Below are 144,179 nucleotides of genomic sequence, written 5' to 3' on the forward strand. Positions count from 1 at the left end.
TAGAATCCACTGAATGGGTTTGCCAAAATCACACTGGATTAAACTGGTATCTGTTATGTGAAAGCTGCTTGCTTTGCATTGCTCGTGATGTTATACAACAAACAGTAATTAAACATATACAAAGCAACCGATCAAACAAAAGAATTCCTTCCAAAATGAAAGCCTTTCCCTCTTAAAACGTGAGCAAGATCGAAAAGCTTTTGTAATGAGCAAATAAAGCTTGAGAACAAAACCAATTTCCCTACAAACGGACTCAACTGATTTTCCCTTTCCAGCCCCCAAATTAAAAAAAGAGAATCTTTGTCATTCCGTTACCTTTTCCTGTTGATAAATTTTCAGGAGCAAAATGCCAACCCATGGGTGGGTTAGGAACATCTTCGTATTTATACTCAAAAGCTTGGCCATCTTCTGACCTTGTTGCATTTTAAATACAGTATACACTAGGTTGGCATTTAGATATAAAGACATTGTTTTAATTCAGACTTAGTCATGTAAACTGTTGCGTCGTGTTGTTCCAAAAAAATAAAGATTTTTTTAAAATAAAAAGAACCATCATGATAATTATTTGCTGCTAAGAACATGCTCTCACTCATGATGGGTGTCAGTAGGAAATGCAAACATGACTGGCGCCCTGACGTAGTGCAGCATGAAAGCACATGTTCAAGTGTTGTGCTGGATCAGGGCCTATATCCTTGGAGGAACTGTGCACTATTTCTGCTTCTTTGTCAGCCCAACTATTACTACCTGCTATAAAGTTGATATAGTTTTTTGCCATGAAGATCGATTCATTAATAGGTTTTTACCTATTACAGTGACAATCACCAAATATGAGAGTCGCCGTGTGTGCTCACGAGTTATATTTCCTTTGCAGGATCATCAAATGTATCTTGTGCCTTAATTAACCTTCACAGCAGCCCTGTGAGAGGAATGAATACAGTTATCATGTTATCCTCATTTTACAACATGGCAAACAGAACCATGCAGGGAGTAAGGGCCAGAGGCTTGCACTCTTACTCACATTGAATAGCACCTTGTGACATTGAAAGCAGTAGAACTCCTTGCCATGTAAGGCACTGCTTGATGTGAATAAATGTAAATGACTGAATATGTGACTTTGGGCAACAGAGCCGGGAACAGAACTCAGAATACTGGACGCTGACTTTGCTCTGATCAATAGGTCCCACTCCCTTCCACCATTGGCTAGCATCTCTTGCTCCTATCTAGCCCATGTTCTGGACCCAGCGGTAGTGACAGAAGTGGAAACCTCACCAGAGTGCTGCCCCCTACTTGATGTGTTGCGCTGGCATTCAGGCCAGTTGTCTTGACCAGCACAGAAGCAGCATTTGTGCTGAGCAAACCCAAAAGGTGCTGGGTTCATAATGTGCCCGTCACCAGATCTTGGGTGCTCTCTTGTAAGACGTTCTTCTGTGGTAAATATCTCAAAGGGCTGTGGTTAGTCTATTTTCATTTAAAATATTGTATGTCATACATGTCACAGAAGAAAGACTGGTGGACGGAATATCTTCCTGAGGCGTAAGTCAATTGAAACGGGTGGTGGTGGTGGATCTTGTGGACTCATCAGGGTATACTATGATGATGAGTGTGGGACACAAACGTAGACAGAAAAGAAAGAAAGAACCATAACTTTTGGATGTGTCTTGGTTTTCTATACATTCAACATGGAGATGGCAATGCTTGCCTGTGTCACTAGACCAGCGGTTCTCAAACTGTGAGTTGGGACCCCCAAGTGGGTCGCAACCCTGTTTTTAATGGGGTCGCCTGGGCTGACATTAGACTTGCTGGGGCTGAAGCCAAAGCCCGAGCCCCACCACCGGTGGGGTTCAGGCTTTGGCTTTGGCCCCAGGAGGTGGGGCTCTGGCTACATGCCCCTGTCCGAGACTGGAGCCCTTGGGCTTTGGCTTCGGCCCCACTGCCCTAGATGGTGGGGCTCGGGCTTTGGCTTCAGCCCTGGATGGTGGGGCCTGGGCTACAGGCCCCCTGTCTGAGGGTGAAACACTTGGGCTTCAGCTTTGGCCTCCCAGACCAGGACGGTGGGGCTCAGCTGGGCCCAGGCTTCAGTCCCCCTTCCTGGGGTCGTGTAGTAATTTTTATTGTGAGAAAGGGGTCGCGTTGCAATGAAGTTTTAGAACTCCTGCACTAGACTGTGGTGATAATTGTTTGCTCTGAAGATGTAAAAGTGCTGCATATAATTAATAATAATCACACCTCCCTTATCTTCACTCCAGTACAGGCCAAATTCCAACTTCCTACCTAACTTTTTCCAGCAGGGAACTGGATATAATATTCTTCACTTCTGTTACACAATCTGCTGTCGGGGTGGAAAATATTATTATTACACAAATAGCCATAAACAACCGGATTTGTATAAAACTACAAAGCAAAATACATTGGGATGATTAATTGCATATCACACAGAGATGGATGTAATGTTGATCATTTGGAAGACCAGATGTGTACATGTATCTTAAGAATCCATAGTTTTGCTCTGCTGAAACATTTTCTGAAGGGGAAAAAAACTGATCTTGATTACTGGTACTGTACAAAAAGTTCATTGGGAAATGAAAGCAGTCACCGCTGTTGCAATTAATTTTATTTTACGTTAGCTTGGCTTTTATTGTAGAGAGTAAAAATGCTTGGGTTTTATTTCATACCCGGTCCCATATGTGAGCAAAGCTGACAAGTTCGTCCCAGACGTAACCTCACGCATGCTGTGGTAACACACTCCATAGCGGTAAGAGCCCAGATGTGATTTTCTCACTTTATTCAAATTTATTGAGCCTTAATTAGAAACGTGACACTTTGGGGGAGGCTTTTTTTAGAGACATGGCTAAGGAGATCATTTTTTAATTTTGTTTTTTGTGGGCAATGTTTTTTTTGTGTATGTGAGAGACTTAATCTTTTTTCCGTTCTCTCATATTGCAAGAATTTCGTGCAGGGACTGAGTAAACGATACTGAGTTAATGCAATCTAAATAACAACACACTATATTGGTGTGTCGGACTTTGCTCTTACAGTGTGTATATGAATCAGCGCGAGGTTGTCACCCTCTAGTGGCCAAATACTATTATCCAAGCTATTGCCCTGACACCTCTCAGCTATGCCTTCTAGTGGTTGCAGACTACAGAGGCTATGAACCTCACCCATCTTAATGAAAAAGCCAATGCAATTTAACAGAGCCGAAACCAATAATGTTCTATAGAAATTCAAGAGGGGTCCATAGAAATTTTTTGTAAAATGTATAGAATTTAACAGAGAATGTGATCCTTATAGGATTTTAGAACAATTCTGTAGCATTCTAGAGCAGAGGTCTAATTCTCTGTGTAACCCCCACTTGGAGTTTACCTGCTCCTGGAATGCTGTACTGAGCCTCTAGTGGGTCCTACCATTTTGGGCTACAACTACAGTGGCTGTGAGATACCTCTGACATCATTTCCCCACAGGCTTGGAATGAGGGGTGGGGACAGAATGGACTAACCCCCTCTGCTGAGACCAATATGGAAGCTTGTGCATGGGGTGCTACGGAAAAGCAGTTTGTTGGGCCATTGATGAGCCCGGGTTGCTCAGACCCTCAGTAGGAGGAGACAGCCTGACTCCGAGACAAAGAGACTAGTTTTCATTTCAGTTTTGAGTTTGGGGAGCTGAGAGAGAAGCAGCACTGCTCAGGGTGGGAGTCTCTGATTAACTCCCACTCTCCACAAAGAGAATCTTTCAACTGCTGTGCTATCTAGGGCATGGGTCAGGCAGCTCCAGCCCTGCGGAGACCAGCGTCCACAGTGGCAGAAATCCAACCTGGCACCAGCTACCAAATAGTCAGTCGAGACCTCCAAAGGACTCCAGTCCAGGGAGACGGGGAGGACCCTGCCCAGCCATGGCTGAAGACCCTGTACAAGGACCTCCTCTTTTGCTTAAGCTGGCCAATATTCACAGCAGTGCAGCGCTTGTCTCCGGACTCATCCCCAACTTACAATCTGCCTGGGAAGGTACTGGGGAGGGAGCTGGGGGTTGGGAAAAGTTCTGAGTGATGGGAGGTGGGAATCTGTTGATTTATGATTGTTTAGCACATATTAGTTAATCTTAGCCCTTTCCTTCCCCAGATCCTATTTACCTGTTCCCAGTAAAGTCCTTGTTTGTTATTTTGGGTGCATCATTTCTTTGCTGGGGTTTGTGTGGATGTACTTTACTGTGCTGGGTTTTAGACTTGTTACTGGCAGTGGTAGAATTATGCAGTTTTCCCAAAGGATAGCACCCTTCCTGTGTCTGCCACAATGAGGAGTTACCTTGTGTGGAGACATCAGGCATCACAAAATGGAACCCATGCACGGAGAGCATGGGGAGAAGCTACTAAGCACCAGGGAGGAGGTCTGAGTCACATCTATGAAAATCTAGAGGATATTTTTAAAAACCCTATATCCTTTTCATAACAGATCTTGAAGGTCTGATCCATAAGGGACTACTGTGAAGACACAGGGTCACCACAAGCATGCATGCAAGCGCACGTGCTCACACACACAGCTTGCCATTAAAATGTCAGCTTCTACCAATAAAACCCAAACAGATCTAAGACCTCTCCGTTATTTTCTGTTCTAAGTATAAGGAACAAGAGTAGCATCTCAACTGTCTACTTCCTCCAAGATGTAGGCTGCTGCAGTCACATCAAGCGGGTGCTCAAGTTCCTCCACTGGCAGCCAGTAATTTTCAGATGCTAATTTAAGGCTTTGGTCCTAATCTTTGAAGCAATTAATAGATCAAGCTCCAGCTATATTAAAGACCAATTCACGATGTATAAACTGCTGAGATAGCTCCACTCCTCTGGGACAATGCAGAGCTCAAAGTGCATGAGAGGTGGGGACTAGAAAACTAGATGGTTTTCCCATCCCACTAAATTGGTGAAATTAAAAAGAAAAAATCTGTCCCAAATAGGAGGGAAAATTTGAAATCTCAATTTTTTTCATGAACCAAAAATCTAAAAAAAAATCAGTTCAACTCAGTCAAAGTTTGTTTGATTTGTTTGTTTGTTTTGATAATTTTGAACTGTTTAATTTTGATTTCTGCCACCATTTAAAACATTTTTTACTATAGTTTCAATTTCAAAATGAAACGTCATTTTGAACCACAGAAATTGACTTTTTGTTTTGAAAATGTTGACATGGAATGTTCTGACAATCTTGAAACTTTTTTCCAAAATATTTTGAGTTGAGAAATATATTGAAGAGGACCCTTTCCTACGAAAAGTTTCAGTTTCTACAAATCAACACTTTCCGATGAAAAGATGTTTCTTAGAAAAATTCCCAACCAACTCTACTGGGGACAAAGTATCCTCAGCTGTGAGGATCTGGTTAGGGCTTCTCAGTGCTACCATACTACAAATAATAAATAATAACAATAGTAATGACTTCCAGAGAAGATCAGGTGACTCCACCTTAATCTGACCAGTGTTAGGAAATGCTGCAAAATCTTCCTCTTTGAAAAAACCTTACTGCTGTAGCAAGAACAACACCCACAATTTGACGTCTCTTCTACCTACCATCAGCATTTAGTTTTTTACTCGCAAAAGATGGACGAGCCAGAGACTGTATAAATTCCACTAGGAACCTCACTACTGCTCTTGATTTTAAAGGGAAGGTCCTCAGATACTATGGTGACAGGCAGCAGGATAAAACCCTAAGGTAGAAAGATAGATAAAATGCCACTGTGCAATAACTGTCATTATTACCATCATTAGTTAGTCATTATTTTTATAGCACCCAAAAGTTTGCTGCATACTTGCCACTGTTAGAAGCGTTGACTTTTTAATGGCAACCGCTGCGTGTGAAAACTTCCTGAGATGGAACAATATTTTGAAGGCAGACATTCCCCCATGGAGCCAGCTGCCACTCCCTTTCATTGCTGAAATATTGAGGTTAATTGGGGGAAGTCTAGAGCCTGGAATTACCACCATAGTATAAAGAGGTCTGCTTGCTTATTTTAATGTTTTATTTCAGATCCTTGTAAAAATACCAATGCAAGTTTTAGCTATTACTAATCACATTAAACGAGTGGACACATTTTATTATTTGGCAGTAAGTTTCTCCTGCATACTGTAACTCTGTCTGTAACAGGATTCCCACTTTATTTTGTTTGCTTGCTTGGTAGTGTGGCTAGAAATGGGAGGATGCTGAAAATTAAAACTTTACTTAGGCAATGTAATCTAACTTCACAGACGTTGGGTAAGGTCCACTTGGGGACCTGTTAGTGGAAACACATCTGCTCTGTTCCTAATCATGAAACAGTTGATGCAATAGTGATTAATTGCTGTAAATGGAAGCAGGCCCCATTCCGTGTAAGCAAATGCATGGCACATTTGGATGTGCATAGCTATGAGACGAATAATTCATAATCCTTTGATGAATGTCGTTGTATCTAGGTTGTATAGGTCGTACAGCAAGGACAGCTATGAGGGTTGGCTGTAGGGTGACCAGATGTCCCGATTTTATAGGGACAGTCCTGATTTTTGGGTCTTTTTCTTATATAGGCTCCTATTACCCCCGACCCCCTGTCCCGATTTTTCACACTTGCCGACTGGTTGTCACTCTAGTTGGCTGTGTCATGTAGGGGTCAAATGGAGCCATCTTGAATGGGATGGTAAGCCAGTTTCAGGTAGATCTTTTGAAGGTAACAGTTAACTTATGGGAAAGGCATCAGCCTTTTTGATTCTAACATTATTATTATTTATATTACAGTAGCCACAAGAGAGCTCAGTCTACTGCTTATCCACTGGACCAGGCTGCCTCTCATGATGAGTTGATAATAATGGGCCAGATCCTTAGCTGGGGTAAATTAGTATAGCTCTGCTGGCTTCAATACAGCTATGTCAATTTACACCAGCTGAGGATCCAGGCCAGCATAAATCTGGCAGACATATTTAAAGAACAAAACAAACCAGAAGCCAATTGCAGTGGAAGATTCTCAGTATGTCTGAGTAGAGACATTAGAAAGTATTCCGATTTACAGTAGCTTTATAAGAAGGTATGTCAGACCTTGATATTTTCACCCAGAATGGCATGACAGTATTTATTTCCAAGCAATGCTATGGCATATTGATTAAGATCCACATGAAACCAAGAGAACTAAAGTTCTAGTGAATGCTGCCAGAATTGTGTGTTTCTATAGAAAACCTTATAGATGTGTGTTGTCAGATCAAATGCATTAGACCCAGAAACCTGGTGGTTTCTTTTCTCTTTTTTTCCTTTTTGGAAGCACTTTGAGCAAATATATTGAACGAGACACTTGTAAGCATGTGTGTTAAGAACATGAGCCGAACACAATGATGCAGTCTCCTTCATGTTGACATTGGGAGCCAAGAAAGTTAAACTCCTATTTTTTGTTTTGTTTTCTGCACTGGGGAATTTAGAACCTAACTCTGGATATTTGGGAAGGATCTGATTAGAGACAGGTGAAATACAGGTTTGTTCAAAAGCTTTAGCATTCCGATTTTGATAGCCCCTGGATTTTCATAATATGTTTTGTAGATATCATGGACAAGAACATTCTGAGATGAGCTGCCAATTTTGAACTCTGTCTTAAACTGGGGTCCCTTTCAAATCCCAAAGTGGAGAGTTAGTAAAATCACCTAAAGTGGTTCTTAAATGTAAAGATGCCATGGCACTACTGGGGCTTCTGTAAATTTCTTCATGCTGAAGTGTGAAACATGCTAAGTCAAAAGTCAACAAACTGATGGTGATTGAATTAAGATGGCTTCCCCCCACACCTTTTATTTGCTGTAATTACCAGTGGAGACTGCCAGCAAAGAAAGGGAAATTTGTGTTCAAATTATAATAATAATCATAAAAAACTAGTGGGAAAACTTTCATGAAACTACACTAGAGCTGGAATAGTTCTATATTTGCTTATATACAGTAGATATTATTTGCTTACAAATGTGTATTTACACCATATACATACTTATATATTACACATTATAAACACATACACACACAGTTACTAGCAGAGCAGTTTTCAATAATAGTCTGCTTTTTCCAGGCAGCAGTGGTGGATCAGGACAGTTAACTGAATATCAAGTGAATATAGTCCTCAAGTCAGTTCCTTAGTATAGGCTAGTCTTGCTTATACTCTTTTTACTGCTGATTGTACAACCCGCCACTGATGGCAGCTCTTCATAGTGCATTGATTATAAGAACAGGAAAGTGAACAAAATGTACTCATTCTGTTTACAGATTGAGGAATAATTTTACTCCCCTCCTGGATGATGAATTTTACTTCCCTCCCTAGCAGATGAATCAGATGCACTTTATCCATGGTTGGCAACATGCTCATGTTTGGATGAGCTCTTCCTCCGAGTTTACTCAGCATCTATGGTTTGTACTTGCCTGCATACACAAACTGGATTTCTTAGGACGTGTGGGGGAATGGGATTCCTAGTGTAATTTTATAGGGATGGAGTGGAGCTTTCATTAAATAGAGACTTTCCTTGTGCAGAACTACTGGCCATGAGGAAAAGATACATATCAGGCCTGTATGCACCAGAAGGTATTGCTGCTGACATATCTGTGCAAAGAGATGGGCTGAGCCCTTAAGCGGCTTTATCTCAAAAGATTATGTTGAGTAATTGTTCTTCTGCCCTGAGGGCTCTTTTGGTGTTTGAGTGAGATTTGGGCATGGAACAGAGCATGGCTGAACCTCAGTCTGGAAAAACTGAGGCGAATATGGTGGGGTGGCTGAACTACTCACCGGAGATGGCAGAGACCATAACGGGTCTCCAGGTGTTTGCCTACCACTTCTCATTAAGGTAACTGAGGAATAGGTTAGCTTCTTAGTTGGATTTAGATGACATATAAAGCCTTGAATGGCCTGAGATAATGTCTCATGCCAATTTACTGCAATTACAAGTAATGGTAAATGTGAGATCTTGGCAAGCAAAGTCTGTGAGGGGTCCTTGACTTTTGAGTCCACTTACCTGCTTGGACTGAAACAACCCGATTCTGTTTGGCCTTCCACACATGGTACAAAGCTCATCTTTTTGATCAGGCATTGGGGGAGACTGAGTGGTTGGGATGGAGGGCAAAGGGGTCTCCTTATTCCTTGGTAAGAAAATCAGAGGTCTGAGGCAGATACTTTCTTGTTTTGGTGTCATATGGTCTGTTCAATGGTAAATGACTTGAGATTAAAGTAGCCTGATTAGATTAGGAGTTCAAGGTACAGTGAGCCTGAATTATTAAAAAAACAAAACAGAGAAAGGGAAATGCATGCATTCCGCTCTCCTTCAGTTCTTAGAATACCTAGGAAAACTGAGTTTGTCTTGTTAAAATTATCTTTATCTGCTTTAGAGCTCAGTGGCTGCAGCGGTAGCTCTTTCACTCAATAAGTCAATAGTCAATAAGGAAAACCCTTGCACTTTATGCTGTTAGAAACTTTATGTTGTTAAGACAGAGGATTCCTGTCTTATTCAATGGCCCACAGAGTGATATAGGCAGAGAACCTCTGCTTTGAGGAAGCATTGAGAATGGAGGCCTGTGCAAATTTAGCAGTGACGTTCCCTGTTCTTCAGTTCAGTTTAAAGTAGACAGATTGTTATGGGCCCAGTAACATGACCAAGACATGAGAACAAAAAGACCACCCTGGTTCTTTTCATGTACTGCTTCGTAAACCGAGCACTGATGCGTACATGGGAATATGAATCTTCCCTGGGAGTCCACCAACATCTAATTGCTGTAAATGGTTAGGCTGAAAAGGATAATTTGATTCAGTTCCCCTTTCATCTAATTTCCTCAGTTTCCACATTTCCTAAACTGCAACAATCAAAACACCATGTTGCTAATTCTGTTTGTATTTCTTTCCATCTTCTTCAATGGATGAGTTTTCCCTCTAAGGGATTTCATAGCATTTTTTCCATGCCCAGGAATTTTTAAATTGCTGCAGTGGCCCACTGACCACTTTCTTCCATGTTCTTTAGCAAAGTGCATGGCATCCTAAACAGGCTGGCTTTCCATCCATTGCATTTCATCTTTTCCTCCTGGTTACCTTGGATCTTTTAAAAATGCAAACATTTCTGGTTCTGCCTCATGTGTTCATTAGCTTCAGTGCCTTATTCAATGAAAACAGGAAGGTGTCACAAGGGTAAGCCCCTTTCTAACAAAAAAAACCCACTTAGTTCTCTACGCTTCTTATCCATAGACCTTTACAAAGGAACGTAGCCCCATTTGATTGATGGGGAATTGAAGCACAGAGTGGAAAATCGACTTGCTGAAAGTCATAGAGCAGCTCAATGGCAGAGCTTGGAACAAAACCCAGGTCTCCTCACTCCCTGCCCCCAACCACTGCCTCTACAAGGGATGTTTTTTAGTTAGGAAATGCTAATTTAAAAAAAAATATTCCCCCTTTTCCCTTCATCTCTCACTTTCCTTTGAACTGACGAAACTTGAATGAAATGGTGATTTGGGACTGCACTGGGTTGCCGAGCCCATAACTGCTGACACATAATTCTCGTTGTGACATTTCCTCTACAAGTGTTCACAACGGGCAATGCTCATGATGTGCAAAATAGAGCGTAAGTGGGACATACACCTTGGGATGGCCCTCTACATAGGGATGTGTAGCACACAGAATGAAACACTGCATGTGACTCCATAATTTAATAGCAGTGATGCTTTAATTCTGGAGTTTCGATGGTAGGGAGGATGCTATGCAGTGTGTTCTTCAACTACAGAATTTGCTTTCCCTTGGGTCCATTAGCACCTGGACTTGTTAATTTTCCAGGTACCCTGCTAAGCCCATATTTTTCCAGATGGAAAAATGCGTTGATGGCTGTGACACAGGGAGTCTGAGTCAGAGTTTCCATTGCTCTGATCTTGCTTTATTGTGGAAGTCCTACAAGTATGTGACTGATTTTAATTTTTGCACTAAATATTGTTTAGTGCGGAATCCTGGCGAGGGACCGAAAGATGAGACACAACCACATGTGGCTGTGATGAAGATGAAGTCTGTATGGATGCCATATTGTGTAACTGCAAATCCAGTATCTATTAATATGCTCATTGCTTGTCAGCAGGTATTTGACAATGCTTTTGGAGAACATCACATTTTTCACATAGTAGGTGTGGCCAGGTTCGAGCATTGCCCGTTTCTGGTGTCTATAAGAACTGGCCCAAAGTTGATAAGTATCTTATCTTCATTGAATTACTTGTTTTCTGTCTTAATTTTGCGTGTATGTGTCTGCGTGAATCTAGGGTGGGATTTTCAAAAGTGCTTCATGCTGGTCATATTCTGCTCCTGCTGAAGTTAGTGGGAATTTTACCATGTTGTCTACAATGGGGAGAAAGTTAAGCCAAGTCTGAGCATTTTGAAAATTCCACCTCCATGACTGACCAGTGCTCTTGTGAGTTCGATCCTCGTCACTGGCAGCCCTGGAGACAGAAGTGCTCTGCCAATACATGCAGAAGGTACAACAGAGAAGTGGGGGTATGAGCTTCCCCATTGTGCCCCAACTGTGTGTGTCAGCGTTGATTAGGAAAGTCCAGCCCTCAGCCTCTCTATTGAGACAGCTGACAAGGGGGGCATGCTCTTTGATGCTTGTGTTATAAAACCTGTGCACCAGGGAGTCATCACAAGACAACCTCCACTTAGGGTGACCAGAGGTCCCGATTTTATAGGGACAATCCCAATTTTGGGGTCTTTTTCTTATATAGGGTTACCCCCCTATTACCCTATTACCCCCCACTTCTGTTCCAATTTTTCACATTTGCTGTCTGGCCACCCTACCTCCACTGTTCCAGTGATTACTATTCCATAGTTGGAAAGTTTTTCCTAAATCTGAATGCTGCAAATTAAGCTGATTACTTCATCTTCTACCCTTGGTGAATGTGGAGAAAATTTGATCATTGTCATTTTTCCAACAATATTTTATATATTTAAAGACTGTTATCATGTCCACCTACAGCCTTCTCTTCTATAGAGAGGACCAATTCTTTCCTTACAGGTTATGTTTTCTAAATCTCCTCATTTTTTTGCTCTACTTTGGACTCTCTCCAATTTGTCTACATCTTCTTAAAGTGTGGTACCCAAAACTGGACACAGTACTCCTGCTGAGGCCTCATTAGTGCCAAGCAGAATGGAGCAATTACCTCCAGTGCATTACATATGAGACATCTGTTAATACAGCCCAGAATGACAATTGCCTTTTTTGCAATAGCATCGCACGGTTGATTCACATTCAGTTTGTGATCTGCTATCTTTGGGTTGATTTTCATGATGGTTTCTGAGCAAGAAAAAAAAGCCTTGGAATTCACTATAAAAATTCTTTGAAGGCAGTTGTTCACTTGGCTAGTGTGAATTATTTTGAAATACAATAAACCTTTGTAGTTCCTCATTCTCACTTGTCAGCTCTCGCAATTAACTTCTCCCCCTGCGTGGCGGGAAAATATAGACTATGACAGGTTTGGATTTTGTGTCTGGTTTGGTGGACCAGTTATGAGCTGATCAGAGGTCACAGTAGCATATTCCTCATTACTTACATAAGCCTTCCATATTATGTAAACCCCAAACATTTCTTTTTCTTTATAGGAACACAGACATTTTTCTGCATATGCATGAGAATAGCTTTTTCCGAGGCATCACATTTACTTTTAAGTTTCTCAAGTTGGTCCATAGACTTTGAAACCTTCTGATGCATATTTCAGCCATTACACAGAATACTCCTCAGGAGTTTTGGAAGGAAAAAAAATCGCAAACAAACAAAAAAACCCCAAACCCACAACAATGTTACGGCCAGGGCAAATTGGTGACTCAAGGGGGGAAAACAGCAGCTCAGTTGAAAAGTTTGTTAACAAATGTGACCACACTGTAAGACAACTGGTTCCACTTGGCTTCTGGGGAACTTTGTTAATGTAAGACTGCAGTACATAACGAATTACTCGTATGTCTACCACACAACGTCAGCTAGTGTCTGCTTGGCACGTTCCAGTTAAATGAAAACAAAAACACAACGTTTCAGTGTAGATTATTAGCAGTCTGGGGGGAAACAATCTACCAACGTGTAGCAATTAATCTTCATCCACCATTGAAATTTGCTTATGCTATTTCTTTCCTTGATTAGTAGCTAGTCTAAATATGTCAAGCGGGGAAAAAAAATCTTAAATAATGTCTCAGCTCCACATACATTTTTGAAAGAAGAAAAAAAAGGCTATTATGAATGAGCCTCAACTTGATTCTTGTTTTTAGAGGGTCAGCAATTAATTGGAAATACAAACCCTAACACTTGTATACCTGAGTACCCAATTTCCTGTAATTTTTCAGAACTTCGGCCAGGGTAAATTGGCACTGCCCTAGTTACTTCAGTGGCACTTTGCTAATTACAGCTCCTCAGGCTCTGACTCTATATTAATTAGGAGTCAAAATATCTTTTTTTTAAAATATGTATTTATAGGATTTTGTTTTAAGCAGGGAAATTGTAGCATATTTGCATCAAAACTAACTCTTTGGAGCGAAATGGCAGATTTTCATCTGTGGAAACTGCCCTTGGTTTTCATGGAAAATGTCAATACGTTTTTGGAAAAAGTGAAGCGTACTTTAATTTACTTGAAGCCAGCAATGCAAATTTCCCTACTCAACTCTGTCAATCTCTGTGGAGGGGAAGGATTTCATTCTATAGATGGTTTGGGTTGAAAATACATTAAATCCTTTCCCCTTACCAATAAAATATTTAAAAACATGTTTGGTCAGACTTCAGGCATTGAAGAAGTCACAGTGTACAGAGTTCATGGAAACCTACATGTATCTGAAGCAGATGGATAATAAACAGGGCCAGACCCTGTAGTCAGAAACCACAGGACTGTATGTAACCTCGGAGGGAAGGGAAATGATGGCTCTGGATCCCATAACTTATAATAATTCACTTTCACATTTTGCTTTCGCCTTGCTTCTATGTCAGTGAAAAAAAAGCCTCAGTTGGGATTTACTAAAGCAAATAATTCTTTGGTTTTTCTGGCTATCAACTGAAGGAGCAGTCGAGTTTTTTTAGAATGCAGTTATTTTGGCTAAAGACCTAACAGTGATATTTAGGGCCATATTTTCAAAGAGCCTCCTTTAATGCACACATTGTACTACAGGTAACAATGTCTGTTTGTACAATTTCTTACACACCTTTATCTTATTAACTGGTGTGCATGATCTGAGTGCAGCTATGCTGAGGTACACTAATCATTTTGGACCTCACCTTTTTTTCTCCCGGTAATGACTGTGGGCTCAATAAAGGAGGCCAGATAAATATTTGGCCTTTAGAGCACCATATAGAGCATCAATCCACAGGGGAGAGACTGTGCCCTTATTCTTTGTGACCGTGTAATGGCTCCATTACCTTTACTATGTCATTTCTCACACATTAATAAAGTACAGGGTGGCTGAATGCTTCTGAGCGGCTTTTTCTTTCTCTGTAAATTTTCAAGAGCCCCAAACTGTAGACAGCTCCTCGAAATGCTCAGAGTTTGAAATGAGTATCCCTACTTCTTGGTTCAATTAGACAGACATGCTAAACAGGAAATGCAGGAGGATAAAAACATTGGAGCATACCACTTAGTCACAGCCAAGAGGCAAGAAACGAGCAGTTATCTAAGACGTCATCCTGTTCGCATTGGGCCTCAGTATTTGTGACACAGCTTTGTGTGTCATTCAAAGGAAGTATTTTACTGCTATCCTGGTTAGTTAGCAGGTGGAAATAGCTCCTGTAAACCCTGGAAAAAATGACGAGACTTAAATCTCAACACAACTGTGGTGTTTTCAGTCTCTTTCTAAATATAATTCTCTGTGTAGTGCCAACAGTGGTCCAGGTGCTTTACTGATGTGGACAGTAAGACCAGGTTCCAGAGCCCTAAGGTGATTTCATTCTAAATCATTTTGTTTGTAGACGCCCAGCTCAAGGCTTATGCAGCTCTTACATTTTACTTCAATCCACAAAATAGGGTTTGAGTGGAATTTAAATGGTGCATGGACTTTGTGCATAGATGTCTATAAAGCGGGTGAATAACAATTGTGGATGTGTGATTTTTCACCATGCAAGGGAAAGAAGGACGTTGAACAATTCTGAAGGAATCTGATAAAATTATTCACGGAAAATAATGTTGGGAAATAAAATGTTTCAGGGCAACAAGAAGCTTCTGTTGTAACAAGACACCACAAATAGCTTAAATTCTGGTTGATGAATGGCTATATCATCTTATTCATGTGAGACTTTCAAATACGTTGAGCCTTCATACTGTGCATCCAGATTGCATGCTGAATCCATCCTCAGTCTAGTGTATTCTCTGTCCCATTCCCCATTGCTAAGTTCCTTGTGGTGGGTGAGAAATATAGAATATTGAATGTCCCTTTTGTCATGGCAACACCTAGTGACAATGAAGGACCTCAAGTCTGTAAGGAGATTGTGCAAGGGGAGAGATGTATGAGTACATGAGAACACAAATAGTGAATGAACATGTTGTGGAATCATTTCCATAGAAGCACCACATTTACAGCAGACCAGCAGGGGATCAACTTGACATTCCCAACTAGGGTTGTCAACTTTCTGACCAAACAAAATTGAACACCCTTGCCCCGCCCCTTCTCTGAGGCGCCGCCCTGCTCACTCCACCCCGGCCCCCCATCGCTCACTCTCCCCCACCCTCACTCACTCACTCATTTTCGCAGGGCTGGGGAGGGTCCCTTTTCGACCGGGTGTTTGGTTGAAAATTGGACTCCTGGCAACCCTACGCAACATCCATAATTGCATCCAGGAGTCCAACATGGCCTCCAGATTGTCATGTATTTATCACTCATAGAGCCCACTGCTTAGTGCTCACACATTTCATGCTATTAATTAGATTTAATTTTGCCTAGTATCAATACATTCTGGGTCAGTGGATATGCAGTGACGCAAAGCAATAGGGAAGAAAACCTTAACGACTCTATTGATCACTAATTTAACTCAGAATTCTGGGTTTCTCTCAATATTTATAAAGATTTCCCAAAGAGACTAGTGCTTTTGGAAGTCCAGCTTGAAACATCTCAAAGGGATCTGATTTTCAGAAAGCGCTGGGCCTTTTGAAACTCAAGTCCCTTAAGGTATTTGGACACCCCAAAATTGAGACAGGCCAAATCACTGGTAACTCTTGGAAATGTTGGATATGTATTAAACTCCATTGGTGGTATGATATGCATGGTTACAGGTGTTAGCCTTTGTGTCTGTGTCCATTCCAATTCAGGTAATTTGCACGATGAGAAAACAGGTGCATAAAATATAAGAAACCTCTGCACCCTGAATTTATGCTCATTTTTATAACTAAATTGAAAGGGAAGATTTTGAAATCTCTCTCTCTCTCTGTCTTCACTTCTAGGTTCCACCAGGGACTGGTAACAGAACAGCCAAAACACCACAAAAACAATTTTTTTTGTGGGTTTTTTTTTGTTTGGCTGGGATCACTGATTGATATGCCAGAAATCTTACGAGAAATCCTGTTTTGTTGGGATTTCCAGCTCAATTCTGTAGACTCAAGCACTCCAGGGAGTTCAGATGAGACAGTTACCAGACCTTTTGGCTGCTTTTCTAAACTCAAATATGGAGATTCTTAAGGTTCACCCACCATTATCTGTTACACCCTATATACCTCCATACCTTGTATCATTTCAGTTGGATATGATATTCTCTTTCACTTCCTATCCTTAGCTATTGCATAGTCTTTCTGTGCACTGTTAAACTGTTTCCATGTTCTATCCCAGTGTGGTCTACAGTTCAGTGGCAAGGGAACCAGATCTTAAGTGGCTAAAGTTTGTAGTCCATCAGATATTAGAATTATTCTGCTGAGAAGCAACATGCAGTTTCTGATGTAGCATTGTCCTGGTTTGTTGGAATTTGAAGCAACTTACTGCCCTCAGAAATAATGATGTCCTAAAGCATCAATTCCTGCTTTATGATGACACATTCTCTTCTGTTATTGCAGAGGCTGTTGTGTGTCAGCACTGCTGGTACCCCTTAATTTGTTTAAATATTTCTTCATTGAAAGCTATTATTCTGAACAGTCATTAGTGGGGGTAAAGAAAAGAGCATCTGGCCTTTGGACTGGTAGATTTGCCAAGCAAAACTCTTTCACTGACTAATGTATACGCATAGGACATTTCCAGGCTGTGGCTTAGACTAATATGAGTCCACATGGTCTTTGCTTTCCATAGCATTCTATACACTCTACGTTTCCACTGCCAGACCAAATATCAACATCAGATGGGAGGGAACATAGAATCATGGAATATCAGGGTTGGAATGGACCTCAGGAGGTCATCTAGTCCAACCCCCTGCTCAAAGCAGGACCAATCCCCAACTAAATCATCCCCGCCAGGGCTTTGTCAAGCCGGGCCTTAAAAACATCTAAGGAAGGAGATTCCACCACCTCCCTAGGTAACGCATTCCAGTGCTTCACCACCCTCCTAGTGAAAAAGTTTTTCCTAATATCCAACCTAAACCTCCCTCACTGCAACTTGAGACCATTACTCCTTGTTCTGTCATCTGGTACCATTGAGAACAATCTAGATCCATCCTCTTTGGATCCCCCTTTCAGGTAGTTGAAAGTAGCTATCAAATCCCCCCTCATTCTTCTGCAGACTAAATAATCCCAGTTCCCTCAGCCTCTCCTCATAAGTCATATGCTCCAGCCCCCTAAACATTTTTGTTACCCTCTGCTGAACTCTTCCAATTTTTCCACATCCTTCTTGTAGTGTGGGGCCCAAAACTGGACACAGTACTCCAGATGAGGCCTCACCAATGCCGAATAGAGGGGAATGATCATGTCCCTCGATTTGCTGGCAATGCTCCTACTTATACAGCCCCAAATGCTGTTGGCCTTCTTGGCAACAAGAGCACACTGTTGACTCCTATCCAGATTCTCGTCCACAGTAACCCCTAGGTCCTTTTCTGCAGAACTGCTGCCTAGCCACTTGGAACAGGCTGAGTAAAATGGACAGTTGCAAAGCATAATAAAAACAAGTTAGCTGATGGGAAAATATTTAGCCTCAGTGAACAAAATATGCCATAAAACACATCCATTAAAGCAATTAACATGCAGTGGTGGTGGTAGCCAGGGTATTTTTAACTTGAAATCATTCTCTATTAAAAACAAACACATGAATGAGTTGACAAATCACAAAAGAGTTTTCATTCTCTCACCAGCCTTTACTGGCATTTATTTTACCCAGGCTGAAGATATCTGCAGCTTGGTGGAACATGTTTTGCGTGATCGATGCCCATCTGAGGAGCTCTCTAGTGCAGGAGGTCCAGAAAGGTTCATGTTGTACACAACATAAGATGCGCCATCTCTTTACAAAAGCCTGCCCTTGACTGGTGACTTATATATCCTTCTGAAGAATAGTAATGAACGAATCCTACACTGAAGGAGGACCTTAGACTATAGACCTGCTAGGAGGACATGGAGATGTTTTGATTCTTGTGTTTGGTGCTTAGATATCAAGGTGATTGATGCATGGACATTGGCGCATGGCGACAGGCAGAGAATTTCCCCCCAAATAAAGAACTCAAATTGAAAAGCTGGATAGGTCAAACATCTCTCCATTTTGAGATCTCAGTCTTGACACAATTGGGCATGGAACTGAATGAGTTAAATGTGCATTTTTGCTATTTTACTTTTACAAGTTTTACTGTATGTGTGACTAATAGTGTGGGTTGATCTTCCTTTTTATGCAGAGTTTGCAGTAATTCTTATAGGCACATAAGATTCACCATAACAGATTGGACCAGTGACTCAATCAAGTCCAGCAACCCGTGTCTGGATATTTCAGAGGAAGGCAAAAAACGCCCGTTAAAGCACCTGACCAATGATTCAAAGATGTGCAGGTTGGGAAAATTCTTTCCTGATCCTTGCAGCCCTTGTTTTAGATAAATGGACTGAGATTAACGTAAGGACCATTCATCCAGTTTGGTTATAAGAAATGTTAATATCTACCAGCTGATTGCTGCTTTCTGTGGATTCAGTTTATTTTAAAAGCACACTAACCAGAACGTTAATGAAAAAACCTTCTCTAATATGTTAATGAACAATAAACAAAGAAGTAAACTATTTCTTACTTTAAAAGTCTGATGAGATCAAAATCAGTTTCTGAAATATGTACAGGGCTAGATTCTTAGGTGGTAGAAACCAGCGTAACTCCATTGTGTTTAAATCTGGCCTACAGACCCCAGAGCCTACTCTTCATATCTCTCACCCCCATTTGCTCTTTCTATAGGCATTGCTCTGTCTCATTCTTGGTTTATCTGTTAATCAGAGATTAACCTTAAAAGCCATTGTTTTGAACAGCTTCAATTTATTTTAGTGGCGGCAAAGTTAGCTGTGCTTTTCATTACTCATGGACAGCTTTCCTGGAACCCCATGTGTTATTTGCTACACTTGACCCCCATTCCACCCCCATAAAATAGAATGTTAAGGATTATTATTATTGATACTTTATTTTCATCTCAATGGGGAGAATTTACAAAGCGTTCTAGTCAACCATCTCCTAGTTTTATTACTGTTTTACTTACACAGCTGGTCCTCCACACGGTGCCCTGAAAATCTACCCCCTGCCTTGGTTAAAGGTGTTCCTCTCACAATGGACCAAGGGTTTAGGAGAACAACATGCCCTGATATCCCACATGCGAAAAGATAACGTTCAATACTGACGCAAGCAAAGACAGCGGTTATCTCATCCCTCCAGCGCCTGTATTACTTATTAAATAAATGCTGCTGACCCATTAGGTGATGCTGCCTATGTGTCCAGGCAGTTAGACTGTACAAAGAAGGTCACACACCCACAGCCTATGTTCTAAAATTGGTCCTGGGAGCAAATACAGTCGATGCATTTCTCCACTAGTAAAGTTAATCTCTTATGAAATATCCAGAGGGTGCTGTTGGCACACATCACACTGCCATCAGACAGAACTCATGCTCACAGATCAGCCAGCTTGTTGTCAGGCAGGTATTTGGCAACCATTTAGCACAAACATGCTGGTAGAAAAAGGACTTGTGCACAGGGGGAAAAACAGATTAAGCATCTTGCTTTCTAATGTAGAAAGTGCGACATTGAACCAGTAGGGCTAAACTGAGACAAACCAAAATGATTACATGTCAGATTGAGATAGCACATTCATTTAAGACTCTTAATTATGCATTTAGTTTGGGTTTTAGTGTGGGTAGTTGTGTGAAATAATTAAATAGATGAGATTGCACCAAGTGTGTCGAAGGTCACATTGTATTCTTTCCCAAGGCATTATTTCAGGACTTATCCTCTGCGTGGGTTGTAAAACTCCACAGATGTGTTTTGAATAATCGTTTCATATTAAAGTGTAAAATAGCATTACTTGCCTATTAAACTAAATTGATTCACACATTTGCATTTATTTGGCTTAATTAGTAGAGCTCTTTGAATTATTCTCTAAAATTAATTTCTCAGATGAATGTAAACCTTTTTTCTTGTGCAGTATCATTGGTGAACAAAGCATTTATTTAATTTATTTATGTACTTTTATTTACATGTTTGCTCATTATTTGAAGATGTTCAAGGGATGGATTGTGTGTCCCAGGCTTTTCAGTGAACCAGCAGCTGCCAAAGACACCACTGAACTGTGGAATAAATTTCCATGGGCCATGTCTGTATTTGAGGGACAGGAAGAGTTTGAACACTTGCTTCCATTGTTTGTATATTTCCTGGAGACCAAGCTTCTTGCTTAGTCCATCACTATATATTTTTCTTCTCTCCATGATTTATAGGTGCCTGCAAAGTGCTGATCTCTGGGAAACAGACTGGATATTCAGGTATACATGCCAGAGCTATTACCAGGGAGTTTTGCATGGGAACATTCAGTGCTGCATTGACTTCCCCATTAAATACTTGATTGACTTTGGTTTGATCATTTGTAGCTTAGAGGCAAGTGCCAAACAGAAAACTTTCTGTGTTATATAACTTTGCTTGGTTTATATCCAAACCAGGCTACACCAATGTAGAGCAAAGCTGCTTTTGGTTTAATAGGCCAGGTATATAATATTGCCTGCTCTACTTGGGATATCTATGAACCTGGTGCAGGTCATTTGGGAGGACATCAATAGCCTCTCTCATGCACTGGATTTTCAAAAGGATAATTTCTCTTTTCCAGGTGCAATTTGTGCCCATAAAATTTAGATTTCGGTCACAGGTCTTGGTACTTGCACCTTAGCTACCTGATTGCAGGTACAAATCAGGTAATGCAAAGATCGACACAAGGATTCTGATTTGCTCCAACTGTTCATTAGTAAGTGTAAAAATGTAGGTGCAAATGTTGTGATGCAAATTGCATCATCAAAAATGGAGACCTCTTGAAAACATACTCCCTTGTACACTACATCATCATAGAAATGCTGCATTAGTTATAAACCTCAATTCTATGTACTTTTGAATATATCTGAATGCATTCGTTGCTTCTTATATGGTATTGCCTCTCCTGACTTATGAGTGCTTTTGATAAACGCATGATCAGAAATTGATGTAGAGTCTATTTCTGTGTGCCATTGTACCCTCAATTGAACTACTGTCACTTCAAATGCTGACACAACACTTCTCCACGAATCACGCCCACCCACATTTTGGACAACCCCAGTGTGCACTAATTCATAAGAACGGCCATACTATCTTCCAACAGTGGCCAATGCCAGGTGCCCCAGAGGGAATGAACAGAACAGGTAAACATCAAGTGATCCATCCCCTGTCATCCATTCCCAGCTTCTGGCAAACAGAAGGTGGGGCACCATCCCTGCCCATCCTGGCTAATAGCCATTGATGGACCTATCCTCCATTAATTTATCTAGTTCTTTTTTTAACCCTGTTATACTCTTGGCCTTCACAACATCCTCTGGCAAGGAGTTCCACAGGTTGACTGTGTGTTGTATGAAAAAATACTTTGTTTTGTTTGTTTTAAACCTGCTGCCTATTAACTTCATTTGGTGGCCCCTAGTTCTTGTGTTATGAGAAGGAGTAAATAACACTTCCTTATTTACTTTCTCCACACCAGTCATGATTTTATAGACCTCCATCGTATCCCTCCTTAGTCGTCTCTTTCCCAAGCTGTTCCAGTCTTATTACTCTCTCCTCATATGGCAGGCATACTCTTCCTTCTTATTTTTGTACAGACACCATAGTCGAAGGTTGTGTCAAATCAGAACACAACCTTTTTTTGACAAGATCTTAAAAGAAATGCTGTTAGTATAAACTGAGTGTCCCTGTTGATCTTCAATTTTAATGTGTACTGAAATAGATTTCACGACCTGGCAAATGATTTTCGATGACATCAAAGTGTAGATTGAGAGATATAAGAAGCTGCAAACTATATCTTGTGTTTTTATTTTGTCAAAGGAAGACTATTGCATTTTGGATGAAGGAACAGTGAGAGGAGAGTCCAGCAGCCACTGAAGTCAATAGGAATCTTTTCATCCACTTAAGTGGGAGTTAGTGGATCAGGCTTGTATAGTATAACATAAACACCTCCTACCAAATCCGAGGGGAAATCCCGACCCTGTTAATGTCAACAATAAAACTCTTGGATGTTAGTCAAAAATTGCTTATCTTCTGACTAATACGTACCATATAAATAATGCATGGGGATCAGCTACTAGAGATCACGGAAATGCAGAATAGTATGCAAAATGGAGGGCTAAATTAATAATCTTATCATGAGACTATGACCTAATCTGGAACTACATATGGCTCAGATTAACTCCAAACCATACCTAATTCAGCACATTTGCTTCTATCTTCTTCCACTGCTGAGAGAGATATTAGTTGCCTATGGTTCTGTTAGTAGACAGTATGATGTATTTGATTAACTGGACAGTCTGTGTTATTACGTGATGCTAAGTGCACAGTAGAATGTTGCCGAGAAAACAAACCAATACCTTTTTTTGAGAGTTGACTCCTTGTAATAAAGGTAAGAGTCCCATCCTATATGGCAGGAAGCAGCCTTTTCATATTACACCTGACAAAAAATTGACTTTTAGTGCATTTGGTATAGAAATATCTTAGTAAGCATTTCCTGGGTGGCTAAAATTTTCCCAGGAATTCTGCAGAATTTCTGGGAAACCTGGATGAAACTTCCCTTTGTTGAACTTCGGCTCTAGCATGGTTTTATTCATAGCGACTCCTGTTCTGTCTTGGTGGTCTATTCATGGGACCACAGTGGAAGCCTTTTGAAGGCTGATACAGGAGATGCCAGCCTACATCTATTGAAACCACTTGACTCTGAACCACCAAGTCCAATATCTCAGCAGTGGCAGTGGCCAATATAGCTAATGATTCAGAGCGAGGACCTAATACACCTGATCTTTGCTTCAGTGAATTAAAAACAAGCACATTTCCGGCAGTCTAAAGTCTTGGAAGGAGCTACCCCCCACTGCTTTGCTGAAGCAGTTTGACCCATACCAGTGAAAACATAGATGCTTATCTAAATCAATCCCACAGGCATGATAAATTCAAACCATTCATTAGCCTGCCTTTGTTGTCACTGTAGGGAGCTCAGAGAATTATTCACAGCAAGCAGAGGAGACATTTTGTGCCCCAGCGCCACATACAACAGGTTAACTCTTTCTGTTGCCCTGGGCTATGATGAAAAACATTGACACTCAACACAGTCTATGAAAGGTAAGAAGTAAAGATCTTGGCCTAGATCCTTAAAGGTCTTTAGGTGCCTAACTCCCATTGAAATCAAGGTGCTAAATCTCTTTGTAGATCTAGGCCCCTGCCCTGTCTGCACCCCACGCTGCCTAAGCTAAGCTAACAGAGCCAAATATGTTGATATTTCAAGCATATGCAAGAATGCTCAGGACACAGAGTGCAAATGGTCAGAGAGAACAGAGTGGATCCCTCAAAGCCATCCATTATTACATCACTCACTAGAGAGTCTCTCCCCTGCATAGCTGAAGCAAATGTTTCTACTGCTGATTACACCGGTATAATGCCATGGGCTGAGTTGCTCCAAAAGCTACTTTTAACTGCCCTCCCCACAGCCACACACATGCAAAAACTATGTGATCAAATTGTTGGCTCAATTTTGGAATCCACCAAGCTACTTAGGGACCTAAATCCTCCACTGCGACCCACAAAGCTCCCACTGAAACCTGCCAGGGGGCATCATTTTGTCTGAGCCCTTCCTGCTGAGGGGATCAACATGTGTGTATCCTACAGTTACCCTTCCTCTTTCCACTTCTTTAAGACACTGAGAGCTCACTGCTCCACTCTGATATGGTGAATGGGGTTGGGAAATAGGTCCTTGAGCACGTGGAGGAAGCTCACGGTGCTATCTAATGTGATCCTCGCAGCTTCATATAAATTGCAATGTTAAAGTTCACAGGGAGAGGTGGCTTTTTCTGCCATGCCTGTGAAAAAGTCCCCTTTGCCCGATATTTCTTTACTGACTATGTCTGGGGGTTATGCTGCTACTGACTGCATAGGGGGAACAAAACAAAGCTGGCCTTATAGGAGAAATCAAATCCTTGATACTATAGTCCATACAGCTTGCCTTTCACCAAGCTACAGGGCAAACACATAGAACTAGAAGACTGGCTTAAGTAAGGACCAAAGCACCTTCTATAACAGTAAAACAAGAGAGGACATTCCATAATTTAGTAGGACCTTATTAAGCATCAATTATCACAACATCTAGAAGCTGCTAAATCTTTACAGCCCCAGAGGCTAACCCTCTCTTCACTTGGCTTCAATCAAAGTCATTTTTGAAAGAATAAAAGTATCTAAGAACTAAACATGGACACTAGAATGAGCTTTAACATAAAGCTTCAGCATCAAAGCAAAGATTTTCCATCAGAAAGATGCTGGCCCTTGCTTCTGTGCCTTTTTGCCCCACAAAGTCATAGGTAACTTTGATACTGCAGGAAAAGCTAAGAAGCTTTCTCAACAGTGTAACTACTCAGTGTGTTGCTTAGCACACATGCTGTTTGTTAATGGGGTAATGTAAGGATGATTGGCTGCAGATGTCTCAGCAGATTGAAGAATTGGGCCCACATCAGAATTCCTTTCAGGTTGCTAATCTAGTAAACTGATTGATTAATTAGCTTCCAAGCCATCTGACTTCCCGCTTTTGCAGAAGTATCTGTTGGAATATCAAGTCACTTGAGAGTGAGTAGAGAGAGAAATATGTAAAATGCCATACATATCAAAGGCAGCAGATTAATTGTTGACCAGCAAAATAAACATTTCGTGTCTGATAGAAAAAAATTCTTGTTTGGAGATCACAGCACTATAATTGAATGCAGCAAAGACAAACAAAACAGCAGCCACCTCCTTGCTGTGCTTCCTACAGCAATGACTACAGAGGCTTTTCTACAAGGGCAGGCAGAGAGGGACAGGTTTTCAGAAAAGTTCAATTTCCTTGACTGTGGCTGAATTTTCAGACACGTTCAGCATCCAGCACCTGACCCCTTATGAAAAGCTGGCCACTTATTTGGGTGCCTAAAGAGTAGCTAAGACCTTCTAATGGAGACAGCGTGGCCTAAAGGATAGAGCCCTGGAGACCTGAGTTCTATTCTTCACCCTGCTGTGTGCAAGACACTTTGTCACTCTCTGTTTCTCCATTCCCCCAAAAGGGGGATGATGATCCTTTCATACCCCCTTTGCAAAGCGCTGTGAGATCTACTTACAAAAGTGCCGTGTAAGAGCGAGTACTATCGTTACAGCTGTAACCCTTCTGCCAGGCGAAGCCAGCAGCAACCAGGGCAGGGTTCAATATCTAGGGGTTCCTTTCCATCGATACAACACAGAACCGGCTTGAGCCCCCACCCAGTAACCTGGGAAAATTACACACCACCCCTGGGCGCCTCTGAGAGGCAATACTTCCCCACTCGCAAGCACAGAGGCTGAGTGCAGAAACTTTTAATAAAAGGAGGGGGGTAATTCAGCGTTAATTTGGGAAAACACCGCATACAGGGTTCATAAACATAATCCATGAGCAAAAGACCCACCCCCAAGTAAGTTGGGCAGTGTCCTTTTCCCCTCAGGTTCTTAAGTCCAGCCACCCAAAAGTCCCTGTAATGTGCCCGTCCCTTCTCTGCACCCCACTCACAGGTGCTGTCCTTGGTCAGTGCAGACCCAGAGTTCAAAGATGCATCTGTAGAATTCACCTCCCACCCTAGGTGGAGGTAAGGAGGCACCTTACTCGCTTCGCTGCTTGGGCACTCATCTGCTGCTTGCTGCGCCTCTCCGCCAGCCGCTCGCTCTGCTCACCACCTCACCAGCCACTCATTCGCCAGCTGGTTTATCAGTCACCATCTGCTGCCACCTGCCTCTCTGCTGTGAACTCTGCACATCAGTCTCTTAGTGATTGTCAGCTTTTTGTAGACTCAAAGATGGAGCATTTAAAATAACAAAAGAGGCTCCTAATGAAGCCTAGTTAGCTCTTTCTTTGAAGAGTGGGGAGAAATCGATCAAACCAGTCTGGGGACTCCTAGGGAGAGTCCACACATCTCTTACTTTCACAGGGCTCTGGCATTCAACCCCCTGGTTTAACGAGGTCCTTTCAGCTGAAGGTGACCCTCCCCCGCATTTTGGACAGGTTAAACACAGTCCTGCTTCCCTGTATTCCTACAATACTTACAACATTTTGGTAACAGCATTTCACTACCCCTGCATTCAGTACTAAAGTGATTGGTACCCAACACCAGCCAAAATGGATTACCTAGACACTGCTCTATCTGCTAAATATCTAAGCAGAGCAGGAGCAAACTGTATTTACATAAACACACCCAAAGTCTCTCCCCCTCCCAGCTAGCTGTCAAGGGAGCATTCATTCAGACCCTGCTTACATAGCAAATCCAGCCCTAAGTGTGCCTGTGTTTCCCCTCCATTTCATTTCACTCAGGCAACCTTCGGCACGCAGCCCATCAGGGTAATCCGCTGGCAGGCCGCGAGACATTTTGTTTACATTGATCGTCCGCAGGCATGGCCCCCCGCAGCTCCCAGTGGCCACAGTGCGCTGTTCCTGGCCAATGGGAGCTGCGGGAAGCGGTGGCCAGCATGTCCCTGCAGCCCAGGCCACTTCCCGCAGCTTCCATTGGCCGGGAACGGCAAACCGCGGCCACTGGGAGCTGCGGGCGGCCGTGCCTGTGGACGGTCAACGTAAACAAAATGTCTCGCGGCCCACCAGCGGATTGCCCTGATGGGCTGCGTGCCGAAGGTTGCCGACCCCTGGGCTAGACCTTACAGAAAGGTATGAGGCAGCATTTGCACAAAGGCCTGGATGCAGGGCATGGCCAGTAGCTTGTTTAAATAAAGATCATTGTTCTGAGGAAATGTATTTAATTCTCATTCCATGTCCAGTGGCTGTTAGGCCAAAAAAATTGCATGCCTCGGATGGAATTCACACACTAGGGAAGTTCAGTTAATTTATAAACAGGATATGAACAAACAAGGCATGTCCTGTCCCTTAGTCACCATGTGTTCTGCTGCCATCTCTCTGCTTTATATTCCCTCTTAGAGGAGGTGGGGCTTTCTCAGATTGTCCCCAGCTAAGCCTCTCATTTTCCTTAGCAGGCAGGTTCTCAAGTGGCATCCCTCCCCAGCCCCACCTGCAATTCTGACTGCTTCTGCTTCTCTGTTTTCAGTGAGCTTTTAACCCCATCACACATATAATTGAATTTCTTTTCGGTGTCAGAAAGCTTGCAAATCTCTATTGTCCTCATGCCTGGTGAATGTATTTCATCCCATCAATCTTCTTTCAAGGTACATGCCATCAAAGAAATGAACACTCTGATATTTGCTACCCAAACACAACCAGTATCATGGATCCAAATTGCACCAACTTTAACCTTATGCAACACCTGGGATACTCTGGCTTTGTGCGTTTAAGGGGGTGACTGCTATTGTCCTATAGTGGCTGGTTCACAAAGAGAGCAAGGGATCTTTTGCACAAGCAATGGTATTTTATATGGCACTGAGACTCCAGATTTAAAAACAAAAATCTGGGTTTTCTCCTGCAGGACAGAGCAAGCTGTAAAGCGGGTTTATAGGCTCTGTAGGAGATTTTGCATTCATTTTTCTCTCTTCAGAAGCCCATTAAGTTCACTGCATATGTGCAGCTTCTGTCATAATTCCTTAATTTGTACACAAATACCCAGATTCACAGTAAGTAAAATTTCCTCCGGAAATGTTCAGGCAAAGCAAATCTGGCCACACAAAGTGAACCCCAAAAGTGCCCAGGTATGGCTGGATCAAATGGTGCTTCAGTACCATGTTCAGGAATAACTCTTTCTTCCCCTTCCCCACCACTCCCCAACTATTCACCCTGTTCTAGTTGGGAGGCCAGCAAATCCACATTCTTCTGAACTGGTTGTTGGGAATCATGAAACATTTTGCAAATTGGTGCAAGAGCAACACGTTCTAATGGGACTTAGCTGCCACCTGCATGCCTTGACCATGGAAGGCTGCGATGCCACGACATAGAAAGGTTTCAGGGAGGATGGGGTGGACAGGAGATTAGTCCTGCAGCTGCACTGATTGGGTGGGGGGGCATCCCCAAGATACCAAAACCTGGAAGGAAGGAGGGGAGATTATGTCCCCCTTACTCCCATTGCTTTTCAGAGAGAATGGGGTGGGGGTTAGGGAGACAGACTACCAGTGATGTGGGAGGAAAGAAGAAACTCCACACCATGAATGACTGAGCTGTGTGAAGGTGTGTGTGGGGGGTGGAGTTTCCAAAATCCTGAAGCTGCCTTTAGCCTTGTCCTCAGCTTGGATTTGAATGCAAGTCTCTAAAGGTGGGAAAAAAGAACTAGACACTAGCTTCATGTACCCAATGAACCTATCCACCCCCAAATTACAGCTGCTCCTAGGGCCAGAGCACTGTTGGCTTCTGTGTCGGTGCACAAGGAATGGGCAGCCTCTTCTCTTCTGCCTCCTGTACAGGGGTTGGCATCTTTATCCCTAAGCACAGGAATGCTTCCTGCTAGTATCCTCTGAATCATGAGTCACCCCAAAGCACGTGTGTGTGTTGGGGGGTGGGAGGAGGCAAGGAAGAAGCAGGACCATGGTCTTTCCTCTCTCCCCACACCAGCCAGTGCAGCTGGCATAGAGTTCGCAGAAAGCTCTGCAAGCCGTATTCTGCTCAGGTGTACAAAGCCTGGCCATGCTCCCATTGGGCTTTTCTGGGGCAGTTGCTATAAGGGGATGGGGTGTGGCTGCCAAGGGAATTCTCCATGTTGGGACGTGGCCCCTGGGCTGCAGGGGCAGAGCAGAATCTAGCAGTGCTATGTAATATTTAAATACAAATAACGGAACTATTAAATACAAGCTCTTGTCATAAGAAGAACGCCACGGAGGTGAGGCTGAAAACCATGACAGAACCATCCATGTTACCCTTTCTAGCTCCCTTAGGCATTTCTATGGCCCCTGTGCCCATTGTCTCTGAGTCTTTAATGTATTTATCCTCACAACCCCTCTGTGAGGTAGGGCAGTGCTATTCACCCCGTTGTACAGGTGGGGCACTGAGGCACGGGGAACATAGGTGCTGGAACTAGAGGTGACGGGGTGCTGCTGCACCCCCTGGCTTGAAGGGGTTTCCATTATATACAGGCTTTACAGTTTGGTTCAATGGCTCTCAACACCCCCACTGTACAAATTGTGCCAGCTCCCCGACGGGGAAGCTACCTGACGTGCCTACGGTCACACTGGAAGCTTGTGACAGAATGGAGAACTGAACCTGCCTCCCATGCTAGAGATTTAATCACTGGCCTGCCTCCCTTCTGCACGCGTTTCCCATTGACTGACGCTAACCCCAACTCAGCCTGGTTTGGACCAAACTCCAAGTGCCCACTCAGTCTTGGGTGTCGTTTAAATAGAGGGGTGTAAAATCTCACCGTAAGGCAAGCGGTGCAGCTCTCCGTCTGGTTGTGGGATGGACTCGCAGGTAAAACTACAATGACTCCTTCGCAAAGTAGTGAAAGGACTGACTCATGGACTCAGCCAAGTCCTCCGAGTCGCTGCTAGTTCAGCCTACTCCCAGTGACTTCAGAGACTGAGCAAATTCCCTGTATTTTTGTCTCCTCCCCGTCCGCACAGGAATTGTGATTCATTTTTCACACAATGACAGGTACAACAGTTTATTGTAAAACAGGGAATGACATGGGTACAGTGGGCATGGGAATGCAGTTGATTGGAACTCTTAATTTCCTAAATGACTTCAGACTGTAACAATTCCAGATACCAAGGTTCTGGCACGGGGGACATTTTGGGCAATATTGTGTGACTGAGACTTAATTTTTGGGATCGGCTGTTCCATGCCAAATCTGCACCACTCGAACGGCCAGGCAGGGCCAGATCTGTGGCCCTGCCTGCCCCCCTCCCCGTGTCTATCAGTTACCTCTGTTTTTGGTTTTGTTTTGTTTTTCATCCTCCTTCTGGATCTTTAAAGGAAGCCATCTCTTTGCACTTCAACTGTGTCAGAAAGTTAAAGAAATATAGTGAGACTTATGGTGTTTCTGCTGTTATGGTACCTGGGACTATCACCCACTGAGAAAAGGATGAAATCAAAGTGAAATCAACTTGCCATCACCTCAGTTCTGTGCACCGTTTATTTCTATGAGCTTCTGCCTACCGAACAAAAGATCCAGGAAATACTCTAGTCCTCCAGACTTCAGTACAAGGCTCTCCAAGGGTGGAGCAGCAGTATTTCAGGATGGCATTTCAGAGAACAGTTCAGTGGCAATAGCCAAAAGCTAACGGGTATTTTCAAACGTTTTTTTAACTAATGAACAAACATGCAGCTAAAGAGGGTTATAATTTCCTGGAAATAAAGCCACTGAGGAATGAGACCCAGACAAAGTGAACTCAAATATCCTGAGAAACAGTGTTCTTGGGGGAAAGTTCATGTCCTCACATTCCTGATGGCTCTAAAATTTTGCTTGGTGCTGTTTTTAACTCTTGACGTCATAGTATCCCTCATCATCTTCCTTTTTAGTTGAGACTCCATGGGCTGTACACAGGACAACAGCTCAAAGATACTCTGCCATTTATTAATTCTGGGTGTAGTGCATGGGTGGTTTCTTGGGTTTAGCCCAGTACTGCCCAGAGATGGAATTTTAATATTTCTCAACATTTTCCTTTCTCCCTGGACATTTTTATTTCAACTCTTTTGAATTTATAAGGTGCCATGGGGCCAGAGAGATGGTTCATAGGTTGTGTTTACACTAGGGGGCTCTCCCAGTATAGCTACGCTGGTATATCTGTATCAGCAGAGCCTGCATAGTGTAGACAAATCCCAAGATATATAACTCCAGAATCATCAGTGAACATAAAGGGTCTGATTCTCTCATCATTTTACACCCACTTTGCATTCACTCTGCACTGGTGTACATAACTATCTCATGTACAGGGCAAAGGAGCTGCAAGCCCACAGTGTGCTAAAGAAACATGCCTTCTCATTGCAGTTCTCTAAACATACAGCACTCTCCACTTCCTTCCAGAGAGGCTGTACTAATGGCTGCTAATTCATTTCCTTCAAAGTCTGCATCAGCTGTGTTCTCTTCTAACATTCTTCTCGATATTATCTTTGCTGCGATTCAGTCCTTCAGACCAAATTTGATTCATTTGAGATACTGTTTCACTTAATATGACTAATTGAAGTTCATTAACACGGGCAACAAAATTCTCTAAGAGAGATTTGAGCGATAAACTGGAGGAGTCACAAATGTAAGCACAGAACATGATCTTATTATCAGGAGCATTGACTAAAGACAGTGCAATACGAAGCAGAACGTGGGAGAACCTGGTCAATTTTGCAAAACCAGACTGCTATATTTGTCTAAATGGAACTGATATAAAGCTTCTGGTTTGCTGAATGCACTCACTGATTTCAGTCAGATTTCTAAAAAGGATGCATTCCTGTACAGTTCCTTTTTAATTGATCCTGTTACTTTCCCCATGCTATAACAGTCATTGTCTCTTTAGTAGCTTCAAACAGTCAGGAATGAATCATGGATCAAGCTAAATGCCACATGATGGCCTAATTTGTTATAAACTATTGGAACTAATGAATACTATCTATCTACCTATCTATTTCTAGATAGATAACATTCATTAGTTCCAATAGTTTGTAACAAATTAGGCCATCATGTATATATATATATATATATGCAGAAATTGGAATTTTTCTGTGAATGATTCATGAACCAAGAACAGCCTTAAAGTCATTGATTTGTTGGCATAATGGAAACTGTTCAACATAGGCTGAATAGTGAGTTTAAAACATGCTGAGCAAGCAAATCCACTGTAGCTTTTCACAGTGAGAAGAGTATCGACCAAGATTCTCAAGAGTGGCTGGTGATTTTGGATGACTGTTTTTGAATGCTTGGTTTTTTAAATGACATATAGGCCAGATTCCCAGAACGTGCTGCGCAGCGGTTCTCTGAAAATCAGATCCATTCAAGGTTTCTCAAGTTGGGCACTCAACAAAAGAGGTGCCAAAATCACTAAGCACTTCCTAAAATCTCAGTCATAACCTATAGCCTGAATTCTGCCCTCAGAGGCTAACCCCCGGACTGAGGAAGTAACTGTTGCGCTGTGTGCCTGCTTAGTCTTAACTTGCTAGGGTATATTTATTCTCATTTCCTGATAAAGCAAGCCATCTCCTTCAGGTTTGTTTTAGAAAATCAATCAAATGCTAAAAAACATGTTAAAATAAACAGCACACATCGAAAATCTGTTTTCCCTTGTTTTGCTTAGTAGGAAGTCAGCAGCTGGCTTGTGCTTTGATGTGGGGATGCACATTTGATGTCAGAATTATTGACAGGCAGTCCTCAAAAAGGTTCCAAGTTAGGGTTTAGTTTCACACAAACACTCCCAAGTTCACATGCTTACCCAAAGAGCAGCCAAGCTCTCTGAACCGCCTGAGTCTACAAAACTGGGCAGGAGAACTCACTTGAGCAGTCTCTCTCTGGAGATTTCTGTCACCTCTTCTTTCAGCCATAGCCAGAAATAGGCCAAGAACAGCTCCATCTGCAGTATTTCTGCAGTTCCGGTTCCTGTTCTGGCCAGAGACAGGAAGTGTAAGGTATGCAAAAACAAAACAAAACATACAAACCACAGCATTTGTTGAACGTGCATCTACACTGTAATAAGAGACCCACAGCAGGCCCAGGTCAGCTGACGGGCTGGCGGGGCTCAGTCTCTGGGAGCTAAAAATGACAGGGCAGATATTTGAGCTCCGGCTGAAGCCTGGGCTCTGAAATCCCATGAGGGAGGTGGGTCTCGGAGCCCGGGCTCCAGCCTGAGTCCAAACCCAAACCCAAATGTCTACACTGCAATTTTTAGCTCTGCAAGCCCAAGTTGATTGACCTGGGCTCACAGACTCAGTGCGCCACAGGTTTTTTTTACTGCAGTGTAGACGTACGCTAAGGGATTACTTCCTTCCCCCCTCCCCCCATTTTGTTTTCTTTTTGATTTAGATTTTATTCTTTTTCTTTTATTTGTTTTGTTGAGCTAAAAAAGACAAAAGAACAAAAAAGTATAGAAATGGAAATGGAGACAAAAGAAAGGAAGTGGGGCAGAGAAGGGAAAGGAGAGTTTCTCAGTTTCCATCCACTAGGAATTAATCAAAGGGTCTTTTCAAAAGCTGACTTGCTGAAGACAGCTAGGAAAGCCACCTCCACTCCTGATCTGGCCAAGCTTTGTTGCATGGTAATTAGTACAGAAAGGATAAGGCCTCACATTGGAGCTGGGCCCATGTCACACGGTTCAGATCAGGATTAGCTCTAATTTCCCCCAGGTGCCGAGTGGGGGTCAGATACAGGAGTTTCTCAGTTCGCTTTCTGTAAAATGGGGATAATAGTAAGAGCAAGTGGCTGCCTTGTAGAGCTTACTATCTAAATAGACAGGATAGACCAAGGAAGGGAGAGAAGTAGTATTATGTGTTTTTACCGCACCTAGCACAATGAGACCCTGATCTGGATTGTACCTCTAGGCAGTAATGAAATAATCATAACATTTGTATTGTATTGTGATAGCCCCCATCTTGGATCAGGACTTCATTGTGCTAGGCGCTGTACAAAGACTGAACAAACAGATGACCCCTTTTGCAAAGAGGAATCAATCTTAGCAGTAATAATAAAGGTTTTATTTAGCTCATTATAGACATGGAGGCCTGACCCAAAGTTTAGCTCTAGAGCAAAACTTCCCTATATTTCAAGGCTGTTTGAATCAGAAGTTTTGGTTCAGACCCATCTCTTTTGATGGTGTATTCCTCACATCCTTGGGTGGGCTAGCTGGATTGTTGGGGATCAGTAATAAGATGAAATGGCAGAGTGGAGTGGGGGCATTTTAAAAGGCCTTGTTTGCGCTATGTTTGGATCAAACCAATGGGACAGATCCACCCCTACATGAGATTAGCCCACATAGACTCCCACAGATGCCCACATGCCAGCAGATCGGATGTGGACAAAGTGTTTGCAGGATTGGGTACAGACTAACTAACTAAAATAACTAACTTTCAGTCTTCCAGCTTTCAGAACAATATCCATTCACATCAAGTTGTTACCAGACTGGTAAAGAAATGTTGTTACCAGATGGTTTTCATATCATTCTAATTTTTTTCTTCTCAAGGAATACAATTGCCAATTGTGGATAAATTAAAATTGTCTAAGCACCCACTTTACCCCCAATTATAATGAATTATGGATATGGCTGAACAAGAGAAGCCCCTTTTCAGTTACTGGTGTTATAAGATATATTAGCCTTTGTGGCCAGCATGATATTAGTTGAATGATTTATGGATCTATAACTTGTGGAATTAAAAGTGGGTTTCTTCAGGGCTTTAAATCAATTCCTCTCTCTCCTCCCCCTTTTGAAAATCATTTGGAAGACTCAGGAGTCTGAAATGTTTTTCTTAATGCATTTTAAACCGCTAATAACCATTTTAATCTCACTTTGAACTTTGTACCCTGTAACCTTGACCTACATGATTTTAGAATTATAAACCAGATGCTTTTCCTATAATACTATTCACCGTACAAAAAAACAGATCCCCACATTTTTCCCCATTGCTTTGCTGGGTGAAAAGAACCTTTAATCTTATAAAACTTTGCCTCCAACTTCACTTGGGGTGAAATCACCCCATTCAGAAAGCCAGCCGAAGGCCTCTTAAATGAGTGGAGGTATGCACAGGCTGTTTGAAGTATGGGCCCTAATGAATTTGCCATTGACTTCCAAAAGGGCAGAATCAGGCCTTATATTTAGTAGTTTATCATTATATGTTATCAGTTGATGAACGTCCTGAAATATACTCTAGAATGGTGGTGCCAGAGAGTCCTACTTGTCCTAGGTTGAGCAAACTTGTTTGGAAAAAGTAAATACCTCTCTGTTGACCCCTTTTTAGAACTGCAGCCGTTCTTAAAGGTCTGGCTGGCTGAAATATTGCAAGGTTAGCTATTTTAGTAGGATGGTATGTCCACTTGTGACCAGACGTGGAAGTGTCAGGAGTCTGAACAGAAAGCCTATTCTAATGAGGCCAGATTCTCCCACCTGCATCAGTGCAACTCCACTGAAGTCTTACTGATCTCAAAAGCTGATGCCAACCTCTTTCTGCTAATCCAAACCAAAGGCTGGCGTTGAGATTTGCCCAGAACTAATCTCTGTTTGGAATTGTTGATGAGGTTAAAAAGAAAAGAAAAGAAAAGAAAAGCAAAGCAAAGCAAAGCAGCCTTGTGCTTTAAATGTTGTTCTGGGATTGAAAATAATCTGAGATTTTTTAAGTGTTCTCTTTAAAGAAAAAAGTTTCTTTGGCATCCTTTTCTAAAGGCTGCTCATCCCCTGGAGTAGATGTCCATCTGAAATGATGCTGCTGTTGGGCTGGGGGCCAGTGGTCTATTTTTTTAACTTATTTTGCTGGTAAGAGCTAGTCAAGTGAAAACTTGACAGTGAAGATACCTCTCCCTGTCCCACCTGCAGATGATGTCATGGAATTTCTCCTTTGCCTGAACTGAGCTTTAGACAGTCAAATGTCTCGTTTTTAAAAAAGGGTTTGTTGTGAACTAACAAAGGGGAGTATTTAATGGGTCAGGCTTGCTAAAACACCACCAGACAAGCTGGGCCCGTGGGGTCAGTTGATTCTCCCATGACACAGGACATTCGCAATATTTTCCATGGACTAAGTACAACAAAGGAAACTTAATCTGTTGCACCTCCAACACCTACGCAATTTATAATGATTTTTGAAATCTTGATATGAAACAGCACTGTGGCACAGAGCGTTGGATTGTTAGCGAGCAAAAAGGCGCGCTCGTTCCAAAGCAGGGAAAATTCCCTTCTATTCTTCATTTTTCTACATTTGTTAGATCACTTCATCTTGATCCAAAACCTCTTTCTCTGCTCTAACCTTCTTATTCCTATGTGCCATCAGCAATCAGCACTAAAACGCCAGCGAAAGTAAATTAGTTTCAAAGGTGGGACAGCACATTTTGCCACTTTACGGCATTTTGCAATGGCTGTGTAAGTCTCTTTTGTTTTCTAAGGGCTGATGATGACCCAGAAAAACATTAACTGCCTTTAAGCTTTCTTTCTTTCCTTGATTTTACATGAAATGCCAGAGATTTAGGAACAGGATTGATCTTTGTACTGTATTGATAGAATCATAGAATCATAGAAGATTAGGGTTGGAAGGGACCTCAGGAGGTCATCTAGTCCAACCCCTGGCTCAAAGCAGGACCAATCCCCAACTAAATCATCCCAGCCAGGGCTTTGTCAAGCCGGGCCTTAAAAACCTCTAAGGATGGAGATTCCACCGCCTCCCTAGGTTCATACTGGAAACAAATGGTAAAGAGTATTGATCCATTTCCTTCTCTTACAGTATAGTAGATGGTATTGCTGGGTTGGTGGTGGGACTCAGTAACTGGTAGGCTCACTGAAGACTCTGAGCCACTTCATTGAAGGGGCAAGCAACTCTGATGCTACATATTATTATTAATATTGGACTCTGAGCCTATGATGACTTTTGGATGAATGCCATTCAGCTACTTTGCTTTCCTCCACATCATTTTCTCTTTCCATCTGCAGATGGCTAGTTCAAAGCTCAAAGTCCACTGGCTGCTGAACAATTTACTCCATTTATCCCCATAGACTAATTTCAGGGTGGTGGTGGTTTATTAGTCATCGGATGAAGGAAAGGGGCTCAATGTTATGGATTCTTTTACCAGGGCAGCAACTAATATTATTTTATTTGGTCCCCAATGTGCTAAAAATCCAATCCCATTACAGGGGAGAGAACAAAAAGAAAAAAACACACCTGGAAATCTAATATCGCCGGTGCTATTTTAGGCACTTACTTACACTGGCTGGGGGCTTGTTTTGTACACTTGGTGCAGTGCCATAGTGTCAGATTTCCAGACTATTGATGGCTTGAATAGAACTTCACCTGCAAGTAAGAAGAAAAAAAAGTACTACCGGGGCTCTAGTCTTAGTGAGGTTTTATTTGAGTGATGCAAACAGAGTTTGTTTATCTGAGGATTTATTTACACATTGGCCTTTTAAAAGCCTTAATAATGGATTTAAATGTATTCCTCACCCTATGATGTTTGCATTCTCTTTTTCCTCTCCTTTGGCTATGACATGGGCCACCATGTAATTACAGGAAGTCTTAGCATAATGCATTTTCAGAGCACACAAAGTAAAGCAAGTGCAAAGAAATGCATTGCAAGTGAACTTTTTTCTGCCTTCATAATTTTTGTTGGATAGGGATGAAAGGGTGGAATTGAGCTTCTTTCTAGCAATATCTTTATTTTTTAAGCAATTAAGCAAAGGAAAAAAAATATATATTTGTTTTTAAATTGCATGCCCTATTTATAAATGTAGGCCCTACTCAGCAGCCACTTAAGCACGTTTAACTTTAAGCACATAGTTAACTCACTTTGACTTCAGTGCTTGCCCACACACACATACATACAGACAGTGCTCATGTAGAAGACTTAAGGTAATATTTTCAAAAGTGCTTCAATAACCTGGGAGCTTAAGTTCCATTTTCAAAAGTGGGTTAGAGCCAGATTTGAAAAGATATTTAGGCTGCTTTTGAAAATCTCACTAGGTGCCTATCTTCATTATTAGGCACCTCAGTACCTTTAAAAATCTGGCTTTTAGGTGTTTAGGCATCTAGTTCCACTGACTCTCAATGAGATTTAGGCTCCTAAATACCTGTGTCACTTTTGAAAATGGGATTTAGGCTCCTAAATCACTTCAGTGCTTTTAAAAATTTTGCCCACAGGCTGGGATTATAAAAGTCATCTAAGGTGGTTACGCACTCAACTCTGGCTGAATTTCAATGGGATTTGGGCACCTGAGGCCCCTTTGAAAATCCCATCCTGAAGCTACTCCTAAAATCCCATGTTTGGGTCTGTGTCAGAGAGAGACAAAAGCACACAGCTGAAGTCTGCTATGATTAACTTAAAATATGTAGTGTGTTCTTAAATTGAAATAGAACGTCTTTATTTCTTCAATGAGGCACATATACCAGAGCTGTTTCCAATGGACCAGCCCTATTTCCTGATGATGGCATTTACTGTAGTGGACAGTCTATAATGTAAGTACAGTGTGTACTGTACTTCTTACAGCTGCTTTGGATTTCATTAAAATTTCCAGCTTTCCCCAAAATTGCTGACAGGTAATGTGCTTCCATTGACAGCTAACAACTAGGATGAACTGAAAACATATTGCCCAGGTTTAAGTTCTGTACAAATGATTGTATTTTTCACCAAAAGATTCACTGCCTGTTTTTTAAAACATTATTTGTAGTCACTGATTTCCAAAATGGAAAACAATGAAATGATAAAAACATGGCTGGATGAAAAGAAAGAATGTGAGTGCACTCTTTTAGTCTGAGTTGTTTTCAATGAATGAGATTTGCTCGTTAAATGGAAAAAAAGAAAAGTTTCCACTGAAACCTGGGCAGAAAGTCAAATCAAATAGATGTAATTTGAGAGGCAATCCCAAATGATGGGTTGCATTCCCATTGCTTTTTCTAAATGATCCTTCATTGTTTTATTCTACATAATGTAGTGAAACTTTCCGAAATAATACTGGGAAGAGAAACTGTGTTTGAAAAAGTACATTCTTTTTGTACCAAGATGAGTTAAATGATAATAGAAATAAAAATATGTTCATATACAACGGACCTGATTCTCATTTACACCAAGGGCACTTTACTCCTCTCTGGCCCGATAAAAGGGCCTTAAAGTTTTTGGACCTGATTCTAATTTATATTACAGCTCCTTTAGACCACTGTGCCAGTGTAACAGGGTCTTAATCTTGGCTTAAATTAAATGTACACTCACTTTATCTATATTAGGGAATTTTAGGGAAAATTACCCATCTGTTCTAGCAATGTTTCTGCTGAACTAATGTTAGCATTGATATAAACCAGGGGTAGGCAACCTATGGAACGTGTGCCGAAGGTGGCACGCGAGCTGACTTTCAGTGGCACTCACACTGCCTCTGTCCTAGCCACCGGTCCGGGAGGCTCTGCATTTTAATTTAATTTTAAATGAAGCTTCTTAAACATTTTAAAAACCTTATTTACTTTACATACAACAATAGTTTAGTTATATATTATAGACTTATAGAAAGAGACCGTCTAAAAACGTTAAAATGTATTACTGGCACGCGAAACCTTAAATTAGAGTGAATAAATGAAGACTCGGCACACCGCTTCTGAAAGGTTGCCAACCCCTGATATAAACAACAGTGCGGACAAGGTTCTGTTGGCTTTCAGCCTTTTTACCATCATGTTAATTAAAATGATACCTATGCCCTAGCGAAACCAGTGATAATACTGTTCTAAAACCCCCTCAATTTGCTCCCAAATCCCTAAAGTAAATATGATCCTCATGCTTTGAAGCCCTTGGTCAATGACTGCTAGATCATAATCTATCTGGCACTTGCTTCCTAGAACTATAAACTGGCCCTCAAAAGTAGAGATGGCCCTGAATCAAAACCCCAGATCGGGGGACAGGGATCTGAATTCAAACTCAGGTCCATAGGCTCTCTCTGTTAAATAACATAACTGGGCATTTCATCTGTTGATTTAAAAGTGTAGCTTGAGTTCATTTTAAGTGGGTATAGATCAGCTAACTAGCTGACACTACTGAAGATGCTATTAGCTAAAACATTTCAGGTAAATCCTGGACTAGATTTATGTTTCCAATTAAAACAGAATCTGCTTATATCCGTCTGAGGCTGTATTGTGTTGTTCTTGCTTTTCCAGACTGTTAGAGGAAGAACTGGACTATTCAGAGTGCAGATTTCAATGACACCCAAAAAACCTTGAAAAATACACCATTGAGAAAATGTCCAGATTCTGGGAAATGTAAAAACCTCTGCCCATTACATCAGCAAAATCAAGGGACGTGAATATGCTCCAAAAGACAGTGGTAACCTTGAGACTTTAAGCTCCTTATATGTAACAGATGTAGGCTCAGCTAAGCTGATGAATTCTAACAGTTTTGCTAAAAGTTACAGGGAAAGCCAGGTGAATTCATTGCCTCTACTCAGGAATAATATGGGATTCTGTTTCTTATACCAAATATGCTAATAGTCCGAAACTTTGAGTCTGTGCATTGATGACAGAGAAAGCAATGAAGAGGGAGGCAAGGGAGATGAGAAAATTAGAAAGAAGAAAAGGAAAACAGCTTTGAGAGAAAGAGAAAATTTGGGCCTCCTGTTAAAGACTCTTTTGTTCCCTTTACCCCACTTTGCACCACCAAAATGGTGCAAAGGGGCCTCAGTGTAAATGGAAATCAAACCATTTGTAATTGTGGTCAGTGTTTTTGTTTCCATGGGTCCTAGGTGCTATTTTGCTGAATACAAATATTCACTGATTTCTGTAGAAAAGTACTAGCAAAGGTCACTGGGATGATTATCTTGCATTTCTGCAGTGACTCTTGCATCCAGAAGGATCCCAGAGTGTTTAAAGGAAACCAATATACAAGCTACATACAGGGATCCCTTTACTCATAGCTGAAATGCAGCCAACTCTTGAGTGAAACGTGACAACTCTTTAGCACACAACACATTAAGGAAGGGAGTTAGTGTTTTTTCCATGTGAAATTGCAGGGAATCTTGGAAGACCGATAGTAATTACTCATTTAGGAGCTTGTCCAGAACACTGTTAACACCTTTACTCTTTATCAAAGTTCAGTGGGAACTTTCACGACCACAAGCGGTTAGGGCCTCAGTTATACATCAGATCTGAAAGGCAGCATGTTCAACATCACCTTATCTGCTAAGACCATGTCAAGGCACTGCTTCTGTACTGACTTAACGAGAAGAATGTAACTCATTTAATTGTTACTCCTCTTATAGCAGATAGGTGGTTCCGTAGAGATTTGCCAACCAGGAATTGATGTGTAAGAGCAATGAACATCATGGCAAGCTGTCTTGTCTGAAGCCTGTATGATGAAAATATATGTGAATACTGTACTTTAAGTTAAATTATTTTTTCCATGCAGTGGTTGATGAATATCCAGCTATTTGAGTCCTTTAGGTGGAACTCATAATGCAAAGAGCAAGTGCTTAGGGTGCATTTATTGTGTGCCAGGGTTCTGCTCCTGCCCATACAGAACTCCATGTCAAATATCCCAATGAGAACAGGATCAGGCTCTCCTGAAAAGCACAAAATTACCTTAATCTTTTCTAATACAGCATTACTGTGCATCTGGAATTGAAAAAAAAAACCTACTGTGACTGACCTTGTAGGTTGAACAACTGTCAAGCTCCATGACTGTATTGCAATAGTGCCTAAGTTCTCATTATGCCAGGTGCTGTACAAACACAGAACAGAAAGATGGTCCCCACCCCAGAATGCTTACAATCGAAGCACATGGTAGTTTAACCACTATAACAAGGTTTCTTCCCCCCCCCTCCCCTCAGCCTATTTTAATGTAATATTTTGCCAATCGGTGCTAAATTGTGATGTGAGGGTCAAAGGTTCCATATTACAGTAGTGATCACCAGACCCATTCAGTCCAACCCCACTTAATGCCAACAGTGTGGTGGATTGCACCATTCTTTTCTCCAAATACATTCTGAGGAACTTCTGAGAAAGCTCATCTACATGGAAGGTGAGATTTTTCAAAAGTGCTCAGTGTTGGCCTATTTAGGTAAAATTCCCATTGACGTCAGTGGCAGCAGAGGCAGACCAAATCTAAGTGCTTTTGAAACCCCCAACTGCTGTCTCTAACACGCCTAAGAGCATGAGGCAGAGCAAACCGCCTTGTTTCTGACTGGGGGTAAGTGAGTGATTCCTTTCAACATCAATGGCAGCTGGCTCACCATATTTCTGCAGCCCTTGAAATCTGACTACAGGGCATGTCGTCAGTTGAATAACGTGGACAGACTTGCATGGCTTTGCATTCTCCATGGTTGCGTTCTCTCTCTTAGGAAGCTACTTCATTCAGAGTGAGTGGGAAATGCCCCCTTTGGAAAGAACAAACCTTCTGAACAATTTAAGTGTCATTTTTTTCATCTCCTCTTTTTGTATCAAATCTCCTCACATTTCTGGGCTCAGCCTCCGATAGGGAATGTTTCAGATGGAAGCAACAGTGTTTGGGTAAGACCCCAAACAGTCATTTCCAAAAAATGGTGACTTGGATTCCAAACACTCAGAGTGGTATTTTCAAAAATACTAGTCAAACTTTGCTCCCATTGAATTGAAGTAAATCCGAGTTTTCCCACTGATTTCATTGGAAACCAATTTAGACCAAATGGAGCTTTATGGAGAAATGATACCCAATCAGCAGGTTTTTTTTTGGATTCTAGGCAGTTCCTGCTTATACATGAACTGTATATGAAAACTGGACCAAATGGAAGCTTAAAAATAGGCAAAGAGTGTAGCGATGGTTTAGGTGTTCTGGATGGTTAGGCACTTGCGGATGAAATGCGGTCCTTCCATGGCTGCTAACGTTGCGATGTTTTGATTGAAATGAAATGCATTCCTAGCCCTGCCTGTTGCACAGTTTACTTTGAAGGGGTGTTTTTTTAACCTAAAAAGGCGAAAGTGAGAAAAGGCAGAAAAATATATTCGTAGTCAACTGTCATCTCTGACAAAGATGAGGATCCCAACAAGGTATTCGTTTATTACCAGGTATTTCCTTAGAATCAAATCCAGCCAAGAGGAGTCTGGTACTAGGAAGGGTCTGTTTAAAATCCCTCTTGAAAGTAGAGATTTATGGTAGGAAATTACCTAACCTTAGGATAGAGACTTAGTCAGAGGCAGGAATTAATGACTTGCCACTGCAGTAAGCATTGTTAGTTGCATTATATATATATATATATATATATATTATATATATATAGTTATACTGAAGGCTTTCCTAAATAGCAGTGAGAACAGCAGCAGATTTTTGCTCACATAACTGGATCAAAGACCCAATTGTTTCAAGAAAAGGAAATGACATAGTATGAGTTCCTCGTACATTAGCTCTTGTTTCTAGTCCAGAAGAAGGAAAGGCAATCCTTCTCTGAAAGAATAGGATAAAGTAGGAAGAAGAGGAAGGCCTCCAATATATCAGAATTAGAAGGAAAGGGCCATGTGCATGTTCTTACTCAAATTCCGTTGACTGGTATGATTTAGAGTGTACAGTACCTGTTCTGAGTTGATTAAAAGGAACACACCCTTCATTGCTGGTGGGGCACTTCCTAAGCCCTGTGGTTAGTATTTGTCCTTGCCCTGCTTCCTATTGGGTTTGGCCCTAAATAGGGTTCCAAATCTTAGTGACATTTTCTTAATTCTCAGCTGATATATTATTACATCAGCAGGTGGAGAAGGAATCATGAGGTCATTTGGCTCATGTTGCTATTCTAAAATGGTCTGTTAACAAAATCACACTCTTGGGCTGGACATTGCTGGCTGTGGGGTTGGAGGTGTGACTCAGGGACTATGGAGCATTCAGATGTAGATTGCCAGTGCAAATCCACTTCCAAATAGGTCATGACCGACAAGCTGTTCAATGGCCTGAATGAAATGAGCTGGTGAGTCTCCATCCACTTCCTAATGGACAGACATCTAGGTCACATAAGCAGGTAGCACAAATTACATTAGTTGGACCTTGCTGATATTTTATGTAGAGAGTCCAGGGCTGAATGGCCTATTGAATGGCAGAAGGGGCTGTGGATAAGTTAAGTGTATGGGAGTGCAGGGGAATATGATGTAATTCAACAGCACCCTCAGTGGCTGATTTAACCTGTTGATGTGTTCTGAAGGAAGCGTGAGAAAGGGTTTTGGCCAAAATGTGAGGCTTCAGTAGGTAAGGAAGTTAAAAACAGAAAATAAACCTGTTAGTTCCTCTCTACCGTTTCCCTGCCAGAGTAGGATTATTTGACACATTACTTTATCCAATTTTAAATGTTTCATTTAAAGATGGGATTTCCACCATTGTCTTGGAAAACTATTCCTTTGTTAAATATATTTCACCGCTAGGGAGCTTTTCATGATTAGCAGGGTAAAGGAATACAAAGCATGGAGTTTTTTCAGGGTTGAGAACTGGGTTTTGTTGGAGAGAGACCTATACAAGAGCAGGTTGTGTTACTGTCAGTGTTACTGGCAGAATGTTACTAACGTGCTTTATTTTGGTGCTTGACTCATCACTGCGTTATATTGGTATAACTCCACTGACATCAAAGAGTAAAACTGGAGTAATGCATTGAGATTGCATTAATCAGATTGTTTATCCTCAATACTATCCATATAGTTTACAGAAATGTGACTACAGTAAATTACTGGCAAACAAACATGCATCGAGCATACCGTATGGAAACTATTTCTTCTTTCTTGTGCATTGATCATTGATGTATCTGCCGACGGAATGTGTTTATTCCTGCAGCCGCTGATATGCAGTCTCTGAAATGTCTAAGAAATATGTCTCCATGCAGTTAGGGTTTTCCACTGCTGAGAAATATCTTAATGGTAAAGGTTTGTTTTCAAGGAGTTGCTGTTTCCACTTGCCGGAGCATTAAAAAAGTTGTTTTTTCCAACCACTAAGTAGATCTAAACGTTAAGTGTTTCTTAAGTTGGTTTTCCAGCTCCCCGGCTGCTGTAAACATTAACTTTTGGTGGTTTAAAAACAAACAAAACAAAAAGTTGCTGCTTCCACTTAGCCACTCATAATGTAAAAAAATAATATTTTCAAAGCAGCTTTATTTTAAATGCCTGGTTGTGCAATATTTATGTTTCATTCATGTTAGTAAGTGCAAGGCTGTGTTGACAAAAAAGTTCTGTTGTTTTTGTTGGAAGCTCCTGCAAGACCTGTGTCCCAGGGAAGCCGGTTTTCTCCACTCCCACTGATTGAAGTGATATCTGCTGGGCTAGTGAGGCAGAGCTGATAAGCTTCAGTTCTTTAGCTCATGGAAATGTGATTCATTTCACTTTCCCTAGCATGAGGGAGAGAAAGTGAGGGCGAGGGTGAAATTAGTAGTCAGTGAATTGTGCATTGCTATTGTTGTTTTTAAACAGAAACAAAATATATAATTCAATATAGAGCACTGACAATTTCCTTTAAAACAAACAAACAAACAAAAACTATAGGAGATACTAAGTCTACTACAGAATACAGGGCAAATTCGGCCCTCCTGTGTACTGATGCAGCTCGTTGTCTTCAGCGGAACTGCAGAGGGGTGTAATCTAGTGCAGAATTTGCTCCTGCATTTGCTTTAATGACATTTAATGCAAACAAATGTTTCCAAAGCCCTTCCCACTGATATCTGGAAGTGCTAGTCCACAAGAGGTATATTCTATCTGACTGATCAACTGCCATGTAAACGCTCAGTTCATCTAGGCCACCCAAGAGGAATTACTGTGTCCGGAGCTAGACTTGAATCAGCCGCCTGGAGATAAAGATTTTAGGGAAAGATTTACAAAAGGTGTTTAGACGTTTAAAGATGCAGATAGTTGCCTACACTGAAAGGGATTTTCAAAATTGCCTATGCAGGTTCAATGCCAAAGTCCCATTGAAATCAAGAAGAGGTAGGCAGCTAACTTCCTTTTGAAAATCCCAGTAGGTGCCGATCTTTAAGCACCTTTGAAATCTGGCCCTTTGGAGCCTAAGTTCCAATGACTTTCAGTGACACTTAAGTCACTTTTCAGATGAGACTCAGGCTCCTAAAGGATATGTCTACACTGCACACTAAGCCCAGGTTCTGACTCAGGTTTGAGCCCAAGCTCCACACACAAATCAATTTGGTCAGCAACCACTCAGGACCCGGGTCCTAGGACCCTCCTATGGGGGTGGGGGGGAGGGTCAGAGCCTGAGTCCTGCTACAACTTGTGGCCACACCCTGTCGTTTTGCAGTGTGGACACAGGTCAAGCTACAGACTCGAGTTGGAAGGTCTGCACAGTGCGGTACGGATGCGTTAGCATGGCTGTGAGACCCAGGTCCGGCGACTGTAAACCCAGGTTTACAATGCAATGTGGATGCTCAAGTGCAGGCTTGGAAATACCGAGGCCACAAGCCCAGGTTCCACAGACCTGGGTTTATCATGCAGTGTAGACATTGCCTAAGTGACTTGGGTGCTTTGAAATTTTCACCTTATGTACCCACAAGGGAGAAGGGAAGGATAAGTCTCTGCTCTTCCCTGAGCACAGGGACTGCAGCTTTGGCTGGACCTTAAGAAGGCTGGGTGAGGATGGGCAGAGGAGAGTAGGGGAAGATCCTTCCACCCCCTGATCCCTGGAGACCTGGGTAAGGACCAGGCACAATCTAGGTCTAAAGGATTATCCAAGAACTTCTGAATATGAGCAATGTTCCCGAATGGCTGAAAGTGACATTATAATCCCATGAGAAACATCCCTTCTACCAAATAAGAGAAATTTAGTGTGGGTGGAAGGCTCCATATTTACACTCGCAAACCGAAGTTTATGCAGCAAAAAGATATGACCTGGGTGGGGGAGAGGTGAAAGCCGACCACATACCCTCACCCTGGAGCTAACCTGGAAAGACTGGATGGTCATAGTCACAGAGCATAAGGCCAGAAGGCCTCTAGGTCATCATGGTAGTTCACCTGCCTGAGACTGCAGGAAAGGGTACTGGGTGTGATGGTGCGAGTTAGTGTGCAAAACCTTGGGAGCAGGGACAATGCCTTCTTTTGGGTTGGTACAGCACCTACCACATTATGGACCCAATGGATTTAGGAAGGTTGACCTTAAACAGACCTTTAAAACAGAGCTACCACTCCACTATAATAATGGTCCGGGCACTGAAAGCACAGTCCCCCTGGCTTTTAATGTAAAAATGAAGATAATTTAAAGCTGCCAAAGGCAAGCAACCTGTAGCTCCTATAATAATAGCTGCCACTTTAGCCCGCTAGCCCGCTCATTGACACGACACAGTATGTGATTTTTATTTAGTACAACTTTTTGTTTCCTCTGTAAAAATGACGGGACTTCTAACAACAGTGGGAGTAGGTTCCTGGCTCTAAGGGCCTGATCCTGCAATGAACTCCCTGGCAGCCTAAACCCCTGCTCATCATTGTGGAATCACTGCTGGAAATAGCCAACCTGGCTGCTAAAGGTTGAGAGGTACCTCTCATTATATGGACACTTGCAAGATAATGTCATTAAATGGCTTCCTTTCTATGGCTTCAGCTTTCATCCTTTCTTTGTGGTGCTCTCTCACTTCTCTTACAGGAAAATCGTATAGGATATGATAAGGTTGGCTAGGTATCTATAGAAATGGACTAATGTTCTATAGATATTATTCTAACCACCTCTGGAATATACTAAGATCCTTTTTAGGTGTTTTTTAATAGTCCTATAGAATTTTGTAGCATTAATCCATTAAATTTCATTTCATAAGATGGTTAAAGAAACCTATGGAAAGGGACTCATTCTCTTAAATTCTCTATAACTTTTCCATAAAGGTCTCTTCTTGAGTTATGTAAGTTTAAAACAAAAGTCTGTAGGTAATTAGCATTTTACTACTCCAACATGCCTATCATGCCCTTGATAAAATGTACCGGGTGTGGCCTTCTTGACCTGCCTTTGATTAAATGCTGTGGGTGTGTCTATTTTGTTTAACTTTCCATTATTTTTTTCAGACCCTGGCATTTTAATGTCTAAATAAAGATAAATAATGTAACTTCTGTCTTCAATCATTGGTGATGTTTCTTTACACATTTATTTTTAAGTTTTCAGTAAGGACCACATTATTTTGTTTTCTTAGAACCTCTGCTAGGAATTGTAAATGATATACAGCACAAAACTCTCTCTGCTTTCTTAAATTAGCCCATCTGACTTACAAGACTCAGAGGAATATAGGCTTTAGACACAGAAGGTGGAATTTTCAAAAGCACATAGACTTCTGTAGAAGCAGTTAGACCCACTCTATGGTAAAACTCACAATGATTTCTATTAGGTCAATGCTGTTACTGATGACTACCATGGGCACAGAGTTAGTCCAAAACTGAGCAAGTTTGATAATCCCACATATAAGATATTCTTCCCCACATACCAGTGTACTTAGGGTGGGCCTTTCAAAAGCACCTCAATGAGCACAGGTCCCACGGAAAGATAATAAGACGTGTGCTCCTAAGTAACCTACTTTTGAAAAGCCCACGCTTAGTGTGTATTAACTGCTACCAGTAGTGTATTAACTGCTACCACTGCGCCTGTGCAGAAACAGTAGCAATGAGAGTCCACTCTTGACTCATGCCCAAATATCACACGTGTAGATGTGTGGCCACTAATGCAGAAGAACAAAGCTGTTGTTTTAGATCAGCAGAACTGCTTCTTAACACGATGGAGAGAAAACTCATCTAAGAAAGCCTGGTGATGTATGTTCAAATCCCCCTCTCTGAATTCCCTCTACTGAAAGTATTAGCATGCTTGCTGTGTGTTTAATGGGGGCGTATGTGACAAATTGAAATGTGTGTGTCTTTGAATTGCTACTGTTTCTGCACAGGCGCAGTGCTTACAAATAATGCTCTCTCCATATAACTTGAATCAGCTAGAGCTGGCTGAAAATGCTGTCTCAAGAAACATTGTCATTTTTGTGATTTTTTTGGTGAAAATTTCAAAATTTACTAATGTTTTGAATTTAAAAAACGGAAGGTTCTTGATACTGTTAAAAATGAGAATTTTTTGAATATAAAATGTTTCCACAATATTGATTTTCATAATGAATGGCTCCTTTTTGCCCCCCAAAAATGTTTTGAATGAAAAATGTACACTGTCTCTAGTATGAACAAAAGAACATACAACAGAAACTTCCTTCAGCCGGTGATATTCATTCTTAAATTTGCCCACCTGTCCCACCATCCTGTTCCTCTAATAATGTTAATTGATAGGATAGAAATATGACCACAACATCCAGCATTCCCATCATTCAGTGCTTTTCCATTTGCTATCCCAAATATGCAGCCTGATTCTTCCTTTATTTATCTTGTATTCGATAGGCCCAACAGAGTCATCTAGGTATCTGAGTCTGTCATTGGCTATTGCACTTTATTTAAATGGTGGACATCATGTAGAGCTGTAATTGTCCTGTTGTTTGTTAAAATCCATACTAAAGATTAAAAGAATAACCATGGATGAGGATGCAATAAGGGAAAAAAGATATGATTCTGCTAACTGGGTAGATTAAATCAGATTTTGCATTTTCTTTTCTTTACAATGAACCTACTTTTTCTGATATGTAGTGAATTGTAAGCAGCTCATGCTGAAGGCCTCTGGTATGTGATTTTTATAGAGGATTTCCAAGGAATGTCGATAAGATTTGGGTGCCTAACTCCTTTACGCTCATTCGAGAATCCTACCCTGTATTTTTATGAATGAACAATAATAATAGCCCTGCTTATGCAAAGTACTTAAGCACTGCTTAACTCTGTGTATAACTTAAGGCCCATTGTAGTCAAGATTTATTAGTAGCTTTGCAACAATTTGTGATTGCTTCACTGGATCAGGGCCTCTGTCTACAGAGTGAAGATTTCCCAATGCAGCCCCAGGATAGATTTTGTGATATGGACACTGCTCCAAGATTATCAGCTCATTTCACATAGGCCTCTAAGGATCTGCTAAATCAGTGGTTCTCAAACTTTTGTATTTGAGAACCACTCAAACCTTTCACATAGCAAGCCTCTGAGTGTGACCCCCCTTATAAATTAAAAACACTTTAAAATATATTTAATACCATTATAGATGCAGGAGGCAAAGCGGAGTTTGGGGTGGAGGCTGACAGCTCGCAACTCCCCCATGTAATAACCTCACGACCCCCTGAGGGGTCCCGGCCCCCAGTTTGAGAACCCCTGTGCTAAGTGGTACACCTATTTGGGGATGGTATGAATCAGCTAAAGATGAAAGGCTCCATAGCCTGTCTCCATGCCCCTTGAGTCAAGCAGACCCTAAATTAATCTCCTTGCTTTTTACTTGAAGTCCTTTTTTTCTTTAATCCAAATTTGGTCAACCAGCATTTCTTCAATAAATTTCTCCAAACAACTGATTGTGTAAACTTGGGATGGACGCTAAGCTGTATTTGGCAGTGTTTATAAGCATTAAAGGAAAAGATCAGGGGGTTGGCTTTTTAAAGTATTTTTCCCTAATCTTGCATCAAAATCATCTTCAAACTAAGCAGCATGCCAGTAATAGATGCCAAAAATATTTCAACTATTTCAGTAGGCAAATGTCATTCTGGGTTGTATTAACAGGAGGACATGGGAAGTAATTGGTCCTCTCTATTCAGCAATAGTGAGGCCTCAGCTGGATCACTGTGTCCAGTTTTGGACATCACACTTTAACAGAGATGTGGATAAACGAGGGAGGGTCTAGAGGAGAGCAACAAAGATGATAAAAGACTTTGAGGGGGGACCTGATAAAAGTCTTCAGTCTTCTCTTCTCTAGACTAAATACGCCTAATTCTTTCAACCTTGTCTTGTAGGCCATGTTTTCTAATATGTGAAAGGTTGTTATAAAGAGGATGGTGATCAATTGTCCTCCCTGTCCACTGAGGGTAGGACAAGAAGTAAGTGGCTTAATTTGCAGCAACAGAGATTTTAGGTTAGATATTAGGGGGAAAAAATCCAACTATAAGGACAGTTAAGCACTGGAAACAGGTTACTTAGGAAGCTTGTGGAATCCTTGTCATTGGAGGTTTTTAAGAACAGGTTAGACCAACATCTGTCAGGGATGGTCTAAATAGATTTAATCCTGCCTCAGCACAGAGGGATAGACTAGATGATTTTATGAGTCCATCCTTGGTTTATAAGGAGGTTAGCAGCTGATTGACACAAACCAGAAGACCAACAAATCACATCTCATGGGGAGACGGTGCCCTTTGTATGTTAGCTGACCATATCATCTGCATGTTCTCTGTACAATTCTTCTGCAGGTAACCATTTTGAAAAGGCTTTATTAATAGTGGTTTAGCATAAGAATCACACATCATTTCAGAAGCAGCTATATTTCTGTTAAATCGTTATTGTATGTCTGCACCAAATAACTCTGAGTTGCAGAGAATCTGATATATTAGTTATTCCCAAGAGACAGCAACATTCAGGTTGGTGGCGTGGAAGGATCTTTTAAGAATAAGTGGACATGCATGTGTTAATTCTGTATGTATGTGCACACAGATAGACACACATACACAATGTTATAGTTAGTATAGATTCTTTTAAAGGATACATTTTAGGGCCTGGAATAAAGAATACTTCCTCCAAGGGTTGGTAACAATGTAAATGCTTTCGTGGTGTTGGTATTTTCCCACTTCTCACATTGTTTTGTGAGTTCCTTGGGAACACCTGTTTCGAGAGGTCTATTATAATGCAAGGTCAGCTCTGGGTCAGCTCCTAAGGACTCTTTTCCTCTCTGAGAACCTGGATTGACTTGTTGGAAATATGACTTGATTTCTGTATTTGTACTGGATCGCAGATCAGAAGGAAGTTACAGTATGTACTGGCTCCTGAACTGCGCTTTCTACTTTGTGGTTCAGGAGTGAAGGACAAGCAAAGCAGCTCTGAGATGTTTACACAGTTCCCTTTTTTTATTTTTGACTATACCGAAGAGGGGAAAAAAATGTTTACATGCTACAGCGGATGTTTTACCAGAGTTACTTCCTAAAGAAACCTGCTCCAAGCTTTGAGCATTGGCAGTGAATGATCATTCTCAGTATCACTGAAATGCAAAGTCCCACACAAGTAACAATACTTGTACTCTCGCCTGGGAGAGTCACAGCTCTGGTCAATCATGTAGTCAGACCACAGTGTATCTAAACAAAGCATCTTTCCTTTAGGGCCATACCTTGGCATGCCATTATTACAGATGACACAATTTTTGGTTAGGCAGGTAATAGTTCGAAAAGAACATTTCCTTGTGTTCCACACTAATAAAGTAACTGCAATGAAATGCCGAAGGAAGGAAGGCATCTCTATAAATATTTTGACAATAAAATAATGGGGTATAGTGGTTAGTGCAGAAGACGGGGAGTGAGGATGCCTCGGTTCTATTCCTTGTCCTGTCACGGGCTCATTGTATGAGCTTGTGCAATTCACTGAAGCCTAAATTAACTGGCGTATAATTTTGGATATTTCCATTTTTGTTTGCCCACTTTTAAACACTGACCGCATTGTCTTTCGCTGGGTTAAGGTCAATTAGTGCTCTGCTGCTCTTGCAAAGTGGCTCTAAAGAGAGCATAGATGACCACAGGAGGGTCGCCCACTGTAGGAGAATCCTCTGGCAGCTTAGAATGGCTCCCACGATATTCTCTAACCTGGTGGCTGGCATAGGGAATTTTATGGAGCTTCCCTGCACCCCAGTAACCTTGTCTGTCTTAGTGGCCCCTTAATACCATTGGCACCCGGTAAGGGCTGCTCTAAATTGTGCCAAGTGCACAACCAATCCAAGCTCAGGGAATTGTAGTGGTAGCTTAAGGCTACCTTTGAACCCTTCACCCCACCTCTTAAGTTGTGCTTTGCATGCCTCGTCTGAAGTTGAGAATTGGGGCCACTGTGTCTAAATGTAGACAATCAAAACAGAGGCACTCCAAATTGGAGTCTACTTATAAAAACCGGGGCTCCATTTAGGCATCAGAATCGTTGGCCAGGTTTCCAAAAGTGCTGAGGGCCTAGCAGCTCCCCCTGAAGTAAATGCATTGTATTTATTTTATCTAAGTCAGCTATCAAAGCCCCATGAGAAGAAGAAATCCTAGGAGGACAACAGAGCTGGAGGTAATTTCCTAAACTGTAAAAGACAAGACAGCTGCAGTATATCTTGATCTCAATAACTAGAAACCCACAGATTTCCTTGCTCAGGACAAAGCTAAACAGGGCAAGGAAAGCATAGCAACTTCTCCTTTTACAGCCGATGTCCTTCTTCAGTGGTAAAACAAGATAATTGTCAGATTCAGGGTCTTGGATCCAACGATGTTGTCTCTGTGTAGACTGCAAGGGTATGCAGTTGTAGAATTGAAACATTTCCCCATCAATGTTCTTAAAAATAGTTTTGAGTGATCATTTTCCACAGGTGTATAATTTCCATTAAAAACCCTTGAGGGATAAAGTGTGACCCTTCACCCCAATGCAGCTGGGAAGACTAATATTACATCAAAAAAACAAAACAAAACAAAAAACCACTGTGCATTTTTCCAGTTTGCAATCAAAAGCTAAAGCATACTCACTCACATGCATGGGTACACGCACCCACCCTCAAGCATGTTTCTCTTCCTTTATAAACTTGGAAATATTAATGAAAAGAGTGGGTCGTGCCACACTGCAGATTTCAGAGACGCTGCTGGGATACCGGGAGACTAAAATGAAAAAAAACAAAACATGAGGCGACATCACACACAGTGGACTGAGCTACCTGTATTTTATAACATCCACTCTGGTTCCAATTTCATCCAGTTGGCAACTCTTTCCTGGTGGAAATGATTTAGGCCTGAAAGCAGAAAGCAATGGAGGAAATATCTAAGCTATGAAATGTCAAGTTGCTTTCCAATCTGCAACCACATCAAGAGGGATGTCTGAAAACACGATCAGGATTTAGGTTGATCAACTGATTTTATTTTATTTTTTGCTTGGGCATGCGAAGTCAAAGGAATGCTCAGGGTAACTATGTGGCTATCTCTTACAATCGTGCAAACCTTGTTTTTCAGCTGCAGGATGTATTCTTGTTTTTTCTTCAGCATTTGTACATTACATAAACCACAATTCAGGTTGTTCAGAGTGAGCAGTTGCTGGAAGCTGGCTTTATTTATTTATTTATTTGTGGTTCTGTTTTAATTTCAGCCTTCTATTGGCAATGTAAAGCCTGCAACCCTTACAGGCTGGGGTGGGATGTCAAAACATGATTTAAAAAAATTATCTGGTCTGATTTGTATCTTTGAGATAATGGGTGAAATTTACTCCTGTGTTGAGGTCCAGCACAATATCTATGCCTCCTTTAAAACCCACGTAGGTTCTCAAAGTAGACCTAAAGTGGCATGTAAGCCTATTGCTGAACTTCTTTACCTGGGGTGAACTTCTCCCAGCATCACCCAGGTCTACTGGCTTGTGAATTTCTAGACATATTGGGCATGACAATTTGCACCAGCCAAGGATGTGCCTGAGATTTTTGTATTACATTCCTAACCCTTGCCATGATGTACTAGGAATACTTTACTTTTAGACATGCAAGGTCTTGATTGTCTCTAGGTTAACTGTCCCATAGCAGAATTAGTAGAATAAGGGAAAACCTTGTGTCTTGGCCTCCTCTCAGTACAATGGTTTCAAACGTCCAAAGCTATTGTGAGCTATTGCAATGAGCACATAATGGCTGTGGCTTTTGCCTACAACCGTTCCTGTATTACTACCGTCTGACTCATTACTACAAAGCCCTCTGAGATAATCTGAATATGAAAGAACCCATAGAAAACGGAACTCTCTTCTTGGTCTGCTGCTTCACTTCACTGGAATGAAGTCAGAGAAAAAAACCTACACTGGATTTCGGACTTCATTTAACATGGGGCTCTAATTACCTCCTTAAACACCCAGCAGAGGGTGTGGAATAACAATAGAATCACAGAGGCAAAAAAACTTAGGTCAGCTACTCCACCCCCTGGCCAGTGCTGCCTTGTTCTCTCATGGGAATTTATTCTCACTGCTAGGCTGTGTAACCATGTATTTCCTCTGACTGTTCCTTTTGTTTGCCCTGCCCCATTCCTTCCGACTGTTTGTTACATCCACATAAACTACTCATACTACTACTTACAACACCCCTCTGATTAGATATTACTAACCCCCATTTTACACACTGGGAAATTGAAGCAAAAATAATTAACAACCTCCTGAAAGCCACATAGAGTAGTCCTTGAACCCAGGATTGTTTGGCTCGCAATCCTAGAGGCAGTCCATTTACCCATCTCTCATCATATCCTATCCATAAACTTAACTGTTACTATGCTACGTGATGAAGGGGGTAAATAGATGGCTGGCTGAGTTCCTGTGCAACTGATGATTTTAATGCTGCTGAGGTTTAATTTAATAGTATTTATTACATAACTAATTATGTTAGGGCACCTTGAACCATGGCTAGGCATCTTCATTATTTTAAGTCTAAATAAATACAAATAAACATCACCGTGTTTTCAAGTGGCCTGCCAAAATGTCTTATATCAGAATGATGGAGCAAAGATCGTATGAAATAATCTCCCAAATGTATTGCATAAAATGAAGCTATTCCTTTAACAAACCCAACCTGTTGCCAAGAATCTAATGAATAAATACAGACTACAAAGCATTTTAACTGAGGCATGTATGTCAGTCGAACTAAAGGGCCTCTGTTGATACCATAAAGGGCGAGTAAAGGAGTGATACTAAGGTCTCACAAAGGAAATGCTCATTTATTAAAGATTTGACACCACAGTCTTAATAAATAATAATAATAAATAATTAATAGCGTTTGTAGGCCTCAGAACATTACACTGTTCCAGTTGTCTGTCTAAACTGGCAGCTTCCATCTTTGGGCCATACGGTTGGCTGTGAACTTGATTAATAAAAATGGAGTGAGCTTTTTTTTTTTTTTTGGTCTTCCATCCCCGAGTCAGTGCTCTAAATACCTGTACATAGCACACTGCTTACCAATAGCACAGTAGCATCTGCAAACAGGCTCATAGATGTTAAATCAGACCAATGGGAACTAGGTGACAATGTGCAGAGATAGAGCAGTCTGGGCAATGATTGTAGAGCCATTTGAGAAGGGAGAATCTAAACAGGACCAGAAAGCTCTAAGGTAACACAGAACTGTGCAAAAAATACCAATCTGGTATGGGCCAAAACTTCGAAATGGAAACATACTGAGCCAATATTGCCCCTCAGTCACACTGCTGTTGAAATAGTGAAAACTTGGAGAGGGTTCAGAGAAGAGTGAGGAAAATGATTGAAGATTTGGAAAGCCTGGTGAAAGACTTAAAGTGCCCAATCTGTTTAGTTTATTAAAGAGAAGGTTAGAGGTGACTGGATCATAACTTGTAAATAGCTACTCAGGGAACAGACATTTTATAATAGAGGACTCTTTGATCTAGCAGACAAAGATGAAAGAAGAAGCAGTACTTGGAGTTGAAGCTAGACAAATTCAGACTAGATATAAGCTGCAAATGTTCAGTAATGAGGGTAATTAATCATTGGAACAATTTACCAAGGGTTGTGGTGGATTCTCCATCACTGGACATTTTAAAATCCAGATTGGATTTTTTTTCTAAAAGATACGCTCCAGTTCATGTGCAGCTATTATATGGGAAGCACAAATTAATGAGGTAAATTCTATAGCCTTTGTTATGCATGAGGTCAGATTAGATCATCACAATGATTCCTTTGAATCTATGAACTCAATTTAAAACTGGGAAAATTTGAAAAAAAAGCTCCAAATTTTCCCAGTGAAAACACAATGAATACTGTGCCTCCTTCATTTTTAAAAAAATAAGATCTTCAAATTAATCCTCATCCTTCCTTATTTTCTCTTATCACATTGTAGTTCTTCTTTGCCTTCTATTCCACTTTCTCATCTCTGGGTCATTGTTCCATGTTTAAGCGGAATAGTAAGAAACTCAAGGAGGTTGGTTCCTGTAATGTTCTAGTTACATGGGGCACTGGTCATTCCAATTATAACTATACAGAGTGCTTGAGTCTCTCCCATCAGAAATCAAGATGTTAGTATATAGAAAACACAACATCTGGTCACAATTTTTTATATAAAGAAAATGACTTTTTGAAATAAAAATGTACATGGAAAATTTTTGTGTTTTCTGAATTTTTCAGATTTTTGGAAGAAAAAAATCAAAATCTGAATTGTTTTTTTTTCTTTGTTTTTCCCTTCTTTTTTCCCTTTGTACTTATATTCCCCCTTTTTCTATTTTACCACTGAAAAAGGGAGGGGAAGGGGCAAGAAAAGAGAGCGAGAACCGGAGGAAAATATCCAAACCAGAAAAATAAAAAGCTCAGAAACTGAAAAAGTTTGTCATTTTTGTTTAGTAAAGTCACATATTTTTTTCTTTTATTCCTGAAAAATCCAAAAATCTCTATTTTTGTTTTTTTTCCAAAAATTGCTTCCCAATCCTTTTTCAACAAGCTCAATAAAACACTAATGAATTTTACATGAAGATGTACACAAAACTTGCCAAAAGGAGCAGCATGTATCTGAAGAATTATATTTTTGGCTATTTCATAAAGTAAAACCCACTTGATTTCAAGGATCGAGGGGGAGAGAAAAACACATGAACAACTGGTATATGGCTTTTACAGTAAGGTACATGTTTTTCCTATAATTATTGACCTGTATGTTTGATCAACATTGTTAACTATGATATCTATAAGTGCCTTAAATGTTAAACAGGGAACCAGCCAAATACCGGGAGGTTTAAAAGCCATTCTTGACGTCAAACAGTGAAGATCAAATATTCTAACTTTATGGCTGCCAATAAGGGTTCCCAACTTTTATGGAGGTCCAAAAACCATTGTACTTGGTCTTGTTTTTTGTTTTTTTGGCATCCAAAATTGGTCTGTTTCTCAGGCCACTTTTACTCTTGATCAAATAAGTTTCTAATTCAAATTGCTGATGGATTTTAATCTAGCTACATTTCAAATATGATAGTGAGATCAGCAGTGGACTGCATACAGATTAGATTTTAGGAAAATGATGAAGTGTTAACAAAAGCATTAACATTTCTGATTGGTGTTGATCTTCAGCAGCATCTTGATTATCACTTCAAAAGTTTTTTTTCTCTTACTTAATTGGCCTCTCAGAGTTGGTAAGACAACTCCCACCTGTTCATGCTCTCTGTATGTGTGTATATATATCTCCTCAATATATGTTTCACTCTATATGCATCCGAAGAAGTGGGTTGTAGCCCACGAAAGCTTATGCTCTAATAAATTTGTTAGTCTCTAAGGTGCCACAAGTACTCCTGTTCTTTTTGCGGATACAGACTAACACGGCTGCTACTCTGAAACCTGTCATTGTTTTTTATAGCGCAACTGAAACCTGGGGACTTCTGAAAAAGTCTTCCATATTCTAAGCACCACAGTAAAAATTCAGAGATTTATAGGAGATCTAATCATTAGCTTTATTTCTTTTGTTGTGTCTCTCTTGTTTCTTGGGCCTGATTATACCATATAGACTCCAGAAGAAAGATACCCACCATTTACCTATTTAAGACTTATAGACCCTTTAAGTGTCTACCGTTGGTAGATGATAAATAAGTGTTCTTCCATCAGACCATTTTTAAATGACTGCTCTAGAATCAATAAAGAGCACTGAATATTCTTCCTCTCTGGTGCTAGAGAAATGTCCTGGGATGGGAGATACCCAAAGTTACTCCCAACCTGTTTATAGCTCCCTTATTATTGTTTGTTTTACTGTAATTCCCAAACCAAGATCAAGGCCCAACTGTGCTTGATATAGTAAGAGACTATATAGTATGTGCTAGATATAGTAAGAGCCACAAAGAGCTTACACAGAACTGGGTGGGAAACTGGGTGGGAAACAGTTGTCCCATCCTGTGATCAGACATGCCAAATCCGTGGGAAAAAAACCCCAGAAATTGGACTTGTTTTTGGCTTAATTGGCTTGTGAGTTGCTTGTTGGCTAGTTTTTGGCTTGTAACTTTTTGCCAGCACCCAGATCGCCGATGAAGGCTACCAGTCATGCTGCACCGTCTACCGCCAAAAGGCAGTTAGCTGCTGCTGCTATGTAGCAATGCAGTCACACGTCTGCCGGCACCCAGATGACATATGGTGACGGTGAGCTGAGCTGAGCGGGCTCCATGCTTGCCGTGGTATGTTGTCTGCACAGGTAACCCAGGTAAAAAGGCGCGAATCTATTGTCTGCCGTTGCTCTGACGGAGGGGGAGGGGCCTGATGACATGTACCCAGAACCCCCCGCGACACTGTTTTGCATCATTCGGGCATTGGGATCTCAACCCAGAATTCCAATGGGCGGCGGAGACTGCGGGAACTGTGGGATAGCTACCCATAGTGCAATGCTCCGGAAGTCGACGCTAGCCTCGGTACTGTGGACGCGGTCCGCCGACTAGAGCACTTAGAGCATTTTATGTGGGGACACACACAATCGGCTGTATACAACCGATTTCTATAAAACCGGCTTCTATTAATTTGACCTAATTTCGTAGTGTAGACATACCCTAAGTCAATAGGACTATTTGTGGAATAAGCTGCTACTAAAACAGAGCAAGAGTATTAGAATCTGGCCTTCTGTGATTAGTCCCAAATGGGACTATTCTAGGAGTAAAGTCCTACTCAGGGTGATGATGTCAAAATCTGGGCCCAGTTGCTAACGCTTAATTCACACTGTTTAGCATTGACTCCTCGATGTGATCATCAAGCATGAGTAAACGCTGCTCATAATGTGCAAGGGTTTCTGAACCAGGCCTAGAGAGATCTGAAAAACCACTGCGCTGTTAAAAAAGGCCAAGACCGACGGCAAATGCATTTACCACTGAGCTGCTGATAAAATTTATGGTGTGGTTGGGATCTTAGTTAGGGATTTTCATTTAAAATTCTTATTTTGTCTCTGGAACTTTAACCTATGTGTGACATGTGATCTGTCTTCTATTTGAGGGGGGAAGTTAAAGAGATATTTCCCCAGTACAGAATCAGACCCAAAGAGCTGGTTCTGTTAAGAAGCCTCCCGGATGGCATTCTATAAACTTCGAAGGTCATTCAAGTATCTGATAGAATGCCGCAGATTATGTTTCCTTCCCACTCCCCCAAGACTCTGGATGGCATGGTACTGTACCCTCTAACACAGTGTTTCTCAAACTGGGGTCTCCGCTTGTGTAGGGAAAGCCCCTGGTGGGCCGGGCCGGTTTGTTTACCTGCCCCGTCCGCAGGTCTGGCCGATCGCGGCTCCCATTGGCCATGGTTCGCTGCTCCAGGCCAATGGGACCTGCTGGAAGCAGCGTAGGCCGAGGGACTTACTGGCCACCACTTCCAGCAGCTCCCATTGGCCTGGAGCAGCGAACCATGGCCAGTGGGAGCCGCGATCGGCCGGACCTGCGGACGGGGCAGGTAAACAAACTGGCCCGGCCCGCCAGGGGCTTTCCCTACACAAGCAGCAACCCCAGTTTGAGAAACACTGCTCTAACATATATAACTTGCTTAACCATTTTGTATTCTATAATTATGGGATGTTTTACATTTTATAAATATAAAGTTAAAATAAACTCTTTGGAAAAATCATCAGAAAAAAGAAAAGAGCCCCCCCCCAAACAAACATACAACACAATAGCAACAAAAGCCTGGCTTATCTATACTCGTCATCTTCCAAACATCACAGTATTCAGAGGTGTCTGCCTTTGTCCAGACTTAGTAACTCTGATCTTTATTGGCTTTTATACCCCAATTTAAATGTAAGGTGTTTGCCCATGATTTAAAACTGGTTGTGCAGCCAGGAAACACAAAATGTACTACAAGGAAGCTCATCCATAGACTACAGTTAACATTGTTTCTTGTAGCCCCTGATGTACAAATCAGTTAGTGCTGGCAGTGGATCACGAACTTTTTCTTAAAACAGTTTTTTATTCTGTAATTTTATTTTCCATGGATCTTGCCAAGCAAGAGCCCTTTCCAGGACCCTCTTCTCTCTCCTCCGAGCCTCTCCCCTCCCATCCACTCTCTTGATTCTTCCTCCTTGCTTTTCGTTTCTTACTTTCCAGATCTAACTTTGGCTCCTATACCCCCTCACCTCCATTGGCTTTTGTGGCCTACTGCTAACTTGATTGTGTATCTTATGCATGCCCATGAAATCCTGTCTCTCTTGCTCCCTGTAGCCCTCGTGTTCTCAATAGTTGTGTTTGGTTTTTGTAATAAAGCTGTATTACATGCCTGGGTTCTTTAGGTCCAGTGTGATAGACAAGGAATTGTATATACATTAATGAAATCGCTATTGCCTCTGACTTTTAATTATCATAAGATCATAGAAGTCAAAGACCTATTAGATCCTACATCCCATTCTCCCACCAGTAGAAGATTCTTCTATTTGCTAGTTCTTTGCCCAGTCTATTATTTAATGACTGAAGGAATAGGCTTCCACTGCTTTCGTAGAGAAAACTATTCCACTGTCGAATGCATCTTACTGTTAGGAAACCTTTTATTAAATTCTCCCTATTGTTTCTAGGTATACCCTCCTTCCTTTCCCCCCCTGGTTACCCTAAACAACTTCTCTCCATCTTTGCAGTATATGCCTCCAAATACTTATAGGTAATCTCTCCAGTTTTGTGAACAATTAGCCAACAGCAGCTGAGTTTAAAAGATCTCTGATTTTCACTTAGATCAGCGGTTCTAAACTGTGGGTCGGGACCCCACAGTCTCATTTTAATGGGGTTGCCAAGGCTGGCTTAGACTTGCTGGGGTCTGGGCCTGGGGCTGAAGCCAAAGCCTGAGCCCCACCACCCGGGGCCAAAGCTGAAATCCAAGGGCTTCAACCCTGGATGGCGGGGCTCAGATTACAAGCCCCCTGCCTGGGGCTGAAGCCTTTGGGTTTTGGCTCCCTCCCTCCCCCATCCAGGGTGGTGGGGCTTGGGCTATGGTGTTGCCCCCCCCCCCCCCACCTGGGGCAGTAGGGTTCAGACGGACTCAGGTTTAGGTCCCCCCTCCCGGGGTCGTACAGTAATTTTTGTTGTCAGAAGGGGGTCGTGGAGCAATGAAGTTTGAGAACCCCTAACTTAACTAGAGAAGATTACCAGAGTCTCTGCAATGTTCCTAGCAAAGCTAGCATATTAATTTTTACTTTATAAGATGTAGGTTCTGAATGTTGTAATCAAAAATAGCCAGATATCTATCTATCATTGCAACAGATTTCTATATTTTAACAGTTTTTTAAAACTAACATTCAAATAGTGCGATGAAATGTGAGGTATAAAATAATTACTATTCCCCTCTTGGGTGGGGAATAATAGTTTACACTGAATTCATCTGCAGGCAGTCAAGATGCATTTATTTGCACATGTGATCTAACTGGCTAGCACTGCTCCAGACCAAGCATTATTAACTTCCTAAAGGGAATATATTAGAACTTAATGATTCGTCACATGATTGTGTTCAGCTGGGTGTGAGACAGGATTGTATTCCTGTATTTAACAACTGTATTTAATTCACTGAACTATTTATATTACTAATATTAAACAGTTCTATTGTAGAATAATTGTTATAAGTGCAATAACTGCCCTTATAATTACACCATATATCTCAGACATGACCACTTATACCATTGTGTGTGATTAATTACATCATGCTTGGCTTGCAGATGGTTGTTAGTTATTAACATGCTTGGCTTGATGACGTAGGAAGATAATACGAAACCGGAGTGTGAGAGCCCATTATAGGGACGGAGTGTTTTCTAGCTGTTAGAGCAGGAAACTGCTTGGTTCAGTTAATTAAAACCACTATTAAGTCCCAATCCTGCAAACACTTGTACACAGAACTATATGCATATGGTTATTCCCACTGCTACTCATATGCATAAAGTTTCTCATGTATGGAAATGTTTCATGGTTCAGGGACTGCAAGAGCTAATTATAATTAGCATTAGCATTAGTATAGTTCTCAGTTCTGCTACTTTGATTTTTGGCAAGGTCTGTAACCTCTCTGCACAGTACGTTAGATTTCATATCTTTCTAAAAAATATGCTATAGCTCAGTCGTGCTCAAATTTTTTTCTTCATGGACCACTTGAAAATTGCTGAGGGTCTCAGCGGACCACTTAATGATTTTTCCAAATGTTATTTGTACCATTAGCTAGCTATTGTAAAGTGCTTTGGATAAAAGCGCTATATAAAAAAACCAATAATAATTAACGTTTTTTTCCTACAAATAAAAGCATACAACTCATATTTTAATATCAGTAGTCTTACCTTTCTAGTGTGATGGATGTGCCCTCTCTCCCCTGCGGCGGCAGCCCCCGAGCTGGGGCTGGGAAGGAGGGTGGGTCTCTCCCTCTCTTCCCTACCACAGCAGGCCCCGAACTGGGGCTGGGAAGAAGCGGAGTATCTCTCTCACCACAGTGGACACAGAGCTGAGGCTGGGAAGGAGGAACATCTTTCCCCGGCAGCCACAGCTCTGGAGCTGGGGTAAGTTGCCTCTTTCTCAGACCGTCGCAGCCCTGTATATCCCAAATTCCCCCCACCCCCTCTTCTCACCCCACTGCCCCCTCCCACCTACCCCCTATTCCTCCCAAGGCCACTACCTCACCTTACATGTGTGTCTTCTCCAGGGTCCAGGCACCTAATTAGCAGAGCCACGCCTATGCGGCTCTGCTAATTAGGTGGGTGGCCCTTCATTCTCTCATGTGTGGCCACGCAGGTGTGCACTTTAGGGGGAACTATCCACGGATCACAGTTTGAGAACCTCTGCTATAGCTCAAACAGAGTGATGCAGAAATGATTGGATGAGATTCTTTGGCTTGGATTATGCAGGAGGTCATATTAATTTATTTTACCTTCTTGCCTTAAAATCTATAAATCAATTGTCCCTTCTTTAAAAACAGTTTACACATTTACCTCCGAGGGGTGCTGTTAAGCTTAAGCTTAATTAATATTTGTAAAGTGCTTTGCACTTAATAGCACCTTTTATTGGATACTTATATATTGTCTTTGTTACTGTGTTGGGTGGAAGTCTACTGTCAGTTACAACAGTGCAGTTCCATTCATTTCAGGAGAAAAAATTGGCCTAGCATGTGTCTTATCAGATGAGAAGTATGATGGCCGTTTATTTTTAATATTGTTTATTCTTAATAATATTAATTTCATGTCAGAATGCAATGCGTTTCAATTGTTTAAGTAAGGTGTTTATTTGAACAGATAAGAAAATCACCCCCAAAATGTTTTCTGCTGCCCTATATCTAAAAAGGTTTAAGATATTCATAGAATCATAGAATATCATAGAATATCAGGGTTGGAAGGGACCTCAGGAGGTCATCTAGTCCAACCCCCTGCTCAAAGCAGGACCAATTCCCAACTAAATCATCCCAGCCAGGGCTTTGTCAAGCCTCATAGATTCATAGACTCTAAGGCCACAAGGGACCATGGAGATCATTTAGTCTGACCTCCTGTATAACCCAGGCCAGGGATCGACAACCTTTGGCACGCGGCTCGCCAGGGTAAGCCCCCTGGCAGGCCGGGCCGGTTTGTTTACCTGCCACATCCGCAGGTTCGGCCGATCGCGGCTCCCAGTGGCTGCGGTTCGCTGCTCCAGGCCAATGGGAAGCAGCAGCCAGCACATCCCTTGGCCCGCGTTGCTTCCCGCCGCCCCCAGTGGGAGCCGCGATCGGCCGAACCTGTGGACACGGCAGGTAAACAAACTGGCCCGGCACGTGCCAAAGGTTGCCGATCCCTGACCCAGGCCATGGAACTTCCCCAAAATAATCCCTAGAGCAGATCTTTTAGAAAAACTTTCCATCTTGATTTAAAAACTGTCAGTGATGGAGAATCCACCATGACCCTTGGCAAATTACCCCAATGGTTAATTACTAAATTTCAGACCGATGGGAATTTAAATGGCTTAGTTTTAAACTCCTAGAAATAAAACAAGATCTTGAATGTTGTGCATGGAAACAAAACTGACCCTCTTCCGTGGTGGCATCTCCGGACATGCCTGGGAGGCTTGTGTTTATCCAGAACATTATCTGTATTTATATATCTAGAAACAGAGCTATAGAACGCTACAGTTTTATGTCTATATATGTCTTTTCCAGCCACTGAAATGTTAAATCAAGTTTATAACAAGTCGCTTTTCCAGCCACTGAGTGGCTGTAAGTGTTAAGTGTTTTTACAGTCATTTCTTTCCCAGCTGCTAAGCAGCTTTAAATGTTATACAAAAAAGAAAAGAAAAAAAGTTGCTTTTCCAGCTGTTGAGCCATTCTGAACATTTCTTCAATGGAATTTTTTTAACTTGCTAAACCCTATTTATATTTTACTCACAAAGCAAGTGCAAAATTGTCCTGGCACTGTCCACGTCTTGGTTTTTTCTTTTTCTTGTTTTTAAAACCATAAATAAAAATTCCAACTCCGAATCTGTTTTTGAAAAAGAAGGGGCTTTAGTTTTAATGAATCCAACATGACCATTATGAGTTCATCTCCGTATTTAGATACCCCAGCAGCACTGTCCTTGTGGTATGTTCAGTGGAAACAATATTTCCATTGGAAATATTGTACTTGTGGTATTTTCAATGGAAAAAAGATATCCCTGTGGCTTTTCCAGTGCTGACAATGCTGGTCAGTCTTTAAACCAGGGGGAAAGACGGAGTGGGGTGGTGAGAGAGTTAACGAAGGTGGCGGTGAAATGAAAGAATTACACTATAGTAGTGAGGTGGGGGAAAATGTACTAAGACTTTTTAGGGCAGAATAATGGAAAATTATTCTGAGCCGGGGTCGGGCTTCCTGTATCTTTCAGGACTGCAAGGGCTGCCGGGCGAGACCCGACAGCCAGACAAAGCACTCAAGCCCCAGCAGGTAGTGAGTCGGTGTGGCTCCCCGCCACCCCGGAGCGGGTCGAGCCCCGGCCAACTCCTGTACAAGCTCCCATCTGGGCCACTCACCAACAGCCTTTCAGTGTTTGTGTATAGCTGCAGCCTGCCAGCCATCCTCCAATCACACTCTGGCTTCCAGCAACCTTGGTTACTACTTGCAGGGTGACCTCAACACACTCCCAGTCCTGAATTTTCCCCCAAAAACATGCATTCTGCATTGTCCAGCCTTCTCCTGGACAGTTCCGATATTTTATGTTTGTTTCCCCTGTTAGGGGTCAGTGTATAACAGTTTCCTACTTCAATTGGAGTTAGCAAACAATTCAGTTTAAACACAACACTGGATTAGTTTTGGTTAAAGAATAAATCAAATTTATTTAACCACAAAGAGAGAAATTTTAAGTGGATACAAGTACAAGTTATTAAAGTCAGAAATGGTTATAAGAGAAATAAAGATAAAACGCTTTCTAGTAACTAAACTTAACCAAACTAGACTTGGTTCAAGGTGAAATTCTTATCAAATGTTCCCAGCAACAGGGATGGCCAAATTCTGAGGTCAAAACCCCTCCCAAAGTCCAATGCCTGGTTCCGTTGTCTTCTCAGGTGAAAGAGCGAGTAAGCGAGAGATGGAGACAGAGAGAGAGAAAGAATACCTGGGGTGTTTTGCCCCTCCCATTTATAGTCCAGTCACCCTTTTAAATGCATTTTCCTGAGGGTTACCCCTAGATAAAGTCGTTCCAGCTGTTAGGATGGAGACATGCAGTCTCATGGTGAAATAGGTTCCATGTTGTCGTTTGTTAAAATTGAAATCAATCTGTTCCTGCCCTCCTTCATTGCCAAAGAATGGCCACTTGACCAACGATTGCCAATCAGCTTTGATGACAGCTGGCTAGAGGCATCAGCTTATCCTTTGTCTCTGAGAAACTGGTTTACCCTCCCCAGACTTGTCTGGTAACCATACTGCAGTCATACCTTCAGCTTATCTTCATAAATTCACACGTAATGTTGTTGCATGCATTTCACCATGATATTATTGACCAGTGAGTGATTAGTTTTCAAATGATACCCCACAAGGCATATTTTGCACAAAGATTATTACAGTAGTGTGCAGGATGTAAATACGGGGTGCATTCAGTCACAATATGATACTGAAAATCTGTCAGAATTTTTTTTAACTTTTCCAGTATCTATCTGAAATACTTATATGCCCCCCCGCATCACAGCACCATGCCTCACAGTCTTGAATCTATATTCACAACACATCTAGGAGGCACAGCAATGCTGTCATTCCCATTTTACAGAAGGGGAACTGAGACACAGTGAGGCTAAGTGACATGCCCAAGGTCACAGAGAGAGTCGGGGGCAGAGCATTGAAGCTGGGTTTCCCAAGCTCTAGGCTTGTGCCCTACTCATTGGGCCATCCTTCCTTCCCACAGAAAAAAAATCAAATATATTCATCAACGAAAAGAAAGTGATCTGCCTCCACCTATTGATGAGACTTCGTTTACTTGACAAATTCTATATTTATTTATAGAAATTCATGAGTATTCTAGTCAACGGCTTACAAGATAAGAAAATCTGAGGCGAGTCTCTCTATACTCTGTCTTTGGGTGAAATTCACCCCACTGTACAGTAATAACATAAAGCTCTATACGTCACATAAGGGCTTTAGTAATTTACAAGAAAACAGGCCCTCTGTTACTAGGGGTGAATTTGAGCTAAATGTCCTGATACTGTAATATGCAGAATATTTGATGTCTTTTGATGATAGCAATCACAGGAGCTGTTCTGCACTTTGCAGCATTGTACTCAAGTTATATCTGAATAAGGAAAGAAGAATGACTCCTAGCAGGTTCGCAAAGATTGCTCATTGTGGCAGGGCAGGGTATGCTGTAGATTTAGACGCAGATGCTTCTTTGTAGTTTATATGTTTTCAAATGTACAAATTTAAGACTAGTGGTTCTGACAGGATTCTCCAGCAAATGCTGTTTGTGGAGAGCCGGAGATCAGGAAACTTGTAATTATCAACTATTTATTTCACAGCACAGAATTTTAACCTCCTAGCAACCACTTGTTAAAAACTAGCTCGTCTCCTTAGCAACCACCTACTTTTAAGGTTGCCATAGTACTAGATACCGTGTATTTAAATAGGGCTTTAAAAAAAATCTTATCTTACTTTTAGTTTTAGTGTGTACTTTAATATTATCTCATAGTTTCACTGCTGCTAGATATGTGTGACTATTCACTTAAATTGTGTAACTAATTCACTTCGACCATACGCACACCCCTGTTGTCTTTGCTTTCTAAGAACATTTGAGTGATCACGTTTTATTTGTCAAAATGTTAGTGGGGGGAAAAATGTCAAAGTTACACATGCATAGAAGTATTTGGAGAAACCAACATTTCAATTTTCACAAACAAATATGCATCCATTCAGGAATAGAAACAGTACAATGTGACACAGCTCAGATTTTGAATACTCACTATAAATCACTTGACTAAATATTTCAAAAAGGTAAGATGGTTGTCTAACAAAGTCAAAGAGGGCCTGATCCAAAGCCCCTCAAAGTCAGTGGACAGATTTCTATTCACGTCAATGAGATTTGGATCAGGCCCATGAGGAATAAATCTGAGGAAAATGAAATCTGCATGTAGATCATTTACAAGAAGAAAAAGAGGCTAAATAGATCAGATAACATCTTCTAAATATTACGAAGCTTGATGGTGACTTGTGATAGTTGTACATGCGGGAGTTTTATCTCCACATCATGTTATCCTCAAAGCTATTATACAAAGTGCACAGGCAATTTAGATAATCAGAAATATGCACGGTAAGTTAGTCAGGTTTATCTGTAGTTTTATAAGTCTGTAACTTAATCACAGGCATGTTTAAAGTTCTAATTCATTAGTTCAGCATAGGACCATCTGGTACAAGGTTACTTGGATTCTTTTGCAGTAATGATCTGACAAAGTCAAAATTATACTGCAATATGTAATACTTCATTAAAATCAATGTTAATACATTTGTTGACAAAGGGTTGGTCTTTCTGGATGATTTCCCTTTTATTAAAATCATTACCATCGTTAGGTTTATTCTCTTCTTTGGAAAATCAACATTTTCCTCAGCATATAGACATTCTGCCTAATAAGTCTATATTTTCCCTCAACTGTCTAATATTTTTGTCATTATTGACATGCTATTATTCCAATCCATCCTGCCACTCAACTTGCTTTTTCACCATTATTTTTTAAACAGGTTCACATTGAATAGTTTATAAGACTTGACTAGTAAATGTAAGTGTACTGCATACTCGATTAGTGCCAGTTGCTAAAATCCCCTTACCGATGTCAGCAGGTACCATTGACTTTGAGCTTGTCCTGTGATTATAGGTTGCAAGGTCTGACCCTTAATATTCTTGTTTGGCCTCAGCTACATCAAAATGACCTCCTTGTACAGATGTCTGCTACTAGCCTGGTGGCTGACTTTAGGCAAGTCACTTCTTCTCTCTGTACTTTGAGATTTACTGATCAAAATCCCCATATAAGATATGGGTATTATTATTATTAACAGTAATAACTATTATTATTCCATTGCTAGATTTGTTCTTTGAAATTCAAGGACTTCAATCTAAGAATCGATCCAAGCCAAACACATGTGAAAAGTGAATTTGTTTTTAAAAGGACAAGGCTCATCTTTATTTTTCTGTATCTATGGGGATGCATTGATTTGTGATTAATGAAATCACAGGAGTTAGAGATGAAAACATACTCGGCCATCTAGTTCATTCACCTGCCACTCCCATCATTGCAGGATTGCTCCTTAAGACATATTTTTAGTCCTTTGTCCAGTCTAATTGTAAATTGCTCAAATGATGGGGCTTCTACACTTCCCTTGGAAGAATTTTCCATAGTTTAATAAGATTTCAGCATTTGGAAGTCAATTCTTTACTTAATTTTATCCCTTTACTCCTTTTACCCTTGTCACTGCCCTAAACAATTCCTCTCCCTTGTTGGTGTTTACAATCCACAAGATTTCCTTCTTCCTTCGAAGAAGAAGTTTCCAATCAGTATTTCTAAAATGGAAAAATAAATGACAAACAGAAGGTTCAGTAGAACATAACCCCTGTGCTATAGCATTGCAATGTTTGTGCAATGACTGTGTGTACTTCTATATTGTATGTCATTTATATAGCCTGTACATGTCAAAATATACCCACTAATCAAAACAGAGAAGGTGCTAGACACTGCTGTAGTCAAAACAAAGTTTTGGAAACAGAAAGCTTAATACCTTGAACTCCAAAGTGTTTTTTTTTTTAAACAAAGCCAACCAAAACCCAGTATTTTTCTGGTTGTTGCTGTTGTTATTTTAAACTGGTCCAGGGAATGGGTAAGTTTACATGGTCAAGAGGTTGTTTGTGAAAGGGAGTTGTCTTATGGCACTTGGGCAGCATGGCCATATAAACAGTTAACCTCCCAGGATGCGAGATCTTTGTTGTGTCTGATGAAGGCAGACATTCATTAGGCCTTTTACCACCAACTTTTGGAACCCTTTTGCTTCATGCAAGTAGGAAACCACAAGTATTCCTCTACTTATATCAGTACCAGAAGCTGGAAGCCTGGAATGCCTTCAGAATGCTTTGAACCCCATAATTGTCTCCTGTAATAATACATTTTTTACATTTGAACTCGTGAGTTATCAAGGAGAAAGAAAGCAACTTGGTTAAAATAGGGAATTAAATTATGGTAATGGAAAAAAAAGGCACTTTCCATTGTTGTCATATGAAAGGGTCTTTGGGAAAGAATGATTCAGAGCTGATGTCTTTCTTTCACAATGACTTTATATTGTACTTTATGTACCCAAGGATGGACAACATGCAGCCTGTGGTTGGGAAGGCCTGGGGCGAAGGTAAATATCTTTTGTCTAGTGTAAGCACTTGCTTGAAAATAAAGTAAAGGTATTTGAAAATGTGGAAAGGGAGTTAATACTAATAAGTTTTTATATAGTACTTATTATTGTACATCTCAGAGCTGCATAAAAAGGCAGGTAAATACTGTTATCCCCATTTTGGGGATGGGGAAACTGAGGCACAGAGAGGCAAAATGATTCACCAAAGATCATGCAGCAGGTGAGTAGAAGAATCAGGATTAGAACCCAGGTCTAGTGCCCCACCACTGGGCCACACTGCCTCTCATGAAAACGATTATGATTCAAAACAACCTGCATGGAAGGTTTCTAGTCACTGTTAAAAATGGACTAAGTTCAAGCTCCAGACTAACTGAACATGTGAAAATACAGCTCTGTTTCAGCTGGAGTGTGTGTATACTTATCAAGGGGTTCTGAGAATTTAGACACCATTCTCACTTGTCTCTGTATTATGGGTTACCAGGTGTGTGAAGGAGCCCTCGAGTTACGGGTATGGCAGCTTGTCTGAGTCGGGTTCAGATTTTAGGACCAGATTTTCAGAAGAGCTCAGCACGCAGCAGCTCTTTCAGCACCGAAATTAAATTGCCTGATTGTCAAATGGGCTCAACACACCCAGCAGCTCCCATTGAGAACAATGGAGAAGCTTCCACCCTCACCCCTCCTACGGTAGAGAAAAGGTGGGCACTGAACTTTATTTTTATACCTGGTTCTTCTTCTGGGCTTCCTTGTCTCCACACTTTGTAACCACAACTATTCCACCATCCTCAGGCAAAGAGAAGCGGGAGAGTCCCCCGCCCCCAGTGCTGCAACAATGCTCTATTCAAACAAACAACTGTAAGAAGTTTGAATAGATGTAACCTAGGGCAGAATTACCCCATGGAGTATTAAACATCCCATCACACCAAGGAAAGCCTCGGACTGGAATATTAGAAGATGGGGTTTGCAAGTCAGGTCTGAGGCGAAAGGACAGAGCTTTGTAGGGGAAATATCTGCAGCATTTGAAAGCTGGCTCCGGTCATTGCTATTATTCCTTTATTAGCAGGGACACCAAATCAATCAATCAATGAAGCAAGCAAACAATAAAAGCATGTTCTGTCCTAATATACAGTGCAGCAATTTACAGCTGAATCATTTACATCTGGAAAAATGTCCATTGAGAACCGAGTAATTGGTTTCTATGCATTGAGCCAGTTGCGAGGGTGGGGCAGGGCGATAGTAGTGGGCATCAACATCCGAACCGAATGAGAATCCTTGACTGCTTTGGACATCCCATGATTGTACAGGCGCCCCCAGAGGCCTCAATGAGAATAAGCGCTCCCATTCCTTTTCGCCACGATACTAGCACATACTTTCTAAAATGGTTCCTGCCCTGAAGAGATGACAGTCTAAGGGCCTGATCCCACAAAGCCTTATACGTGTGCTTAACTTTATGCACTGCAGGCAGTCCCAATTCAATTTTCAAAGAAAGACCATTGCCTGCTATAACTCCACTTGGATTTCTCGTGGTGCATCAAGTTAAGCACGTGCCTAAGTCTTTGCAGGATGACTGCCTCAGTTAAGACAATCTGCAACAGGGGAGTGTAACAGACACTTGGAGGGCTGCAGGAGGACAAGGGGAACAGTGACAGTAGCACCTGGCAGCTACATGACAATAAACGGGCTCATTTAATATTTACCATTTAATAACTAGAGTGATGCATCTGTGGGAGGAACAATTGGACACTTGGCCTTATCATCAATTATTTGTGTAAAGAATCCACTGTTTAGTCCTCGTTCAATTCCATTGAAATGATGAGAATCAAGTTTCTATTTTCTTTGCATTCTTAGAACTTTCTGGTTATCCATATGGGACAAGCATTGTGCTGTCCAATGTTCCAGAGTGGGACCCCACACTATCACTTTCTAGGATGGGCATTTCCTATCTCTCGATTAGAGTATCTCTTGTCGTTTCATGGCAAAGGATCAAAGAGAGGAGGGTTCTTTTCTTGAAGGGCAAATGCCTTGACTTCTCCTATGATAGGGATTAATGGGGAACAGAATCTTTTGTTACCAGGCCGGCCTCATTATCAAAAGCAGAGTCCAGATAAGAACCAAAAAGCGGTCATTTCTGTAACTCTGTTTCATGTCACATCTGTCCATTTTGGCTTTACTGTTGGACATGGCAATAACTCACTGCCACACATTATCAGTTGTAGTCAGTCACTCTGGTGGGGCAGTGCTGTATAGCCACAAGCAGCAGACAGGGTACGAAGGAAAAAGCAAGCAAAGTTATATAGGAGGAGAGAATTTTTTCTCCCAGAAGCCTTGTGGGGAAAAAAACAAATCTACAGAGAGCATTTTAAATGGAAGCTTTTGACTTGACTTTATAGTCTGTATTCTCTAAACATTCCCATAGTTATAATTAGTTTAGTCCTCAACTGAGATTATGAGCCCAGACCTGCTCACATCAAAGTCCACGTTAACTCGTTACAGTTATATTCTGCTACTCTTACTTGTACTGTGTGGCACCTTCTTCCACCAATGAACTGTGAATAAACAGTTTAATTCCCCCTAGGCTGTCAGTTTAGTTGGCATTTTTCCACCAGCACCAAATTTATCCACAGAAAAATTATAGGGTGGAAATACATAAATAAAAAGTAAGTCACAGATGTTTTTGAACTGGTATCTTCCTCATTACTGATTCTGGGAAACTGAAGCATTGGTTCATGCTTAGACATGACTTTACTTACTATGGATAGTGGAAGCTTTCTATGCTTTTACTACTTCAACAGTGGGCTTGGAAATGCACACAAACCTCCATTTCCTTTCTTTTATTTGTAAATGGCTCTCTTTTAAGAACACTGTTATTTAATAGATTGGATATGATGTCAAACCTTTAATAAGTGGTATGCTTTTTTTCCTCTATGTTTTTTGTTTTTATTCTAACCAAGATTTTTTTTTTAAACAGACTTGATTCTATGAAAAAAAATCCAAATATGATCAGCAAAGACCTTTTTTGTTATGGAAAAATTATAATATGAAGTTTCTTTTTTTCTCTCTTCCTGTTGTTGGTAAAGAGAGAATTTTTATTGTTTGTACATGGTAATCCTAACTATGTTGAAATTCTGAAAGTTTTTTTGGTGTTTTGGGTTTTTTTTTTTTGGTTTGGTTCCCTGGTTTGTAGCCTGAATGGAACTAAACCAAGCATTGAAAAAGCTTTCCACATACTGTCAGAAATGGCATTGCTTTACCTCACAGAGCAGTAGCAGCGTGCATACTACATCACTCACAGAAACTTTAATCCACGTACAATGGATAAATTAGAATGCATTACCATAAAACTTATAGACAGTGTGTGTCTATATTATGAGCTAAAGTCTGGTCTTGATTATACTGGGGTAAATACAGAGTAATTTCTTTGAAATCACAGGAATTACTCCTGATTTACAATGGTGTAAATGAGAGCAGAATTAGTGCACACAGTTATTAAGGAAATCCCACACACTGGAAGCTGAATACCGAACTGATTCTAGAAATGGATGAAATTTTCCTATCTGAACTTTTTGCCAATAAACAAATGGACTTCTTTAAAAAAATTAAATTTTGGTGGAAAATTTGTGTATCATTTGCAATTTTTTTTTAACAAAACAAAAATGTTTTGGGTTTTTTGTTTTCATTTTTGTTTTTTTGTAGCAAAACTGGAAAATTTTGCCCACTGTTTTTAAATGAATTTTTTTGGTTCTCTTGAAATTTTGCACAGAATATATTTGCCATTTTCTGACCAGCTTAACTGATACATTGGCTGGTCACAGCTATGCGTGGTGCTGTCCAAGTTCATCTTTGTTTTCCTTCTTCCACGCAAACTCACCCCTGGATATTTATGTGAATATTTTAGGCTGGGGCTTAGTTTGCAAACTTGCTGGGGGGTTTTCTGTGTTTGTACAGTGCCTACCATGATGGGCTCCTGGTCTATGCTTGCTGCTCCTAGATGTTACCACAATATAAATAATAATAATAAATATAATAATAATACATGTCAAAGGAGCCAAATAGAAATACATGCCCAGATCCTTACGCTTCTGTGAAAATCTCAGTCTTAAACAATGAAAATATTAGAACGAAAAAACAAAAACACAAGCAAAAAACAATTCACCCAGAGATAAATCTCCCCCACCCCAAGAATTAAAAGGCAATTAGTGACAACACTGGAGAGTAGAGATTTGTGTTCAATAACTGTGGGGAGCCATGATTACATATTGCTGAAGCATTATCTTTATCCACGGATGGACACAGTGCTACTCTCCTCCACAGTTCAAGGGGCTCAAAGGTTTGAGGAACAAGTGTCGGTAGATTTCCATTTCACACAAACTCTTAACATTACTCAAATCCCTCCCTCTCAGTTTGTCATGACCAGCTCAGCATATGAACTAAACAGCATGAGGAAAAATGGATTGGAGCACTGAAAACTGCTTTTCCATTTGTCTGTACCCATACATGATAATGCCGAGAGGAAACAATTAAAAATAATGTCTTTTTTTTTTATTATAACTGAGGCTACAGCTTTTCAACACGATGACTCCAGCAAGACTTGGAGAGACATCCAACAGACCAATAAAATATCCTTAAATTTCAGTTTTGAAAGTTAATTCAGTTGGAGCCATTCTTTTTTGCCAAAAGAGGAACTATTTTTTTTCCCTGCAAATGTTTGCCGATTTCTTCAGACGAGTGGAATAACGTCACAGCTCCAAAGTCTTCTGGAAGTTGTCAATACCTAATTTGCCACTTTAGCCTTCTCATTCACCCCATAAATGAGCTATGCAACTAAGCCCTGTGTGGTGGAAGAATGGCTGAGCTCGCATGCACTGTTGGAGCTCTTCGAGAAATGGGATGGAAAGGTTCAGCTTCTTTGCTTCATCTTCTGGTGTTTCTCTCTTCCTCCCCCCAAACAAATCCATAGCAGCTTTGCTGACTTTCATGACGAACAAACACATTTAAATCAGCACAAATAACATTTCCAGGGCTCGGTATTTTAGATTGAAAGCATATTTTTCTTGGAGCCTTCTCTCCTGTGTGGGATCTTTTCATGTTTTTTTTTTTTTTTTTGCTATTGTGTTAGCTTCTCCCTTGTTTTCTTGCAGAGACGTCTGAAATGACTTACACTTAAAATCTTTTTTTTTTTTAACAGCTTTCTCCTGTTGCTTTGGCACCACTAATTTTAAGACTTGGCATGATCACCTGGCAGTTCATTCTCATCTCAACTGGTTCCCATTTCCCAGCAGGAACCTTGGACATCTAGGCCAGATCTTTAGCTGGTGTACATAGCTGTAGCTCAGTTGACTTCAAGAAAGCTACGCTGATTTACACCAGCTGAGGATCTGGACAAGGAACACGTGTTCACACTGGAGCAGATTCTGTTTTCGGTTACATTGCCATAAATTGGTAGGTAACTGCTCTTTTGACTTCAGAGGAGTGACTCAGAACTTATACTGATATAGCTGAGAACAGAATTTGGTCAATCGATTGAAGGTGATAATGACCAGCCAGTCCATAACTGGAGCTAGGCCCGAACCACAAAATGCTGACCAGATTTTAAAGTGTGGCAGTGTTGAGATTTGGGAGCCTGGTTTTACCCATCATAGAAATAGACCTTAACCATGACAGTCACACATTGGTTTCGGAGAGCTTTGTCTGTCGTTCCAACACAGTATGTTATAGAGACAGTGTCATGGGGTGTATGTACGCCACACTGGCCCAGGTAACAAAAGGTTAATACAGGCACTGCCGGCCACTACCTATGGGAAACCTCACAGCAAAAGGGTAGATAAAAGGGCTGGGAAGCAGAGGGGCAGGGCAGCTACCAAGGGAGCGAGCAGGCTGGAGAAAAGAACTCCTGCCAGCGAGCTACAAAAGAGCTGTCCAGAGACAACGGCCCAGGAGGGGATGAACTGACCGATAGGCTGGAGAGCCTGCAGAGATCCAGGGGAAGGTAGGAGGGATCTCAGGGCACTGTCAGAGCTGAAGAACCCTGACCCTCTTTCTTCCCTAACTTGAGGGCCCTGAGCTGGAACCCAGTGGAGTGGGTAGGCCTGGGTTCCCCTACCAAATCCCTGGTGGACTTGAGAGTGGAGAAAGGGTTTTCAGACTCCTGGGACCAGGAATAGCCTGACAGCCTCACTGGGCTATGGGAGCCCAGGGGCTGCACCGTGCTTGGCCAGAGGGTGGGTGAGGGGCGCTGTTGCTGTATCCTGTCCCCCACAGAACCGCAACGCAGATATAGAAGCCTCATAAGGCCCAACATGAAGGAAGCACTACAATTACCGGCCCAGCAGCAGGCCACTGCCCTGGACCAGGAAGCCATAGCACAAGAGCAGCAGCGGCCGATGCAGGCCTTGACACTACAGCTGTCGCAGGCTCAACAATGACAGAACAAGCTGCAAGCGGCCACCCAGTGACAACAGCAGGAGGCCTGGCTGCAGCTTAACAACAGAGCCAGCAGATGCTAGATATGATACCACCCAGCAGCAGCAGCTGGACAAGCTGATGAGGGTGCAACTGGTGGAGCACCTGGCCCTGGGAAGGGGAGACAGGCCGACCTCCTGGTCCATGTGTTCAGGGATGTCTTCTTGGAAGTCCCAGGCCAATGGCCGTGATGTTCCACCACCCTGAGACTGAGCCAGGGAAGGTAGTCAGAGAGCCGATAGAGCCCCTACCAAAAAAGATTCAAGTAATAATCAGAGAGTGATAATAATCAAAGTGAATGGCACAGTCCAATAGTACTGGTTCCAAAGCCTGGTGGCTTGGTCAGGTTTTGTATAGATTTTTGTAAAGTCACAAAATTTGATGCCTACCCAATGCCTCAAGTTAACAACCTCCTGGAGTGACTAGGATAAGTGCAGTATATCACATCCTTAGATCTAGCCAAGGGGCATTGGCAGATTCCCCATGACGAGAACACCCTGGGAAAAGACTGCTTTCTCCATGCCACAGGGACTCTTCAAGTTCATATCCAGGCCCTTTGGCTTACATGGGACAGCAGCCACCTTCTAGCATCTAATGGACAAAATCCTGAAGCCACATAATGATTATGAGGCTGCTTATCTAGACCATGGGGTGGTCTTCAGCCGGGACTGGGAGGCCCACCTACAGAAAGTGACGGCAATACTACATTCCTTAAAGGCCGTCGGTTTCACAGCAAACTCTCCCAAATGAGCTGTTGGGAAAAGGAAGATGTGGTAACTCAGATACCTGCTGGGAGGTGGGATGATAAAATCCTTATTTGATAAAGTGTAGGCTTTGAGGAACTGCCCAACCCCCGAGACCAAAAAAAAACAAGTCTTGGCTTTTTGGGGCCTAGCTGACTAAAAAGTTTGGGCCTACATTCACAAAGTTGGCGGCACCCCTGACCAATCTAATGAAGGCCTCGGGCCCCCAGAAAGTGTGGTGCACTACTAAATGCCAGGAGGCCTTCCAGGACATTAAGGAGATCTTGTGCAGCCAACCGGTACTGCCAATCCCCGACTTTGAAAGGCCTTTCATACTCCAGAAAGACGCCTCGGAAGGCGGAACATGACAACAAAGAACACCCAGTATTGTATTTGAGCTGCAAGTTGCTTCCCCTGTGAAAAAGCATATGCAATAATTGAAAAGGAGTGCCTTGTGGTGAAATGGGCTATCGAGACACTCAGATATTATCTGCTAGGCAATAACCTCACGTTGATGACTGATCATGCCCCACTAAAATGGCTGAACCGCATGAAAGAGATGAATGCACGAGTAATGAGATGGTACCTCAGCCTACCACCTTTCTCTTTTGCAGTAGAACATCGCCCTGGCTACCAAAACAGGAATACGAATTTCTTCTCCACAGAATGGGGGTGGGTGGGTGAGGGGGAACATCGCTTCCACAGAGAACACTCCTGCTTCTGCCCAAAGGGGGGAACTCTGTCATGGGGTGTATGTACCCCACACAGGCCCAGTAACCAATACAGGCACTGCCAGCAGTTGCTGATTGGAAGCCTCATAACTGGGAGGATAAAAGGGCTGGAAGCAGAGGGGTGGGGCGGCTACCAGAGGACTGAGCAGACTGGAGAAAGGAACTTCTGACAGGAAGCTACTAAAGAGCTGCCCAGAGACAACAGCCCAGGAGGGGATGAACTGACTGATAGGCTGGAGAGCCTGCAGAGATCCAGGGGAAGGTAGGAAGAAGCTCAGGGCACTGTCAGAGTTGAAGAACCCTGCTTACCTAACGTGAGGACCATGAGCTGGAACCCAATGGAGTGGACGGGCCTGGGTTCCCCTACCAACCACCTGACAGACTTGGGATTGGAAAAAGGGTTTTTAGACTCCTGGGACCAGGAATAGTCTGACAGCTCCACTGGGCTATGGGACCCCAGGGCCTGTGCCGCACTTGGCCAGTGGAGGCAGGGAAGGGTGCGCTGTCGCACAGACAAACTGCCCCACAGACAGATGCTAACTGTGATATTCCAATCCAAATACAAGTCCAGATTTCACATTTCTAAAGATGTGGAGGTTTTCCAGTTCAGGATTTGGTTTCATATGCTATCTCTATTCATAATACAGGCTAACCTGGGAGGAGCTGGTCCTTAGGCCGCTAGTTAATAAATAGTGGTGTGCTATGAACCACACTCAGATGACACTTCGTCTCTTTAATCTGTATGGGTATTTTCCTCCATGGGTATAGTTGTTCAGAAAATCAAGGCATAAATCACACAATTTAAAACCCAGGCACAAATCTGACAAATGTGGTATTTTAAAGGTGGTTGTTTTCTTTTTTTTTTTTTTTAATGAAGGAAAAGCAAGAGGATGGGGTTGGAATTTTATGATGTGCTACAGAGGTTGTAACCACAGAATAATCTGCCGCCAAAAGCCAAACATTATTCATTTTGGTGGAATGCACTGTTAAAATAGCTCAGCCTTTTAGGAAGAAGGCTTATGTAAAGCATCCAATTTACTTCTATCTGGAACAGAGAGAACGTTATAAAAACTTTTAAAAACTGATTGACTACATATATGTACAGTATCTTCCCCCTTTGCAGACATACATAAGGAGGAGCTGTTCTCTTCAATGGACTCATACTGTGGATTAAAGAAAAGACTCATTGCTGGAGGTAATGTTAATCATAGAGGGAAATCAATTCTTTGTCTCATGCCAATTCACTAATACCATTATTATAACCAAAGGCTCCAATATCTTCATAATAATCCAGTAAATTTACATGCACAACAAGAACACTGCAAATTTCAGCTGAATGGTGCGGTAGGGACTGAGACTATTATATGGCCACTCTGCACTGAATTGAAATGTGACTTGGTGAATCTCAGATTATAGTCAACAGGTGACTACATAAGAAAAGAGGCCGATTGAAACTGCCATATTTGAGGCTTTTGACTGATGAATGGCTTTTGAAATTGATGTCTTGTTCTCCAAAGTTTCACATTTACATTTTCGGGGGTTTACTGCTTTTAAATTGTGCAAATTACAATTTTTGGCATATATTTGGATTTTCAGTGTGAGCGCGTGCGCCTTAACTAGTCATTTCTTTTCAATAGGATTGTATTCATTCACCTCCACCTTAAATATATTTTACATTGGTTCCATCTGCCCACTGTAACCAATATATCCCGTTTATGCAGGGGCATGGGCCCTGTTTAATCCTTACTGAGCTTTCAAAGTCAGTGTGTTTAGCACTTGATTGCCAGATGCTGATCAGTCCCAAGTACCCACAAATAAAATGCCTTGACCTAGCTGCGTGGGTACAGTTTCACTTGTGGTTAAGGGGCCTCTCTTTGTAGATTCTCCTTTCCCCATGGAATCCTCTCTCTGGGGCCAAAGGAGGAAGCAGGTTGGGAACTAAACAGGGAGGGTGGCCTGACTCGGGATGCTTTTGTTTCTTTACCCCTCCTTCATGCACATGTCCCATGAAAAATCCAGCAGACGGCTAACGCATCCTGGGAGCATGGCCTCCTGCACCCTACAAAACCTCCCATAAAGAGAAATCGCTGGGGCAGGGGTCAGAGGTGCAGTCCTATGGAGCTGCACTGTTGGTAAACCATAGGGAGGCCAGGAAATCCTGGAGCTAACATGGAGGCCCAGGTAATCTCCAGAGCTTTTGCAGATCCTTTGGGGTTCATGGCTTCTGGTGGATGAGGGAGCAGAACCTCTGGCCATTGCATGGCAATAGGGGACGCAATCCCCACTCCCCCAGCAGAGTGATCTTTGCCCTGGCCTGTGGATATTTTCCCAGGCTGTCTCACTATTTTTACTGTTGAAAGTAAAGACCCCTAAGACTATATTTTGCCAGGCTCAGATGCCAGGCTCCACTTTTCCAGAGTGGCTGCATCCACAACGCCTCTTGCCTTTCCCAGTTGCTGCTTATCCCAGCAAAGTGAGTCTCACCACATTTCTTTGCTGAATTAGAGATGAGTAGAAAAGATGATTTGACAGATTATGGAGTACCCGTGCCTCTGATTCTCTTCTCAGTTACACTGAGGTAAATTAAGAGCAACTCCACTCAGATCAGTGGAATGACACGGGAGTAAAACTGATGTCAGGGCAGAATCTGGGTCCACATGTGCCAGAAAGCAAAACTGAGGTCTTAAAGTAAGTCTATTATACTCATTAACATTCATGGAGATTATAATAGCAATTCTACTTATGTAGTGCTTTTTATCAGTAGAACTCAAAGTGCTTTATATCATTATCCCCATTTCACAGATGGGGAAACTGAGGCACAGAGCAGGGAAGTGACTTGCACAGAGCAGGCCAGTGACAGGGCCGGGAATAGATCCTAGGTCCCCTGAGTCCCAGTCCAGTGCTCTATCCACTAGCAGACACTGCCACAACAGGGACTAAACCGATGGTTGACATGATGCTCTGAGAACTAGACATCAGGCTCCCAGTTATTTTAATTGAGGCTCATTCCCCATGTTCCCTCTTCTCTACGGTTGCTCTCACTCAGTCTGACTTACACAGTAACCAGCCTGGCCCAGGGCTTGCTTCACCCACCCCGCCCCCAAACACAAGAGTGGATCCTGTTGAAAAGCAGATCCATCAGCTGCATGACTCACCCTGCATATGCACATTGCTCTTTAGCTCTCTCTATAGTCCCCCCTGCTGATCATATACCCCCCAAATGAGAGGTCTCAAACTCAGTTTATCATCCATTTCCCCCCCTTAAATTAAAGACTGAAGCTCGGTGATGCTTTACCTGGAACTAATTGTAATTTTCCATAATGCAATTTAATAACTGCCTTGGCTGTGATGGGTGGGTGGGGGGACCAAATATAAGGGAACTAGTAAGGGGGGTAATTGTGTTCAGATGCTCTGGTTATTGTCCATAAAATTTACAATATGTGAAAACTGTGTGTGTGGCTCTCAAGTCTCGAAAACATACGACTGACTTTTTAAATCCGAATTGGAGGGAGTTCGCTCTTTCTGTCTTTCTTCAGGATTTCTTTCTTTCCCTCTAACGATTGTACTCTGCTGCAGTCAAATGCTCAGCTTACTTGTCCTGACACTTTCTAATGCCTATAGCTGGACAGAGAGTTCAGATCAAAATAAAATAAACCCATCTGAACTAACCTTGTTGGGATTCATCAATTCAGTCTGATAGTTGGAGGTCCCAGCTCTACGGTCTTGGGCAGTGTGAGTGTCACACTGGAGTAAGGTCAGGGAGGTGCTCACATGAGTGAAGCTCATTGATGGGGCAGAGGGAGTGAAAAGGCTTCGGCTGTCAGGGGAAGTAGACAGCCCTGTGCTCTTGGAGTTTCCTTACCCAGATCTGTACTTGCCTGACCACGTGACATAATATTTGTAGTGTTGTGGTAGCCATGTTGGTCCCAGGACATTAGAGAGACAAGGTGGGTGCGGTAATATCATTCATTGGACCACCTTCTGCTGGTGAGAGAGATAAGCTTTCGAGCTTACACAGAGTTCTTGACCTGAAGAAGAGCTCTGTGTAAGCTCGAAAGCTTGTCTCTCTTACCAACAGAAGTTGGTCCAATACAAGATATTACCTCAGATATTACCTCACCCACCTTTTCTCTCTCACGTGACATCATGACATTTACACTGCTCAGGCTCAGAGTGATGGGCGAAAGCTACAGGGACAGTGGTGAAAAGGCTGTCAGATAAGGTCTGTATTCTCAGTACATCAGCGGGATGGTCTTATGGGTACAGTACCGAATTGGGAGTAAGGAGACCATGATTTAATCCTCCTCTGGGGCAAATCGCAATAGCTCCCTGTGGCTCAGTTCCCCATCTGTAAAATGATGCTCATGATATTTCTTGTCTCCTGACGTTGGTTTGTTTAGACTGAAAGCTCTTCAAGGCAGAAACTGCTTTTCACTATGTGTTTGTACAATACTTAGCACAATGGGGCTCCAGAATCATACGTGGCCTTAAAGCATTTCTGTAATGCAATTAATTAATAATCATCCATTTTTTGACTGGGTCCCAAAGCCAAACCTCCGTGGGTCTACGCACCTCTCGAAATATCACTCTAATTCCCATTGACTTAAGTAGGAATTGTAGATATCGAGCCCCTTCCTAGATCAGACCCTTTATAATATTGCAAAATTCCTATGTACAAACTTCTGTCACTGGGAGATTTTCATGTATATGAGCTGCAGGAATGGACCCAAATGCTTAGTTCAATTAGAAGGCTCTCCCCAGGTATGTTACTGGGACACTGTAAGGATTTATTTACTGCTGTGATTTTTGGGATGATGTACCAAGGACGACATTCTCCCTCTGCTGTTTGCTTGAACCTGATGGTTTATGAGCAGGGAGATGTTGCCGAAAAAATATTAAACATTTTTTAAAATTTACACAAATGTGAATTATAATAATCTCGAATAGGAAGCGAACAGCTGCCAGACTTCTGCAGACTGTCTGCTTTGGGGAATATTATTAATTTTGACATTAGAGAAACAAAATACCTTGGATGGATGGCTAAGTTTGGAAGTTTATAACCAATGTGCCTTAGATTTGTAACTATTTCCCTCTTCTTATGTGCCAAATGATTTCTCCGACTTCCTTCAAGTCCATCCTTGAAACACTTCCTCCTTAAGCCTTCCCAGCAATGCTGTCTCCTAAATAACCCCGTGGCTTCACATTTCCAGCAGTCCTCGGCAGGGCCGGCTCTAGGCACCAGCCCTCCAAGCACGTGCTTGGGGCGGCACTTTCTAAGAGGCGGCACTCTGGCCCCACTTTTTTATTTTTATTTTTTATTTTTTTGCTTGGGGCGGCATTGCCGGGAGCCGGCCCTGGCCCAGCCACTCGCCCTGCCAGCGCGAGCTGGGATCTGCGCCCCCTGCCCAGCCCGGCGGCGCCCTGTACAGCGCTGCCCTGGGGAGACTCGGCGCGGCAGCGGCAGCAGGACCCCATCTCCCTCCCTGCATCCCGGGCGCCGCTTCCCTTCCCACCCCCCACTCCGGGAGCCCCTCTCGCGGCCGCTGCAGCCCGGGCTGCGGCGGTGGCTAGAGGGGCTCCCGTAGTGTGTGAGGAGCGGGGGGGGGGGGGGGGGGCGGGTAGGGGAAAGGAAGCGGCGCCCGGGATGCAGGGAGGGAGATGGGGTCCTGCTGCCACTGCCGTGCCGAGTCTTCCCTTCCCTCCCCCCCCCCCCCGCCGCTCCTCACACACTCCGGGAGCCCCTCTAGCCACCGCCGCAGCCCGGGCTGCAGTGGCCGCGAGAGTGGCTCCCGGAGTGTGTGAGGAGCGCGGAGGGAGAGAAGCGGCGCCCCCTGGAGCCGAGCCCGGGCTGCGGTGGAGGCGAGAGGGGCTCCCAGAGTCAGGGCCGCCCGGGGGGGGGGGGGAGTGGGGCAATTTGCCCGAGGCCCCGGGTATGTCCAAGGCTCCCCCCGCCTCCGTCTTCCCCCATCCCCCGGCATCTCAGCCGGTAAGGGGGCGGGCCTGCAAGCTGCGGCCGAGCGGCGGGAACTCAGGCCCCGCTGGAGACACCAGGCGGCTGCAGCGATGTTTGGGAGAGGGGTAAGCGGCATGGTAAGGGGCCGGGGCACCCCCGACCCCATCCCCCACAGCCCTGACCCCCAGCGCCGAGCCCAGCCCCTCTGAGCCGGACACCCACTGACCCCATCTCCCCACAGCCCTGAGCCCAGCCCCTGTGAGCCGGGTACTCCCCAACCCAGAGCCCAGCTCCCCACCCAGCCCTGGGCAACAGCAGCACCACCCCAGGCAGCGACAGCCCATTGGCACCAACCATCACCATCACCCAGCAACAGCCCATTATGTAATTGCAAATGTATACATACCATTAAAGCATTTAATGTTTTTAAATAATGTATTTAGTGTATTTTCAAATTATTACAAATTAATTGTTGAATCTATTTCACTAGTTATTTTTTACATTTCCAAATACATGTTACTATAGTATTGCAACTTTTTTTTATGGAAGGGGCCCCCGAAATTGCTTTGCCCCAGGCCCCCTGAATTCTCTGGGCAGCCCTGCCCAGAGTGTGTGAGGAGCCGAGGAGGGAGGGAAGTGGCGTCCCCTGGAGCCAAGCCCGGGCTGCGGCGGCGGCGAGAGGGGCTCCCGGAGTGTGTGAAGAGGTGAGCGGCCGGCTGGGCTCGTCGGTGCTGAGCAGGTAGCCCCGCAGCCGGAGATCCTCGCCTTCCCGCCCGCCAGGGCTGGGCCAGGGCGCGGTGAGGCTGAAGAGCAGCAGGTCCTCGGCTGCCAGCATGTCAGGGGTGAGGGCGGTGAGCACAAACTGATTCACCTTGGCCACCAGCAGCGCCGCGAAGCCCAGGGAGGGGGCCGTGTTCTCCGCGCCGCCCCGCAGCCGCACTGCCACCTGGAAGTACTCCCACTCCACGCCGCCCAGCAGCTCCACCCGCATGGGGACAGAGTCACGGCTGGGCCAGGGCTTGGCCGCCGTGTGCTGGTAGTGGATCCCACGTTTGGGGGGGAGCCCAGTGCTGGGGTGGCAAGAGGTGCAGGGGGGGAAGAGAGAGCCCAGTGCTGGGGCGGCAGGGGGTGCGGGTGGGGGGGGGGCAGCCAAAATTTTTTTTGCTTGGGGCGGCAAAAAACCTAGAGCCAGCCCTGGTCCTCGGCTTGTTCTATTGCTCTCATTTGTATCGCTAGTGTCTGAATTATATGGAAAGCCCCTAGGGGCAATGACTGTGTCTTATCTGCATGTCCAGAGCTGAGGACCAATAGTAATAATAATCAATACTGAAATATCTTGTTTTGGAGTTGTATTGGTTTTGAACAATCACTTTCTTTTTTCCACTTGCTTGTGCCAAAACCAGAGCACGACTGAAGCCAATGCTGAAGCAGAAGCACAGAGACATAAGAAATGTAATATTGTATCCGACCAATGGACCATCTAGTTCAGTATCCTGTCTCTGAGAGCTAGTCTGCACTTCGATTAATACACAGACCAATTAATGCACAACATGTTAGTACACTTTAGAAATCACCCCCCTCCCACACACAGTAAGCATTACCCCACTGTACAGACAATCCCTGACAATCCCAGTACTAGATGCTTGAGAGGAAAATAAAAGAAGCCTGCAGTAGGCAGGTGTGGGAAAAAACAGGCCTAAACCCCACCAGCTAGAAATTGTTGTATGCCCCAAAACAAAAAGATTTCTAAGGTTTTAATTCATCTAATGTGGAATTCTTAGTATCCATTTATGGGAGAGCTGGTTGAAACATGGAGGAAAGAGAGGGGTTTTCATGGAAAATTGAATTTCTGCCAAACATTTAAAAGACTGGTAAATTTTGGCTGAAAATGAACAATAATAACAAAAATTCATCTAATAGCTGAAATTTCAGTTTGGAAATGCTGCTGCAGTACCTCACCAGAACTGTAGTCCAGGTGCTTCCAACTTCCACTCCCCTCTATAGGCTGGGTTCACAGCATGGGCTACATCTCTCATGATACACCTCTCATCTTGGAGAGAGGAAGATCTACATCATTGGGAATCTCTGGTTATATTGTGTCATGGGAGATGTAGTTTGTCTAGAGAGCCCATCCCATAGAGGAGAATGGGGATATGGAGCAACTGAACTACAATTCCCATATGACATTTTTCCATGGAAAGCCGGCACTTTTCATGAAAAACTGGGTTTACCTTCCACTGAAAACCCAATAAAAAACCAACAGTTTCAATGGAAAACTTTCAGCCTGCCCAAACTTACATTTCTAATTCCTATTTGAATTCCACTGAGCTCTTAGCTTCAATTCTATCTTGTGCCAATGGGTTGCAAAGGTTAATTGCGTGCTGTGTAAAATGTACACGGTTCCTTTTTATCAGTTTGAAAGGCAACAAATTTAAATGTCATTGAATAGTAAGAAAGAAGCGGACAATTTTCAGATAGCCAGACATGGCAGTTTAAATCCTTTGAGCTCTCTCTCTCTCTGACACACACACACTCACTCACACAAACTATTGATACACTATGGTCCAAATTCAAGAAAGCACACAGGCATATCCCCATTCAGGCCATCCCCATTCAGGAAACTACCTTAGCACATGATTCACTTTAAGTATATGTTTAAGTCCCATTATCTGCAATGAGGCTTAAAGTTAAGCACATGCTTTCCTGAATAAGGAGGCTTTCATGAATCAGAATCTAACTGCTCTACCCTGCAGTCACCTGGATGAAATTATGCTTTGAAAGCTAGCAGTAATGTGGAGATTAAGCATTAATTTCTCTCTTTTTGTTCCTTGATTTTTGTCTCATGTGGCCGTGGGGGTAGGCAAGACGGGACAAGCTAAAATAAGATTATTTACTTGTTTAATTCTGGCAAGTTCAAAAGCATATAAAATAGGGGACAAACTTGCTACAGTGAGTTACGTGTACTGTATGTTTTGTAAATTGCATATTTCAGCCTCTCTAACCCCACCAGCTCTTTATCCCCATCAGTCACATAGTTTTTCATCCCTTCTAATTTTTGCTGAGAAGCAGATGAAATGCTGTGGCCTCTTTTCTTGGCAAGGAGGAATTACATGTGTGCAGTACAAAAGTCCCCCTATTATCCACCCTAGGAGGTATGCACAGGAAGCCCTGCCTTATCCATGGTAGAAGAGAGAATCAGAGATACGTATGCAGGTAAATTTCTGCATTGTTGGTGAAAGTGATACAGAATCAATGGGCCAGATCCTCAGCTAGTGTAAATCAGTATAGCCCCTTAGAAATCAGTGGAGCTAGGTCCATTTACACCCCCCTGGGAATCTGGCCCGTAATATAAAGGGTGAATCATAGAACATTCAGAAGTTTTCCTAAGGATCAGTATCAGAAAGAAACTTCCTGACTATGATATGTAACAGGCTGTGAAGCTGCGTAAGTGCCCAGGTACACTGGTGATGGACTTCTTTTCAAAAAATCTAGATAGATGGCCATTTAAAAGCCGACTGGGCAAAACACTGGAGAACAGGAAACAATCCAGTGCTGGTAGAAGGATAGACTACCTGATTATACCACCCTGACAAATGCTCAATAGTGTGTAAGGATTGCAGTATTGGATTAAACCGAGTAAGGTAAAGGTGGAAGAAGCAAGCCACTAACAAGATCCCTTCTATCTCTATCTTTTCAGATTCCATGAGGCAAGATTCAATTCAAGCTATGGATATAAGTATCTAGGGGGGAAATCTTGGCTGCATGGATGTCAATGACAAAACTCCCATTGACTTCAAAGGGGCCAACATTTCCCTCTGGATGCTTTTCTGAGTTGTTTGAACCACATGGTTCTGCAAAACTGAGCTGGAAATCTGATAAGGAGCAGTTTTCCTGGTGAGGGTTTTGATTATTCCAAGTTCTGGGCCCAGCTGAAAATGATATTTTATTGTTTGATATATCTCTTTTTTGTCCTATCTGGAACCGGGGAGTCCAACGAAAGAAAAAACAGTTCATTAAACTTGTTCCAAGAGCAACGAGGGTGCAGTAGGGATAAAGCTGCTTATTTTACCAAATATTTTTTGCCTCCATTCTGAGTTCTTATAGGCCCAATCCTGCAAGGTTCTGAATGATTTTGACTTCCATTGGCCCAGCTCCTCGACTGGGGTAAATCGAGTACTATCGTTCACTTCAGCAGAGCTCTGCTGATTTGCAACAGCTGAAAGTCTAACCCATTGGCTTCAATCATAGTTGTGGGGACTTGGCAACTTGCAAAATGAGGATATATGTGACTGTCTCTCTGTTGTTTTGGCACGTGCAGGTCCTCCTCCAGTAGACAGTGGGATACTAGCAGTTTGATCACAGGAAAAAGGAGGGTTTTGATAAATACAAAACCCGATAATTATCTCATTTGGGGGCATTCTACATTTTTCCTAAACAAATTCCATGGAAAAACTCATGTAGAAAAACATAACTTCTTGCAAACCCACAGATTTCATCTTTTCTTTTTTTCTTAATAGGTCAAAGCAGGGACAAAAAGGGGCTAGCTTGAAAAAGAGCAGCTGGATAAAAGAAGAGATTTTTTCCCCTGTTCTATGTGGGTCTAGGGTAACTTGTTGGAAGAAAAAATCATTCTTAAAACTCCCCTTTTATCATGAAGCCTGGAAAGAAAACCTTGGTTAGGCAGCTGGTGTGCTCAGACCACTGTCCATCCTGTTGACCAATAATATCTCACTGTTTCTGTGTGATCCCAGTTGGTCTGATCTAGCTGGTGTCTTGTCTTAAAATTTCATTGTAGGCTCTCTGGGGTGGGGAATGGCCTTTAGTTCTGTTTGTACAACAGTTAGCACAATTGCGGCTCCTAAAGTGCTCCTGTAATACAAAGGAAGAAAGAACAAGAAGAATATACTCGTACTATTGACATCTGAACATACTTTAAATTTTTGTAAATTTTTGAAGTAAAACACTGGTTAATATTTTTTGTTTGAATTTTATCAGCCTTCAAATGTTTACGTTTGTCCAGAAATACTGTATGGTGGGTTGTTCTCACTTCTGATCCACGAAGCACTGAAAATCCATAGTTCAGATATATTCAGATAAGCTTCAAGGGGCTAGTCCTGCTTCCCACTGGAGCCAATAACAAAGTGCTTCTGGTATGTGTACTGATGGGCCGCACTATCTGGACTGCTTGAAGGTGGTGTTATCCAAAGAACCTTAATACAAGTATGTGCCCAACTCACATTGACTGAGAGTCCTATCAAAACTCTATTGGATTTGGGTGCCTAGCTTCCTTTTTCCCCTTAAAAATTCCAGCCTGAATGTTTTCCCCATCCAAATTCAATATTCTGAGCATCCTCTATCACCAGTTAGCCAATATATTTTTCAAAATTGGAAAAAAGTGAGTAGTGAAATCTTGGCTTCATTGACATTAATGGCAAAACTTCCATTGACTTCAACTGGGCCAGGATTTCACCGAAGATCTGTGTTGTTCTGAGACATGGTATTTCCTTGTATTCCCACAGGCTAATGTAAGTTGAAGTGGTTGTATCACAGCATCTCACACAATGGACCGAGTTTGTATACATACCAACTTTAGCTTAGCATTCACAGTACACAAAAGTTAGTGGCCTGAAATTTGGAACTACCTGATAATCAGTCGCTAGTGGTTTCTAATTTAGGTTCAGTCTCAAACACAACTAAATTAAAACAAAAAAAGAAATAAAAGAGGAAAAAAAGTTTTTTACAGCCAACTTAACGGCCATTCATTCTCAATACAGCTGCTCAGTTTAATAATTTCCCTCTCCCACCACTTACAAGCTACCTTAGCAGTAAAAGATCACTATTTAAACTGTAATGTATCATTTAAAATGGCAAATACACCTCTACCCCGATATAATGCCGTCCTCAGGAGCCAAAAAATCTTACCGCGTTATAGGTGAAACCGTGTTATATCGAACTTGCTTTGATCCGCCGGAGTGCGCAACCGCGCCCCCCCCCCCAGAGCCGCTGCTTTACCGCGTTATATCCGAATTCGTGTTATATCAGGTCGCGTTATATCGGGGTAGAGGTGTACTTTCTTACAAAAGTTGTTAAGGATGATCCTAGGAATTAAGGCCCTGATTTGGGAAAGCATCTATTCTGGAAAGCACTTAGGGTTAGATTTTGAAAGGTATTAAGGCACCTATTGGGATTTTCAACAGCATCTTGGCACCTAACATCCATTTTAGAGCGTAAATACTAGAAAAAATCTGGCTCTTAAAGACTTGCTCAATTTTAAGCACATACTTAAACGCATGCTTATAGCCCTATTGAAACTTCAGTGTTTTCCTGAATCATGGCCTGTAGACTGATGATCATTAATTTGGTAACAAGAAATGTACTGCAGCTGTTTAGAGCAGATTTACTTTTTTAATAAACCTTTTTGTTGTGACAAAATTTGGCCTTTAAAACATCAAGAGGGTTTTTTTAATAAACATTTCAATTTTTTTTTCTAAATTTCCCCCTTTTCCACAAAAATGTCAAGAGAAACTTTACATGAAAAGGTGTTAGGACAATATGCCTCTCCCCCATTTGGGGGTTTTTGGGGGGTGGGGCAGGAGTTTGTTTTATTCTCTCCAATATTGTCAATTTTGATTGGTCAGCTTTTTTTCATTAAAAAAAAATCACAGATAATTTGGAAATTGGGCCATGATGATAAATAAGGAAGTGTTATTTACTCTTTCTCATAACACAAGAGCTAGGGGACACCAAATGAAATTAATAGGTAGCAGGTTTAAAACAAACAAAAGGAAGTATTTCTTCACACAACGCACAGTTAACCTGTGGAACTCCTTGCCAGAGGATGTTGTGAAGGCCAAGAGTATAACAGGGTTAAAAAAAGAACTAGATAAATTAATGGAGGATAGGTCCATCAATGGCTATTAGCCAGGATGGGCAGGGATGGTGCCCCACCTTCTGTTTGCCAGAAGCTGGGAATGGATGACAGGGGATGGATCACTTGATGATTACCTGTTCTGTTCATTCTCTCTGGGGCACCTGGCATTGGCCACTGTCAGTAGACAGGATACTGGGCTAGATGGACTTTTGGTCTGACCCAGTATGGCCATTCTTATGTTCTTATGATAAACAATGGAATTGAAACATAACTATGGTTTTGCTGAAATTAGAGTACTACTAGTGGTGCTCTGCAATCTAACGCTTATGCATCTGTATATAATCATATACTACTCTGTACATATTACTTCCCCACCAACTTATAGATTTTTAAAATTAGGATAATTTAAGTGGCCCTTAAAAAAACAATCACCCACCTCACCACGAATGCTCACACATTTCTTAAACTAAATTTATAATGTTGAGAGAAAATCTCTCATACCCAGTTTCCATCCAGAATTGGAATTAGAAATGCCAAAAGATTAGCACACCTGAGTCTGAAAACTTTGCAACTATAATGCTAATGTCACTGCTCTTTAAGGTGCTAGTTGAGAATGATTCAAACTTACTCATATATCAGGAAATTAGATCTATTGCTTTAAATGCACCAGTTCCCTTCCCTGTGGAACTATTAGCATCATAATATAGTGTTTGACCATCTGGAAACCCTTACAAACAATAAACATGAGGATGCTGGCCTTATTTTTGTAGACAGCAACAAATACATGCCTATATTTCGCCTTAAAATAAATCAATCCTTTGTGGTTTCCTTGTTCTCTGTTGTGCACTTCAGTGAATTGTCCTTAGTTTCATCCGAATCATGGTGTGGACAGATGGAGATAATTCAGATCTCATCAGTGTTCTCAGTTACAGAATTGCATTCCCTTGCACTTGCTTATACTAAATTTTATCTTACAAATATGATGATGAAGTATTACTTATTTTACAAACATCCCCAAAAGCCCCAGTAACGGTTAGGGCCATATTGTGCTAGGCACTTTACAGATGGAAAAAGGGAATCTCTACCCCAACAATCTCAATTACCTAGTTTTGGTAGGTGCTTTTAACACCTAGATGCCTCAGATATTTCCCTATGTTTAGGTTTGGCAGAATTCAATTTTTATTATTTTATAATTTCAAGGATAATATCAACGTTTTTATCCATTTAAATTTTCACAGTTGTGGGAACTTACTGGGAGGGGGTTTGTCAGACAGTAGACGGGGTCAGACAATAATTACCTAATGATTGTAGAGATTCAAAAAGTTGAAGCTTTATAACCATTAAACCACAAATTGTCGATATCAGTGTCAAAATAAACACACTAAAGACGCCTACATCAAACTCTATTAAGTTCTCAAGCAGCATTTTTCTTACTTTGACTATCTCCAAATTTTGATTATCATCAATGAAAATATTTTTTATCGGTTTGTGTGTATTTGGTGAAATCGATGTTTACTGACATTTACTAATACAAATTTAATCTTTTTAAGCCTTTATTTAGCATGGAAGTTACCTGTGATATCTTTACAGAGCAGACAAAGACATGCCATAAAGATCTTACTGTCTAAGTAAGAGTGAGACCAACAAGAGGAAACAACACAGGGATGGGACATGGAAGGAGAAGGATGAATATGAAGCCCAATATGATTGTGTGGACACTTGGTATCTATCCATCCATCCATCCATCCATCTTTCCCTCTCTTCTCACTTTGCAGTCAATGCAGAATTCTAAAGGCTAAAGAGAATCTCTTCTTTTCTCAAATCTTTTCTCCTCCTGTTCTTGGAGGAGAATTGCAAAACGACACTATGTGGTTACTTAATGGAGCTTGGGGAGAAACAGGGATGGCATGGTCTGAAGCCCTTTGCTTGGCTATAAGAACATCATCCAGGGATCTATATTTGCCTTGGTTGGAAACAAAGAGCACTCTAGAGCAGACTGACGTTGGGCAAACATTAATGAATAATATTGCTATTGATTAGTCAGTGCTGAGCTCAGTGCACTGTGTGCTACATGTACAGAAAAGGCACAGTGGCCATGGCACACTCAGCTTGTTAGCAAGTTTATTTGGTGCATCATGTTCCATCCGCTCCCAGTGACCTAGGCAGCTTTGTCCGTTATTATATTTCTTTTATTAAAATAACCCATTTGCTAAAAGCTATATTGAAAGGCAGCTCAGCAGAAGCCAACACAACTGGCTGTCATTAAAGAATGCTTAATTCAAAAGCATCTTCCAGAGGAGGGGAAAATGTTACAACAGGAGTGCACAAACAGCTTGCTGAGAGGAGGTACAGTATGTTTTAAAAGGCTTCCTTCTGCTTATGTGTGTTTTTCTTCATGTTAAAAAGGCCCTTTCTCAATAAGAACACTTAACAAGTATTTGGGGCGAGTGTAAGGAAAATGAGCATCATTCATTGAAGGAACGTTTTGACGTCCACACCCCAAACATTTCCCCTATTTTCACGCCACTCACCCTACTGACCTTTTCTCAGGTAAATATTGCTCGCAACTGGCATTTCTGACAGATGTTCGATCTGGTCTAATTGGCTACAAAGCTTCCCATAACAAGATGTGATGACATTGATTACGGTCAGATCATTTCCATCCCCTGTAAAAAACGCTCAGACTGCGTGTCCCCTATAAGCTGTTGCATCAGCTCTCCCTCATAAAATGGCAGCTCCCTGGGCAAAGAAAGGAAAAAGTCCAGTGTGTTATAGGAGTGCTTTTTATTTGTGTATGTGTTAAAAGGTAAGGGGCCAGGAGATGGCGCTCACAAATATGTAGCATACTTTCTGGGTTTTGTGGGCCAATGAAATTTGTTGTTGTGAACTGCAAATGACTTCCTCTGGCCGCCTTTGACATCAGCTCTTAACAGGGTATCAGAAGTAAAACAATTTTAATGGCTTTAATCCTTTGTTGTGGCTGACTGGATGCATTGAGTCACTTCCACAATGGCTGCGAACAACATTCCACTCCCTGATGTGATGCAAATGCATGGGAACGCCTGTGAAAATGAGCTAGCTTCTGCAGGCTGCAAATGACTTACTCGCTGTAGCCTTTTACATCACCTCTTAACACAGTTTACAGAAATCAAAATAACACTATAATGATGTAGAAGCTGTTGTGAAGCTGTAACTAAAACCAGTCAGTTATTTGTTCTCCAGTGTTATTCCATTTATATTCTGAAGAATTTAATTTACTCCATGGCTTGCCATTCAGAAACCAGAATTCAGATTGTATTTTCTTCGTCGTGATTGGCCACACAAGTCACACAATATTTCTGCTCCTGTGATTGTACAATTATAATGTTTATAATCAGGTTTCTTGTGTGAACAGCTGTGGAAAGCAAATTTAAAATTGACTTTCAGAGAGTCTCCACACAAATGACCTAACATGCACTTTTTCCTTAAGGAACCATTTTAGTCATACTCCATCATGTTTTTTCATAGATTCATAGATTCCAAGGCCAGAAGTGACCATTGTGAAGATCCAGCCTGTCTGTATACCACAGGCCATAGAACCTCTCCAAAATAATTCCTAGAGCAGATCTTTTAGAGAAATATCCAAACTTGATTTAAAAATTGTCAGTGAGAATTCACCATGACTCCTGAGTGGTGTTCCAATGGTAATTATGTGCACTGTTAAATATTTACACCTTATTTTCAGTCTGAATTTGTTTAGTTCCAACTTCCAGCCGTTGGATCATGTTAGACCTTTCTCTGCTAGATTAAAGAGCCTACTATTAAATATGTGTTCCCCATGTTGGTACTTAATGACGGTAATCAAGTCATTCCTTAATCTTCTCTTAGTTGAACTAAATAGATTGAGCTCCTTGTTCTATTACTATAAGGCATGTATTTTAATTCTTTAATCATTTTCATGGCTCTTCTCTGAACTCACATATCAACATCCTTCTTGAACTGTGGCCTCCAGAACTGGACACAATAATTCAGCAACAGTCGCACCAATGCCAACGATAGAGGTAAAATAACCTCTCTATTCCTACTCAAGAGTCTCTTGTTTAAGCATCCCAGGATCACATCAGCCCTTTTGGTCATAATCATAAAATCACAGAATGGTAGGACTGGAAGGGACCTCGAGAATTCATCTAGTCCAATCCCCTGAAGGGGACTACTGAGAGCTCATGTTCAGCTGATTATCCACCATGACTCCCAAATCTTTTTTTCAAAATCACTGCTTCCTAGGATAGAGTCCCCCATTGTGTACATGTGACCTACATGGCCACACATTTTCAGCCCCAAACCATTTTTTTTTTATAATCTAACAATTGAAAACTTCTGGTTTTTAGCCAAAAAGTGAAAACTCTGTTTTCCCCCCCAACAAACTGTTATTTTTTAACAAAAATTTCTATGGAAACCTCCTCCACCATTTTTTCTGACCAGCTCTACTTTTTTGGTACAGTATTTACCCAGTTCCAGCCTATGGTAAATCGGATAATCTGCATTACAAAGTACTGCCGCTACAGCCACATTTAAAATGATCTTAACATGGTTCCTAAACATGGATAAAAGCCCATTGTAACTGGAAAGTGTGGTACAGGAGGCTGCGAGTGAACATAGTATATCAATATCCAGCCCCAAAGCTACTGTTACCAAGGATTCTTCTCTACTGTGCCAATCCATTAAGAAAACGCTGAGATTTCATAACCAGGATTAATTATGTCATGATTCATGGTCATTTAATGGTCTAGAAATAATTTTATGGAAGTGTTTTGCTCTGTGTGAGTTCCTTTTAAAAAGTCATTATGATGAAAAGCATTCACTGTGTGGTCCCACCTGGACAGGGCTAGGATAGCTGTCCAGATCGCCTCCTATCTAACAGAGGCAATAAAATAAATAAATTCACCTGGGGATAAGGTATCAGTTGTACTCATGCTCTTTAAGTAGCTATGGCATAAAGAGTGGTTGTCAGTTTAGTATTGACTGTAAACATCCTACACGTATGTGCGTGTGTAGATGTCCCCCAGTTTTCCCTTGTGTCTGCATATGGTGATGCTACACTGCTATCCCTTTCTGGGCAAGAGAAGAGCTCATTGTGGAGACCGCTGATTCTTGGAGCTCCTTGGTGCACAGAGGCTACATGTTCGCTGCGACTGGCGGGCCACCCCAGTGTGAATCATGGTTCCACCTCCTCTCTGCCCCCTTTGAGGCACCATGGTAAAAGCAGAGTATCCCTGTGCTCTCATGAGCCCTTGTACTGCAATTCTGTTTGGCCGTTATGTGGACTACACAAAGGGGGTGAAGAGGAGGCCTGTAGACAATTGCTCTTACAGCCTTAGCACTCCCCTCGCATCAGGTCATGGCATCACAGTGGACGTCACCTCTAATGCCTGCTGTTGACCAGTCCCTTGGGCCTGGGATGGCCTATCTTTATCCAGGCCTTCCATGGCCTAGCCCTCCAGTCAGGTCACTTAAAAGTTCAATCCCCTTCCGGGTAACAGAAGGTCCAATTGTAGATTCAAATAAACCTCTAATCTAATCATTCTTCTTCCCTTTTTGGGCTACCCTGAAGCTGTCTGCCATTTTGTCCCTACGCCCGGGCCCAGCAGAGTTTCTTCTAAGCGGCTTTTGCCCAGCAGGTTTCCCCCACTGCATCCCCTTCCCAGGGTCTCAGGGCTTCCCCACACCTGCTCCCTATGGGTCTCTTCCAGCCCAGCTTCACCTGGCCCTTCCTAGAGAGGGAACTCCCCTGGGTTTCCTCCCCAAGACTGAGTTCACAATTCTGTTTAAGTAGTCCTTTCTCTGGTCCCCCACAGCTGGAGCCCGTCATTATAATTAAGTCGTTAACACACTCAGCTGGGGCATAGCTTCTGGTCACTGGCAAGGCTGAGTCTCTCCCCCCACCCACCTCCGGTTGTGACAGGGCCACGTGGGTACCCCCTACCTACTGTGCACTCATGTAAGGACCAGGGAGAATCTGCCCCAACAATAGCAATAAAGAAAAGAAAGGTTTGGGGGACGGGAGGATGAGGGCGATAATAATATAGTCACATAGGTGAGTGGCACATGCATTTAAGGGGTAAATAGTGAGTATTATGTGGGAGAGAGATGGCTGGTTTTTGTTCATCTGCTAAATTCTAGGCTGGAGTTTGTGGGTCTCCTTGCCAGGATGCAGTTTGGGTAGGGTAAAGTGCCAGTGTTTGGACCACTCCCGGAGAATACAGTAACGTGGCATTTGGTTTAATAAGAGGTACGTTCCCAGGATAAAGACACACATCAGCACATGAGCCATAGACTGCCATCTGCTTTCCTTCTTGCCTTTTCTTCCAAGTCTTCTCAGGTAATATTCAGTCACTCCCCAAAACATGTTCTTTCAGCTGTGCATTTCAATCAGAGTTTTCTGGGACAAGGGTGAACTGTAATCACAGCAAACTGCTAGAGATCACTGCTTTCACCCTGGACTTCCAATGCAGAATCCACTGTCTGAAACCATTTTTAATCTCTGACTCTTTAATATTTCAACCAGTTCATAAAGCTGCTTTTGGGACATGACGCAAAACAGCAGTTTAAAGCCATAGATCCTTCTAGTTAATCTATAAGATTAAGCACCTCACACCCACTAGAAAGTGTTCCTTGGAACTACGGTATTATGGACCCTGGATAAATCTGATTTTATAATCCTGCTTAGTCTACATTGATCTGGATAAACAGAGACCCATCATTTGAGAGTGAAGCTCAGAAAGCATGATTTAGGCAAAAGGTGAAGAATATGAACACGTATTTCCAACAAGGACAGGAAGGTGGCATAGGCTGTTACACCATATTACTTACAGCAGATAATCTCCATTGCCCTTTACAATGACACTTCGAATAGAGTCACCTTACTACTGTATAAAAGTATCTGTAGAAAGAAACTTGGGGGTGAGTAAGGGAGGTTGTAATGGTGATCTGATTGCAGCGTAGTATGAAGGTGTCAGAGAGTAGAATGCATCAGGTGGAATGCCAGTGTTTGTATATAAGGCAGAGAAATGTCAGCTTTGAACACAGCCCCTGCCAATGTGTTAGGTAATGTCTGATTATTTTGAAGTTTACACTGTAGCATATATCAATTTTCATCATGAGCAGAGATGAGTGTGTGGTACAAAATGAAATACACCTGCAAATATTCATTAGAATTTTTAAACAAGGTCAAAGTGCCCCATCACTCCCCTGGTGTGTTTCCCTCCTGTGAATGTTTGAGTGCCAGATGTTTGCCTGTCAAAAATGTTTGCCCAAAGTGGGTGTCAAAGTCACATGTGCGTATGTTCACAGTGGAAGTGCGTGCACCCTCCTCTGGTCATGGAACAGAAGCAACAGCATGTGTCTTATCTGATCAGTTTGAATGAGGTGACAAAGCCTGAGTTTTGAATATTCACAGTTGCCAAGGAGCCGAAGTGGCTAGATCAGCTGGTAAAATAGTCAAGATACTCCACACACTTGGAAAAAAATAAATTGCATTTATTTGTTCTCTGTTCCTCATACTGGGGAAAAGACCAAAATCAAAAATAAACAGTACCAACTTAAACGTTGGTTTACAATCAGCCTTAGACCATCATTCCTTGGGTAGGTCCCCGTCCTGCTGACATTTCTGTTCTGTTCTTAATACACCTTTTTGTAGTCCTTGTTCCCAGTTACTAACCCATTGCATCTGCCTTTCCTCATCAGCACTAGCCATCAAGAGTAACTTCCACAGGTGCAAGTATGTGCCACTTTGTCCTTTGTTGGTTTATAAGAAGGCTAGAAATATAGACAGAAAAACACTGCAGCAATTCATAGGAAGAAGAAAGAAACACAAGAGGACTCTACTCCCTTTCATGATTCATTCAGATCTCATCCAGTGTTACCAACTCTCATGATTTTATCACCAGTATCATAATATTTTGGGCTTTTCTTAAATCTCCACCTCCTTGAGTCAAAGGCTCATTTGATAACCTCGTTTCATTTGTGTTGTATTGTTATTTGTATTATGACGCTGTCTAAGAACTGATTTAAAAAAAATATAAAGGAAGTTCCAGCCATAATGTTGTGGAGAAACGCTTGAAAATGTGGCCTGATTGTTACCTGAAGGTTTATAAACCATAAAGCAAATTAAAAGAACTCAACATTTACATGGTTTTTAAGGCAATCTCATGATTGGGGGGGGGGGGGGGGGGAGGGCTGACTCATGATTTCTGAACTGGGGTGCCAGAATAGAGGGGGCAAGTCACTTCACCTTTCTTTGACTCAGTTTCCCCTCCCAGTCTTTTTTCTGTTTTGTTCATTTAGACTGTAAGGCCTGCAGGGCAGTGACTGTATTTTATTATGTGTTTGTGCAGTGCCTAATGCACTTGGGCCCAATCACAGTTGGACCTTCCAATATTTATATTATAAATATGACGATAGTTTGGTTAATATTTTTATTTGCCTACCTGACTTAGGAGCCTATGTCCAATTTTCATAATTGACTTAGGCACCTACATGCCTATTTTTCACAAATGTCTCATTGGAGGCTTTTTTTTTTTACCAGGAGTTAATATTGACAAATGTCATCCTACAAATGTCAAGATATGTATCTTGTTTTATATTTTAATACCTGAGCCTAGAGACTGTGTGAGGGGCGCATTTTGTAAATAGCAAAAGAAGGAGGTAAATAGATAGTCCAGAAAATAATTACCGTCCATAAGGGCGAGCAACCTTATTGCGAAGGTGGAAGGGGCAGAGAGGAGCAAGCGGGGGCAGGGTTTTGGGGAGAAGGGGTGGTGCGGGGGAGGGGCATCAGGAGGGCAGTGCCATGGTTCGGGTACCTGTGGGCCTCCCCCGCACACTTTTAGGATGCTTCCACCACTTCTGTTCTGAACACAAAGGATTGTTAATTCGGCATTCATTCACACACTTGTACTACTCAAAACAAGGAAACCCAGAACAGCAAAAGTCACCAGAAACCTTAAGGTGAACAGAAAGCAAACAATTTTTTAAAAAGAGAGAGCACCATGTCACCATACTTAGTTCATAGAATAAACTGTGATAACAGAAATTAATCAAGTAAACTTGGAAAATTGACCAGGTTGAGGAAATCACAATCCTGACATCTGCAAATGTGTTTGTTCCTGATAGGTATTTCCTGAATTGTTTACACAGGCAGTTTTCAGTCTGTGGATTGTTTGTGAATTGTTCATCTTAAACCTACACTCTTTGTTATTCATGGTTAAATCTGTTTGGAAAACCAGAATTGCCATCCCATGGCCTGACATTTGTTTTCATCCTGAAATAAATTGAAAACTTGAAACATCAGAAGTTTTTGATGGGGAAAAAAAAAACATTCTGAAGAATGTCTATTCAGAAAAGTCATTTGGAAATGTCATCATTTTAAAATGTCGATTCAAAATAAAACATTTTGTTTTGAATTTTCCCATTGAAGACATCAGAAAATGTTGTCAAAACTGACATTTTCTTGTGAAAAATTCTGATTTCTATGAAATCCCATATTCTGTTGAGAAAACGTTTCGACTGAAAATTTCCCCCAACTCTATTTGTGGGTTAGAAATTAGTTCACTCCCATCACTTGATGGCATTTCTCTACTGTAACTAGATAATTGTAATTTTTGGAACAGAGGAGTAAGGAATGACTGATAGTAAAGAGAACCTGATGGACACTGAGTAGTGAATACACTTGTCAATGCATTGACTACCTTTGGTTGCAGGCCAATATGGATGTTCACGCAAACAGCCATTTCCTTAATATTTATGCAAATAAAAACCAGATTGTGCAAATATTTGTGAATAGTGAATCAAAAGGGGTAGGAATAAGTCTTAATCAAGACTGGATGATGTTTTAAAAGGTATGATAGAGCACAAACAGAAGTTATGGACTTGATGCAGAAATTACTACGGAGGTTCTCTGGCCTGTGATATGCAGGAGTTCAGGCTATATGATTATAATGGTTCCTGTGGCCTTAAAATCTATAACTGTCTTTTTGTTCTGTGTTTGTACAGCACCTAGCACAATGGGGCCCTAGGTTCCTAAGCACTTTGATGATGATCAGAATAATAAATAATAAATTACAATCCTACAAATATTCTGGAACCAAAGATCCACTTGGACAATGGATAATTGTTTTTAAACATTGATTTTGCAGTATCTGACCAGCGCTACAAAGCACTGATTTAGTATGTTTTATTTGTTGTCCCTAAGAGAGGTTTGTAATTAATCCATATTGAGTTAATGGCTGTCTGGGATATAGGTAGAGAGCCTAAAAAGGGACTGAATAGAAAAGTTAAATCAGGAGCTCCTATTTCTCCTTAGTCATACTACTACAACAATGGACTCTTTAAAGAACATGAAAAGCAGCAAATTTAGAAGGGATACAAACATTTTTAAAAACAATGCAACCTGTGGAACTCATTGCCAATAGATATATATTATTATTTACTGATATAACCATTGTGTCTAGGAGCCCCAATCATGGCCTGTGCTCTACTGTGCTCAGCGCTAGAAACGCAGAAGAAAAATCCTGTCCCTGTGGCAAAGAGGTTAGCAGGATTAAAGAAAGGATTAGACATGTATCTGGATGATGAGATACTTTAAGTAGCATATTAAAACAATTTATTTTTTCATGCCACTAACTAATAGATATTTGGAAGAAATCCAATATGGACAGGCAATATTATATTTGTCTTCTACAAAGTATCGTGCACCTTTTTCTGAAAAATCGGATGGGGTCCCTTTCAGACACAGCATACTGGACTAGATAGACTGTTCTGATTCAGTATGGCAATTCCTATGTTCCTGTTACAGAGAGAGAGGGATACTAAATGGGAAACATAGTAGAAGCCCAGAGAGTAGCTTGGGAAACTAAAAGTAGCAGGATGTCTGTCGGAAAGGATTTAAAAATAATAAAAATAATTCATTTTCAGCTATACTAAAAATGTATTTTATATGGACGTATGCTAATTAGAATCTATGACTCTGTGAAGTCTTTTACATTTCTAAGGCCAAAAAGGACCATCATGATCCTCTAGTCTGACCTCATGTACAGCACAGGCTTACCTGAAATAATTTCTTGAGCAGATCTTTTAGGAAAACATCCAATCTTGATTGAAAAATGATCAGTGATGGAGAACCCACCACGACCCTTGATAAATTGCTCCAGTCGTTAATTACTCTCGCCGTTAAAAATTGTTCTGGTGTTTTGAAAATATTTTGCTTTAAATAAACATGACTCTATTTTTATCCAATCGATATTTTGGTTGCCTTTTCCAAAGGAAAAGGACTTTTTTTTTTTCATGTATGTTTGGCAGTTGAAAAACAGAAAAGCTGGTATATACTAAACAAAACAAAACAAAAACATAAGAAAGTGCTGACTTTGAGCCAAGCTGAACGTACAGAGTTTCAGCTCCTCTCTTAATAACTACGGGCCCCATTCTGACACCTCTTCTCATGCTGAGCAGCACTAACTCACACAAGTATTTCCGTTCCTTTACTCGTGTGAGTAAGAACAGCAGAATCAAGGGCTAGATTTCCATGGCATTTTGCAATAGTGCAATCCTGAAAAGCATCAGGACCGTGCATTTGGGTTACGCAGACGTAAATAAAAGGAAATATCTCAGTATTTGTGTTAATTATTGGACTTTCCTTTTGGCCCAGGCAGCTTACAAAGGGGCCAAAAGAATGTTAGAGCTGCTCTTCTAACATAATTGCCACTATCCGGGAACTGAAATACCAGGGGATCCAAAGTCACTGCTGCTCTGAAGTCACTGGTGTTACGGCAGCATGAATTTGGCCCCATCTCTCAGCATTTCACCCCAGGTGTTAAAAAGCCCACATCAAATAAAAACACAAATGCACATGTAACCCACACACCTCCTGGGTGTGGCGTTCTGTCCCATCTAGTGACACCGAGACCACTTAGAAAGGGAGAAATGAGTCTACTCTACAGCCTTAGCTAACAGAGAGGTGGCTTTTAGCTCGTGCTGTAGAAGCTCCTGCACTAAGCTCCAGAGATCCTCGCTTCGATCCTGCCTGCCAACGACTGGGGTCTGTCTGCATTACACACATGCAAATGAATCCAAGTAGTAGGAGCCCCACCCCTGACCCCACAAACTACCATAGGGCCAGACTCTGCTGATCTTGAGATCTCAGTGAGGTTACTTGTGGAGTAAGTCACATCATGAACACAAGTGGCCGAATCTGGCCTGTCTAGTTACCAGAGTCTCCACATTGTTCCACTGAGGAATCTGGCCTTAAATCAGAGGATTCTTGCGCTCTGTTTGGGAAACACTGGGAGGTTGCATGAGGACAAAGAAAAGAATGACATGTCATAACAGCATTCAGTTCCTGAGTGCAGGCAGGGCTTGTAGCTTCTCCTGGGTGCAGTAGGGTAGCCAACTGCAATCACTTGGAGCTGTGGCAAGCAGCTGCTTTGTCACGAGGGTAACATCAATCTCTCGCCAACTGAAAACCACAAGAATGAAATGAAGACGCCGTAAGGAATCTGCTGTCATAGAACTTCACTCGTTAGTCTTCGTTCTTGTTTCTTAGCACTAAAATGCAAATCACCCAGCAGATTCTCTCTCTTTTTTTTTTTTTTGCATGTATTTTTCCCAGCAACCTAGCTATTGATACAGTTCCATGTTGGAAAATAGAACCCACCACAAGATGCCGGCAAGCTACAAACATAGGACTTTCAGGTGCCAATCACAAAATGGTACGCTACTTCATTAGCCAGAAGCAACAGTAAACTATTATCCAATTTGTGAACTAGCCACTAGTGAAGGTTGCAATACACTTTACAGGCATGTTATATCAGCAGCCATAATTATCACTGGCTTCAGTAAGAATTGCACCCCTCGGGCGGAACCTTGTCAGCTGAATCCAAACCAGTCAAAGCTGGACTCAATACAAAGATGACGTACACAAGAATATAAATTGCATGGAATCAAGTGGGTTTAAATGAGTGTAATTTACACAGTGAAGGATAGAAAGGGGAACAAGTTACACCACTTAAATCCACCCTGAATTTGTATGAGACAGAGTTTTATCAAGGGACTGCAGTTCTTAAAGGACAATGCAATACGATTCAATTCTAATTTGTATATAAGATGGATCCCACAGCATGTCATGAAAGAGAAAACAAAAGAAAGATGAACTGTTTTGGCACAGAGCAACAAAATGAAGAAATACCCCTGTTCTGCCTCAAACTGTATTTCCCCCCATGCTCTCCCATTGCCCAAATGCACAGGGGAAAAGGTATAAACTTTGCAGAATGCCCTGCAACTTTCAGCTAGTATGGACCCATGGTGGGATGGGACCGGACACAATTTCTACCTCTATTCAGGTCATTTGCCCAGCCCTGAGGGCTCTGTGGTGTCATAAGGAGAGGCCCAGTTTGTGTTTCACTATCTCTTTCCCTCCTGCTTGTTCCCTGTTAAATAGAAATGTCTGGGGTTATGTTTCTCCCTTTTTTGTTACATTCCATTTTTGGTAGCTTCTTCAGATTGTTGAGTATTTAAGCTCTGGAAAATGACATCCCTCCAACGTTCTCACACCCACATTTACTCCTACAAACACATTGTAGTGCCAGAAGAAAAGAACATGTTTCATGCTAACTTGTTAAATTGTACTAAAAGTAGAAGTGAATGCTAGGAGCTAGCAACCATCAAAGAGAGGAGAGCAGTTTTCAGGTCAGCATTCGAGCTGTTTTACTCTAGGTTTTTTTTTTTTTAATCAGCAGGCTGTGTGGCTTCTTTCTGCTCCAAAAATCTCTTCTTTGATGACCTGAAACATTGCTCATTGTTGTCAGAAGCTGGGAAAGCTAAGCACAATACTGAGGCAAAAACACTTGCCCTGGTTAGCACCTTAACACATGAACCAATGAAGCCAACAGAATGACTCGAATAGTGAGGTACTGCCCAGAGTAAGAGTGGCAGAATTGGTCCCTAAATAAATACCAAGATGCTAGATTCTAAAGTTCTATGTCCTCTATCAGAGTCCATGTATGTATCACACAACAATTCCATGATGTTTCGAAATTGAGATACAATTCGTCCTTCAGAAAACAAAACTTCCAGTGCATAGTAAAACAACAAAAGGAAGGTATTGTATCTCCATATGCACAGTGGTATCTGGGATTACGGCAATGGATGACATTTACTGCACTCACAAGGAAGTTGTTATTGTAAATTGCTATAAAAATGTAGGGATTTGTTTTTACTGGAAACCAGTTAATTGGCTTTATAAAATTCCATTGCCCTCTAAATAGGTAATTTCCTTGTCAAGGCAGATTTGGTGGACAATTCCACTTACGGCATGTATTTTGCTGCTTGCTGGACTGTTGTGGGATTATCCTTTTAGATACTTGGCTGATCCTGATTAGTTGGAAAAAACAAATGATGTCCATTAACTAACTTTAACTTTACTGGAAGGGTGGTCAAATCCAAAGCATGCTGCCAAATGGCAGCAATAGAAACATGTAGATTTAGTCAGTTCAGAGAATAGGATACATTTCACAAGACAAGAAATATCAAAGTACACAGCCACAATCTAGATAGTTAGTCACTAGGAGACAGCAGGCACTAATTTTCCTAGGAAAACTAAATCAAACCATTAAAAAACAAACAAAAGCAAACAAACAAACAAACAAAAAAACAGCCCATGATCAATGGGAGCAGGTGCTGACAAAGCAACTGAAAGAGATACAGGAGTGAGGACAAGGTACTTGTAAAGATCACTGTAACCAGAAGGCAGGTGAAATGTATTTAAATAAATCTAATCCTTGAAGTAAAGGCAGTAGTGTGCCTGATTGAATGGGAAATCTTCCCACTGACTTCAAAGGGCTTCAGATCAGGTGCCCTATTTTCAGAAAGTTCTAAGAGAATAAATGTTCTCGGAGTCTATGGTTTTATAAAATTCAGTATCATTATATTATATTATATTATATTATATTATATTATATTATATTATATTATATATCAGTATCGGATATACTCTAAGAGTGAGCCAGATGAATTCGTTACCTGGAGAGAACTTCATTTGATCAATTACTTATCATTTTACCCACTGATTTGAATACCTGAAAAAAGATGGGAGGAAGGATAAGAGGGAAATGACTATATCAGGTACTTCCGATCATTATTCCTCTTGGCCATGCAGAAAAGAATTATGGTGCATGTTGATGAATTCAAGCAGCCTGCTAGGTATCAATTTAGTCCATTGATGACAAGCATACCATTGGCCTCCCAAGGTGAGACATTTTTGAAGCTCCTAAGCAGGATTCTTCAATGTTGCATTCCTATTACTCATTATTATGGATGTTAAATAGATGTATAAGTACAAATGTGAGAAGGAAGAAAAAAGGGAAACTTGGGCATAGTATTAGAAAGGACTAAGGGCACATTGTCTACCAGAAATTTGTGATAGAAATCAGAAGTGATCCCAGAACCCCTTGGCTTGCTATACATTGGAGTTTAAAACATGATTTTTAAGGAATGGTAAGGAATGGTGTCCCTAGCCTCTGTTTGTCAGAGGGTGGAGATGGATGGCAGGAGAGAGATCACTTGATCATTACCTGTTAGGTTCACTCCCTCTGGGGCACCTGGCATTAGCCACTGCCGGTAGACAGGATACTGGGCTGGATGGACCTTTGGTCTGACCCAGTATGGCCATTCTTATATTCTTATGTTCTTATTTTATTGGTAATGGGATAACCGCATAAAGGATGAAATTCACCATTAAGTCCCACTTAAAACCTGTGCATCACATATCATCAAAATAAGGTTTGTGTTAGCTCACTGCACAGAGGTGAATGTTATCCAAAGAAGAGAGTTTGGAAACATATCCAGAAGATTGGACTCTTAGTAGAAGCTTATCTCAACAACTCTACCCAAGTCTACACAATGGGCTGCAGAGTTTCATGAGAATAGGTTTCCTTCTGGTTTCAACTCTCCGGGAACCAGTCCTGGTTGGAAGTCCTAAGTGGGGGAAAATGAAGTTATTTCAACTTTTCAAGCAAGTTCGGATCCAAAACCGAGTTAGAGAAGAGGGATTCATATTGTGTCTGAGTGGTTGGTCCATACCTAGAGTTTAGGGAGAAGAGAAGAGTTTTTAAACCTCAAGGAAAACAAAAAGCTCAGAGTGGCTTGAAGAAGGAAGAATGAAATGAAATAAAGACATTTATTTAAGAACAACCTTTCGCAGTGCTGCTTATTATGTGTGTTTGTCTGTTGATAGGTACAAATTCATAGGATACATTATTTTACCGCTTTTTATTCTATTTGACTCAGATTTGGACTAAAATATTCTTGGATAAACCTCACTTAAGACTCTTAAAAAACTGAAATGTATTTTGATATTTCCTGGAAAATGTCAAATAATTGTGATATTAGGTGAGCAAGCTCTCTTTTCTCACACTTTTTGTTGCTTGCTTTTTGGCTCTGAGCACATATCCCTAATTTTTCCCCATCTTTATTTTTAAAGTTGAGTCATCCTGTGGATGATTCTGCTGGAGGAAAATACATTTTCTCAGGAGACCCAGGCAATCTGATGCCTCTGGGGAAGATTGGGTTGATGCTCTGCTTGGTTTAAATGAAAATGGACAAGAGATGCCTTTGAATTTCTTTAGCAAATCATGAAAGAGAATTTTTCTCTACTGCATTTTTGAGATAAATTCCTTCTTGGAGAGGAAGAAAGACACTTTGCTTAAATCTCAAAGGCTGAGTGTGCTCTCATTGAATTTAATGGCAAAACTCCCATAATCGTAGAATCATAGAATATCAGGGTTGGAAGGGATCTCAGGAGGTCATCTAGTCCAATCCCCTGCTCAAAGCAGGACCAATCCCCAACTAAATCATCCCAGCCAGGGCTTTGTCAAGCCTGACCTTAAAAACCTCTAAGGAAGGAGATTCCACCACCTCCCTAGTAACCCATTCCAGTGCTTCACCACCCTCCTAGTGAAAAAGTTTTTCCTAATATCCAACCTAAACCTCCCCCACTGCAACTTGAGACCATTACTCCTTGTTCTGTCATCTGGTATCACTGAGAACAGTCTAGATCCATCCTCTTTGGAACCCCCTTTCAGGTAGTTGAAAGCAGCTATCAAATCCCACCTCATTCTTCTCTTCTGCAGACTAAACAATCCCAGTTCCCTCAGCCTCTCCTCATAAGGCATGTGCTCCAGCCCTCTAATCATTTTTGTTGCCCTCCACTGGACTATTTCCATTTTTTCCACATCCTTCTTGTAGTGTGGGGCCTGAAACTGGACACAGTACTCCAGATGAGGCCTCACCAATGTTGAATAGAGAGGAATGATCACGTCCCTCGATCTGCTGGCAATGACCCTACTTATACAGCCCAAAATGCCGTTAGCCTTCTTGGCAACAAGGGCACACTGTTGGCTCATATCCAGCTTCTCGTCCACTGCAGAACTGCTGCCTAGCCATTCGGTCCCTAGTCTGTAGCAGTGCATGGGATTCTTCCCATCTTCAATGGGACCAGAACCGAATGTTTTAGCATCAATTTATATTAAGTTAAGCAAGTGCTAAACATTATTAAATCAGAGAAGAAGGGTTCTTCAGTGGTTAGGGAACTCACCTAGAACTTAGCAGACCTGGGTTCAAGTCCCTGTTCTGCCACAGACTTCCTGTGTGACCATGGGCAAGTTACTTAGCATCTCTGAATCTTTAAACTGGGTATAATAGCAATGTCTTATCTCATAGGGGTGCTGTGAGCCTAACTACCTTAAAAATTGTAAGGCTGTCAAAGTACCCGATATATTTTAATGGGGACCAGAATTCACCTACAGTGTTTAAAAATACTTAACATGCTGGTGGGAGGTGGAGGTGGAGGTGGAGGTGGAGGTGGAGGGGTGGGGGGGGGGAATTCATCTGTTTTTCAAAAAGTGTGACAATTTGCATTTCTACCTCAGATAGTTGTGTTTTCTAGTCAAAGAAAAAGTAATTATTACAAATGAAAAGTTTCCATTTCCATGAGGAAATATGCCAAGGTTATGTGTTGAAATGGCCAGTGTTTGCCTGTTGGGTGAAATTTCTCAATTTTCCTTGGAAAAAAATAATAAAGGAAACATTGCATTTGCTGACATTTTCCTTTGAATTAACATAGCAGTTTCTCAGAAACACTCACGGAAATATTAGATTTTGCAAGAGAGAGCTGGCAGACTTCAACACAGCTTGGCCTCCTAGTCCAAGTGGAATTGACCTTGGTCAGTTTTTCTAATTCAGCATTTTCTTTTCCTGGAGTAACTCTGCTTTTACTTTCTCCTATACTGAACATTGATGCTACCAGTGTCACAGAAGGCTGAGAATGCCAAATCTAATTATTACTTTACATTTTTTTCAGACACATTTCAAAGCTTTACTCCTGGTGAGAAGAGCTTCGTAACCCCCTGAGCTCTTTCACTTCAGCGATTGAGAGTTCTTGTGCATTTTGACCTGAAAACAGCTCTTTTGATACAATTCTGGTTGGCAAAAACCATCCAATGCATTTCCTTCCAATGCACAACAAAAACAAAATTTGAAACCTCCAAAGCTGTCACCAAATGGAACTGGTCAGCTCTATTCCTGGATTTGTAGAAATGGTTGGGAACTGCAAATGGCTTCCTTTGGGCAGCTGTTAACACAGTTTCTCTCACAAGTTAGAAAAGACCATGCACAAAGAACCCAGGCCCAGTGGTCCCAAAGGTGGGCCATAGAGTCACTGATGAGGGAAGAACACACAGGGTCTACCACTCATGTGTAGTAGGAGTGATCTGGGTTTTACATATACTATGAGTAATAATACCCGGGTATAATTAGGCTGAGCAAAGCACATGGCATTTTGCTTGAAGCTTTTGAATTTTAATAAAGCAACATTAATTTAGCTACACAAAATAGAAAGGAACTCCAGTCTAGCACAGAGCTGTTCTAACCTGGCATTGGATATAAACGTAATAAGAGGCTGTGTGTATGTGTATGTGTAAGGAAAAAATGATGCTGCCACTCCAAACTGACAATTCCAGCTGGTCTTAAAAGTCAGTAAAGGGACTGCTGAGAAAGGAGGAAAGGAGAAAGGAGGAGCCTTATAGAACTTTAGAATCTAGCATCCTGGTATTTATTTAGGAGCCAATTCTTAGGACTATCAAAATGTCCTGGTAAGTACAGTAAGAAATCAGATCAAATGGAGAGCTAAAGGCTCATTTGTACAAGGTGTATTTTCAGGTCTGTTGGGGACAACAGTCAGGTCTTTTGGGGCAAGTGGGTTCTTCTCACATTTTCAAGGGGATTTATACTGCACCCTAAACGCAGAAGCTCTGAAATTAAGACATTTGAAGAGCGTACTGATTATTTTTATAGAGAGATGTGCAAAATATTTATAACATAATCCAAAGATATCAACAGTTGTATGTCTTTTTTTGCATGTTGTTGTTAACTCAAAATAATTACATTTTTATGAAAAACTCTAAATATGCATATTTGATGTACAAAACCAGGTCCAAATTTTGAGCAAACATGAGCACAATCAGGAGTACATATTGGTCCACTCCAATGTAACGATGGTTTTGCACTGATAATGTGAACATTTGCATTGTATCACCCTTTTAACATGAAAAATAATAATTTTGCAGAAATTTTTCAAAAAGTGCCATTTGGATGGTGTAAAACAAAACAACGACACACATTTTTTCTCATAGAATTCTCTGAAACAAATATTTTGAATTTCACACAGTGCTAATTTTAAGCACATTTTCCTTATATCCATTACAGATTTTAAATCACTTTCTAGATTAGATCAGAAAATCCAAACCTTTCTCCAGTATATATCTTCAGAAAACATGTTTCTCTTTTTTTATTTTTTGGTTTGGAGTGTGGCAGTATTTTTTCAGACCAATTATAAAACCGCAAATAATAGCTAATACAGGGCCCATTTCTACCATCCTTACCCTGAGTAGTAACTTACTCCACAAGTAGTCCCATTGATTTAACAAATAAAACAAAGATAATATGGCATTCAGGATACATTTGTTTGGGCTTTGCCAGAGGCTGGGACAAATTCTGCTTGCAGATAGGCATGTGCAATTTTACACAGACTGTGATCCACACTCAGAGTGAGTCACTGCACAGGGCACGGGAATAGGAATCAAGAAGCCTTGGGCTGGATTCTCCTCTCCTGTATATAATCGGAGCTCCAGTCCATATGTCAATTTACACCAGCTGAGGATCTGGTCCCCAGGTTCTATTCAAGGCATGGTTAGTGATGCACTGTGGTGAGGACCTTCATTAGGTCAGCTTTAACCTCGTGGGGCCTCGGTTTCCCCATCTATGAAATAGGAATGATGATGTTTGCTTTTCTTTGTGAAGCACTTGATCTCCATGGTTGAAAGGATCTATATAAACATTAGGTGAAGGTTCTGTTTAGTTTTGCTTGTCTTTTGCCATTCTAGTGTAAGATATGTTGCAATATACTTTTACCGTGAAAATGCAGTTACAGTAGAAATGATAATATCAAGGTTGACATGGTTCTTTATAAGTAGGCATTCTCTCTGTCTGAAAGGGAAGTTTCCCAATGGAGTAATATTTATGAGTTAGACACTGATATTAACTGGCAAGTTTAATCATGCCCTAGAAGTTTTCACTTTGAATTTTCAGAGTAGCAGCCGTGTTAGTCTGTATCTGCAAAAAGAACGAGGAGTACTTGTGGCACCTTAGAGACTAACAAATTTATTTGAGCATAAGCTTTCGTGGGCTACACTTCCGATGAAGTGGGTTGTAGCCCATGAAAGCTTATGTTCAAATAAATATGTTAGTCTCTAAGGTGCCACAAGTACTCCTGTTCTTTTCACTTTGAATTGGCACTAGAACTAGTTTTTTAAGAATCATTATACTATAGTCTGGATCCTACAAAGACTTACATACGCTTAACTTTACATGTGTGAGTACCTCCATTGATTTGAATGGGACAACCCACAAGTGCAAAATTAAGCGCAGGCACTGAAGGGCTTGCAGCATCAAGGCACATGCTTGTAAATAAAGCTATGATCTTTCATCAAATGGGTTTTTAATGGCAATGCCTGGAGAAGAGGGAAACGGAGGGTACAGTAATAGAAACATTGGTCTCCTGCCAATGTTATAGTACAGCATGTGCTACATGTATAAGTCAGCTGGGACAAAGAGCAAGCGCTCTCTATTGTTTTCCTGCATTATTTTAGAAGCGTTGCATTGAACAATGAATCTTGTCAAGAAAGCCCTAACATTCTCAGTTTGTGAAGAGTACAATTTTGCCTTCCTGATATTTTTTTTTTTATTTCTGCTGAAGCACGCGATGGTTTACCTTTACCTTGTTTTTTATGTTTAGCAGTAAGCTCATTTCATAGAGTCATGGAGTTTAAGGCCAGAAGGGACCATCTCGACTGACCTTCTGTGTATCACAGGCCACTAAATACCCAGCATCCACACCCGAAGCCTAACAACGAGAATTGGACCAAAACCATTACAGCACTCAGTGGGTGCCTAAGTCAATTATGAAAATAGGCTCCTAAGTCAGTTAGGCATTTAAAAAAAATATTAACCAAACTACTGTCATATTTACAATATAAATATTGGAAGTTCCAACTGTGATTGGTCCCAAGTGCATTAGGCACTGCACAAACACATAATAAAATACAGTTGCTGCCCTGCAGGCCTTACAGTCTAAATGAACAAAACAGAAAAAAGACTGAGAGGGGAAACTGAGTCAAGGAAAGGTGAAGTGACTTGCCCATAGTCACACAGTAGGTCCAGGGCAGAGTCAGAATCCTAGAGTTTCAGGCCAGAAGGCACCACCAGATCATCTAGATCAGTGAACTCAGCCCTAAGTGGTTCAGGGGCCAAATTAGCAATCAACATTACCCCAAAAAAGACACAGGAGTATGACTTCATTGTTTATTTTACTATTGTACTATGTATTCATATTTGAACAGTATGATGGGGAAATATTTTATATCTTATTCTCACAGCAAAATGACTGACCATTTTATTATTTTATCAACTACAATTGGTTAATAACATAGTAAAAGCATCCCGGTTGGTTAATAATTTAGATGGGTTAATAATTAAATCACACAGTGTTTTAATATCATGTGCTGCAAAGAGCCGCAGGAGACACATTAAAGAGCCACTTGCGGCTTGCGAGCCTCAGTTTGAGTATCACTGTTCTAGGAGATCCCAGGTGTCCTTAGTTCCAATCCACTAGATCATGATAATTAGATAATTTCCATAACACAGGGCTGCCTTCTCCACCCCTGCTAAATATTGATTGGCACACTGTTAGCTCCTCCACAGATTTCATTGCAGTCCTTGTAAGTTATTCTACCCTATCAGGACTATTGTTTTTCTTAGTTGCTTTGTTAATATTTGACTCCATCTGTTACTGCACATCTGACCAGACCAAAATTAACTTGATGTTTCAGCATGTACATACTGTGCACAATATACTGGCTTGCCTTTTTTTTTTTTTTTTTTTACTTCCTTTACACATCAATCTCAACTGGTCATTAAGGTTGTGCCTTTATTCCAGTAAAGTTATTTAAGTATTTGGCGTCATCTCTCAAGGTGAACAGTACTTTTCACTGGACTATTTACTCCCATATAGTAGATCTGCCTGCTGCTTTCTATAAAAACAGGAAAACAGCTGCAAGTTTTATAGGTGAGAATGAAGGTTTGTCCCTGCAGGACATACTGTCACTGGGAAGTTAAAGGTAATCTCGGAAGGAAAGGGAAAAAGCACTAATGTGGCCTTACTTACTTGAATTTTATCTTTATTCCTCCAGCTGATTTTAAGCAAAATGGATCAAAGCACGTGAGACATTTTATTATCATTATTTATTACTTGTTTGAATGTTGTATACAAAGGAAGAAGCAGTCCTTGCCCTGTGCTGGTGATTTCACCTTAATATATTTCAATAAATAGCCAGTCTTATACATAGTCCCTTTGGTTCTTAGCCTTTTAGATATAAGGACCATATCCTTATGTGGTGAAAAATTGGTGTTCCTTCATTGAAGCCAATGGAACTATGTAGATAGAGTATCTGACATCTCTCTAGGTCTTAAAAAAATCAAAGAAAGAAAGCACAGAAAAAATGAAGACTATGTTAGCCACCCAATTGCCCAATCCCTCTTATTAAAGAGCCTTTGATGAGCTTGGGCTCCATCCTTGGACACACATTTCATTGTTCTAAGTCTCGTCATTAAAAGCAAGATTGTGCCTGGCCTTACATGGATACTCTCTGTGCCTTTGTGGGACAGACCTACAGAACCTCCTTCCCTTGCATCCCTACATTTCTACACCATGGCTCACATAAGGACCACTCTGGAGCATGTGGGGCTGCTCCATCTCTACTTCCCTCAGAACACAGAATACCCCAAGGAGGAGGCAGGGCCGTGGCCCCACCCTGTCTATGTGGGGAAATAAGCCACACTCTACAGACAGGTGTCAAAGTGGTGGGTGGCTGCTACCTGCCTGGGAGTTACAAACAGCACCACTCCAAAGAAAGGCCATGCTTAAATGGAACAAATTGTGCCCTAAATGACTTTTAATTTTGCTACCACATGGACACAAACATTTTCAAACTTAAATGCCTAAAGTTAGGCACCTGAACAAGGGGCCTCTTTTTCAGAGTAGTGAGACTTGAGCTTCTATTGACTATTTCTGGCCACACACGTAGATGCCTAAATATGGATATAGGGTGGTTGGCATTAGGCACCTACATTTGACACGTTTGGCCATAGTAATTTGCTAATTCTGCATTTAGATGAACACACAAAGACAATGTGTGTGTGGTGCTTTGGCCTCGAGTCATCTGAGAGCAGTAATGTGGGTGAGTCAGCCTACAGCATTTTGTATTGAGGACTACCATGCTGAGGATGCAGAAACGGCTGCATGGTTGGTATAAAAGCTGTTGACGGATTACACAGAACTGGTGTGCTGCCATGCAGGGCCTTGCAAACTCAGCCACACAGGGGCTAGGAGCGCTGCAAAAACAGTGGGCAAAAATTCAATAAAGATAAGGTCATGTTTGGTGTCTGGAAAACCTCTATACCAAACCATCCTGGGCATGGCAAATGCAAAGAAAGCTATTAAACCCATTTAGAGACAGTTGTTACTAAAATGTGTGGCTAATTAGCAGCTAGAAATAGCGTCATTATTTTTAGTTGTTTTTTTTTTTCTTTTGGAAATGTGAATGATGCAGCTAACAAAAGCTGCACCTGTTATTTGCACTTACCCCCATATTTGCACTATGGCATTGGTGAATAACACACATTTCCTTCCAAGTGCCTCCAGCACTTGGTGCACTTAGCACATTGATGCTTTTGGCCAGCTGAAAAGACCGTCTGAATGTCGGATTTCTTTGTTTATGCAGAAATGTCTGAAAACGGGATCTATCTTTCTATTTGTATTGACTCTCATGAAGGAAAATCCCTTGCTCACCAAGAGGAGAATTAGTATTTTGGTTTGTACTGGTTTCTGTAGCTAGGGTTAAGGCCACATCTTTAAATCTTGTGTATACATTCACAGTGGATACATACTGCAGTAGCATTCAATAGGCTTTGGAATTTGCCTCTGTATTAGCAGCAATGGGAGAGTCACCTGAGACACGTATTTGAAGCATTTTTCCTTCAACAGATATGTCCTTGTGGGGGAAAGTCCATTAGTCACTGAGTGGCTGTGTCTTGTCAGAACCAGATTTTAACGGCTGTTTGAATTTTAACTATTGTTTGCTAGCTATTCCTGTTCAAGCCAACACAGACTGTCATAAAGATCCATTAAGTAGCAAGTAACTGGCTCCAAATGTAGCTTTAGGGTATAACCTTGAGTCTGATCTTAATTTATGTGCTACAAGGCAGTAAAACAATGTTACCAGCAAGGACTACTGTGTCCCTTGTAGACCTTTCAAGATGAAAGCAAATGTTGTTCACAGAAGGCTGCCTAGAACAAGGGACAATAATATAATTACACTTCAGCCCCTTCGGAAAAGACCAAGGGCAGCTTGAAAGTAATTTGATGAATTGTAACCCTCTCTCTGCTTTTTTACACATTGAATGAAGAGGCCATAAAGTATGGCCCTGTCTTTATACAGAATATTGGACACAATGTAATACAGTTGTTCAAATCAGTGGGAAAGAGTGCTGTGTATAAGGGCACCGTTTAAGAACATCGAAAATGGGACACAACCTTCAAAATTAGAATGATGCACTTGCCAGATGTAATGCATGAACAGGGTAGATGCATTAGAACTGCACACCGGATCCTTCTGTCCTCTCGAGATTCCTATTATTATTCCTATTTTTATTATCATTTATAACTTGTAATTGAGATCAGGGTCCCATTTTGGTAGCGCCGTATAAACGTATCGCAAACAACAATCCCTGCCTCAGTTAGGGCTGGTCTACACTAACCCCCCAATTCGAACTAAGATACGCAACTTCAGCTACGTGAATAACGTAGCTGAAGTCGACGTACCTTAGTTCGAACTTACCGCGGTCCAGACGCGGCAGGCAGGCTCCCCTGTCGACTCCGCGTACTCCTCTCGCCGAGCAGGAGTACCGGAGTCGACGGCGAGTACTTCTGGGTTCAATTTATCGCGTCCAGACAAGACACGATAAATCGAACCCAGAAGTTCGATTGCTTGCCGCCGAACCAGCGGGTAAGTATAGATGTACTCTTAGTTTGCAATCTAAATAGACAAGACGGATCAATGCCAGGAGAAAGGAAGTATTACCCCAATTTTACAGATGGGGAACTGAGGCAGAGAGAAATTAAATGACTTGTCCAAGGCTTCACAGAGATAAAGCTGGTAGCTGACCCCAGATCTCATGAGTCACAATCGAATGCTTTAACCGAAGACCATCTTTTTGCCTTCTCCCAGGCATTCAACTGTTGTTTCTTGATCAGCGTTTATCATGGTAATAGATGAGCACGTAGGCCAAATGTATATGTATAACTGTAATAGCTCAGTATTCAAAGACTCATGCCATAGGCTGATTAATTCAGTAGATAAAATATTGCTCAGATATCATCTGTGAGTGCCTGTGCTGGAATCTACCACCCATACAAGGCAGGCAGTTGTATGAACACAAAGTTGTTTGCATGCAAGTAGAAGCCAGAGAGTACTGAATTCCCTTTGAAATTCAAGCTTATGAGCTCCCATATTGTTAATAGATTTTCTACAAAGGCCTGGGCTCTTACATGACCAGTTGCAGTATTTATACTTATGGAAGAAATGAGAATTATAAGAATTTGTCATATTATTAATTGTTATTTTTGAGCACCCAAAGTATGGTTGGAACTATACAGATACAAGTAGATGCATTGTCTCTAGCCCAAAGAGCTTAGAATGTAAAGTTGGAAGTGATGTAACAGGTGAGGATAATAATAAATGCAGGGAAGAAAAGAGTTAGGACAAAGGTTATGATAATAAAATTACTCGGTTACTCACTTACAGCCTGATCTAAAGCCCGTTGAAGAAAATGGAAACACTCCCATTCAACACAGTAGGTTTTGGATCATGCTGTTAAGGGATTTGCACCTCTTAATGATTGTTAGATGTGCCTAGCATAGAACACAAAATAAAAACCTTAACTCAAATTGACCACAATAGCAGGCTCCAAAAAGAATTACTCCATGAAAAGTCCTCAATACACACAAACAAACTTAAAAAAAAAAAAAAACAATCTTGGCTAGGAAGATGAACTTTGCACTATGTTCTAAACAGTAGCAAAGCCAGGAGACGTTCCGCAGCTGGAGACTGTAGGGGGTCTAGGATTTTCAGGAAAAGCATACTGTATTGATGAGTATTGTTTCCTTTTCTACAGAACATAGAAAATGGAAAACCTTATCCCACAAAATAGCAATTGAGCTACATCAATTTGAACCAGCACAGGAGCTAACCTATATTATTCAGCTCAATATCATATAGAAGCCGATATACAGTGGTTTTAGGTATTTTTGTAGACAGTTATCACCAAGACAGGAAGCAAGCTTTTTTGCTTTTACATATATTAGTTATCATATTCACCAAACACCCTAATGTTATGTAATTACATACAACTAAAAACCTAACAATAACATGAGAAAGGCTTAACAGGCTCACAGAACACTAGCTTTGGAAGGTAGCTAATCACAGCGACTCAGCAGTGGTTTTCACAGAATTATATTAAAGTGCCTGGGTTACAAGACTAATTTGCTTCTAACGATGTTTATTTTTATTAGAATCAGCACAAAAGCTTGTATGATTTCAGTGATCTTTAATGGGGATTAGTCTAAACTGAAAATATGTTTTTGATTTAAGCAAGTGAGACGCAACAGGGAGTACAATGTTGGGGATTACTGAAAGCCTGGGGTGGTGCTCTGAGGCCAGAGCCTGAGTGACTTCAGCATTCAGTGAAGTGCAATAATCCCCGAGAAATGCAAGGCCCTGGTGTGTCTTCTTGCAATTATGGAATGGAAATTGTAATGCAATTCTGACCTGTATATTATTTACTGTGTATCATTAAGACGGGTATGACATAATCGACAGGCAAACAGCTGCAGCTGAGTCCGGGATTAATTAAAAATAATCGACACTGTTATTTAGCCTCATTTTTCCTACTCTATTACAGTGGGCTGTCTCTGATTGAGCTCAATAGCAGCTTAACCAAGGGGAGGGCGTGGGGAAAGCAATTGTCAAGCTTCATTGGTGACTTTACTTATTTTTTCCCCCACCACAGGATATTTACACTGTTAATTATTATAACAAAGGGATGCTATTTGGAGGATTAGAGAGGCTAAACTGTTAATAGTTTGTCTATTCTTTGGTAATTGTGGTGTACGGTGGGATATGCTGAATTTTGATGGACCTATTAAAGGGCTTATTAGCAAGAGAGTGCATGGGTCTTCTTTTGTATTCTTTTCACTAAGTATTGTTTCACTTGCTACCAAAGATTTTGTTCTTGCTGCATTGTTTGCCTTGCTTGGTTTGTCAGCAGGTAGATGGGGGATGGACACTTAGCGAGCCAATGTTTGTTCACATACCCATCTTGATCTGCACATCCCAACATGTCTCCTGAATGACATCAAAGCCCGGTCATCTGGTGTCTCCAGTATCATAATGGCAATTTTGGATGGACAGGTATGAATCTTTCTGAACCATCTTTACAGCTTTACCTGTGTACATTTGACACTCTTGAGACAAAGCATTTTCATGCCATCCATGAAAGGACTCATCATTTGCCCTGCCCCAACCATGCTTTACATTTTTGCATCTGGACCACCATGGGTCCCAGGACTACCCCCTGTATCAATAATAAAATATCCATGTTCACATAGACGCTTACATCATTTCACACTATTTGCTAGTTGTGGTGGATGTGAAGGTCAAAGTGACCTTTCGAAAACTTTATCTTCCTTATTAAACAGGTAATACACAGCTCTGTACACAATAACAGGCCTCACCTGCAAGTTTTGAAATATTTTCGACTAGTATTAATTCTTGTGTGAGCATAAGATCTCTCTCTCATTTATATACTGAATAAATATCATAGGAACACACATTTAAGTGTGGGACAATTTTTTTTTTTTTTTTTTTAGAGAGATATCCCATCTCTTAGAACTGGAAGGGACCTTGAAAGGTCATCAAGTCCAGCCCCCTGTGTTCACTAGCAGGACGAAGTACTGATTTTGCCCCAGATCCCTAAGTGGCCCCCTCAAGGATTGAACTCACAACCCTGGGTTTAGCAGGCCCATGCTCAAACCACTGAGCTATCCCTCCCCCCTCAATCAGTGTAGCATATACCTGTGGTGTGTTCATCTCAGGCCAGCTGGATTACTCCATCAGAATTGGAGAGTTCAGATTCAGATAGGTTCTTGGTGCACATCTTGTTATGGTGATGGAGACGGATGTTAAATTCTGAACTAGGAGTTAACTAAATCCAAAACTCCTTCAATTTTTGGAATGTTTATGACCCCCGCTATCTGTAATCAAACTCAACATCCCTAGGTGACAGAGCCTTCAGCTGTTTTACACCTGTAGGTTGTGAAATATATATATAAGAATCCTTTTCAGGCTTTATGCCTCAACCTGTGGTTATTTCCATGCATAGTCAAACCATCCATTCCATTTCATACACACGCTCCCTTCCCCCGGCATTGTTTTGCTTGCTGTGTCCGGTTCTGACTCCTAGGACCTTATGTGTGTGTGTGTGTTTGTGTTTTCATATGTGAATACCACAGTCTGCAATAAAATGACTATAAAACCAATGCTGATTGTCATGCTGTGTCAACTCGGTGACCCTTCTGAAGGTGGCAATCTCTGCCAGTTATTCAGGAATCAATTTACTCAGAAAACATTATGCTTACTAGAGGTTATTTGATACGTGGATGTTTTCAGACATACTGCCTGTTGTCATCATTGAGAGCATAAGGTTAAGGCAAAGTACAGTTTGGAAAACAGGGCTTGTTCGTGTCTACAGGAAATTCTTGTAAACGTGCACAGTAATGTGGAATTATATTGCCATAAAAATACAGTCTCTGGTGTTCTTCAGACCTTTACTTGAGACTTCCAGACACAGGGCATGTCTTCAGTGCAGAAAAGGTGTGTTCTTAACTGGAGTTAAATGCCAGCTTGCCATGTCTTCACTGCTATTTGAACTGGTTAGCCGCTTGAGTTAAACCCTATAGGGGATCTTGGGATTGAATCTGAGCTGATAACCCCAGCGAAAAGCATGTTTTATTTGCATTGAAAGTAAAATCAGTAGTCATGACAATCCATAAAAATGATACACGAAAATCCACTGGTTTGAGAATAAAGGGGTAACACGGGACTACAAATTAGATATGAGTTTGCAGTGCTGTATGGCAACTAAAAGACTACTGCAATTTTTAAATGCCTATGCAGGCGTATATCATCCTGGCACACGGACTATATTGTTTTTCTGTTTGTGACACTGCTCAGACCACACCTGAAATATGGCATTTAGTTCTTGGCAACATTGTGCCAGAAAGACACGGACAAATTGGGAAGCATTGATGATCAACATAAGTGATTAGCAGCTGCAGGGACTGATTTATAAGGAAAGATTAAGAGTTCAGTTTAACAGACACTAGTTTGGCTAAGTGATGACTAAAGGGGGCACATGATAACTGACAGCAATGATAGAAAGTGAGTATTTAGTGTGGCACATGGAGGAATAACAACAAATAATAGGATGAAATTAAGGCAGGGAAAATTTGGGCTGGATAGCAGGGAAAACTTCCTGACAGTGAGATCTATTAGGCTGCAAAACAGTCTGCCAAAGGAAGTGGTGGAAGCCACATCAGTTGGAACATTTAAAACTAGCCTAAGCAATGCACTGGCAATTGTAGTGAAGGGAACAATCCCGACTTGGCAAGGAAAAGGGCAAGATGACTAAACAGGTCTTTTCTAGTGCTTTGGAGGGGCTACTGCAGGGGGAAGGAGCTATTAGGCTTTCACCACAAGCGTTCAACAAGTCTATTATTTCCCAGTTGCCCATACATAAGAGGTAAATGTTTCCTGTGGAGTAAAATCTATTCTCCAGAACGAAGAACCAACTGGAGAAAAACGCCAGTGTCACATTCCAATGCTTCACTTTTTATTGTGCTTGGCGTGTCGCTTCCTCTGTTCTACACAATAATTGGTCCATAGCCGGAGTGAACCCAACGAGACTGCTCTGTTGAATAAAATGTTATTGCTTTGCTTTTCAAAGGAACAACTCCTATCCTGGCACTTTGAAATGCCAGGCACACAGGCATGAAAACAAATACACACAATTTGTTCAGGCAATTGGAATAGCTGCTGAAGAAAGCTCAGTAATAAGGCAGGATTTGTCATTTCAATTTTAACTGACTGATTCTTCATGAAAAAAAACAACAACCCCAGACTGTTTCATTTGGATGAAACTGAACTAAAAATAATTAACTTGTACTATCTGTTTTTTTCAAGATTCTCTTTTTTTCCTGCCTGTTCTGCTTTGTTAAATTCCAATTAGGGGGAAGAAATGAACGGGTAAAGCTACCATACTCTCTAATGCTGCAAGAATCTGAGGCTGATTGTTTTCATAGCTGTCAGTAACACGTGTACAGTCTTGGCCCTTTGAACACCCGCTCTACCACTGAGTGAGCCTGTGCCATTTCCGTAGGACTAATTCTTAGAATCAGATCCTGGACTTTGGATTTCCACTGGACTAAGCAAGAACAGAATCTGGATATGAATCTCTTTCTGTCTCTACAAACTGCAGGCAGGGGCGCTGGAATAATGTGTATAGTGGGAATGCTGAGAGCCATTGAACCAAACTGTAAACCCTGTATAAAATGGAAACCACTTCAAGCCGCGGGGTGTGGCAGCATCCCCAGCATTCCTAGTTCCAACTCCTATGACTGCAGGAGCTATTCATAATCTGGTTGTAATTTCAGGTTAAGAAATCTAAATTATTTCTAACCAGATTAAATTTTGGGTTATGGTGACTTTACAATTTGGGGGAAGGATGTTGAGATGACTCTATGAAGACACCATCACAATCCCCAAGACTGGTCTTTGTGCCCTGCAAAGCCCATGACTTTGTGGTTGACGTTAAATGTCAATGTTAATTGGAGTTTCTCACTCAAGTGATTGCAACCTTCAAAAATACAAACCAATCTCTAGGGCTGAAAATCTGTGACAGGGGTTTCCCCCATCTAAAAATCACAGGATTCCAGCACCTTTTTGAACTTTAGCTTAGGAAATCACTGGACACAATCCAGGGTCCTCAGAGTTAGAGATACGCAACATAAAGTGAAAACATTTATTAGAATAATGAATAGGTGGTTGGCTAGGTCCCGAGGATACAGAGTTTTTCCTGTACAGACAATTCTCTTGTAAAACTGTGTCTACTTGAACACATTGAACCTCCAGAGTTTACCTCAGGCTACCCCTGTCCCTTTCACTAGTGCCTAGATGGAACTCCTCCGAGGCACCTTCTGCCCGGGGCCTGCTCCAGGCACCAGCGAAGGAAGCAGGTGCCTGGGGTGGCCAATAGAAAGGGGCGGCACATCCGGGTCTTCGGCGGCAATTCGGCAGCGGGTCCTTCACTCCGTCTCTTCCTCTGTCGGGTTTTTCTGTTTTTTTCTTTTCTTTGCCTCTTGGGCGGCAAAAAAGCTGGAGCCAGCCCTGCCGTTCATTTCTTGCTTTGCGCTCAGTCTAGTCCCATGATCAGCCACATCATCCTTCTGGAGACAACAGCTCCCCAAACCCAAGCCTTAAAGGTCTGAGGCCTCAAAACAAGCATGCAGGCCCTGTCCTTCAAAAGCCAGCACACAGCATTGTAAGGGCATGCACTATACACAAGTCCCTTAGAATGGGGCATCTGGTAAACTCTGTGGGTTTAGGGATGAGAGAACTGGAGAGTCCCATGACTCTCCCTGTCTCTGCTGGGGCATGCTGCACCCCTGGGATACAAGCTTCTCACACCCACCCTTCCTACGCATCCACACTAGAGCAAGGACAATCAGACCATAAATAATCATTATAATAATAATTACAGACAAGGTTCAGTGGGTCTTCGGGGGTGAAAGTACACATTACAGAAAGACTTATGTATCCCACCGACAGGAGATTTCACTCTTTCTTTAAAGGGATATATCAGAAGAACAACTCAATTTTGTCCCATGATGGACTTTAGTCTAGTCTACATCGCTTCCCCTTGTCCAACCCACCTTTACTCCCCTTCTTGAGCCTACATTCCATCTCTAGCCTTTATTGATTGACTGACTGATTATAAATACTGATGGAAAAATGCAGCCATGGTTGTGCACAGCTGTCTTCCTTGAGACACTTGCATTTAAGCCACCAGTTCAGATCGTCAGTCCTTTTTAAAGCTGGAAGAAAATCTGAATCTGAATCAAGAGAATTGTATGAAACCAAGTCATTCTTTACAGTTCACTCTTTAGACTTCAAGTAGTTTTTTTTCCCTATGGGTGTTGCATCATGGAGGAATTGAGCGATTAAATTTGTAGGGTTTATTAGTAGTTCTTTTTATTTAGCATTACAAAAGTATTGCTTGTTTCTCCCTCTCTCCTCCCCACACCACCGCCAATGCAGAAAGCCCAGAAAGCCCCTGGGAATGGAGGAAAATATTGATGAGATGCTTTAAATCTGGCACTTCAAAAAATAACGAAGAAACCAGCTATATTTAATTGCTTCTCTCTGCTCTGAGATAAATATGGTCTACTCTGGCTGTATTAACAGACCTCACGCTCATCTGCATTTTTTGTTCCTCTTGTCCTCCTTGCCATATTAGTAGGGCTGGATTGTCCCTCAACCTTGCACTGAAGGGGCAAGGGGCAGATCCTCAAAGGTGTTTAGACATGTAAATGGATGTTAGGAGCCTAACTATGTTTGAGGGATCTGAGCCAATGGTCCTTCCTTCCTTTCTTCCCCTGGGTGAACCTGTACAAGAGCCAAGGAGGGTCACAGTCTATGCATTTAGGGGTCATAGAGACTGCTACCCAGAGGGGTTGAAGAAGAAGTAGAAGAGACCATTGTTGGGTGCAGTGCCACTGTGTACCCTTAAAGGATGGCACATGAGCCACTGCTCACTGAGGCAGAAACCCTCTCTGAGCTCCCCTTGGCCCAGTGCTTCTCCACAGCACCTCCATTTCCTGGTGGTGACTAATCAGCACAATCTAGCCCTGTGTATTGATTGCACTTCTTCCGTTGCTCTGTGTCGTCTCTCTCATGCTCTCTTTGTTTAGAGGTTTTTTTCCTGTTAACTCTGAAAAGAATTCAGTTTAAAAGAAAATAAAAGCAAAGCTGTCTTAATAGAGCCACCGGCTCCCTAACCACCTCCCAGCCATTTGCTTCTAGGCACTCGAGTTATAAATATCTAGGAGCAAGAGTGCAGAAGAGCGTTATATAAATGTTGTAAATGGAGTTCGGAGACATGCCCTGGTTTGGGGGTCAGTGAGATCAATAATGGCTTAGAACCTTTCTCTGTGTGTAGCTCATTATGGTATGGAATAAAGTACTAATATGAAAAATAAAAATACCCCTGAACTTTCATGTCTCTAAGCCATGAGATGGGAGAAAGTTTCTTAATGCACACCCTGCCTTCAGAGTGCTTTCTGTGATTATCTTTTTCCAGCAGGATAGCGGCTGCTAACTCTAAAGTCTGACATGATGCATTTGCCACTGAGTATAAAAGGGGAAAAGGGAAGAATCGCCAAGACGTGAAAAGCTGGATTCTGATCTCACATTCATTGGAATCAGTCAGGAGCACTCAACAGTCACACCCATGTAAAACCGGTGTGAGCAGATCAGAATCAGGACCAATGGCTACAACTTATTGTCAGACAGTCATAATCATCGATTTTTAAGGCCAGAAGGGACCACCAGACCGTCTAGTCTGACCTCACTGGCCACCTACACCACCCAGCACCTGCACACTAAACCCAGCAACAGAAATGAGACCAAAGTACTACAGCCTACAGGAGACTAGACTGTTGTGTGCCATCGGCAGACAATAGAAGGGACTGAGGTGCACCAGTTCCTGAGGCCCCTGTAATGGCACAGAAATGATTAAGTGAGATATACCCAGATAAATCTGGCAAGTGACCTGCACCCACAAATAGCAGAGGAAGGCAAAAAACCCCAGAGGGTCACCACCTGATTTCCTTCCCGATCCCACATATAGCGATGATAGTTTTGTAAGTGGGTAACATCTCAAATCAAAAGCTCAGTAAGAAACCCATTATTTATTAGCACTATTTATTTGCTAACCTATTGATTTAAATGGGAGTTAAGTGCCTAAATACTTTTGAACATCTGGGCATGACAGTGCTTCTACCATGAGTTGTAGTCCTCTCAAAATCAATCAGACTGCTCGTGGTCGTGTGCACGGTGACCAGGATTAAGTGTCTGAAGGATTGGGGCCTATATATAAATAAATGCAGCAATAAATAAATATGGAACGGCCTGGCATAGCAAGGGAGCGGGCAAAGGGACTACTAGAGTACACAGATGATACGAATACATAGGCTAGACTCTCAACTGCTGTGAATAATTGGTGTACGGCCCTGGAGGGGCGGGGGTGTGTGTGTCAATGGAAGGCCACTGATTTACACGAGTTGAGGATTTGGACTCATGAAATCAGCAAATGCCTTGAGAGTGAGATTTGTGTATGTGTGCCTTTAAAAATCAATAGAATTAACATCATTGTTTTGTGTTGTGTTTTGTTTGATTTTTAGAGGCGGGAGGGGCTGATTCAGTAAAGCAGTAAAGCATGTGCCTAAATTTAAGCAGAGGTTGTCCCGTTGAAGTCAGTAAGACTATTCATAGTCTTAAGGTTACACTTGTTAAATTGGAGCCTTAATTGGGGCAAGGGGAACAGCAGAAAGGGGATGAGTTAACAGGAGCCAAATAGTGAAGGAGACCTTTGTGGGATGCTCTAATAGAGTGGAAGGGGTGTCCAACGGTTAGGGGGCTAGCCTGAGATGCAGGAGATTGGCATCAATTCCCTGCTCTGCCACTGCCTTCCTGTGTGACCTTGGGCAACTCGCTTTGTCTCTCTGCACTTCAGTTTCCCATCTGTAAATCATAGATAATAGCTCTGTTAACACTTACAGCAGTGTGTAGAGTACATAGAGTGCACCCCCACCCCCAGCTCGGGTATAAATCGCAATGTAGATGGCGAGGCACTGCTTAGGCGAGTAGGGTAAAAATATGCCAGAACCTCAGGGTATATACATGGCCTTCTAAAGCCCAAGCAGTGCCTTCCACCTCTACACTGCCACACGGAAAGTCTCCGACAGTGGGGAAAGGCTCTGGCAGTGGGGAACTGCCAGACCCTTTCTCCACTGTCTCTCCTGTGCCAGAACCTTTCGCGGCCGCTTGTAGCTACCCCTCCGCAATATGAACGTAGATTGTGTTTCACTGTGGCATGTAGCTACACGTGCCCTTCATGCCACTATCAATATAGACAAGGCCTGACAGGGGTGCTGTGAGGAGAAATACATTAAAGTTATGGGCCTCTCATACACGATGGTAATTGGGGCCATATGTGTACCTAAGGTAGATAGAATAGAACCTAATAGAGAATGTGTACTTTTTCATGGGTTTTATGAACCATCCTTTAGCATTAGAAGATTACAGTCCTGCTATAGAATTCTATGGGAGAGTTTAAAAAACCCAGTAGAAAAGATCCCATTGTTTGAATGTCTAGAATAATTCATACATTTCTATTTCTATTTCTGTGACATTTCTATAGCATACCACTGGTTCATCCCCATTCAATTGGATAGGATTTCTCCTTAAGGACATGCTAGGCTGGAAAGAGAAGAGAGAGGGGAATGAAAGGGAGGTGATGGATGGAAAAAGAAGGGGCCGAGGAGGGAGGGAAAGCTGAAAGGGGCATAAAGGTCAAGGAGAATAAGGCACAGGCCAGACAGCAATTGGCAGTTGGAGAGGGGTGAAGGAGATCAGACAAACGGCCAATAGCACAAGCATCCATCTTGCTTCATTTCCAAGAAGTGTGTTATATAAATGCTGCTGAAGCTCCAGTTAGTGAAATGGGGCCATTCGTCTGCAGGAGAACGGGATTCTGTTTTCCCTACTTCAAGATGATTTTGTTTTCCTTTTTATCTTGCATGTGTTGTCAGCCCAAGCTTTGTAGTGGTGCAAACTCATCTTTCCTACAGGCATGATGTTGCCAGTGAGAAGCACCCGGCAATACGCAGTAATTAAAGCTTTTGTAGGCCATGCATATTTTAATTATTACTTGTTTTAATGTCAAAAGCCTGCCCACATGAGACAGAGTCTTACGTTCCATGAGGGCCTGAAATAAGGGCCAACGCATTCCTTTAGAGCCCCAAATATTAAACAGACATTAATTTGTTTTGAGCCTAGTATGTTTTAGATGCATATAAATCAAATTGTACAATGGAAAAAAAATCTCCTCCATATGTTGGAAAGCTGAAACAAGGCACTAACGCTAAGTGATAAAAAGTGGCAGTGGCAATAAAAGTTGATTAAAGTATTAGTTTAGCATTATGCAGAATACAACTGGATCTCATCTTTGTTAAAGCAAAGCAAGGACTGGTTTTCCACTGGAGAGGCCTCTGTGTTTCAGCTGTATTCCCTGTAGGACTCCTAAAGTTCTCAGGTTCCACCATACACAATGGCAAAGTCTAAGCGTAGTCAAGTTTTTCATCAGTGAGAAGGAAGTTAAATAACACTTGACTACAGTAGACAAAACAAGACTATGCATAGACTAACTGGAAACATCTAGAGTTTAAAATTACCTGATAGAGAAGAAGAAAAAAAATCAAAGTCATCCCAGGAATGAAATATTCCTTCCCTGTCCTTCCTGTTCTCTTTGTTATGCTAACCAAGGTAGGATTAGATTTCCACTGGCAAAAGAAATAATATTTGTAGATTGTGTGTGTGTGTGGGGGGGGAAATGGAATAGAGAGACTTAGGACTTTTCCCCCAAACTTTATTCACAAGTACAATTATTATTACTGTTTTCTATTGTTGAATACCCCATAGGCTCCACCTGAGATTGGGGCGCAGTTGTGTTAGGTGATGTATAAACACATAGTGAGAGACAATCCTTGCCTCAAAGAGTTTACGGTCTAAATAGACAACAAAGATAGAGTGAGAGAAGAAAGATCAGATCAATGGTAAAAGTTGGGAATAGAATTCAGGTCTACTGAGTCCTAGTACAGTGCCCGATCTGCTAGTGTGCAATGCTTGAGCCCAGAGTTTTTATCAGAAGGAAAAACAGTCTGCTTTTCTGTATTCTGAACATTGGTCAGGTTAGCATCTGTCACTAGTTCCATGAACCCCTTTTGTTAGTATGAGGAGACACAGCCCAAGCAACCGTTTATGTACATGAGACCTCAAACAAGTTGTGATATTCTTTGGATACTCGTCTGCAGTGCCTAGGAGGAAGGGGTAGGAGGGAGTTTTTCATAAATCCGCCAAGTTTTTCAGAGCACTCCAAAAACACATAGAGAATTGTCCTGGACTCTCAGCTCTGGGAGTTACTGCTGCCCATGCTAACTCTCTAGGAAAAATCATAAGGGACTTTCAATGGAGAGTAGGCACTTAACCTGCCTAGGCCCTTTTGAAAATCCCACTAGGTGTCTATCTGCATCTTTAGGTAACTCAATACTTTTGTAAATCTGGCCCTGAGAACTAGAGAAGAGGGAAGCAATGCCTGCAACTGTATTGACTCTTATTGCTTCTGGGGTATTGTTTTGGGCTGCCTCCAAGTTACTTTCCTACTGCTCCAGCTGCCTCTGGGGTGCTATTCATTTAGAACATGGGCTGGGTCTTGTAATTAAGGGACTGAGACCACAGTTTTCAAACTCAGAGGTCTAACTTGTACCAATCCACATGTAACACCATGTAATATGTAACCCGCCCGTCTGAGAGAAAGTTAGTACACATTCTCGTACACATTTGAAATTCCACCTTACCCTAGGAACAAAAGACTCTGTAAAAAAGACAACATAGGAACTTTAAGTGCCTTAGCCCTATAGTAACATTTCAGCAGGTGTTGGCCAACCAACCAACCCTGCCTGTAAACATTTGAAATATCACTTCTATTGTGAATGGTATTTCTTACACAGGAAATCTTACCCTGTTGTGCTTCAGTGACCTTAGCATTGTGTAGCCCGTGTTTGAATAGCAGACAGGGAAGTAACCAGGCATGTTGCTGAGTGGCTGTCACCTGTTTCTCAAGATGCCAGCAGCTAACTAAGTAGATCCTCAGGGTTAGAGTGTAGGAGCAAACTGGGGTAAATGTTTAACTTGACTCTTTGGAGTTTATGGCTTTTGCCTTTCTTTATTAACCCAGCATGGGTTTTTTTCTTTACAGTTGCACAACCGCAGGCACGCAGATACCAAAGGGGCACTTGATATAACTTGCTTATGGAAGAATGAACAAAGGTAAGGGGCTTTATGTTTTATATTCCTATTATACCTATACATTGGAGAGACGCTTCAAGTTTCCATGTTGGCTTTTTCTAGCGGGACAGCAAGCATGTAGAAAACAATATCAATATTGTGTCAGGTAGAAACGGGAGAACATCCAACTAGGGTTTCAGAATGAAGGAAAATGTTATGTTGCTCTGATGATATTTTCTACCTTTTGGGCAAGTTGGCTCATATACCTTAATGTCATGCTATGATGTTGTTAGAAAGATCTCCCTTGCAAAGCAAAAGTGACAGCAAGAAATGCTGCTCAGAGTTGTGAATTTTTGTCCTTGAGATTGTGTGGTTAGAGCTGGGAATTTTCTGACAATTTTTTTCCCCTGAAAATGCTGATTCGTTGACACCAAAACGGATCGCAAAACACCTAACTCAAACAATCGGAACTTTCTGGTTCGAAAATGTCAAACGGGATGTTTTGGCGATATTGAAACTTTTCAAAACAATTATTATTATTTTTTTAGTTGAAATGACTTTTTCTTTCAGAATTTTAGTAAATTTACACTAGACAGCTTTAAAAGAAAAGGTTTGAAATGGAACGGAAGCGTTTCAAAATGATTGAAACAAAAGATACTGATTCTTCTGAACTATTTCCCCTCGCCCCCCCCTTTGGTTCATGAAAATTTTCAAGATTTAAACTTTTCATCAGAATTTGGACTGGGAACAATTTCAAAAGGTCAAAAATTCTCATGGAATGGGAAAACCACTTCCCACCCAGCCCTTGTTTGTGGTAGCATCACACTGAAAGTCCTTTGGCTGCATGTTTTTTAAAGCAGGTCACTGGATCGACCAAACTGTTTTCATTATATCATATTGGGATTTAAAGTGAGTAGTGACAATGAACTCTTTAAAGATCAGACTAGATGATCACAGTGGTCTCTTCTTGCAGATTTCTCCTGCCTCAATTTCCCTGTCCACCAGACTGGATACCCTTTATCTTCCTCTCTCTGTCTTTTTCACTACTGTCTTAACAGATCTCCCCATTCATAGAGATGGCCTTATTATTTCTGTTGTATTAAGGTCTAAGGTTTTCATCAGCGCCTTTGAAAAGCTCAGTATAGCCTAATTATTCTACTCCTTCCAAATGACTGTGTCCTTGCGTTTTATTCCCTTCTGTGTAGTTGTAGGTATGGGAAGAAGGTTCTTTGTGAGGGAAGCCAGCTGTTGATTCATCTGCACAAACACAAAGGGCTAGAATGCCATTGTAACCTGATACAGTAATGAGCTTGGTTTTTGGCACAGTACAGGCATTCGCTTTGTATTGCCTGTGTGTATGGTAGAAAGCAGCTCAGAGTGAGTGCCTGGCTAAGAGGGCTCACCCGCTGAGCTCTGCCTTTATGCTTGTTGACGGGGTTTTAAGTGGGGAAGGGTTCAGAGGGATCTTTGCCAAAATGAAGTGCACAAAGAAAATTCAGGTAATAACTAAAGGGCTGGAGTTTAGTTTTGTTTAGTTTTAAAGGAAGGCAATTTTAAAAGAAATTAAAGGTGTAATGGAGGCATTGTCTATTCAATTGTCTCTAGAATCTATTGTAAATATTAGATAAGTTCTGGTGTATTATTTATAATAATACTATTACCATAAAGTTGTTTGCAAACATTAATTGATGAAGAACCAGATTCTTCCACTCTGACTCACATGCATAGCAATTTACTCCATGAGTAGTACTATTGGTTGAATGGGATAAGTAATGGATTTTATGGATGGGGAAACTGAGGCACAGGGGCAACGTCAAATGACTGGGACAAATTCACACAGCCAGTAAGGGGCAAGTTGAGACCAGAACTCAGCCTCTAATTCTTACCATTAGACAGTCTCTCATTCCTGATTTACATAGCCTTCAAATAGGGGTGAGGACGGAATCTCCGCTCCTCCCTCTCGCCATGTTTAACATTGCACACTCAGATATGTGCTGTATTATGGAGTTACCTTTTTCTTAAGCTACCGGGCTCTGCTGGTGGGAAGATTATTATTATGATTTATTGATATGACAGCAGCACCCGCAACTTGCTAAGCCCTGTCCACACACAGAGAAGAGATAGATTATTGGTCTGACCCTAAGTTCCTACATTCCTAGGAATCAAAACCAGGGGGCAGAGACAGTCCTTTTGTTCTGTTTGTACAATATCTAGCACAATGGAGTCCTAGTCCATGACTGGGACTCCACAGTGCTACAGTAATACTATTCGTTATTTATATATTTCTAATTTCTAGTAGCTTTGAGAACATGGTAAGCAAAGGTTCACAAGCGCATTATATAATATAAAAGGGTGACACATTGCAATAAGCACTAGGATCCATGAAGTTTCACCATCTTCACATGCCTTGGAGGCAAATTATAAATTACAGTTTAGGAGCTATTTATGCATAATCTCGCTCCTGTAAACATTAAAAATGTTACCATTTGTGGGGGCGGGAGAGAAAAATCACACTGGTCTCATTCACCCTCAGCCATCCTATGTGCACTGACCTGTTTTTCTGTGCTTGCAAGATGGAAAGTACAATTGCGACAAAGTCCAAGGTCTAGTTTGGGCTGGACAGAAAATTGCCCTGATGGATGCAAAGGAATGCAGCCTAAGCAGTGGGGAATGGGATTTCATGCCAGTCCCGTTCTGATCAGTGCTTGTAGTTTAGTTAGCAGTAAGAATTGTCATGATCCTGGGGAGAGGGTAATGTGCAGTTGCTATGGTGAATAACAGATGTTGAACTAATTCCTAACAATGCCACATAGGGCAGGATTCTGAGACTCCTACACTGAATAGCATTGAAATGAACGGGAGTACTTCGGGGTAGTAAGCATTATCTGTCAGGAGACAGAATCTGGCCCAAGGTGAAGAAAGAAGTCAGAATCTGGCCCATAAGAAGGAGAAAAGTAAATGTGGAATGACATTAATTTTCAAGAAGCTCGTGGTTTTATCATGGGTTTAGCTTGTTCCTAGTCTGTTCACGAAATAAGTGTAAAGGCAATTGCAGAGTTATGACCAACAAAATGGCACCTGTTGTAAAGTAGCTGAAGTCAGATGTTGCAATCCTCCGAGAGGTTACAAAATCAAAACAGGTTCTCTGGAGGAGTGTGAGGCTTGGCAAAAGGATAAGGAACCTTCCATCTATTCAAATAGACCCTAGGGCTGTACAGGCTAAAGTGCCTTATTATTCGTCAGGTGCTTGATATTTGAGATGAGTCAGTGGAGTTCAGTCTATTTCCTGGTGATTTTGTGCAATCTGGCAATTCAACAAAGCCCTTGAGCATGTGCTGAATGTTAAGCAGGGAGGCCTGGCTACTAAAATACACACAAACAATGGGATGTAGCCCACGCTCACATGATTTGCTGAATGGAAGGCTCAGCAGAACGCCTCGGAACAGATGGGTTATTCAGAACTTGAATTTCCATCCTGACCCTTTTAAGCGTGTCATTTCTCTGGGTCAGTGGAGAGACAGCAGAAGGGCATTGTGGGGAATTTTGCACTGCTGCCGCCTGGACTGTACTAGGTCTGTGGGTAACAATTAACTCTTTGAGCTTGTAGGCCATGTGTACATTAGGGAATTTTAGAAAAGCATTCCCGCTGGTGCCAGCCCCAGCTCAGCTTTACCAGCGGGAGCCAGAGTATAGATAGTAAGAGAGGCCATACTGGGTCAGACCAAAGATCCATGTAGACCAGTATCCTGTCTTCAGACAATGGCCAGTGCCAGGTGCTTCAGAGGGAATGAACAGAACAGGGAATCATCAAGTGATCCATCCCCTGTCGCCCATTCCCAGCTTCTGGCAAACAGAGGCTAGGGACATCCTCCCTGCCCATCCTGGTTAATAGCTCCCTTAACGTGTGGTCTTTTTAACACTGTGTGCTTATATTCAGCAGCAATATAAACCACAAGCATCGAGGGTGACATTCTCCAGCACCATTAATTCATCGTGGCTCATTGGCATTCATTTGACTAATAGGAGGAAAAAATTAAACAACTCCTCCTTTCCATGTGTCTCACATCTCACATGCTCTGCAGCCCATGATTCCATTGGATAATAGCATTTTGCAGTGGTGAAATAGATTTCCTATAAAAGAAACCCTGACATTTTGGGGTGGTATTATTTTATTTTACTATTGATGTTAAAATAAATGGAATTATGTTCATTTTCATTTTTTTTAAAGCTAGTAAATTCCAAAAGAGGATTTATCCAGTTTCTACAATATGCTTAAGGACTTATAGCACACGATCAAATGCAGATTTATTAGGGGCATGAGGAGTTGGCATACGGCATCCTCCGGATAAAGCTGCTCAGTGCTGCTTTGTTCTGGTCAATGAGGATTTTTCATCTTAATCATTATTCCTGGGACCATATGTGGCCCTGCATTTTCCAGAGCTGTTTTAGTTTTATTACATATAAGGGGTGGATGAGCACTTCTTGCTGGTACATTCTGCTAGAGACAGTGGGAAGAATGATCTTGTAGTGAAGTCACTGGGCTGTGACTCCGTAGAGCTGAGTTCAAAAACTATTGCACTAACGATTTTGCAAAATGTTTTCATTGTTCATCAGAATGTTCCGGCTGAAAGCACTCTCATTCTTAAGATGAAAGTATTAGGAGAAAACAAAGAGCAAAAGGACCTACACACATGCTAAAAAGCTTGCCAGGAGTCATTCCACTCCAACCTTGGGGCTTGGTAGCTAACAATCATTCATAACCCACAACTGAGTTTTCCCTGTGGTTACCAGTTCATAACTGTGTCAGATTCAGAATCAGAACAACCATGAATAGTTCAGTCTTTCCTCTATGCAGCTTGGGCCTTTGATCTTGGCCTCATATAACAAGTGATTAGCAGACAATGGCTCTCTCCACAGGGCGTAGTTTCAAAAGGCTGGTTTTTTGCATAACTGGAGATGGGGAATTTTCATTTACCTCCCCCTAGATCTTCCCCAAGAAAGCCACTTAACACTTTTTGTTCCCAAGGTCCATTCTTGTCTGGCACATTGTTCAATACAGTCCTTTGAACCCTCAGGTCTCACATCTGTCTCATCTCCCTCCTTGAAAGGTTACATACAATTCAGGACAACAATAATACATAAACCATTCATTTAATGTAACAGATCCCCAAAATACTTAATTCAAGAGGGTCTCCCGAGGATATGGCAGGAAATTGTCATATCTTTCCCACCTCCCTCCTAAAGAAGTGGGTGTAACTAGGGTGATGGACCGGCATCATAACCCATTGACTTATTTCTCAGAAAGGTTTGTTCCCTGGATGGCATTTCTGCCATGATCTTTCATAATTTCACATTTCAACTATTCAGATAATAAACATTCTGGTAGCATTCTACAGCCTTCAAAAATCCATACAGAGTAGTCTGACAACTGTCTGTCTGTGGAACCTATGGGGCAGAGCTCTCACATGCCCTCTCTTATGCCTGGTACCCCAAAACCTTTGGCTGAGAACTTGAGACCTGGTCCTCCCACTCCCATCTGGTTTCTAGGGAGTGTGTGTGGTGTCCCTGCATCCTTCAAGAGGTTGGCTGCATCAGTGATGGGTTGAGGTTCTCCATCACATGCACTATTTTTCTGGACCAAAGGGAGAAATAAGGTAGGGCTGGCTCCCTGTGAAGCAGCTTTCAACCATGCACTACTTTTAACAGCAGAGGGTTTGGGCAAACCTCCCAATAGCCAAATTCCTTTCTCTGCCCAGAGGTCAGGACCCAGAGACCTTGGTGGCCTAACTTTAGCTTCTCTGGGGGGAGAGGAAGGAGTATTGATCCCCACATCTCTAAGGTGGCCTTTTGTTCCCCCCACATTGGGTTAAGGTGAGCAAAATATAGTCCTTTGAACTCCCAGGTTTTACATCTGTCATGTCGCCCCCCTCAAGAGGTTACCTATAACTCTGACCCACAATAATACATAAGCCATTCACTTAAGTTTACATATCTTTGGTGTCCATTGTATTAATTCTGTAAATTCTCCCAAGGATATGACAGGAGAGGGAACAAAGGGCACTCATTGGAGTCAATGAAAAGATGGGCTTCAATGAGCACTGGATTAAGTCCCATTGACCTTGCTAATTCTCCCCTCTGTTGGCAACTGATTCAACTCTCATTGTGCCACAGGAGTTGGATCAGCTTTTGGTCTTCTTGAGAGGAACTGGTCTCTTGAGATATCAGATAGTGAAGTTTATCAAATCATTTCATACCAGTCAGAGCCTGGAAAGTCTACAAAAGCTCTGGGGCAATGGAAAATAGGAAAATTAAACACAGATTAGAGCAGGCCAACTCAACTGTATTCTGCAATCTAGTCTTCTGAATTGTATATATTTACCTTTTAATAATGATCCTTGCTAAGCACACAGGCCTGGCTTGATAACACCTGTTCAAGAAGATAGTATTTATATTTTGAACATAAGTAGCAGGTACTTATTAGGAGGCACCATACATTTTTATGAGACTTCATTTGATAACCCAAATCAGTTTCCATCACTAAGCAAACAAAGCATTATATTATTCTTATTTACTTTATGTTTCAGAATATAACACACAATGCAGCAAACTGCAGATAAGATTAAATCACAAGCTTTTTGAAAGCCATTCTACTCTACAGAGTACAAAACTCTGGCACAAGGTTGCATGATAATGGCTTTCCAGAATCACATGATCTTGATCTCCAAAATTATGCTCCGTTATCCTTAGGGAGCTCAGGCTATTTTCCATGACCAGTTTTTATCTATCATGTTTAACCTGTAGAGAGGTGTGTGTGTATGACTGGAAAATTTTTGTCCCCTTTGATAAGCTCAGAGAACCACCTTTTTAAAATAGAGATGATATATATGTAAAAAATATCTTACTCTGCTCTGCATAATACTGCACTGTGTCAAACTCAAAGACACAGAAGTTGCCAAATTAAAATTAGGAACTCTATTGGAGAAAGAGAAATCCAGTCCTTTAAATAATCTTCTCCATTAGAATTTAGGATTCTTTTTTAAAATAAGACACTATATTCCTTTTCATGCTTTTCATACAGGATGTTCCTTCTGGCCACATGTGAATATACACCTCTACCCCGATATAACGCCACCTGATATAACACAAATTCGGATATAACGCGGTAAAGCAGCGCTTCGGGGGGGGAGGGGCAGGGCTGCGCGCTCCAGCGGATCAACTCAAGTTTGATATAACGCGGTTTCACCTATAACGCGGTAAGATTTTTTGGCTCCCGAGGACAGCGTTATATCGAGGTAGAGGTGTATTCTAATTAATAATAGCTTTAGAGAAAATGGGGATTATATCTAGGTCTTAATTTTCAACTGGGCCTTAGCTGGCTTCCATTTTTGCAGGATAAATGTTGCTCCTGAAAATAATCATACTCGTATTTTTTGTGGGCACAGACAGACAGCTTAATATGCAACTTCTAATATTTCTTACTGTAATGTACTGTGGGCACGAAAAAGGCTCAACTAATTATTTGCTGTCACAAAAAAAATTGCACCTATGGAAATGTCAGCTGGCTTGATACTCAGCTGGAAAATGGACCCCTAACATTCAAAGGAGCTTCAGATGTTTCCTGTTATCTACATACCAAGAAGAAATTAAGGTGCCAATCCTGATGTACTTCAATGGGAGTTTTGCCCAAAATGCAGGATTGGGTCCCAAATTACACAGTTTGTTCTACTTAGTTATTACTGTCTGCAGTGAATCCCATTAGATAAAGGGGAGAAAACATAATCAACATTTTTATAATTTCTTAACTAATATTAACAGGATGAAGAGAAAGCAAAATATTGTATTTTATTTTGCACAGACTCTTTTACAAGTAACAAAAGAAGTGGCTAGTTGGGTCATGCCCCTGGAAAAAAATTATAGTTTGGGACATTTTCCCCATTTTATTTCTGTAGCAAGTTGCATTTGCTGCCAGGATTAAAGATGTTTAATTGAAGATCAAAAGCCCCCCAGCATATTTGTTTTCAAGTACAAAATCATACGAAACATATCTGGAAAAAGTTTTTTTCTTCTTCTCAGATTTAGAAGAATGAGATACCCCTGATTACTATGAAGGAACAACACAAAGCAATAAACAGCCTAACAAAATGGACTTTGCTTGTATGTTTAAGATTAAGGCTAAAGCAGGTGTGTTTTAAAACGAACCATCAGTGACATTAACTAGGATGAGACGCTTGCAGAATTTCCTTGTGATCAGATTGTTGTTTCATCTTCAAGGTCAAACTGTTCCAGTCTGAAAAGAGACCTACATTTTCTGAACAATCCTGTGCTTTATTTGTCTTTGCTCACGCAGGGCTTTTGTGGTGCTGAATGGATAGCGCCCACTCAAACACAACACTTAGGTCCCTCTCTTTATCTTAATGAGGCCCAGTATAAGAGCAACTGAACTTTGTGCTTGTTAAACCATAATGACTATTCAGCCTATTAAACGATGCCAGAGGGATGAAAACAGAATACATCTCTATTAGTACCCAGCCTGACATTCAGCTCTATCTTTCAGATGACATGCAAAACTGATATCCTGAGCACATGTGGTCAATAAAGCTGCCAGGCAATTTTGTCTAAAAGAAAAGTTGTTAAAACAGTCCCCCCAATCCAAAGGCCATTTTGGGTAACTGCATTCTGCTGACCTCAGTTCCTGTCACTCAGGTTAATTTATTGTCATGTTCATTATTATTGATTATGTATATTATAGTAGTGCTTAAGGGCACCAGTCCTGGATTGGGGGCACTACTGTACTAACATGTAGCAATGACATGGTCCCCACCCCAGATTGTTTACAATCTAATTAGCACCCTAACTTTGTATCCTAAACTGGTGCAGGGTGATATCGGATAGGGTTAAACAACTGCTGCATTCCACCAAAGAAGCAGCAGATAAAGTGAATTCCATTTATGGTTTATATTTTAGTTTGTAACCAAGCTTTGGAGTGAAAGGTGCTGAAGAATCGCACCATGCTGTTATGATGAATGTTCAGCCATGCAAAATAATAAGCTCATATAAGGAGCAAGACTGTGGCTGACCCTGGTGTGGGAATACGGGAAGAGAAGGCATAGGCCTTCCTGAGTTTAAGGGCTCCTGCTGACTAGCACCGCCAGCAGCACGGATCACCCAAAAGGTGTGCGTGAGGGTGGGGGGAGAGCATGGCCCTGCCCAAGTACTCTCTGGTTAGTGGAGTTGGCTGGATGCAGAAGGAACATACATGAAGTCCTTGAAGAAGTGTAGAAGAGGCTGCAGTCCCCTCTGTGCCCTGGTGAGCTCTGGGAGACACCAGGGGAGATGTCAGAGCACAGCTCCCAGGGAAAGTCAAGTTAGCTCCCTTAGGCACATTGGAGAAAATCTCCCTCATGTCTCCCTGAGAACTGATGCCTCCTGGAACCCCAGGAGTTGGCTACGGGGTTTGTCAGGGCTGGCTTCTGTCTGTTTATCAGTTATCACATTTGAATTCTCTTCCCAACAATTACATGTTTCTAATTTACTGATCCTGAGCAGGTGCTAAAGCCAGACTGACCTGTGTCTGCTGATAGAGGGATACAGGGTATAAAATATAGAAGTACAGGAAGTGGAGAGGCGGGTCCCAGTTTCAATCTACTAGAATAAACCCAAATCCTCAATAGTGGCTGAATTTATTCAAACAATCCTATTGTCTTTCCAAGGCTAATGCACATGAATACTGCGTTAGCGAAGTGAATGGAAAGGGATTCCATTTCAATGAACATATATAATGTCCCAGCCCAGGAGAGTAACATTTAATTGACGAGAGGCTTTATGTCTAGAGAGTATTTATAAAAAAGAGTCAAGGTCTGCTTTACATGAGAGATTTTCGTCGTACTATCTAGCTGCTTGGTTGTTTGAGAAAGCTGTTGCTTTGCGGGCAAGAAAGAATAAGAGTAAATTCATTCCACTGTGATACATTTCTTTAGCCCCTCAATGAAGCCAACTCAATAGTCACAAAGTGGTCGTCCGTATTTAGATACATACATTAATTTACTCAAGTATAACAGAGATGCTGGGTTTTTCTAAAGCAGATATTTTAAAGCAGTTATTGTTCAACTTCTTAGGTATTAATAGTTAATCTCTCTTAACATCAGATGGCTGTTTGGTAAGCTATGTAAAATGAATAAGGGGTCAACCTATATCTCATATAAATCATTAGGTGTCTTTCTACTGATTTCAATCAGACTTGGATTTAAGTATCTCCATTACAGAAATATAGGAGCACCTCAGAAAGATTAAGGCATTTTGTGAGGATAAAATTAATTAGAGATAGAGTTTTACATTATTATTCCTATTTTGCAGCAGGGGAATAGAGAATGGGGGCTTGCTCATGGTCCCACTGTGGTTCAGCCAATGTTTGAACCCAGATCACCCCAGTCCCAGTCCAGGCCCTTAACCAATTTCAGTATTATTTCCACAGAAAGGTTCATTAAGGCAGTGGAAATAGCATGTGGCAGGTCAAGTGTAAGAACCTGCAGGATGAGGGCCTCAGACTACAAGGGTGGTAGGCTTCTGATAATTCTACATCACCACCAGAAGCTCAAGCAAGGGTCCTGCTGGGGGTCCCTGTGAAGCTAGGCACTGCAGGAAGTATCGTCCAGCAGGGCTTTAGTGGCGATCTGTGCCACAGCCCACTGATTGGGCTGTGCTGTTATATAACTCAGGAAGCTTTCACAAGGAGCTGTCTGAGCAATGATGCAGACCACCTGCTTGCTTGCACTCCAAACCTTGTCTTGCTGCAAACCCTAGACCCCAGCTCCTGATCCCAATTCATCCCTGACTCCACTATTTAGCTCCTGACTGCAACTTGGGGTACGTCTATACTTACCTGCTGGTTCGGCGGCAAGCAGTCGATCTTCTGGGATCGATTTATCGCGTCTTGTCTAGACGCGATAAATCGATCCCGGAAGTGCTCGCTGTCGACGCCGGTAATCCTGCTCCGCGAGAGGAGTAGGCGGAGTCGACGGGGGAACCTGCCTGCCGCGTGTGGACCCGCGGTAAGTACCTTTAAGTTCGAACTAAGATACTTCGATTTCAGCTACGTTGTTCACGTAGCTGAAGTTGCGTATTTTAGTTCGAACTGGGGGATTAGTGTGCACCAGCCCTTGGTAACTGACACATGTCAGCTGCCCACGGCCCAGCACTGAGCGGTAACGTGGGGTGCTCATGGAGAACAAGTTGGTGGTGGAAGTCTGATGTACAAGAGACGTTAAAAAGAATGAAAATTATTCAAAGGGGTTGAGGAAGCATATCATGATAAGGAGACACGCAAAAGTGCGTACAGAGGAACAAGGTGCGGGAGGTAATATCTTTTATTGGACGAACCTCTCTGTTGGTGGAAGAGACAAGCTTTTGAACTAAAGAGAGCTCTTCTTCAGGTCTGGGGAAGGAACTCAGAATATGTGTTAACTGCTTATGCTAAGCAATCTGGTCCACCTTGTATTTAGCTGTGACACTCTAAGAGATTAAAGTGCCATGAGAAAAGTTAAATCAGAAGAAAGCATTTGTGCACTGGGGAAGTACACTTCGTGCCATCTGAGAGAGAGCTGGAGAACTGAAAAGAAGAACCAAATATGCAGGGGTGGCAGTGAAATGGCAGCAGGAGTATTGTGGGACCAATAATTAAGTAACAAACTGAAAGGAGAAGGGTGCTTGCTGTGTGTGTTTGTCCTGGCCTGCTCTATGCTTTGGAAAGAGTGGGTCTTAGGGAGATGGAAGAAAAGAAGATACACGTAGTAGAAAACAATATAATGAGGAGAATGGCAGCCAAACAGATGGTAGACAGAGTGCACATGGAAGAAATGAGGTGGAAGATGAAGTTTGGACTTTCAGTGATAGGTAGGCTGAAGAGCGTAGGTTTGAGGTGAGCTGGGCATGTGATAAGAATAGGAGAAGAATGACCAGCAAAGGACGCATGGGAGGAAGAAGACAGCAAGAAAGAACATGAAAGACTGAGGATATGATGGAAAGACTCTGTCAAGATAAATTGGATGAGAAAAGGACTGGAACTCCAAGACCTACAAACTCATGCCATGGACAAGAAGGACTGGGGAAGGACTGTGAGTACCTCGGACACCATGTAAACAGGAAAAGGAGTCAAGAAGTGAAGTGATCCGTAGAAACCACACCCCCAGCTGGCACTACTCATAGAGAGTGTATTTGAAAACGGAATTACTTTCATATTTATATTTAGGCTCATAGCTATTAAGACTACAGAAGGGAGGGAGAGGTGGATTACAACTACTTTTTTTTGCAAAACTTACTTTCAATATCTTTAAACTTTTATTAAGGAATCAAAGGTGCCCGTTTTTAATGCACTCTTTCTTTATAAATATGAACTAAGAACATTAGGCTAGTCTAATCCTGGGTCTCCTTATAAGAACAGTAGATATGAATGCAAAATACCCAATATTCTTACATGTCAAATCAAAGTCCAGGTGCTGCACAAGCCCATTTCCTCCCTTCAGTGTTTTATTTTTTCCCAGGCCTATAATTCCCCCATGGGAAACTAGGAGAAATGTTAATTTCTTTTTTTTTCTTTTATTAAAGTAACAGCTCTGGTGATTTAAACAATCAAGCACATGTTCTTATGCTGCCTGCACCTTCTGCTCTCCATAAATGGTGATGTGGGTAAGAAAGTAAGGAAATGACATTAACCTTTTCCATCTGATAAATAAGGGCTCTATTCTGTTGCAATAATCCACATCCTTCCCCAGAGATCCAGTTAATTTTAAATGAACTGCGCCCTTAGGTATTAAATTATTTCCACACTGGCTGGCCGATTTCTTGGTGAATTATTCAAGTCCAGGACTGAAGTAGTCTCCCTATGCAACAGTGGATGAGGAAACTGGCCTTCTAGATTTCCCGGTAACCTGATTGTCCTGCTAGTAGGGCTGAGGGATTCATCAGGCTCCCACAGGATTTATGACCAGCAGCTGTGCCCATTGAAGACAACGGGAGCAGGACTGGCTCAATGATCCATTTGATAGCACGCCTTGCTGTCCTTGTCTACAGCGAATTCTTCACCCTTGGCAACCATGATACACCCTCAGTTTATGAAAAGTAAGGGGAAAAGGACACCTGGAATGGGTGGAAAATGAAAGTGTTTGTGGGTGTGGCCTGTTTACAGGCAATCCCTAAATGCAGACTCAGGTGTACAGATGTCCTTGTGTTAAAGAAACAGTTATTTTCAAGACAAGTGGCAGTGAGAGGATGGAGGTGGGGCAATGATTCATCACTGCTCCAGTCTCCCGGCAACACGCTTGTAAAGGCTAAAACGTATCCCTGCACTGGAAAAGATGGGATCCAACTTTTTTTTTCTTCTTGCAACTAGATTGCTCTGGTCAGACTGGTGCCTGCTCAGACATATAAACAATGAACAGCAAAAGAAAGAGAAAGGGCTATATGCATTTGTGTATATATATGTAGGCTGGGATTTTCAAAGGAGCCTAAGGGAGCTAGGCATGATTGAAAATCCCACTGAAAATAAATGGGAATTGGAAATCTAACACTACTG

Source organism: Emys orbicularis, chromosome 13 (assembly GCF_028017835.1).
Source record: "Emys orbicularis isolate rEmyOrb1 chromosome 13, rEmyOrb1.hap1, whole genome shotgun sequence".
In the NCBI taxonomy this organism is placed as follows: Eukaryota; Metazoa; Chordata; order Testudines; family Emydidae; genus Emys; species Emys orbicularis.